Below are 144,179 nucleotides of genomic sequence, written 5' to 3'. Positions count from 1 at the left end.
CACAGAGTTCCTGTGCTGGCTGAGAAACTAATTTGACTTGTAGACTGTCTATTCACAGACAGAATTATGGTTTGGTTTGGTTTGGGAGGCTGGAAACAAGGATGTTGCAAGCAAAACTCCAATACAACTAATACTATAAAATGTACAGAAAATGTATTAATCCAAACATACCTCAAAATTCAGTACATATTGGGCTGTGCAGTTATTCTTTTACCATGTTTACATTCTCTTAGAATGTTTGCTGAAAATTGTAGTGCCATTAAAAAAATATTAGGCTCAGGTAGGCTGTGATGTCTGTCTTTTACACATGGGGGTGGAACTCAAGACGTGCAAGCCTGCACTAAAGATAATTTTATAGTTCTAAGGCACCAGGGTAGTGACTCGGACCAGAGTGTCCAGCCGCCAGGCCCAGACAGCTTATTTCCTGCACCACGTCAACTGTCCCTGGGAAAAACGCTGTTACTAGGGAAAGTGTGTGAGAGCAGTGGAGTGCACTGGCAGTGAAGCTGGGGCTTGCCCATGCAGTTCTTCATATTCTGCATTCCTGGACAATGTCCACAATTTTATAATGTTAAAACAGGACTAAGGTGTTGAACTTACTTCGAAAAAGCTTCACTTAAAACCACTGACCTATTTCCAAATAGACGTATTTAGGGACGTGGGTCTTCTAAACATCATAAATACAAGTACTTTGGTTGAACTCTGCTTTGAATTGGGTTGATAACCTTCATAGTAGTCTTCTGACCTAATTTGCTTATTGACTCTTGAGGAATTGTCAAATTCAGTCTGATGGTGAACTTTTACCCAGGGCACATGCTGACTTACAACAATTGACATAAAGGGTTATAATGGAAGCTTTGAGAAAGATAGAAGCAAGAAAATGTATTGTCTGTGCAAATCAAAATATAAAATGCCCTTCTTCACCCAGAAGAAAATCTGTCTTGTCTTGTTGTGAGATTAAGGTTAAGGGTTCATTCCAGGCGACAGAACGTCAAGGCTGAGTGTAAATCTCAATTACTATAAAAACGGAAATGTTTATGTGAGTTCAGCTAGAGCACTGTTACTTTCTCTAGTCATTTATTTTATGTTTTTACTCGGCTGGGTTCTTTAGGATACATTGCTTAACTTGAGTGACGCTGCACATAACCTGATGTGCCCTCAATGTATGTGCACTCAATGTATGAGGAAAGTTCCATTGTCAGCAGTTCAATGAAGTATGAGCTCTGAAAAGTGAATCAAATATAGTAAGTTCATATGCTGTGTTTCTGCTGGGAACAGATTGCACATTGTTCATCATAATATTTCTCTAGAGACTACTAAGGATGCAACCCCAGACACACACACACACAAAATGCAGGTATGTAAAGTATGTATGAAAACAACACTGAAGTTTAGAATAGCACCAAGTGCGTCAGGTTGTTGGGGGCACTGGGGCAAAGCTTGCACTAGGCTGTTCATGGTGTTCTTTATCCACCTCTGTAGGCTGCACTGTCACCAGTACAGATGGTTCAGAGGTTGGCCTGGGCAGCCCTTATAGCTCAAGTGACTTGGGACGCAATCCTACCCTGCGCTTGAACAGGCAAGCCAAGAGGCTTGCACTGTATCCAGCGCAGGATAGGGGCCCAAGGCGGCTCAGCCAGAGGCAAGAGGGAACTTTTCCCCTTACCTCTGGGTAATGCACCTTTGTCCCATGGGTCTCCTCAGACTTGCGCCACCTCCTGAGGTGGCACAAGTCTGAGGAGAGTGGAGCGGCTTCAAGTTGCTCCAAACTCCCCAGGAACAAGGGTTGGGATCTAGCATAAGTATGTGAAATGGGCTGAAAGTGAGGTTAGAGCAAGCAGCTGAGAGCATTTTGGTGATCTTCAGGGTTGTATGTCAAATGCGCTGAAAGTAAGCACTGAGCATATGTCACAAATATTTTGTTCCAGATGTTGTTTTATTTTTATTCCTTTTGCTTGATAGCAATAGTAGCAGGGGAGGAGAATTGTAAGAAGCTTCTGAGCTGGAATATTTTCTCTTGTCATTTACAGTTTGACTTCCTAGGTAAGGACAGTGATGTCACTTCCTGCTTGATGACATCACTTCTGGTTCTGGCATCACAGTGATGTCACTTCCTGTTTGATGATGTCGCTTCCGGCAATGACATCACTTCCAGGTTGATGACATCACTTCCGGTGGGTCCCAGACAGATTGTCATTCTCAGAAGTGAGTCCCGGGCTGAAAAGGATGAGAACCACTGTTATAATAAACAACAGACAACTAGCAAGGCTGCGACAGCACAGCTAGCAAAAAGCCAAAGTGTGAAGTATAACTGAGCAAGCCAATAAGATCATTCATACACAACCCCAAGTGGGGGGCTCTGTGACGTAACAGAGACTTGGCCATCTGAATGACTGTAAAACTACTGAGGAGATTAAATTGCCTTTTAACATCTGCTACCTGGTCTGGATCCTTATCCTAGCGATGAGAGTGTTCTAGGGAGGGCATGGCCACACTTCACAGATCCCCATTAGATAATTCACTCCCCCCTGACTCAAGGGCTCCAGGGCTCATGGATATCATCACACTATCCCAACTTGGTCTCTTTGGTCTCTTCCTTTGATCCCTTACTGAATTTCTTTTCTTATTTCAAAGCATCAATTTGGGACTAGATTGGAAGGAAGAAGGTGCAGACTCAGTCTTGCAAGCAAAGAGCTCATGCAAGGGAAAGGACCTATAAATGCCAAGAGTGCAGAAAGATCTTCAGTCAAAGTAGTGTACTTAAGATCCACGAGAGAACCCACATAGGGGAGAAACCCTATAAGTGCCAGGAGTGTGGAAAGGCCTTCAATCAGAATTGGAAACTAAAGCACCACCAGATAACCCACATGTGGGAGAAATCCTAAGAGTGCCAGAAGTGTAGAAGTGTGCCAGGAGTGTGGAAAGTCCTGGTGGTAGTTCCTTATACACGTTAGGAACATTAAAGTTGGTTTTGTGCTCAGTCAGGAAACCAAAATTTAGTTCCTTTTTTTCCATCAAATAATGATGTTTCAAAAATGCCTGCTATTTCTGCATGGTCGTTTGAAATGTAGATTAAGTGTCTTACTTGTTCTTGTTTCTCAAAAATAAAATTTGTCAAAATTGCCCTGTAATTATTTCCTAGGATCTACGGACTGGGCAGTCATTGTCCAAGCTGGGTTTCACCACCAGTCACTACAATACAGTAAACCAGGGGGTCCCCAACCCCCAGTACGTGGACTGGGACCGGTCTGTGGCCTGTTAGGAACTGGGCCGCATAGCAGGAGGTGGCCTGCCACTCACCTCCTGCTGTGTGGCCTGGTTCCTAACAGTGAAGCAGGCTTGGCAGCGGTGGTGTGAAGGCCAGTCCTGCAGCGGCCGCAGCAGAGCAGCTTGGCAAGCCCTGCCAGGAGCCCCCATTGGGAGGGCTCCCTACCCATGGGGCAGACAGTGGTCGCCTCTGAGGAGGTCCGCCTATGGGTGCCTCGGCGGATCGTGGTCAGCATGCTGGCAGTCTCTCAAGTTGCGGTTGAGGCGGTGCGCTTGGCACAGCCTACCTCACCTGGCCCAGGGGAGTGTGGCCGGTGGCTCGTCCCTCTGAGCCAGCAGGAGCAGGCTTGGTGGTGGTGGGGAGAACCATCCTGCAGCCTGCCCAGTGACTGGCACTTTCCTCTGTCCTCACCCCCATCCAGGTGCCCAGCAAGGTGGAGGTGGAAAGGATCGGTCATGGCCACCTTGGCAAATGCCTGGGACCATTTGGAGTTGTTGGGAGGCCCCCACCCTCCCGCAATACAATGTGAGGGGAGGGGCAGGGACACCCAGAGACCCTGCCTTCCCTGCAAGAGGGGTGGAGCTCTTGGTCCCAGGCACAGCAAGCCGGGGCCAGAAGGCTGGGACTGGCTGAGGGAGTGGGGGAGGAGATGGGTGCCAGGCTTCCCCTTTTAAGACCTGTGGGGAGGAAGCGGTGGGGGCCGAAACACCCCCTCCCCCCGATCCGTGGAAAAATTGTTTTCTTCGAAACCAGTCTCTGGTGCCAAAAAGGTTGGGGACCGCTGAAAACAATCAATTTATCAGATGTTGATTACACAGACTTTAGAAGTCAATTTCACAGACTTCAGGAATAGGCACTTTCTGCTCCACTGAAAATTGTATACATTTTGCAGATGTGCGTCTCCACTGATTTCTGTGCATTTGGATTTAATGGACTTTCACCATTAACAGATCCCCCTCCTATTACTCCATTAAACTGAGGGTTCATTGTACTACCGACTTTGTTTTCCATCCTTGTAGGCAAGCAATTATTAGGGAAATATTAGGATTTTTTAACTTTTTTACCATAACAACTGGTGGACCCAAGTGATGATGCGTATATGCTCATGTGCATCAGAAGATGCCTCCAGCTCAGTAGTGCTTGCTAAGCATGCCAATGCAGATAGAGGTGTGCAAATATGTGCACATCTACATCACAGTTATGAGAATAGAAATCACTCCTGTTGAATCAAAGAGATTGTGTGGAAGATAGCAGGGATATGCTGAAGGTACAGAGCCCGAGTTGCGAGTCGAGTCCTGAGTCAGCAAACCTGCAACTCAACCCGACTCACAAGTTGTAACATGCAGCCGTCACAACTCAATTTGAGAGAACAGGTCTTTCAAATTAAGTCACAAGTCATTCCAAGAAACAAGTTGAGTGGTGAATCAAGGGCTTCCCTGAACAAAACTTCACAGCCAAAGAAACTAAAAAAAGTAAGCCTTCCTCCTCCCTTCAACCTCCTCCAGCCTCCACCTCCTGGAACCTACCTTCCTATTACTCCTGCTCCTGTCAGTCAGAATGCCTGCTTCTGGATCGCCCACGAGGTCTTTGGCGCAGCACAGAAGCAGAAAAAAATATGGAAAACGCACACACTAAATAGAGTTGGGACGTGAGTCATTTCAAGTCCCAAGTTGGGGACTCAAATAAACTCAAGTCGCCAAAATCAGTGTTTGTGGCGACTCAAGTCAACAAAAGTTGAGTGCCCATCCCTGGAAGATAGTATAATCATCTTGGAATGGGATTTCTTCTTAACTAATGTTGGTGGAATTCAAAGGCATGCGTGTGATGCATTATTGTCAATCAAGCAGTGAGGCCTTGAGAATGTCTTGTGTTGTTGAAGTATTATTCTTCATGAGAGTAGCAGGAAATTATTTGAAATGCTAAGTTTTGCCTGTTTGTGCCACACAGTCTCCACCGGAGATACTGTGAAGGCCAACTAAATTAATACCTCAACTTTGCCAAAGGTTCTTTGCAGCACTTAGAAAATTCAGCACCAGTAACTTCAAGACAATCTTGTACAAATAACAAATTATGACTAAGCTGCCTGGTCATTATTCTTGTATTTTGCTCAAGAGATGTAAAACAAACCATAGCAACCAGTCACATTATGTAAACAGTTCTGATAAATCCCCATTTTTTCTGACTAAACACCACACAAGAATTCTGACAGCAGAACACATTCTGATGTGGTGTTGCTTGAAAGAGAATCCACAAAACAGTTTCTTTTGCATCACTGAAGAACATAAGTGTGATAAACAGCTTGAGCTTCACATCACTTTTCCTCCTCTGCTCTTGTTTAAAATCATGGTCCCTATTCAGAAGAAAATATACGGCAATGAATACTGAAAAGGGCACGGATGCTGTCTCCTCAGTTATTCTTTGAAGGTACTAGTGTGCACAGCTTTCCGATTCATTCTCAAGTTCACTCAGGCATCCAGTATTTCTCCCAGCCTGATAAAAAGTCACCTGGCTTCTAGGTTGAGATGATCAGACAAAACAAAATGATGTTCTTGATTTTCCTCCCAGATCGCTTCCAGTGTTTATTTTGTCCCAGATATCCCTACACAACCATTCAATCCAGTTCAATTTTCTACCTGCACTTTATTATTTATTTATTCCCCTTGTTTATACCACCCTTCCTCCAAAGAGCTCAGGATGGTGTACATGATTCCTTCCTTCCTTTTGTCTGCACAACAACTCCTTAAGGTAGGTTAGGCTGATGAATAGTGACTGGTCCAAGGTCACCTGAAAAGCTTCATGGCTGCGTGGGGATTTGAACCAAAGTTCCATTCATGAAGTGGATTAGTACTTACTCAAAGACCCCTTTACATGAGCTCAACTGTTTTTCTGTCCATGATCTTTGACCAATGGTGCAACACAGTGTAAAAGATTTGGATGTCACTCAAAATACGCTTTTAAGAAAAAAGTTTTTCTTTTGGGAGGAGTGCTTTTTCTCAAGGCTTTGATGGGCTGTACTTGCCCTGTTGGGTTTGGCAAGGCTTGTGTCCTGTGTCTGCCAGCTCTCCAATTCTCCAGGTCATATATCTGGTGGTGGTTCTTCCTGCTGTTTTCTCCTATTGCCACACTGGTTTGCTTTCTTCACACTCTCTGGCTGACTGGAATTTAAATGCCACCAAGTTCTGTGTTCCATTGTGTTCAGGCACCAGTGGTGCACCATCACTTCCAGATGGGCTCTAAAGGCATGTTGTCAAGCACATTACTTCAGAGAGCTGCTCAGGTTTAGCCAACTGACTGGCTCCCAATAGGAACAAAACAGAATTTCTACCTTACATTTGAGTGATTTAAGCAGTTTGAAGTTTGTCTCCTTGAGACTTCTTAAATTGAAAATCATAAGCCAAATAATTATTACATTATTTAACTCAAATACAACCTTTTCTGCTCTCCAATCAAGCACCACTTAGATCAGGGGTGTCAAATATAAGGTCCGGGGGCCAGATGCGGCCCGCGGAAGCTTTTTATCCGGCCATCAGGCTCTCAGCTGCTGAGAAGTGCTGAAGTGTTACTGCTAAAAGGGCAGCCCCCATGAAAATTGGGCTCTCCCTTATCTTGAAATATGATAAAGATTTGCGTGTTTTCTCTTCTGTCATTTGTCGTTAATGAATTCCTAAGTGAGAAAAAGTACTTATTTTTGGTTATGAGTTGTTTAATTACATCACTTCCTGCCTAACGACATCACTTTCGGCCCTCAGCAGGCATCATGAATGCCATTCGGTCCTCAGTATGAAATGAGTTTTGACACCCCTGACTTAGATAGTCCTGTGCAGCACAATCCTATCTTATGCTGGAACAGGCAGGCCAGGAGGCCTGTGCTGTATCCAGTAAAAGACAGAGCCCCAAAGTTGCTCCCCTTACCTCCGGGTAAGCCACTGCAGCCCCTATGGGTCTCCTTGGACTTGTGCCACCTTTGAAGGTGGCATAAGTCTGAGGAGAGCAGAGTGGCTTGCAGCCGCTCTGCGCTGCTCGAGAATGGGGGCTAGGATCTGGCATATCTGTTGGGTCACAGCCCCACCTCCTGCTCCCTGCCTGCCCACCCTCAAAACCTCCCTCCACCCCCCCCTCCAGCATCAGAATGCCTCCCTCCCACCTCCTTCCTGCCCACCCCAGAGCTTTGCGTTGGCCAAGCTCGGCCAACACAAGGCTCCCTGTCCAAGTCAGTGCAGAGGCTGAATTCAGCCTCTCCAGGTCGGCATGCGTCCCTGTGCTGGCCCAGCCAACTCCCGAGGAGACGCGAACGTGCTTTCCAGCATGCTTCCCAGCACATTTGCGACCCTCCTGGGCCAGCGCAAGGGAGTTATGCCAGCCCAAGAGTGCCTTAGAATGAGCCCTTAATATGTTTTTTTCCAGACTACTTGTACCACCCACCAGAATTGCTTTTCTGTCTTTGAACTCTCTTACTTTTTATGTTACTATGAACTGAAATTGAGAGGTAATATAAAACCCACCTTTTCCATGAAACTTTTCACAGTACACCTTATGGCTCAATCCTATCTAATGCTGTTGCCAGAGGAACATGCATTCCACTGGTGCAGGCTGATACAAAGCAGTAAAGTGCTTTGTGGCTGTGCAAGAAACCAGCACAGTGGTGGGATGGCTGGAGCCTTCCCACGCTTGTCAGTGGACATCGACAGGCCTGTCGGAGCAGGTAAGCCCAGCGCAGGGGATGGAATGGGGTGAGGGGAGGGTGGGAGGGGGTTGAATGGAAGGGACAGGGAATGGATGGATCAGGCCCAGGAGGAGGGTGAGTTCAGTAGTTGTGGTGCAAACCCGCATCCCAGTCGTGCATGGGGCACTGTGGACTTGTACTAGTGATTGAACTGGCACAGGTCCAAGTTGCCCCATACTGGTTGCTGGGGTTTACCCTGGGGCAAGGGTACAAATGTCCCCTTGTCCCAAAGAGACTGCCAGCAACTGAAAATTCCCCTCAAGATGCAGTCAAAACCATTCCAGCAGCTCTGCATCAACATACGGAAAGTTTGGGATTGGGCTGCCGGTCCCCATTTCCTGCTGCAACTGACTCCGAGTCCATGTAACTGAAACACTTGCATGTGCTTCCTTTGTTTACTTCTTCCTCCTCTGTGTCAGTATCTAGGCTGATTTTTCTAGGATACCTGCCTTTCACCTGCCTATGTTAAACACCATGTACACAGACAGTGCTATAGAAATAATTAAGGCTGCAATCCTAACCTCACTTCCCCGAGAGTAAGCCCCACTGAACAAAATAGGACTTACTTCTGAGTAGACCTGGTTAGGATTGTGCCCTTAGAATGATAATGATAATTAAGAATGATAATGGTTCTTATGCACAGTCCGCCGAATGTTGGCAGCTGGATTTGGCGTGTCAAAATCCTTTCCAAGGACCTAGGATATTCACAGATATTTCTTATTTTCTTAATATGTGTGCTGTTCTAAATAAGGATGCTTTCTGTAGTTGGTATGTAGTAGTGATTTCATATTATTAGTACAGTCGTGTGCTACTTAACGACAGGGATGTGGACCAGCCTCTGCAAGGCTCAGAATGCCACAATCGCGCAAGAGATGCAACTTCCAGTTTCCTGTAGTAAACCATAAATCACGCCTCTTGTGTGATCGGGGTATTCTGAGTCTCACAGAGGCAGCACATGGACTCGTGCGGCCTCTAGGGAGGCTCAGAAAAGCCTCCGGAAGTGAGGGGAGCAGAAAAGCTCAGAAAAGCCTCTGGAAGCGAGAGGATCAGAGTTCCCTTCACCTTTGGAGGCTTGGAAGTGTGCCCAGGTCCAACCACATGACCAACAACGGCCATTGCATATGCAACCCCTCACTGGCCAGAAGGTTGGTAAGGTGCATGTGCCTGTATTGTATTCACATGATGTATACAGTTCCAAACTTCCTGTCATAATTTGGAACATGTTTGCTCCACTTTCCCTCTTCTTTTGCTAAAACATAGTTCTTTGGCCCCATCTAGGAGCCCATTCACAGAATTCTCTTCAAGAAATATGCAGCACATGTCTCTACAAATGTCTGGCGAGGACACTATTCACTTCCACAGCCTTTCAAATTAATTTCTGAGACATTCATTACACTGTATATGTAGATCTAAGAGGGAATTGAAAGTACACATGGTTTGCTCCTGCCAGATAATGTGTTTGCTTTCACCTGGCACCAGCTTGTACTATTTTGCTGGTTGTACCCGTTGAACCAAAGAAGGCAGGAACCCAAAAGAAAGCATCTAAGGCACACATCTTACATAACTGGAGAATCACTGCTATGCAGAATGTACTGTTTGACTCTCAATGTCTGTCTGCTTGTTGTCTTGAGAACTCAATGCCCTTCATAGAACACAAGTAGCATGATCATCTTTACCTATTCCGTGTATTCACAATCCTGATCAGGCCTGACTCTAGAGCATATATGAAACACAAGGAGCAAAAAAGCTGTGTAGGGTCTTTCAAAGTTTACAAATGTCTGGCAAGGGTGCTATTCACTTCCACAGCCTCTCAAATTAAGTATTTATTAAAAAGCAATAATCTGAGGCAGAACAGTTCTCCTAGTAAAGATTAACCTTTGGATGCAAAAGAGGACCGATAGTAATTTGGTCAATATTCAGATGTTTTTAATACAGGTCAAGCGTTTTGGGACTGCACATAGTATACCAATCACCACTGGGATAACCACTGCTGGTTTGCGCCATAATCTTTGGATCTCAATTTTAAAATCCTGATATTTACTAACTTTTAATGCTCTTTTTCATCAATCCTGCTATCACCAGGTATTGCTATGCTGATAATGATCACTTTATTTTTTCTCTTACTGTGGTATATTATGCACAAAACTTTATCAGCCTGTATTTGAAAATCCCACAAGCTCTTTCTAATTTTCAGTCACTTTTTCTGGTTTATGCACAGGCCTACAAAACTGAGGGTCAGAAAAGTTTTTCCCAAACTTTATGGTGGTTTGATATGAATTTGGGGTGCTGATTCCAAAAACGGCATCCGTTTTGCCCTATTAAGTCTGCTTTTGGAGACATGGCATAGCCTCTTTAGTGAATGGTTCAAGTAGCTTCCTCATGAGGAAGCTTGCACCATGACTTCCTCATGAGGAAGCTGCTTGAACCATTCAAATATACCCAGGAATTGGTGTAACGTTTAAGGAAGCAAAATGTGTGTTGGCCTGTGTTATTAACTGTAATTTCTGCATAAATTCCAGTGGATCATTTGAGCCACTGTATTATGTCTAGATTTATAATCAGCAATGCATAAATGCTAGGGATTCCAGCTCGTTCCAGGACTGTGTTGTTTGGAACTTTGTCCTACCAGGTGATGCCGGGGATGTGTCGGAGTCCATGACTCGCTGCAGTACAGAAGTGTACTCAAGACACAAGCTCTGTAGACCTGGATCTTGGTATGTTCCGTCAGCTTCTTGTTGGACCAGACTCAAAGTAATGGACAACCTCCAGTTCATGCACAGAGATTGCAATGCAGGGAGGTGAGTCCACATATTGAACCATGACCTGTGTTTTCTTCAGGCTGATTGTCAGTCCAAAGTCTTGGCAGTCCTTGCTAAAACGATTCATGAGCTGCTGGAGATCTTTGGCAGAGTGGGTGGTGACAGCTACGTCATCGGCAAAGAGGTAGTCACGCAGACATTTCAGCTGAACTTTGGACTTTGCTCTCAGTCTGGAGAGGTTGAAGAACTTTCTGTCTGATCTAGTCTGGAGATAGATGCCTTCTGTTGCAGTTCCAAAGGCATGCTTCAGCAGGACAGCAAAGAAAATCCAAACAAGGTCGGCGCAAGAACACAGCCCCGCTTCACTCCGCTTCACTCACAAAGGGGTCTGATATGGAGCCATCAAGGGGACTACAGTGCCCTTCATGTCCTCGTGGAAAGACCTGATGATGCTGAGGAGCCTGGGTGGATATCCGATCTTGGGGAGAATCTTGAAGAGGTCGTCCCTGCTGACCAGGACGAAAGCCTTCGTGAGACTAGACACTGTTCCAGAACCACTTTTCAGAGCGCGATACCATAGTCTTCCGAGACTGAAGGATGCCAATGATAATCAGTCTGTGCAATCTTCTTGCAGGAACTAAGTATATGGTCAATTGTTTCTTCGGCTTCTTTGCACAATCTACATTTTGCATCATTTGATGATTTTTCAGTTCTGGCCTTTATTGCATTTGTTTGAATAGCCTGCTCTTGGGCTGCTAATGTTAACAATTCTGTTTCTTCTTTAAGGTTCCAGATGTTAACCATAGCCAGGTTTTTTCATTATCTATCTTTTCCATATATTGGCCATGCAGTGCTTTATTGTGCCAACTTTCAGTTCTTGTTTTTATAGGATTTTTCCTATACTCCTGTTTAGTTACTTAACTTTTAGTAAGTTCCTATTCATTACTTCAACAAGTGCTTGTTCCTGACTCTCCTTTACATAATCAGCCAATGCATGTTTCTCTTCCTCCATTGTTTGTTTTACTTGCAAAAGCCCTCTGCTGCCAAATTTATGAGGTGAATAATAATAATTATTGTTATGTAGATGATGATATTTTGAAATCTGAAAAAATTTCAGATCTGAAAAAAACTAAAGTTTTAAAGAGATGCTTCTACATCTTTTCCTCACCAGGGGGAAAAAAAACAGGTTAGAGGGTACTTTTCAGTAGAAAAATAGGAAAAGTATTCAGAAACCCTTCTGCCTCCATATGGTCTCCCCCTTCAAGTTGCAGCCTCAGGGCGCAATCCTAACCCCTTATGTCAGTGCTTTCCAGCACTGGCATAGCGGTGCCAGTGGGACATGTACTGCATCCTGCAGTTGGGTGTCATTCCTGGAGGCCTCCTCAAAGTAAGGGAATGTTTGTTCCCTTACCTCAGAGTTGCAGTGCCCTTATGTCAGTGCTGGAAAGCACTAAGAGGTTAGGATTGCGCTCTCAGTGTTGCATTTTCTAAAACACTATATATCAAGGATCATGGAACTGCACACAATGTGTTGTTCCAAATGCAGAAGACCAGATTAGCACAAGACACTTGTTTCAGCAGGCATCATCAGAAGAAGCAGTGCTGTCACTAGGGTTTGCATCACCTGGCCTTGGAGGCCAGCATGTCACCCCTACGATGGACCTCCTTCCATGCAGTGGGTGGGGCAACATCCTGGGAAGTGGGTGTGGTGATGTACCATTGCCTCACTCCAGCTGTTTTTTTTTGGCTATAACTTCTGATAGAATAGAGTTAATACAATGTGGTTTGTTTCATTGCATTCTGCATGGAATTACACATTGATTGATACATAACATGATGGTATTGTTCAAAAATACCAAGATTTTTAAAAATTTTGGTGAGTAGTGGCGTCACCACTCCTGGGCACGTCACCTGGTGTGGTCTGCACCCCTGTACTAATGCCACTGACAAGAAGGCTAGGTTTCTTCACAGCATACAGTTATTTAATTTCTTCTTATTGGATCATGTTGCTATCACACCTTTCTTCCATCGTACAGTTCAGGATGGCATATATGGAGTTCTCAGGGCACCTCCTAGCCAAGCACTGAGCAACCCTAGTCTGCTTAGCTACCACATGGTGCAATGTACCTGGAGGTACATGGTGCAGGGCAGGAGGTCTGGTCTAGAGGGTAGAGCCTCCGCTTGTCTGAAGATAACATCCGCAGGTCGCCAGTTCGAAGCCACCAGCACCGTGCGACCTTGAAGCAGCTGACAAGCTGAGCCGAGTTATTCCATCTGCTCTGAGCGTGGGAGGATGGAGGCCAGAATGTGAAACCAGATCAGAAAGAAACATCTGAATTGTTGTGGCTCTTGAAAGATAGAGCCTTCTTTCAATTGTAAAAATCCCTGCGGGGATTTAAATAGCCTGCCTATGTAAACCGCCTTGAATAAAGTCTGAGGAGAAACCTGAGGACCTAGAAAGGCGGTATATAAATACCTGTATTATTAATTATTATTATTATTATTATTATTATTATTATTACCTGCATCATAACTTTAGACCTTGCCCTGGAACTTGCTTATTTTCTTCTTCCATAAAGCTTAGGATGGCATATGTGGAATTTTTGTTTCCTGGGTTATCTTTAACAGTAACCCTGTAAGGTAGGTTAGACTGAAAGAGAACAACTGGTCCAAGATCACTCAGTGAGCCTTATGGCTTAGCAGAGATATGAACCTGGGTCTCCCTAGTCTAGTCCAGCACTCGTTAAAGACTGCATTCAATCTAAGGGCTAAACTGGAAGTGTCTTTGATTGTATCATTGGCTAAGGTATGCTTGTTTACTTCTTTGTAAATAGCATTTGGGGGAGTCCTGATCCAAATCAGGGCCACAGTAAGGGTTAGTGTACCAAACCTCCTTTGGATCTAATTGGGCCTTCCTGTGAAGCTGTGTATCCTGGGGGAAAAAGCTCCCATTGGCTTCAATAAAAGTCCCCCCCTGGGGGGGGGGCAAAATATGCATGAAGGATGAAGGGGTAAGGAATGATAAAGTATCCTCATGTTCCTAATCCAGATAGACCCTCTTTTCATTCCAGTTATGGAAGTTTTAATAAATTATTGCTTGTTTCTATATATATATATATATATATAGAGAGAGAGAGAGAGAGAGAGAGAGAGAGAGAGTATATTGTGAATTTTATACAATGATGCTGCATTTTGCCATACAATTAAATTTAAAAAAGACAACAAAACAAGAACAGCAGAGCCAATGAGGTGAATAAAGTCACATCTAGTTTGACCTTGAGTTAAAGAAGAACATCAATGTTCACTGCAAGATTAACACTCCAAATCTCAGCATGGTTATTTCAAAGTGTCTCCCTTTTATTTCAGATCATATTGCTGTCAGAACAGATAGTTCTTTTGTTTTCGTCGTTACTTTCCTATTGCATTCAGAACAAAAGACAATGTTGTTGTATTAATTTGCAGATAGTAATAACAGCTTCTTCTCAGTAGTACAGTAATTGCTCATCACAGGCTGTTCTGTGTGTCTGTATCTTCCACAGGTCACAGCACAGAATCTTCTGCACACTTAAATTGTAACTGCCAGCACAGCATCAAAACATCCACATTTGTAATGGCTCTGAAATCATAATCAGTGTTTGTATTCTGGTAGGAAATTCCACATTCTATTGTCGGAGATACTTGCAAAGGGATGTGCGGTATTTTGTGCAGGAAAGGATGGGTCTGCAATTTACAAGAAATATCAGCACATGGTATAGCACATGGTTCAAAAGGTACTTGGTTGCTTTTGTGTACATTTTACTGGGATCACTGAAACAGTGGAAAAGGGAGAGGCTTGCCAATGAGAATGTGTGTCATTCATCAGACTTTAGATTCTTGTGACTCTGGTTTTCATTGTTTAAAACAGCAAGTCTCCAGGTTTCATGTCCATTTCCAAAGCCTTGACAATGTGTGCATACACTCAAAAGCGTGCCATAAACTCACCAGGTGGCCTTAGGCAAACTAGACCCTCTCAGCCTCAGTTGCAATATGGGAATACCACTAATAACCCAATTCTATTCTGGGCAGGTCCAGAGTGCACAGTGGTGCTGGCGCATCCTCCACTGTGTGCTATGGGCTGGCTGGGGATGAGGCAGTGACAGAGAGGCAACATTTTTACTTGTCTACTCTGCTGCCACCTAGTCCCCATGCTCTTTGGCTGGTGTAAATCTGAGTGAGTCCAAGGAGCTGTGTTGAGCCCAGGCTGTGGGCATAGGCTGTTGGTGTCACCACTGCCACCAATATCAGCCCCAGCCCACACTTGACATGCCCTGGTCAATTCTAATGCCTGCCTCAATCCTCCCCCCATAATGTCCCATAAAGCCCCTCCTACTGTCTTAGCTTTTTCAGCAAGGGCTTCAGAGGTTATTGGCAGGTGTCTGGGGCCACCAGTGCTTTGTGCTGGCTGCACCAGCCTGAACACCATTGCAGAGGCTGCCATGCCAGCAGCCCAGGCCTTCTGCCTATATCCTGTCAGCTCCACTGGCAGAACATGCTTTATGCCTGCAGAGCCCAGGAGATCAGACTGGGCTGTTCATCTGCCCATAGAATTTGGAGAGTTCCTTGATGCTGAAGATTTGTTTTGTGGAGAGTACAACTTGGTCTTATTGAAATACACCTAAGAACATTCATGCAGTGTAGGGGCTAAGTGACTAAGCTACAAATAGGACTTCCCTGGTTTGAATCTCACCTCTTCAAGGAACCCACTAGGTTGGCCTCTCAAGTCCTGCTGCAATCTGGGGGTAATAATACTTCCTTAGTTTACAAGGCTGTATTATTTTTACAGCCCTTAGTTTAAGGGTGACATCAGGATAATAACCTTTACCACTCAGAAAGTGCTATACAAATGCCAAGTATTCATTGCAACAGATACCACCAAAAGCCATTGCAGGGAAGCCATATTCTAACTAAAGTTTAGCTATGGAGGCTTTTCTTGGCATATTCATGCTCATTTCCAGGGTCATTATTACGTAGAATGGATTCAAAATTCAGTACAGCCTAGTATTTAGGAAGACGTAAACATTACTGGGAATAGAGAAAAGAGCATGGTTGCACACAAATGCTTGCATGCCTTGATCTTTTCCAAACTCTGCAGAAGAGGAAGTGATGGAAAATGAAAGCAGTTATGAATGTAAGTTTTAACAAGAGGGATAAACTGGAGCCCAGAGTTGATTCAATTACAATGAAACAGGAAAGGAGGGAGAAGTAATTGCCGGAAAGTATAACGTACTTGCCTGTCCTACACAGTAGTGATTAACTTTGTCATGATTGAGCATGCTGGCTCATGTGCGAGCCATCAATTGAATTCATGCTGCTGTCATAATAGTTCCTTAGTGCTTTGTAGAAAGGCAGGAGTGGAGAGTGATTCATCCAGAAAATGTTCCATATTCTTAGGGGGATGCACAGATAACTACATTGAACTATATTAAAAACCAATAACATAGACGTATGCCCATGATCAAAGACAATAGATAAAGGAGAAAGAAAAAAGCAGAGTAAGTAAGTAAATAAGTAAGTAAGTAAGTGTGGGCCCAATCCTGTCCAACTTTCCAGCGCTGATGCAGCCATGCCAATGGGGCATGTGCTGCATCCAGCGGTGGGAGGACAGTCATGGAGGCCTCCTCAAGGCAAGGGAATGTTTGTTCCCTTGTGTTAGGGCTGCATCTGCATGGTGGAAGTGCTAGAAAGTTGGATAGGATTGGGCCCTGAGTAAGTAAGTAAGTAAGTAAGTAAGTAAGTAAATAAATAAATAAATAAATAAATAAATAAATAAAGTGACCGGGGACCCACTGTCAATCCTGCCCCCCTCCTGGGACCCTATCTGCCCATTCAGCCCCGCCACTGCCCACTCCTCACCCTGTAACGCTGCCCCCCAAAGCACTATTCACCATAACCAAATATTCTTATTAGAAAGAGCAGAAAAAGTTACCATGAAGCCTGGCACTAGGAAAAGCTATTTTAGCACAATTGCTAAGAACTTGAGCAGGACTGGGGACACAATCTCCTGGTACCTGAAGGGGAACACCAGATGCCTCCCCTTTACCTGGAGGTGCTTTAGTCCAGTGTCTTCAACCCCTTTTCATTACTGTAAGTTGCTGCAACTCCATAACTGAGGTTTCACAATCCTGTTGGGGTCCCAACTTCAAGATTGGAGAACACTGTGTTAGACATTTGGAAATGTGGGTGTCACAATTTTTCTGGACAGCCTAGTAAAACCTACTGAGCCTTTGATCAAGTTTTCATAGGGCGGAAGATCATAGATACAAAATGTTATATAAATGAAAAGGGGAATGGAAAACATAGCAAATTGTGATTCAGTTCACATGTACCTTTACATATACAAATGGCCTTGACACTGCAGGACGCTTTGTCTCCAATGAAGTTCATGATCCAAATATTTATTTGTATCCCAGGGATCGATTTTTGTAGGTGCATTTCACACCCCTTTCATGTGCAAATGCTTGTTCTCTTCCTTGAATTTTCAACATTTATTTATGACCTTTCTGCCAATGAATTCGTTTTGAATCCAAAATAACTGCCAAAACAGTGGAGAAGGAAAAGACCACTTTTGCTTTACTGTACAGTGTTCCATGACACACAGCTGGACATTAGTGTCAGGAGTATAATGTCATGCAATGTCCATTTGATTGTCTACATGAAATGCAGTCTCGTTGATCTCCTTCTAGGGACTAATCCACACCCTCCTCTTTCTGTAGCTGTCTGGATAGCTCTGTTCAAGTAAGTAGTCTAGTTTCTGAACTATCTATATAAATAAAGTGACTGATCCAACTAAGCTTCCAAGTCTAAGAGCCCAAGCCTATCCTTATCCAGTTGTAAGGCCACACCTGGAGTATTGCATCCAGTTCTGGTTGCCACATCTCAAAAAGGATATAGTGGAAATGGAAAACGAGAGCAACCAAAATTATTACTGGGCTGGGGCACCTTCCTTATGAGGAAAGTCTACAGCATTTGGGGCTTTTCAGTCTAGAAAAGAGGCACCTGAGGGGAGATATGATTGAGACATACAAAATTATGCAGGGGATGGACAGAGTGGATAGAGAGACGCTCTTTTCCCTCTCACATAACACCAGAACTAGGGGACACCCACGAAAGTTGAGTGTTGGGAGAGTTAGGACAGACAGAAGAAAATATTTCTTTACCCAGCATGTAATTAGTCTGTGGAACTCTTTGCCACAGGAAGTAGTGATGGGATCTTGCCTAGATATGCCTTTAAGAGGGGATTGGACAAATTTCTGGAAGAAAAGTTCATTACAGTTTACAAGTCATAATAGGTATGTGCAAGCTCTTGGTTTTAGAGGCAGGCTGCCTCTGATTGCCAGATGCAGGGGAGGGCACCAGGACGCAGGTTATGTCTGTTGGTTTCCTGAAGCATTTGGTGGGCCACTGTGAGATACAGGAAGCTGGACTAGATGGGCCTTTGGCCTGATCCAGCGGGGCTCTTATGTTGTTTCCCTCCCCCACCTGCTGATGCAGCTGCACCAAAAAGGCACATGCTGTATCCAGCAGAGGGGATGGAAGGATGGGATACAGATCAGCAGGCTTCAGAGGACAAAGGGGAATTGTTTAGTTTTTCAGGCATCCATGGATTATTTGTTTTTGCTGTAATGCACTAAGACAGCTACTCACCTGGATCCCTCATCCTGGGGCTTAGACCAGTGGTTCTCAAACTTTTCCAGCCCGCGGCTCCCCTGATCCTTCCCCATTACATCACCTCACTTCAGTTACCCCCAAAATGGGGATGAAGGTGTTATAATTATACACTAGAAACAAAAAAACAGCTGCCAGCACTCTGAGGCTGCAATCCTAACCACACTTACCTGAGAGTAAGCCCCATTGAACAAAATAGGACTTACTTCTGAGTAGACCTGGTTAGGATCGTGCCCTGAGTTTGTTAGCAGCACACCTAGAGGGTTTTGGAAAGGGGGGGGGAGAAGTGATGAATTTGCTGGGGGAGGGGGAGACTTTGTTTTGTGTGTATCTGCTAATTGCAAACTGAGACCCAGAGACTGTTTGGCTGCAATCCTAACCTCACTTTCCTGGGAGTAAGTCCCATTGAACACAATAGGACTTACTTCTGAGTAGACCTAGCTAGGACTGTGCCTTTTGTCTTACAATAGCAGCCAACATTTAGCAGCCAACTACAGTTAACCCCCTGCTAACTGGTAAGAGGCACTTTTTCAAGTGGGTGCTCCTCTTTGATTTAGCAGGGGGAGAGTAACTGGCCCACCTCACCCCAGCAGTGTCTTTTCTAGTGGCTGTCTGCTGGTGTTGCATCTTTTTAGATTGTGAGCCCTTTTGGGATAGGGAGCCATTAGTTATTTGATTTTTCTCTGTAAACCGCCTTGTGAACTTTTTGTTGAAAAGTGGTATATAAATAACAACAACATGGGAAGTACCCCCCCCCCCCAAGCAGGCAGGAGGAAAAAGGGGGAAGGCTGAAAAGGAATGGGTATTTTTATTTTTTTAATCAATTTTTGGAGACAAAGCCATCAAGAGTGACTTTTTTCTTTTTTGAAGGGGGAGGAAAAAGAGGTGAGGATCCTGGGTTAATCTGACACAGACCCCACACTTATGTAGGTCTACTCAGGAGTAAGTCCCATTTGAGTCAATGGGGCTTACTCCCAGGAAAGTGTGGAAAGGATTGCAGCCACACAGAGCAAGTTTACAACTCACCCCCAGAGTAGATGGGGGCTGCTCAAACACATACACCCCAACATGCAGATGCCACCCCTATTCCCCCAGGCAAGACGGAGGGATACAGGCTGGGGCATTTGGACAGCCCCCCCCCCCCCAAGAGCAGGCTGGGCTCCCTCCTTCCCAAGTGGAGGACTTACTCTTCCAGTTTAAAGCCTGTGAGGAGTGCGCCCTGTGCTGATGAGATGCAGCACCTCTGAGCTGCCCAGCCAGCCTTCTCTCCAACCTCCCCCCACCATGTTCCACATGCCCTCCCCACTTCACGCTGCCCCACCCACCTTGTTCTCAGCCGAGGAAAAGCAGCAAGTAGGGAGGTGGCAGGTGCAGCAGCACAGCTACTCTACTCTACTCGGTCCTGCAGCTATGGCCACCTCTCTCCTGGAGATACCTCACCACGCCCCTGGCAGCTAACCACACCTCCCTAGGGAACCGGGAGGAACAGATTGAATACCTCAGGCTTAGACCTTCTAAGCAAAGACTTGGTGTAGAGCTGATGTAGGGACCTAAGCTGCAATTCTGTATACTTCCTTGGGAGTAAGGGCCCAATCCTATCCAACTCTCCAGCACCAGTGCAGCTGCAATGCAGCCCTGAGACAAGGGAACAAATATTCCCTAACCTTGTGGAGGTCTCCATAACTACCTTCCTACCACAGGATGCAGCACACATCCCATTGGCATGGCTACACCAGGGCTGGAAAGTTGGATAGGATTGGGCCCTCAGTCCTTCTGAATTTTATGGAACTTACTTCTGAATAGATGTGCATAGGATTGTGTGGTGAGAGCATGAACTGGGTTGTTCCTTGTTCAGATATTGCCTTTGCCAGGAATTAACCCGGTGGACTAAGATAGGCCCCCCCATTCAGTGTCATCCTGCATAGAACATGAAGATAAAAATGCTTTGGAGTTGTTGCAAAGATTACTGATTGAGATGCTGTACAAAAAGCACTTTTAAATGTTCTATAAATACCAGGTCTTATTATTCTCTTCGTCAGAAAGACGAGCAAATTACCAGTACAGCAAAATTTAGAATTTCTTTTTAAAAATTACAATATAATCAGGGTGGTTGGAGAAATGAGAACAAAGGCAGCCAAAGTTTAGTAACTGGGGCCCCAAATTCTAACCCACTTTCCAGCATGGACATAGCTGTGCCAATGGGATGTGTGCTGCATCCTGCAGTTGGGTGGCACTCAAGGAGGCCTCCTCAAAGTAAGGGAATGTTTGTTCCTTACCTAGGAGCTGCATTGTCCTTATGTTGAGGCTGGAAAGTAGGGGCAACAAGAATCAATTCCCTTTACCCTGGGTAAAGCGGCAGCAGCCCAAATTGGGCTATGTGCCACCTAAAGAGGGCAAAGGCAGGCCTCCAGTGGGCTATGTGCCACCTAAATAGGGAAAGGGCAGGCCTTCAGTGGGCTAGGCTGGGCCTCCAGGGGGGTGCTGGATCCTGACATCCTAAGTGTTGGATCTGGATCCTGGCACCACCCTCCTCTCGGGTTCATGGGGTGCCCACGGGCCGGCCTGCCACCCTCCCTCCCCACACCCCGGAACACCCAGTTCTGCCCTTCCCCCACTCTCCCCAGACCCCTGCACTGGCCTTACTTGGCCAGCGTGGACTCACCATTTCCGGGGCTTGCTCTGACGCGGGGAGGCTGGCGCATGACCTTGCGCTGCCCTAAGTCGTTGCAGACATACCTTATGGTACATTTGTGACACTCCTTGGCTGGTGCAAGGGACTTGTGCTGGCTAATAGAGCACTTCGGATTGTGCCCTCATTAAAACAAATGACCCTAATTGCAGCCTAGATACATAGCAAACTGCTTTATACCAAGTTAGACCACTGGTCCATCTAGCTCAGTATTGACTATTGGTTGCTCTCCAGGGTTTCAGGCAGGGATTTTGCCTAGCCTGATCTGGAGGTGTTAGGATTTGAACCTGGGACCTTCAGTGTGTAGAAAATGTGCCTGACTATTGAGCTAAAGTCCAACCTTGTTGATTTGCTGTTGTTATTTGGGTGTTTCTTATAATGAACTTCACTGATACCACAGGAAATTCTCATGCTTTGTCCCCTTCACGTAGATCACCCAGCAGAATGATTAGCTGGGCAGGCTAGTGAGCTGAAAGGGCTGAAATGAAAGGGATAAATTAAGGGAGAATCTGAAAAGCTGGTAGACGTCTTAATGTGAAGTGTAGCACTTCAGTATTTCCTGTCTGACCAGGTACAGTAAGATCAGAAGCGAGCTTCCGCCCAAGCCGTTCCTTCCCATCCTAGTTTCGGAGGCTGAGGTGTTCTAGGTGAGTACCTGATATGCATCAAAGGTTTTGATGTTTAAGGAGGCTGCTCTTCTGGCATGTGGTTTTGTGTGCTCCTGTCATAACCTGCACTGGTTTATCAAGTGGAATGATTTTCTGTGATTTTGGAGACCAATTTGAGTGGGATGCAGGCAAATGGCAAGAATAACAGAATACATGCATTCCCCTGCCTCTGTATCTACAGGGTTCCATTTCAGCCCCCCACAGACATGAAAACTGCAGATATGGGGGAACTCTATATAAATAACAGCCCCAAATTTAGGGTTAGCGACCCCACTGGCTTAGATAATGACCTTTTTACACTGCTCTTTTCAATTAGTCTGTTATGTTCTCTCTGCCATTCCCTCAGGGCAAAGCAATTCTGTGGTGGCAGTTGGGAAAAGACAAGTCCATACCAGCTGGAGTCAGTGGGAGATAGAGGGCAGGAAGCTCTTATCGAACTGCCCTATCTTCTCTCTCATTCAGGGCAAGAGAGTTCTTAAGTGGCACAGTGATGATAGTTAGGAGAGGAAGGCTTAATAAAATTCCTGTCTTTTTTACTTGTCTGGAACTCAAAAATGGTGGGTGAGGAGGCTCCCAGTGAGTAAGGAGTGCTGGCACTGAGCCCATGCCAGTCAGGCAGCAGACCCAGCGCCAGCAGGAAAAGGACCCACCGCCACCAGGGGTAAGTGCAAGCACAAGGCAACAGTGTTGCCTAGGAGGAAATGACAGCAGGGGGAGGGCGGGAAGGGGATGAACAGGGGCAGGAGGGAGCAGGATCAGATCCTGAACTCCGTGTTGGGCCTTTTGGAGTCTCTGAAGTCTGTGCTGGCAAAATAGCCAGCGCAGACTTGAGAAGGCACATTGCGAGGCTTGGGGTTTCCCAAGGAGACTTCTGGCTGCTTCTTGGCACTCACTGGATACTGTGGTAGCTGCTTTGGCGCCACTGCTTCAGTGGGTGCTGGGAAACTCAGGATTGGACTGCTCAGCAGTTGTGTCAGGTGGCAAATTGGTGGGGAGCATGGAGATGCCCATACCTAACACTCACCACCTGCTTGCCCTGCTTCTGCTTGCCTCTGCTCCTCCTCCTGACGTACCTCCTTCTGTGCTCTGTAGATCTAGATGAAAGGAGAGTGGTGGGCTGCAGTGCTGATGTCCTGACATGCATGCCACTCTCCTGTCCCCCACACTTCCTTTTCCATTCTGTTCCTGTCTTCCTTCTCAAATCCACCAAGCGCTAGAAGAGGACAAGGAGAAGGGCGGCAGTGGCAGCTGTCATACAGCTGGGGAATGGTCAGTTAGGACATTTGGCTCAGAGATGCACAGTGCCGGGGTGGGTACAAGGCGCTGTGCAGGGTGAGGATTTGGTGTAACAATGGGCTGCACCAAGGGAGCCACGGCAATGTTTGCAAAGTTGTCTGAGGTTTTAGGAGCTGATGGCATTTGGCTCTCTGCTTGCTGAGTCACAAATTGCACAGGCCAGGCCCTGATTATGAAATTGCTCTGCTATGAACACTATTTAAACGTTCTGCCTAGCACAATCATTTATTCTAGTGTACTATAAATTTGGGGCAAAATGGGCTGGAAACTGTATCTGAACAATGCAGCCTGAACGAATAGAACAGCAGATGAATGACTGTTCTGTTCGGCAGGAGCTGCCAGTACCCAACGGCAGAGCAGATTTTACTCTGCATTTCCTTTGCAAAATAGTGTTCAGAGAACTACAACGGGTAGCACAATCCTAATTTGCACTGGAACAGGGAGGCTAGTAAGCCTGTCCAGTGTGAGTTTCAGGCTGCAAGAGGTTTGGCCTGGGGCAAGGGAAATCTCTTCCCCTTGTCCTGGGGAGAGCCGCTGCAGCCCCAATGGGTCTACTCAGATCTATGCCACCTTAAGAGGTGGTGCAGATCTGAGCAGAACTGAGCAGCCTGAAGTGGCTCCACGCTGCCCAGGAACAGGGTCAGGATCTGGCAGAACTGCCCAGCTGGCACCCGAGGAGGTGCAAACATGCTTTACAGCACATTGGCGACCCTCCCAGGTCAGTGCAAGGGATTTGTGCTGGTCGAGCACACAGTTTGGATTGCGATCTAATCAGAAAGGATACCCCCACCACAAACCAAAGATGTTATCCCGTCCAGTTAAAGGAAAGGAAGATTACCACTGAGTTAAACTCTGACCAATTACTGATATTGAATAGCAGGTTCAGAACAAGAATGTATAAAATATAGTCTATCAAACACAAAAAGGAAGATATTAAATGCTATTTGTTATAGCAAATCTAATCAAACAACAGATATTAGATGTTAAATGGCTAGAAGATCACTCTGAAGTTACTGGTAGCTCTGATTGGGACCTAAAGTCACATTTGAGCAGTAGTATCATTAAGATTGGTGTCACCCAGTGTTAGACAGGGGAAGATGGCAATGGAGGTCAGCAGAACAGAACCAGGAAGGGTTCAAAATGGGGCAGGGGAGGGTGGTGATGGCCAGATAAGTTTCTGGAGACCAAGACTACTGGGCTTCCTGGTGTGGAGCCCAGGTCTACCTGCTAGTTAGGCTTGGCCTCTCAGTTGGAGTTGGCCTTTTCATCAGTGGACAACAAGAAAGCTCTGGAGCCCAGCTCTATCAGGCTTCCCAATAGGGAGCCCAGGTCTATCAGTCTGGTAGACCTGGCCTCCCAGTTGGCCTGGCTAGGAAATTTCCAACTCCCCCTCTTTGGTGTCACCCCGTGATGGTATCTCCTGGTGCAGTCTGCACCCCTTCTAGTGATGCCACTACATTTGAGCCTCCTTCTTATTCCCGTCCTCAGTGATTTTTTTTTTTTTGCATCCTGCTCTGTCCTAGTCTAGTCTTGTTTGGAACATGAACTGGATATTGAACTCTGTGTGTGTGTGTGTGTGTGTGTGTGTGTGTGTGTGTGTGTGTGAAAAATACATTATTGTACAAGCTGCCATTTTGTGACTGGATCCATCATTTTGTGACATGTTCCATCCATCTCTCATAGTTGCCCTTTCACACTGATTACTTCCAAAGTTCTGGAAGAAAATAAAGGAGCTCCGTCCCAAAAGCTTAAAGGCTGTTCACTCCTGATGTACATAACTGACAGCCCAAACGGTCGCCGCTAAAGTGAAGGCGCTCATGTAAGGTGCCTAGGATCATGTGGAGCGGAGCTCCCCGGTTCCTCCTACCGCCCGCCCCCCAGCACGCCTCCGGCATGCCCCCTCCCCTTGTCACACCGGCCTCCCCGTCCCCTCCCCGTGTCACGTTAGGCTCCCCCCTCCCCGGAACACCCCCGTCCCTGCCCCCATTTGCCGTTGCACAGCCTTGCAGTCGCAGGCACAGCCAAGCCGCGGAACACGGGCACCCGCCGCACGCTGGCTCAGCACCAGCCAGAGCTGAGTCAGCTCTGCCGGGAGCCCAGCGGTAAGCCCCGCAAACATGCCTTATGGCACATTTGCGACTGTGGTCCGCGCCACGGAGGCGCAGCGCGGACCACAGGATTGGGCTCTAAGTACAGTCTATCCAATACTAAAAGGATATTAAGTACTATTTGAGATAGCAAATACTGTCAGATTCAGGGTGACCAGAAGTCATAACCTCAAAAGAGGACAAGGCACCCCAAAATGTAGGACATCAAGAAAAATGTAGGACATGGAAAAATAAAAGCTAAAAACATTCTTACATTGCCTTCATGTGGGTAAACACTATATTACTAATTAAATTAAAACTATATTATATATAATTGATTAATTACAAGAAGGCTATACAAGGGCTTGCTCACAGGGAAAAGGAGGACGTTTAAGTTCTTTTCCAGGACACAAGGCTAAAAAGAGGACATGTCCTGGAAAAGGAGGACATCTGGTCACTCTAGTCAGACAGCAGACATGAAACTTGAGGTCTGATGATAGTAAAAACCAAAACCAGTTGCCATATTAAGAATTGCAAATGCCAAAGTTGGATGTTTAATACTGGATACTCAAGTTTCAGGAAACATTCCACGCTGTACCTGCAGAGGAGAATTTATAGGGAAGATATTCATTCAAGACTTGCCCAGATGGCATCAGCTCTCTGACATAGTTCTTTCTGTAAAGATCTAAAGAAAGGCCTAGAACTGGAGAAAGGTCACTGACTCGAAACTGTACAGTGAAATAATGCCTTCATTTCTCCAGCACTAGGAGACAGGCCGTGGAACACTGCCACTTAGACAACAGGCCCTGTCATGGGCTATTAATATCTCACCGTCTTGCTCGGAATCAGAGTTGATGAAAATTCTGCTGTGTGCACACTAGTAAAAATAACTTGACACATATCAGCATTGTCTTTTTAAAGAAATCCAGGTCGCTTGCCAAAGTCATGCCCAAAGAAGAAACCCAGATTGCTGCCCCCAACATGCAAGAATCTCTGAAATGCTTGTTTAAAAGCAAACAACAACCACACTCTTGAGAACACATCACCTTGTAGTGCACTCTGAAGAGGGAACAAAATGAGAGCAAAGCTACATGTGTGGAAAATCGGTGCAGCCCAGGCTGCTCACTAGGGGGGTTAGGATCTAATATAAGTGCCAGCCCTATACCCCTCCCAGGCACAGTCTGCTCACCTGCCTGCCCAGCTCCTGGCCTTTCCCCGCCCCCAAATGTCCCCGTTCTGCCCTCCCCCCCCAGCCTTCCCCAACCCCCCACATGAGCCTCCTTGGGCTGGTGTGATCTCACTCCTGCCTGGCAGGGATGTGGCCCTCATGCCAGCCTCCCTAACTCCTAAGCGAAGTCCCCCTGACTCCAGACTTGTGGCGGCCCAATGACCATGAGGGATTGCACTCTCAGGGTGCAATCCTGACCCTCAAGTCCAGACACAAGTCCCTTGTGCCAGACCAGGAGTGTTGCAAAAGTGTCATAAAGCACTTTTGTGCCACTCTTCTGGGAGATAGGCTGGTGCACAGATGTGCACCGACCTCCCTGCACCACCGCAGGACCCGGGAAGAGAATGAGTTGTGTCGGCCAAGCTCGGCCAACGCAGGGATCTGAGGGGGCGTGGGGAGGGCAGGGAGGAGGTGGGAGGAAGGCATTTTGGGGTGGGACTGTGGACAGGTGAGCAGGGAGCAGGAGGCGGGGTCTTGACCCCGTTCCCAGGCAGCCCATGGCAGTCTCGGGTTGCCTGGATTTGCACCACCTCATCAGGGTCATCCAACCCATTGGGGCTGCTGCAGCGCGACATGGGGTAAGGGGAGACGTTTCCTCTTGCCCCTGGCTGGCCTGCAGTCAGTTCCAGACTTGCACTAGATACAGTGCAGGCCCACTGGCCGGCCTCCTTCCAGCGCAAGTTAGGATTGCACTCCCAGTCATCCACACCCTCAAGTCCATGTTGTAGTTGTTTTCCTAAGTGGTTTCCTTCTAACTCTCCCTTTCACAATGTTGAGCTGTTGGCCATAATTGCTGTGAAATGCATTCTGAGCCAAAATCTTTTCTGAGCTTAAATAATCTTCAAATTCAAGCGCTACATCAGACAGTGTGAAGCTGCCAAAGTGGACAGTCTTCGGAAGTGAACATAAAGTCTTCCTTTGTGCTATTTGAAAACACAGTCTGCTTCTTCAGGTAATTCTTATCATAGATAAATGTTAGTGAATGTTCTGTGTCTGTTTATACATTTCTGTTCGTGCAATAACTTGAAGATTTGGCTTTACATACCTGCTAGGGAAGATAAACAGTTCCTTTTATTTTGCCTTCCTGATATCAGACATTCATACATATTTTGTTCATTTTTCCATAATCTTTTTACACCATGAAATTCCAGTTAAGCACGTAAAAGTCTTTCTCTTTGAATTCTTGACGCCAGTACCTTTTAGGATAGTATATGCTGCTGAGTGTGTGCATTTGGAAAGACATCACAACAGTTTTTCCTGTTTTGTGTTTTGGACTTGGGCTCTGCTCTGAGGTCAAGACTGGCTTCTATGTTGGACCAGATTTCAGATTTAACACCTTTGTGAATGAGTGCTGACACTAAGTGGGACATGCTGTCTTAGGACATGCTATGCACTGGGCACCTGTTCCTTGGAAATGGTTTTGGCCCTGGGAACTTGGTTCCAAAGCCTAGCTCAGTGTCAAGCTACACAAGACAAGGGAGATCTGTAACTGGATCTCCTGATGTCTTTCCTGAAAGCAGCTGAGGGTGGAGCTCTGCTCAAATGGCAATGAGGCAGCCTCCCAAATGCTGACTGCAACAGTGGGGTGACATGCAGCAGTGGTATGTTTGCTATCCTATCCTATGTCTTCTAAGCACCACTGAGCTCAAAGCTACTTCTTGCCAATTCCCCATGAAATTCACTTTTATAAACTCTAGTTTGGAATATTAATTTGCCCGTCAAAACCCTTCATCATTATGTCCCTGATATATTATGTCAACTGCCGTCTTGTCTTCAATGCTGGGAGATGCAAGAAGTGAAAATTTTTCATTCTTGTAGTTTGAAAGTTCGGCTATCTGCACTGACTGTTGTTGGCTACCAACAACGCAATCCTCTGGGCCTTCTGTGTCAGAAGTTCTTATGATCTGCTGACCCAGAAAGGCCAGTGATGACAGAAACATCATGCCGCTGTCATGCACATTGGAGCCATTCGTGGAAACAGGCAACAGCTCCACCCCTGTGCTGTACTCAGCAGGCTGCCCTACCAGTGCCAGTACGTTGGCAGCAGGAGTGGGCCATGGGAGGGGAGGGGAGGATAAGGGCATTTGTGGGGAGAGGGAGGTTGGATCCAGTGACAGTCATGCACACCAGATCTTATCCCTAGAACCCCATCCTAGAACACTCCTGCAACACACACTTTGGGAACCCCTGCACTAGTTCCAGAGCTGGTGTGGGTACACCAACTGGCAACCAGAAGTCCTCTATGAAGGCCTTCTGGCTGCCCCCCCCCCCAGCATGCAGTGTTGCCTTCGTTGGCACAGCTATGCTGTACATAGCTGGTACATGCTATGGCATGGCAGAGGATAAGATTGGACTACAAATATATCAATTCACAAATGCTCCTTCTTCCAAATTTCTTCTCCATCAGAGTTCACACCTCCTGAACTTCAGTTTCTGTGATTGTAGAGTTTATTTCATTTTAATAGTAGCAGTTTCCCTGTCTGGTTCAACTGCTCAGTTGAACTCCTCAGTTGAGTTCAAAAAATTATTTGGTATAAAATTATACCAGAAATTATTTCTAAATTTTCTTCTCAAATTATTTCAGCTCTGTATCTGAGTTCAAGTGAAGTGCGACAATAGTATGGCTTAACTGCTGATAGGATATTAGCATAAGTGGGTGAGATGTTTGAACTCATTTCCTTGAAGCTAACAAGAAAAAGTTGTTTCCAGAAGAAGTAAAAGAAATAATTACCTTGATTTCATAACAGCTTGGTAACAAAGGAAGGCAGAAAGTAGCAAGAAACAACTTTTAGAAAATGTTAGACTAGTGCGTCCCAAAATTTTTAGCACCGGGACCCACTTTTTAAAACAACAAACTATTGCAGCCCACTAGAAAAAAAAGAGACCCAAAAAGAAATATTTATATTTATTATTATTAATAATAAATTTATTTATTAATAATAATCAGGGTCCTGTTCTCCCAAGGCTGCTAGAGACTTTACGTATAGTATGTTTGTGTAGGCGTTTGATAGACTCTCTCCAGAAATGGATTCAAGGACTGTTCCCTCAAACCTTTACAGTCATTCCTGGTTATTCAGAAGGCTAAACTGGACAGCAAGATGTTCAGTTAAGGACTTCCAGGTCAGAAAAAAGGCTGACTCTGGGTTCACGCATGATCTACAACACACAAATTACTAGAGAAAATTGGAAAATGTGGCATTTTAATTTGGAGGTATGAAGATTACCTCATACCACAGGTTCACATTCCAGCTAAACATTTTCTTCTGCAAATTGGACAAAAACTTGCAAAGTTTTTTTTTAATGTTTCAAAAACTTTTCATGACTCACCAAAAATCAGCTTGCGACCCACTTGTGGGTCCCGACCCACAGTTTGGGAAACACTGGCTTAGACCATGAGTGTGTTCATAGCACCATAATAGTCAAGAGCTCTTTCATAACACTAAAGGCTTCATCTCAGCTAGGTAAGAATCAGATCTATACCAGGTAGCATTTACTGCCCAGATACCCAGTGTGGGGTTAGATTCCAATCAATTGGTAGCATTATGGATTATTGTTACAGATATTTAAGGAATAGCTGCCCGCATCACCAGCACTCAAGTGAATGGAATATTACCACATGGTTAATATTTACATTAAAAATTATCATCAGATCATCTCCACTTGATGCTCAAGACCACCTTATTGATAAAAATAATGTTGTCTTTGATTTTCTTCAACTGTACCACTTGAAGCTGTTGATAAGGAATTGCATGCTTTACCTCATTCCCCCCCCCCCCCCAGGATAGTTCCTTTTCTTGCCAAAGCTCTGAACTTACTGGCTCTCATCACTTTTCCCTTGTAAGACACTATCACTGGCAATCTGATAATTAACATAACCAATGGAAAATTAGTTGCCCTTAACCATTTTCTTCCTATGAGCAAAAGAAATGCTGGAAGTACAGATTACCCCCCAAACATTTGAGTTTACCATTGGAATAACTCTGTACCCCAGTTAAGTTTCCATCGTTAGACCTGCTAATTTTCATTCTTCGCTCCAGTTAGTTTTCCCGTTCCAGCCACACTTGTTCTTTATGCTATAAAAGTATTCTAAATGACTCCTGACTGCTCTTATTTTAAAGACAAACAATGCGAACAGATGGCCCAAAGCACCCTGTGTAAACAGGGACAATAGTTCTGATTTTTAGATCTTGCTAATCATTGACTGATGGACCATGTCAGTGGTTGGCCAGGTTGGGTTCTGCTCAAGTGCCCACACCCCTCTGAGGTCCCACATGGCCAACCCCCAAACACACTTCATGGTGGTAGTGGAAAGATGTGCTCCCTGGATTGTGTTGCTCTGTTTAGGCCATGGACAATTTACCTGACAGTGGGGGAAGCAGAAAGGTCTGGTGCAAAACTGGTTGGGGCTTGTCTTGCTTCCACCCATCCCCCCAGCCAATTGGGATGTTCCAGTTAGACTGTCTGGATGCAGTGGGTCCAAGAGGAATGAGCATATTTGGGACAGGAACAAGTGCCCACTTGCCCACACATTCACTTGCTCAGCTGACTAAGAACATGGCAGGTAAGCTGGTGATGGGGGAGAGGAATGTTTGGTGGAGAAGGAAATCCTGGCTACGAGGAGGTAACTGAGTATGCATGCATACAAGGGGCCCTGCCTCATTGCTTGCCCATGGGCCCTACACAACCTTGCACCATCCCTTCTCAGAGAGCTTACTGAATTCTGCACAAAAATATCTGCAATTAAGGTTCACTGAAATCAGTAGAACTTACTTCTTAGGCATGCATAGGCCGGAGCCTAAATGTGTATATGTGGAGCGTAAACACACACTTCAAGGCACACTACTACACATATGTTTGTGTTTCTCTTTACAGAACATGTGCTGGTGTGCACGGTGCACTGTGACAAACACTGTCATCTACTTTCAAATAAAATTAATTCCTCTTGCAATTCATGTAAGCACCACAAAAGCTATCTGAGGTAACCAGTTAGTCCTCTAAACAGAAAACATTTTTTTCTGTGTGAGAGTGAGGATTAAACATATCCATATGGGAAAAAGTTTCTTTCACATTAAAATAAATGTTTTGGAGAAGACAAAAGCAAGCATGCTAGTTTCTGTACAGAAAGTTCTGTGTTTCCATAGAGAGGTATATAAATATACAAAAACTTACCACTTACAATCTTGGAAAAACATTTCCATTGTATTCTTATGATCATTTAAACCACCCTTTATTCTATGCATCCACTATTCTGGGAGACCCAAGTGTTTGGGGCAGATTATTTGCTTATTGGTTCTGTGCAGAATTGAGAATTTCCAGGGCATTTTGACAGAGTGAATTTGACAATCCAACAAACTGTTGCACTGTTCACATGACAGTACATATTGTTGTTTACTGGCCTGTTTCAATGAGATCTAATCATGCATAGTCATCTCTTGAGACCATTAACTCCATATGAATGACTCCCATGTCCAAAGTCATCGTAATCGGAACTGCATTCTGCAGAGAGAGAGAGTCATTTTAAATGAATAAATGGCAGAGACAGGGCTGGAGAAGTGAACGAGGCTTCTGAACCGCACTGTAAGCCTTAGTTGCGCACAGAACAAAAAGGTGGTGATTTCCCCCCATATTTCTTTGGTCTGCTCGTCTCTGCAAATCAATTATCGGTCTCAAACAACTGATGTCGCCTGCTGTCGCCTGCTTTGTGTCTACGCCCAGCATATATGGTTTCATAGCAGCAAAACATCTCAATTAAGGCATTATCCAAACAGACTGGGCCTAGCCACGCATTCCAAGCCATGCACTGTGTGTGCTTAACATCTGCTAGAATCCATTTAAGCTGTTATTGTCCATATGGTGCAGGCATGAAAGAATGATACGTCAGTGATGGAAGCCCCCATAATCACTGCCTTTCCTTGCAAACTGCCTCGAATCTCCCAAGACGAGTTATTATTCAGAATTATGTTACCGGACACAAATCTCTTCAGTGGACACGAGCTTAATTAATTTTCAAGTGTATTAATTATGCAGTTTTACATTTCACAGTCATTTCAGCGTAGGCAGGCATTCAGTTGCACAAGAAGGTGCAGAGAATAGAGCTGGAGAGGCAAACAAATGCAGCCAGTGGGAGAGTCAGAATCACAGTTCAAATTGCAGTCATCTAGATAGCCTGCAGCCAACCAGCTCAATAGTACAAGACTGTTAGATCAGCAGCTCTCTCTCTCTCTCTCTCTCTCTCTCTCTCTCTCTCTCGCAGCCATAATGATGGGATCCAAACTGTTGAGAAACATATAGATATTGGCAGTGGCAGATCTCTCATTTATTCTATGGGGCAAATTCCCCAGGCGCAGAGCCTCATGCTCCTTTAGGACCCTGTGGAAGCCTCTCTGAGGCTCCCGACAGAGTCGAAAACTGTGCTTCCAGTTTTCTGGAAGCACAGTTTTAAAAAGCATTGGGGAACCTTCAGGAGGCTTCCTCACTGCATCCTAGAGCTACGCAAGGCACCGCTCACTCCAGGTAAGAGGTGAGGGTGAATTTGCGCACGGGGGGGGGTGGCCTCTCACAGGGGGCACCATCGTGGACCTCTGCCCTGGGGCATGGGGCTGGGGAGGTCAGCCCCTGGATGTTGGATCCAGAAGTTGACTTGTTGCTGATTTATGCATTCTGCAGAATCCAGTGCAGTCAGGGTGGGCAGGGTAGCCAGTGCCTCACCTGACCCAGCAAGTAAAAATGAAAAAGGTTCCAACAAATTTGAAAAAAAACCTTTTGCTTTCCCAAGCTGCTTCTCTCTTCTGCAGCACACAGTCCATTTAAAGCAGTACCCGCACAAACAAAGGAACAAAGAGAGGTGCTGCCAATCAGCTCAATTGCTATGGTGAATTGCAAAGGGCAAAATGGCAAAATAGGAAGGGATGCCTGTGCAACCAGGGAGAGCTACCTGCCCAGTAAGAAAAAAAAGAGAGAGTTTGTGTCATCAGACTATAGGGAGGCAGCAGGAAGACTTGCCTCCAGCAGGTTAAGCTGGAATCATGGGTGTTTTCTAATTTAAAAAAAAGCGGGGTGGCTGGCTAGTCAATCAAAAAATAGTAGGTCACCTGCATTAGCAAGTTCTGGGGTGGCAGCTGGAAGAGTTGCTTCTCTTCTGTTTAAAAAGAGAGCAAATCCAATGAAAAAAGCAGACAACCTGCACAATAGACTAGCTCTTCAAAGCACCAGGAGTGACCATTTTCTAGTTGCTTCCAGTGGCCTGTGCTAAGCTCTCCCCAGCTCTGAGTGGGAGAAGGAGGTGAGTTTAAAAAAAAAATTATTGAGGGGTGGGAGAAGGAGTGTATTCCAGAGACTGAACTGTATTTCTAGAGGGGGGAAGACTGTTTGTTCCAGAGATGAACTTAAGGGGATGGGAGGGGGGAGAGTGAATGTGTGTTGCCTCCCTAGCCTTGATCTCACTGCATGTCACTGGCAGAATCCCATTACTGCAATTTTCCCTGGGCTGCCTCATTCACATTGCAGGTTGGGGCATCACATGCTTGAAGGCTCCCTGCCCCTTCCCTTCCACAAAAACTCTCCCATACAAAATGAATATGTCAGCGAGAAGAGTTCTAGGCCAGTGGTTCTCAAACTTTTTAGTTCGGGACCCACCTTTTAGAATGATAATCTATCCGAAACCCACAAGAAGTGAGGTCATGGCCAGAATTGACATCATCAAGCAAATTAAAATAAATAACTGTAGATGATTAAAGTAAAACAAATGAATAAATAAGGGGAGATGAGATGGGGAAGCCAGCCCTGTTCCGCCAAGTGAATGATCTCTGTTGCCTGCCTGAAATAATCTCAAACCCCCTGCCCTCCAGAAAAAACCAGTAAGATTTTTAGTCCTTCGCAATGCGCAGTTCAATTTAAGTTCTTATATTTGAACCAGTTCAGTGTGATTTGGTATGGAATCAGTTTTAAATCCAGCATATTTTTGTTTGTTTGTTTGGGCTAGATTGATACTCAAAGCTTCCCTCTAAACAGCATTAAAACCCCAAAATGATGAGGAGAGGAAATTAGGCTCCACCGGGGTGTGTGTATATGTGTTTGTGTGAGAGGACTACCAGGACCCAACTGGCTTTAGAAGTCTAAAAAAGAAGAAAAAATTTACCTTACTAGCTGAAGGGGTAAGGTAAAAAGAGGGGCCTTCGGAGCATTTGCTGACATCCACTTTCTTCAGATCAGAACCATTCTGGTAGCCTTGCATTCACCTGTTCCTGACCTTGAACACCAACCAAGGCACAGTTGCTTACTCGTGAGTAAATGCAAATGTGAAGTTTAGTGTTGATTTCCATAGGGCTCAATACATTCATCAGCTTAGAGGGAGGGACTTCCTTCTCAGGTGTTTTGGGGGGGCTTCATTTATAGGATCAGGACCATTCTGGTGTTGTTGGATTTCTCTTGGCTTGTTCTTTGCAATGAACCAAGGCATGTTTGCCTACTTGCAAGTAAACATGCGATATAGCTCAGTTTCACTTTCCATAGGGCTCCATGCATTTGCCTTCTCAGCTTATCAGCTAAAGTTTCACTACCCACCAAGTGGGTCACAACTCATTGTTTGAGAAACCCAGTTCTTGGCTATTTTTCTTTATCATATGTAGATTATCCACATGCAAGTTTTGTGTGTATCAAACATACAGGTTGCCTGCAATCTAATGTAGTACAGCAGTGGTTCCCCAACTTTCCTGGATCACAACACACCTGCTGCCTCCTCAGTCAGGTACCACCATCTTGGATCTCATGAAACCTTGTGAAACCCAAGATTGTGTTGTGAGATCCAAATGTTGTGAGATACGGGCACCACCATCTTGGATCTTGCACAATCTTGTGAGATTCAAGACAGTGGTGCTCATGGAACAAGTAGGAAGAGTCACCAGGGACATCCTGCAGGACAGCCCCTGAGAATTCCTGCAGTATAGGAAAAAATGTAGCATTCTTTAGTACAGGGTTGTCAAACCCAATTCATACAGAGGGCCAAAGTTAGAATTCAGGGCTCCTGCTGAGGGCTGGAAGTGATAATAACATCACTTATGGCAGAAAGTGCCATAATTAAGCAGCTAATGGCCAGAAACCAGACTTTGTTCTCATATAGAAACTCATTAACTACAAATGACAGAAGAGAAAATATGCAAGTCTTGATAATATTTCAAGATTTGGGAAAGCCCAATTTTCATGTGGGCTGCCATTTTAGCTGTAACACCTCAGCAGCTGAGAGCCTGAGGGCCAGATAAAAAACTTCCGGGGGCCGCATCCGGCCCCTGGGCCTTATGTTTGATACCCTTGCTTTAGTAGATTATGTTGTACTGTGAGTATGGCTACTTGAAAGGGGTGGGGCATGTGCCCCTTTTAGGACCTTACTCATCTTGAACAATTGAAAAGCCTTCTTGCTTGACAATGACAAATGCATATAAACAGATCCGTGTCAGTTTTTTGTTGTTGTTACATTGATATACAGTTCTTTCTTTCAGCAAATGCAGTCAAGGCAGCTTACAATTTAAAAGAATGACATTCTATCTACTAGACATGATAGAAAAGGGAAAAGGAATGGAGAAGCGTTGCATTCATAGGCGTAGTCGTTTCTGTAAACAACAGAGTTGAAGCACTGTTTGCTGGGAGATGTACTATGACAGCGCAGAAAACAGGAAGTCCTGCGCCTAGAAGGAATTACAAGGTGTTGCAGCGGTTGCTAGGCATGTTCTATTTGTAAAGAAGAAACACTGTTTGGATTTCACTCATGGCTGTGCTGCTTGATGCGAGGAAAACAAACAATTGGGTACCAGTTCTTACATAAGCGGTGGAATAGACAGTTCTGGAGAAAGGGGAGGAACCAGATGGCAGCTGGTCTCATCTGTGTCAATGGAATCTGCTTTGTCAATGGAATCTGCCACTTACTGCAGGCAAGTGGCAAGGCTAATGATGAAGGCAATTCTGGGAGAAAAGGAGCCAAATCGCTGTTGTTCCCAACCAGTCCAATGAATGGGGTGTTGCAATTCTGTGTTTGATTAGGATCATGGCTAACCCAACCCAACCCCTCTAGTGTTAAAATATATTTACTAAGCATCTATTGGTGCAGGCCAGGCTGTCCAAAGCCTGGGATGTTAGGCAGGCTTTTTTCCCACAGCAATGTGGTCTTCAAGCCACCATGTAGGTATTAATGATGGTCATTCAAGGATATGGAAGAATGGAATGGAGTGACCTTGGTGACAGCCCTTGGATGGGGCTAAAACCGACCCTTGACCCTGTTTATGACAACATATGGAGCAGGAGAAAAAGTTGCCCTCCCCTCTAAGAGTGTTCCAAAATATCAGCCATTTGCTTTGTTCTGCAGAACTAAATGAGAGTCATTGAGAACATGTTCTTGTTTGTATCACCCCAGTCTGAATTACATTTTTTGGTAGAACTAGAGCAGCAATTTTCAAAGTGTGCTCCTGGGAGTTTTGGGGCTCCCTGAAACTCCTTTAGGGGATCTGTGAGCACACCATAAGTGGCTGCCATCTGCCCCTGCCTAGTTTGACTGTCCTTCCCTCCTGCCTCTTAAATTCATGGTTCTCCCTCCTCATTATCTTCCTGTTACAGCTCTTCATTGGTATTTGGTGTTGGGCTTGGCACTGTTCTGGTGCTCTGGAGTTCCCTGAGATTCCACGCATGCACCAGTGGAACTCCTTGAGACTCCTTTTAAGAATACAAAGAGCTTCAGAGACTGAAACATTTGAGAACCACTAAATAGAGAATAACTGTATTCTCATGTATGTGCATTCACTTCTTCACACATTATGATCAACATAACACTTTGAATGCCCATTAGAGAGATAAAGCGGATATAAATTTGTATATAAAATAAAATCAATAAACATCAATACAACAGTGTATCTGATTTTTATTCTACATGTTTAGGGTCTGGTCATCGTCAAATGCAATCACACAAAAGATACTTACAACGTAACATCTTGGTAGCTCGTGTAATGCTAGACCAGTGATTCTCAAGCTTTTAGCACTTTTAGCACTGGGACCCACTTTTTAGAAAGAGAATCTGCCAGGACCCACCAGAAGTAATGTCATGACCAGAAGTGACATCATCAAGCAGGAGGATTTTTTACACTCCTAGACTGGAATCCTACCCACACTTACCGAGGAGTAAGCCCCATTGACTATCATTGTTCAAAGTATATACATAGTAGATTGTTAAAAGTACAGATCTGCAATATTTCCCCAAATGCAGTCACTTCCCATGGCAGCATCAAGTTTAATATATTAAAAATAAAATATTGAAATGAATGGGGATCCACCTGAAATTGACTTGTGACCCACCTAGTGGATCCTGACCCACAGTTTGAGAAACACTGTGTTAGACTATACATTTCTAGGAACCCAGGAACCTAGAAAAAAATGTAATAATAATAATAAATAATAAACTTTATTTTTATTCTCCCCAAAGGGACCCAAGGAACTAAGTAATAATTGTTGATTTGCGCAGCTAGAATCCAAAACACCAGAATCCTTCCCGTTTGTTGTTCTTGAGACACTTTGTTCTGTGAAATGACTTGGGCCAGGTTCTGCCCAGGACATGATGTCCTGCAAAACATGACACTCAAATTGTCTCATGAAGTCAGTCATATTATTGCTGGAACATGGTGTTGTTTCCCCCCCCCCCAAGACACCTTCCTACCTTCAACAACAACAACAACAACAACAATGAAAGAACTTAAAGTGGCCTGGAAGGGAACCTAATTTTAAATAGCAATTAATATAATAATAGGTGTCTAAATAATACTGTGTTCTCTGGGCTGAGTTAAGTTATATTTATTTAATTATTAGATTTGTATTCCACCTTTCTCCCTGAAGGGCACCCAAGGCGGCTAACAAGCAAGTTAAAATGCAAGGCAACAGATAAACATTAAAATACAAAACACTTAAAAACAATTAAAGCAAGATAAAATACATAGCAGCAGACTGAAAGCACGCAGTAAAAGACATAATTTATAAATGTATAAAAACAGCCCTTATAGTGCCTCAAAGGCTTTCCTGAATAAAAAAGTCTTCAGGCCCCACCGGAATGTTAATAAAGAGGAAGCTGCTCTCAATTCAAAGGGGAGGGAATTCCATAGTGCAGTTGCCACCACCGAAAAGGCCCTGTTTCTGGCCGCCATTCCCTTCACCACTCTCAATGACGGCACAACCAACAGGGCCCCTTCTGATGACCTTACAGAACGGACCGGATTATACGGAAGAAGGCAGTCTCTCAAATATGCTGGTCCCAAGCTGTTCAGGGCTTTAAAGGTCATAACTAGCACCTTGAATTCAGCCCGGAAACGAATGGGCAGTCAGTGCAACCGCCGGAGTAGCGGCGTGACAGAGTCAAACCGCCAACCCCCAGCAACTACCCGAGCTGCCGCATTCTGCACTAGTTGTAGCTTCTGGACCATCTTCAGGGGCAGCCCCACATAGAGCGTGTTACAATAATCTAATCTTGATGTCACTATGGCATGGGCCACCATGGCCAGATCCGCCCGAGACAAGTACGGCTGCAGCTGGTGCACCAGCCAAAGCTGGGCAAAAGCACCCCTGCCCACAGTCGACACCTGGACATCCAGGAGGAGCTGCAAGACCAGGAGAATCCCCAAACTGCAAACCTGTTCTTTCAGGGGGAGTGCAACCCCATTCAGAGCAGGGCAATAGTCTAGCACCTGCATCGTGGATTTATGCACCAGGAGGACCTCTGTTTGTCTGGATTTAATCTCAGCTTGTTCACCCTCATCCAGATCCCAACTGCCTCCAGGCAATGCTCCAGGACAGAGACAGCCACCCTGGACTCAGGTGGAAAGGAGAGATAGAGCTGAGTGTCATCAGCATACTGATGGCACCCAACTCCAAATCCCCGGATGACCTCCCCCAGCAGTTTCATGTAGATGTTAAACAACATGGGGTACAAAATAGAACCCCGTGGCAACCCACACCTCAAGAGCTAGGGTGCTGAACAGGAGTCCCCCAATACCACCATCTGGGACCTGTCGGCCAAGAAGGACCGGAACCACTGCAAAACAGTGCCCCTGATCCCCACCTCGGCCAACCGTCCCAGAAGGACACCATGGTCAATGGTGTTGAAAGCCACTGAGAGGTCCAAAAAGACTAGCAAGGATGCATTCCCTCCATCTAGCCCTCGGTGTAGGTCATCCACCAAGGCGACCAAGGCCGTCTCCATCCCGAAGCCAGGCCTGAAGCCAGATGGAAAGGGATCCAGATAATCCGCTTCATCCAGGATCCTCTGGAGCTGAGATGCCACCACCCGCTCGATCACTTTGCCTAGAAATGGGTGGTTCGAGACTGGCCGATAATTATCCAACATAGAGGGGTCCAGAGAGGGCTTTTTCAGGAGGAGGTGAACCACTGCTTGCTTTAATGCCAGAGGCATCACCCCCACCCTCAAAGATGAATTTACTACCCTCTCTGTCCACTTGGCCAGTCCCTCCTGGGCAGATCTAACCAGCCATGCTAGGCATGGATCCAGCGGGCAGGCGGATGGCCTCACACTCCAAAGGATCCTGTCCACATCCTCAGGTTCTACAAGCTGAAAAGAATCCCACAAACTAGGATTGACAGGTGCCATGGGGACATCACTAGACATTGTCAACATGGAGTCCAAGTCGTGGCGAATCCAAGCGATTTTATCCGCAAAGTGCCTGGCAAAGGTGTTACAGCGGACCTCCGTGTGGTCCTCCTGATCCACTGATGGGGTCTGATGGAGGAGACCCTGCACCACACGGAACAGTTCCGCTGGCCGGCTATGTGTGGATGCGATAGTGGCAGAGAAGAAGCGCTTTGCTGCCACTATCGCCACAGAGTAGGCCCTGTAGTGGGCCTTAGCCTGTGTCCAGTCGGATCTGTCACAAGTCTTCCTCCACTGTCGCTCAAGACGCCTACCCTGCTGCTTCATCATTCGAAGGAAACCAAGGAGCCTCTTTGACTCTGCTGGCTGGGAGGCACCAAATTATATTGATTTGTTTACCACCATTCATCATGTTTTTGTGGAGGGGCAAATATATAGCTGAGAATGGTTTGTACGTAGCATTTCCAGGCAGTGTGTCTTCTGAGAAAACAGGGCTAAGGTATTTCTGTACCTGCCAAAGTGACTCCATTTGCAAAGTCAAGGAACACAATTAATCAATCACTGCTCTCCATTTAGCTCCATTTAGTGTTAGTTCTCTCTATTACTCTCCATTTAGTGTTAGTTCAAGGCTGCTAAATAGCAACAGTGATAAGTGTCACATAGGACTCAGGGCGCAATCCTAACCCCTTATATCAGTGCTTTTCAGCACTGACATAAGGGCAATGCAACTCTGAGGAAAGGGAACAAACATTCCCTTACTTTGAGGAGGCCTCTGTGACTGACACCCAACTGCAGCATGCAGTACTCGTCCCATTGGCACCGCTATGCCAGTGCTTTCCAGCACTGGCATAAGGGGTTAGGATTGTGGCCTCAGTTCTGTCCTCCCATGCTATTAAACATCTAAGGGCGTAATCCTAACCAATTTTCCAGCACTGAGGTAAGGACAATGCAGCTCCAAGGTAGGGGAACAAACATTCCCTTACTTTGAGGAGGCCTCTGTGACTGACACCCAACTGCAGGATGCAGCACATGTTCCATTGGCACCGCTATGCCAGTGTCGGAAAGTGGGTTAGGATTTGGGCCTAAATGAAATAGCTGGGAAAGATTATCAGAGGGTTTGGGGTTGAGTGCCACTAGTATGAGGATGACACCCATGTCTGCATCTCTATCCCACCTGATTCTAAGGAGGCTGTGGAAGTGCTGAATTGGGGCCTGGGATCAGCAATGGGACAGATGAGAGATACCAAGCCTGAAACAGAGATGCTATTATCCAGCAGATCTGTGATCCAGATTACAGATTGTTAGCCTGTTCTGGAAGTACACTCCCCTTGTAGGATCTCTAGACATGAAAGACAAAGAGTTAGCTTACCAGAAAATCTGCTTTCAATAGGATTTCCTCTCAATAAAACTGCATGAATTTTGCTAGATTCTCTGTTATTCCCTGAGTGCTTAATTGATGAAACAGTGAGAAATAATTCATTACAGCTAATTTAGGACTTGTCTGCGTCAGCTGCAACAAAGATTTCTCAGACTCCCACTGAGAACAATGCCACTTCAGAGGGGAGAAGAGAAACCTCATTTCTCTCGGATGGAACAGTGTGTGGGACAGGCAAAACTTGTCCTACCATTTCGTGGGTGGTGTCTGTGCCTCCCATACTGAGACCACAACTGTTGCATGTGACATGCAACAGGTTAACGGAGTTGGGAGTCACAGTGTGGGTCATGGAAATCTGAGCTGAGGTAGGTTCAAGACCAGTGGTGTCCAAAGTTTTTGGCAGGAGGGCCACATCATCTCTCTGATACAGTGTCAGGGGCCCGGGAGAAAAAAAGAATTAATTTACATTTCAAATTTGAATACATTTACATAAGTTTACATAAATGAATATATTAAAGATGAACTTATATGAATGAATGAAGGTCTTGCAATAGCTCAAGGCCTATAAAAGGCCTTGCACAAAGCAAGGCTGGCCTTTCCTTTGCTGCTGCTACTGCATCACAGACATGAAACAGCAAGCAGTGGAGGAAGCCCTCATCCCACAGCTCACATGAGAGGTCAAACAGTCGCCCTCACGCCGAGATCAGTTGTGTCAGGCCAGAGCGGGCTCCAACAAATCTCCAGAGGGCCAGAGGCTCATTGGAGACTGGGGTATCCCTGAGGGCCGCATTGAGGGGCCTTGAGGGCCACATGTGGCCCCAGGGCCGGGGTTTGGGCACTCCTGTTCAAGACTATCAAAATCATGCACATCTTTCCAACAATGAACCTCCAGTATCTTGAGTGACAAATAAGGGCAAAAACGATTATTTAAATAGCACTGGCAATATTGAATGTGTTGGGCACCCCAATCCTGTCCGCTGCAACGCTGCCAGATTCAGTGGCACCAAGAGAGCTACTGCTGCATCCAGTGGCTCTGTGGAGGCCTCCGGAGGTCTCCTCAAGGGAAGGGGACATTCATTCCCTTCCTCAAAGTAAGGGTGCAGGCCCCACAATGAGGCTATTTGTGCCAGCTATTTTGCTGGCACAGACTGGAGGCACTCCGTGTTAGGGTTTTCAGCCCAACACGGAGGATAGGATCTGGAGGAGCAGACCTCTGCCAGTGGCTCCCATCCCGCCCTCTCCTGCCCTCCCCCCACCCCAGAAAGCCTCCCCCCCCCCAAAAAAAAACCGCACCACTGCCTAGAGGTGTTACTTAACCCGGCTGCCGTGCGTTGTCCTCCTGCCACTACTGAGGCCCACTGCAGGCACTCCCTCTCCAAGGGTACTGTAAATGTACTTTATGTGCTATGTGTTAAATGGAATCCAGCGCCAATGCTATGGGCTGATAGGATTGGGCCCCCAGTGAGTTTAGTAGTCCAGATAAAGCCTTTGAAAGATTTGAAGTGTCATAATTTTTACATGTGACTTCATAGGTCAGGTATCAGTAGGGTCCTCCATAAAGAATAATTCCTTATCAGTGATTGCAACCATAAAACCCATAACCCAGTTGTGGCCTTCAACATGTATGAATGAACTGATATGAACCCCACTAAATACACCCCTACAATCAATCTACCCATTCAAGTGGAAAGTGGATGATGTAGGACAGGCTGTGTTATGTACAGCCTTGACAGAATAATCAGCTCCGTCCGTATGAAGTCACCTGGTTGACTTTTAAGGCTATCACTTAAGGACCTGTTCTGTGTGCTGTTTCTCACTCCCACCCCACCCCCGTCAGAGGGCTGGAGGAGGACAGAATGATCTGGGCCAATTCTGTGCTGATGAAACAATGGAATGCCCTGCCAAAGGAACTTCACCTGGCCCTATTGTTGACTGGCAGGTTTCTCTGCTAGTGGGCATTTGTAAAGCATCAGTTACTGCAGCTGTTTTTATTCTGCCTTGAATATATATATTTATCTGTGTTTTGTTTTGTTTTAATATTGTTGTGAGCTGCTTTGGATGCCTTTAGGAGAAAAGTGGCATAATCAATCTAATAGATTTCAAATAAGGAAATCAAATTCTCTATGGAACCATGGGTTAGAATGTTACTATGATTATAGTTATTATCATGATCATCATCATCAACTCAATTGATTAAGAACAACAAGCACACATCAAACTGTTGGGTCACTTCTGAGAGGGAAGTGGGCCTATATTCAAATTCCTTAAATTCCTGCATGGAGAAAGAGCTGAGCAGATAGTAACATGTGTTAAACTGTAGCAACAGAGGCAGCCTTTAGCGGCTACACCTCAGGAGAGATCCAATTGATTGCTCAGTGGAATTAATCCTATTGTGTGGTGACAGCTGGTGCTCTGAGCAATACACAGAGACCGCTTCACTGGCTTACAACAATAAGCTCCAGAGAGGTTTGCACATCAGACTACACTCAGGGGAAGGAAGTGAAGAGATGCCTGAAAAAAACTAGGCCTGCTCCTTCTGTGTTCAAAGTTTAGTACATGGCAGGTAGGCAAGCAGAGAGAGAAAGAGAGGTTATCTGATTCAAATTCTTTGCTAGCCATGAATTCACTTAGGTGGACTTTAGACAAATCACTCTTAACCTCAGTTCTTTGCTTATAAAATGGAATTACTTTGATCTTTTTTGGATTGCTGAGCAGGGAAGCGAGATAAAGACTAATACTGAACCACTTGAGCATGTTACAAAGTGGTATGTAAAACAATTGTGATCCTGGCCCCTGTGCTACCTGGAGCCAGGACTGCAAAATGCAGTCCAGAGGCCTAAAAATGTCACTTCCAGCCCCCAGAAGGCCTAAAAATGTCATAAGAACATAAGAACAGCCCCACTGGATCAGGCCATAGGCCCATCTAGTCCAGCTTCCTGTATCTCACAGCGGCCCACCAAATGCCCCAGGGAGCACACCAGATAACAAGAGACCTCATCCTGGTGCTCTCCCCTACATCTGGCATTCTGACTTAACCCATTCCTAAAATCAGGAGGTTGCGCATACACATCATGGCTTGTACCCCATAATGGATTTTTCCTCCAGAAACTCGTCCAATCCCCTTTTAAAGGCGTCTAGGCTAGACGCCAGCACCACATCCTGTGGCAAGGAGTTCCACAGACCGACCACGCGCTGAGTAAAGAAATATTTTCTTTTGTCTGTCCTAACCCGCCCAACACTCAATTTTAGTGGATGTCCCCTGGTTCTGGTATTATGTGAGAGTGTAAAGAGCATCTCCCTATCCACTCTGTCCATCCCCTGCATAATTTTGTATGTCTCAATCATGTCCCCCCTCAAGCGTCTCTTTTCTAGGCTGAAGAGGCCCAAACGCCGTAGCCTTTCCTCATAAGGAAGGTGCCCCAGCCCCGTAATCATCTTAGTTGCTCTCTTTTGCACCTTTTCCATTTCCACTATGTCTTTTTTGAGATGCGGCGACCAGAACTGGACACAGTACGCCAGGTGTGGCCTTACCATCGATTTGTACAACGGCATTATAATACTAACCGTTTTGTTCTCAATACCCTTCCTAATGATCCCAAGCATAGAATTGGCCTTCTTCACTGCCACCGCACATTGGGTCGACACTTTCATCGACCTGTCCACCACCACCCCAAGATCTCTCTCCTGATCTGTCACAGACAGCTCAGAACCCATCAGCCTATATCTAAAGTTTTGATTTTTTGCCCCAATGTGCATGACTTTACACTTACTGACATTGAAGCGCATCTGCCATTTAGCTGTCCATTCTGCCAGTCTGGAGAGATCCTTCTGGAGCTCCTCACAATCACTTCTGGTCTTTACCACTCAGAAAATTTTGGTGTCGTCTGCAAACTTAGCCACTTCACTGCTCAACCCTGTCTCCAGGTCATTTATGAAGAGGTTGAAAAGCACCGGTCCCAGGACAGATCCTTGGGGCACACCGCTTTTCACCTCTCTCCATTGTGAAAATTGCCCATTGACACCCACTCTCTGCTTCCTGGCCTCCAACCAGTTCTCAATCCACGAGAGGACCTGTCCTCTAATTCCCTGACTGTGGAGTTTTTTCAGTAGCCTTTGGTGAGGGACTGTGTCAAACGCCTTCTGAAAGTCCAGATATATAATGTCCACGGGTTCTCCCGCATCCACATGCCTGTTGACCTTTTCAAAGAATTCTATAAGGTTTGTGAGGCAAGACTTACCCTTACAGAAGCCATGCTGACTCTCCCTCAGCAAGGCCTGTTCGTCTATGTGTTTTGAGATCCTATCTTTGATGAGGCATTCCACCATCTTACCCGGTATGGATGTTAGGCTGACCGGCCTATAGTTTCCCGGGTCCCCCCTCTTTCCCTTTTTAAAAATAGGCGTGACATTTGCTATCCTCCAATCTTCTGGCACCATGGCCGTTTTGAGGGACAAGTTGCATACCTTAGTCAAGAGATCTGCAACTTCATTCTTCAATTCCTTAATAACCCTTGGGTGTATGCCATCAGGGCCCGGTGACTTATTGATCTTTAATTTATCAATGAGGTCTGAAACATCTTCTCTTTTAACCTCTATCTGACTTAACTCCTCGGTTAGGAGGGGCCGTTCGGGCAGCGGTATCTGCCCGAGGTCTTCTGCCGTGAAGACAGATGCAAAGAACTCATTTAATTTCTCTGCCATCTCTAAGTCTCCTTTTATCTCCCCTTTCCCTCCCTCACCATCCAGAGGGTCAACCGCTTCTCTGGCGGGTTTCCTGCTTCTAACATATTTGAAGAAGCTTTTATTATTCCCCTTAATGTTGCTGGCCATGCGTTCCTCATAGTCTCGCTTGGCCTCCCCTATCACCTTCTTACATTTCTTTTGCCACAGTTTATGTTCCTTTTTATTCTCTTCATTAGGGCAAGACTTCCATTTACGGAAGGAAGCTTCCTTGCCCTTCATAGCCTCTCTAACTTGGCTGGTTAGCCATGCGGGCACCCTCCTGGATTTAGTGGAACCCTTCTTTCTTTGCGGTATACACCTCTGCTGGGCCTCTATTACTGTTGTTTTAAGCAGCCTCCATGCACTCTGGAGAGACTGGACTCTTTTTACTCTCCCTTTCAACCTCCTTCTAACCAGCCTCCTCATTTGAGGGAAGTCCGCCCGTCGGAAGTCAAGGGTTTTTGTTAGAGATTTGCCTGGTATTCTTCCCCCAGTGTGCACGTCAAAACGGATCGCAGCATGATCACTGTTCCCCAATGGCTCAGTAACGTTTACATCTCTAACCAGGTCCTGCGTACCGCACAAAATTAAATCCAGAGTCACCTGTCCTCTGGTGGGCTCCGTGACTAGCTGATCTAAGCCACAGTCATTTAGCATGTCAAGAAATCCGGTTTCCTTATCGTGACCAGAACACAAATTGACCCAGTCAATATGAGGATAATTGAAGTCCCCCATGATTACAACCCTGTCCTTCCTTGTCACCTCCCTGATCTGTTTCCTCATTTCAAGGTCCCTATCAGATTTCTGGTCTGGAGGACGATAGCACGCCCCCAGTATTACATCTCTGCACAAGCCTGGTAATTTAACCCACAGAGATTCTACGGTGGAGTCGGACCCACCTTCAATCTCTACTTTGCTGGATTCTAAGGCCAGCAAAGTAGAGATTGAAGGTGAATTCTAAGTAGAGAATTCTAAGATTCTTTGATGTCCTTCTAAGGCCTTGTAAATGGGCCTGAAAAACAAACAAAGCAGGCGGTGGGGGGGGGAGGTTATGTACTGCCTCCCTGCCAGGTGGCGCTCCAGGGTATTTGCTCCCCTGACCCTCCCCAGTATGCCAGTGGTATAAAATAATGGCAGATATAGTGAAAAGAGTCACTGACAGTCTGATTGTAAGTAAATTCCCAGCATGGGCTATACTGCATCCTGAAGGGAAATTTCTGCATTTGTCCCCTTGCCCCTGGTTAGCCCCAGCAGCTGCTATGGGTCAACTCAGACCTGTGCCAGCTATGTCGCTGGTGCAAGTCCAAGTGGATCTGTGCAGGCAGGTCAAGCCCAGGAAGGGGGGAATAGGATATCGGTTGCGCTGGAACCACTGATCCCACCCCCATCCCAGGCCCAATCCATCCCTCCACTCCCATCGTTTCCCACTCCCACTCCCCACTCATCCACCCCCTATGTTACCAGTGTTGAGGTTGATGTTGTGTGGCTACAGCTGCTCGCCATTTGTGGCAGTGGCCCAGCAGCGCAGAATGGCAGGTCGCATTTTGCAACTGCCATAAAGTATGCAGTGCTGCAGGAATGCAAATTCCAGAGGCTCAGTGGGCTAAAGGATTGGAACATGTCAGTTGCTAGGTGGATTAAGGGAGAAGCCTAGCATCTTGAAAGAGGAAGAGAACATGGACATGCAAAATAGAGAAGGGGAGAATGAAAGAGTGAGAATAGGGTGTAGTATCCATGCATTCAAACCCCATTTCTCCTCCGCTTCCTTTGGACTCTTTATTAACTGGAATAAGAAGGCTATTCAGGCAGGTCAAATGGCTAGAAGAGAAAGCTGCAGCTTACTGGGTGGATGGTAGGAAGGGGTGGAGAGTTCAGGGAAGAGGGGGGAAGCCATTGAGAAGACCAGTTAGGCTGTGAGATTGTGACTGGGACAGGGATTCGCTACAGCGGGACAGTGGCTCAGCAGCATAGCTAGAGGGCATCCAACGATACTATGTAAGAGCCCCTCCCTCTTGCCACCGGAGCCAGTCCGGGCAGCGAAAACAAAGAGGGGACAACTGGCTCTGGCGGTGAGGGGGAGGGGCTCACACGGCATGGCATGGTATGGTGGGGAACAGTGAAAAATTTAGCAATTTTTTTTTTTTTGGTGCAAAAGAGAGCAACTAACAGCCCAATCCTATGCATGTCTACTCAGAAGTAAGTCCCATTACAGTGAATGGGGCTTACTCCCAGGAAAGTGTGGATAGGATTGGGCTGTAAGATGATTACTGGGTTGGGGCACCTTCCTTATGAGGAAAGGCTGCAGCATTTGAGCCTCCTCAGCCTAGAAAAGAGGTGCCTGAGGGGGGACATAATTGAAACATACAAAATTATGCATGGGAAGGATAGAGTGGTTAGAGAGATGCGCTTTGCACGCTCACATAATACCAGAACCAGGGGACATCCACAAAATTGAGTGTTCGGCGGGTTAGGACAGACAAAAGAAAATATTTCTTTGCTCAGCTTGTGGTTGGTCTGTGGAACTCATTGCCACAGGATGTGGTGATGGCATCTGGCCTGGATGCCTTTAAAAGGGGTTGGACAAATTTGTGGAGGAAAAATCCATTATGGGTTACAAGCCATGATGCGTATGTGCGACCTCCTGATTTTAAAAATGGGCCATGTCAGAATGCCAGATGCAAGGGAGGGCACCATGATGCAGGTCTCTTGTTATCTGGTGCGCTCCCTGGGGCATTTGGTGGGCTGTTGTGAGATACAGGAAGCTGGACTAGATGGGCTCTTATGATTTGCACCCCTCTGCTGAAGCTGCTGCAGTGGCTATAGACAGAGAGTGGATCCGCTTTGGCTGCACGCAAGTCACAGAGGATAGTACAGTAGGGTCAATAACTGAGGTTCCTGCTCTATTTTTGCTATAATGGTTTCGTTGGAGAGCACAGTGAGGCAGAAGCTGCAGAGTTCCCCTAATGGTGAATTCCCTGTTAAGAACAAGAGTCTAAAGGAAGCAGAGAAGAAATGGGGGATGAAAAGAAGGGGAGCAGAAAGAGAAGCAAAGAAGCTTGTCTCCTGTCTTGGGTGGCTAGGGTGACCCAGAGATTTCTAGGTCATCAAATGTGATGGGGGCACTTAGTGCAGCACCAGTGGATCATGTTAGGTGGAAGGAGCAGGCACACTTTTGGGGTCTGTGACTGGACCTTTTTTAGAATTTTTGGCCACTGACCAAAAACAAAAACAAACAAAAGTTTGATGTGGAATGAGCTCATCCCTGATCATCCTCTTGTCTGTTGGTTGTTACTGATAGGTTTCAATTGCTTGGTGAAGGTGGCCAGTTCCTGTTCTGCCACAACTTGGGAAAGGTGTGACTGAGTGCTTTGTGATCCTTCATGAGACTTGTGCCTCAGATAGCATCGTGCTTTGATGAGTTTATCAGGGAAGCTACTGAGTGGGACCCAGGGCCTGGAGCACTCTCTTTGGTAACCCCAGTTGGTCTGGTTTATCTTACAGTTAGGAAGCTTCCAGGACTGTGCCATTGTTTTGCAGAACTGGTTGGGCAGGTACAGCCACTTGTGCAATTTTTCCTGAAGGCTTTTCTAAACCAGGGAGATTATTCCAAAGAACCAAAGTTTCAGCTGGAGTAAGTTTCATTAAGATGAATAGGGCTTACTTCTGGGTAGGCATGCATAAGGTTGCACAATTAGAGGTGCAAATTTATATTGAGATGCTTACCAGTCAGGAAGAAAGATCTACCATAATCTCAGATATGGCTGACAAAGAGTTTTTACCATGGGCTGATCACAACCAGTCTAATTTCTTAGAGACGGTAAAAGAGTCAGGATTTAAAAGATATATTTATGGAGCCATATTGGTCTTGTGCAGTGATGGCACCTGAAAAAATGTGGGAGGGATGAACCAAACCACCCTTTGGGGTAGCTCTGTCGCCTATTTTAGATTTCTGAAAGAGAAATAATGGTATATTTTACCTGCACAAAGGCACCACAATGGATGGATTGTGCTTGTGAGAAAGCGCCAACATGGCCTTCCATATCTTCGATGACTTACCTTAGAGACCTTTTGTGTGTGTCCAAGCACGCACTTTGTATATATTGATTAGTGATTAAAAATAAAGTGCTCTTCAGTATGTGAAAAGTACCTTTCACTTCAAGTAACAATGTAAGTAACCTAACAATAAGGTGGATGGTTGGGGGGGGAGTTGCCCCCTTCATGCCCCCTTCATGCCACATCTAAGAATGTTAGATCTGTTAGGCTAAACTATGTGTATTCCCTTTGTTCTCTGGTGTTGCTTTATGCATGTGATTTCTACCTAGTGTCCTCTGTGCAAGCAAGGCTTTCTTCTCATATAGCAAGGCCATTCATACAGAAATCATATAGTATGGGTAAAGCAATTATGTGCTTTGCTGAGATCTGTTCGCACCCCAGTTGGTGATCAATGCCATTTTAATTACAATTTTACATTTTAATTACAATGTAAAATTTAATTACAATAAACTGATAAAGCAAAAACCTTGGAGGCCATCAAGCTAAATGCAGTCTCCTCAGCCTACAAGAACCTTGGTAATCCTACTGTTTATTCTCCACTGCTTGGGAACTACATAACTATGCAAGCTGTCAAGCACCTGTCAGGCCACATTACATGGCTAGTGGCCTGCATGTACTTTGGACTATCACACACTGTACAACCCTGATGCACATGCACATCCATCCACATTGCTGGAGCTATGCTGCTAACCAATGTGTTTTTAAATTCTCCTTCACATGCATGGTCAGCCTGACACCAACAGGCTGTAATTTCTCTCCCATTTGAGACCTGCTCTCTGGCCCCCTCTGCTGCTTTTTTCAGGCAAAAGCTGTGACTTGTATCTTACAGCAGCAATTTGGTAAATGGGATCTTGTAATTAATATTAAAATTGCATACTGTAGCCACAGCTCTAAATGTGACAGAGGTGAAAACCATTGCATTGCATTGCATAAATAGGAATGTGGGTTTCTTTAACAACCTACCGCAACTGACCTCGAAATAACACAGTTTCTATGGTTGATACTGCAAGTGGCAATCCATCATTTGCATGGATTTCCCTTTAGCATGTAACCAACAGAACCCAAGAACTACTTATAGCTTGCGGAATAATGTGAAACCCAGTTGACCACATTTCCCCGAACCTTTGTCTGACATGCTGGTTATTTGAGAACATCTTTTGGTCTTGGCTTATGTGGTTTACCATGGAGCCAGAGTTTCAGGCCTCAGGATTTGATGGCAACATCAAAGGAGCTGATCGGGTGTCATGTGACTGAGAACATGGGATAGCCTGGCATGTGCAGCATTGTTTGCAATGGATGCGTGGCAGACATAGCTGGATGTTTGGCATTCTTGTCTGGGTCGAATGAGGAATAAAGCACTGAACCCCTGGCACACCTTTCAGAAAAATATGTAGGTTTTCAGATCTGGGAAAACTTAATATTCCAGCCAAAGTAGCCTGGGTCTGTGCCAACATTCACCAGAGGGTAGTGTGGTTTCAGACAGCATAGCAGCCTTTGAGAAAGGTCAACTCAGTTGATCTTCATTTCATTATGCTTCAGGTGTAAACAGAGGAACTTGTGTCTTGCATCAGGAGTCTGTGCACCCCCCCCCACCCATGCAAACTCCTTTTCAGACTTTGCACTGGGTGCACAATAAGTGCCTTGCACTTCTTTAGAACATCTGGCTGCTTGTACAGGATGTGCTGTTCCTCTTGCATCATCAAAATCAACAGATACTAGGTCTACTACTGTTGAGCAACGCTTTCTTCATAAATGCTTCACAGGTACTTTTAAAGGTCTGGGACCCTTTTGCCATGATTAAACAGACCCCATCTGTAATTGTACCTGTAAGGGCCAGACTATGTAGAAGTGCAAGGCCACCACTGACCCACTTCACCTCCTCATGTCTCTTAGTGATGTTTAGTTGAGCAGATCAATGATGTGCTCAGCGTTTTCCACTCCATTTTGTTGGGGAAGGGGGCTGGAAAATGGTGAGCTTCATGATGTCATATGATGCCAGCTGCAACTAAATGTCACCCACAGGGGTGCAGTGGCCAAAGCTACATATGCGATGGCCTTCTCTCATCAAACTTATGGCCTAATTCTATCTAGAGCAGTAATGGGGTGGGCAGATTGGGTCCAGGAGGGAGTGCTGGCACATGCCATATCCTATTTTCCTTCCTGTGTCTGATCCACTGATATGGATCAATATGGACTTGGGCCAGCAGTATCACTGGCACAGGTCCAAGCTGACCCATTGTGACTGCTGGTGCAAGAGGACACATGTTCCCTTACCCCAAGGAAACCTCCGGTCTAAATTCCCCCATGGGATGCAGCATAGCCCATGTCATCCATGCAGGTGAATTTAGTTAGGTTTGGGCTGCCTGAATTGTCCACACTGACTGGGACCATCCCTATAGATTTAAAGACAGGGGCCTTTCCTCGTCTTGCCTGGAAGAGCTGCTTTTCCAATCCTTGCATTGAGATGCCAAGGATTGGAATCAGACCCTCCTACATGCACAGCACATGCTCTCTCACTGATCTACAATGCCTGCCATATAAAACAATATGCAGTTTGGCCCTTAAAATATTCTACTTTTTATAGGGTCAGTCCCTCTATGGCAATGCCAAGTTTCATAAGCACATCACTGAATGACTACAGTCAAACTACAAGTCCATAAATGCCCCCCCCCCCAAAAAAAAAAAAAAAAAAACCCTCTGGTGAGGATTGCAGGCAAGTGTGAATCAGTGACTGGCATTTGTCCACACATATTCTGAAATAGATTTGCTTCTGTTTTGTTCCTTCTACATGCTTTTTTCCTCCATTTGTCCCCATGCATATTCAAACCAAGTTTTACACCAACTGTAACTATAACATCTTATGCACATTACACAGGCTCCTTCCAGATGGCAGTATGAAAATGTGAACATGGGACTCTCCTGCCACCCAGTGGCCAAACATCTGTATAACAAAACTGTCAAGATGGAAGGAATAAGAAACAAGAGTTTCACAGGTTACCTTTTGTGACCACAATGAGATGATTTTCTGCATTGCAAAGGTTGGTATTTTGTTTAGTATATGCACAATGATGTGTCTTTCTGCTTCTCTGTATAGTGTCTGCAGACAGAAACATTCCTCTCCTATCTTGAAACCCTGGAGAGCAGCTGCCAGTCAATGTAGATGAAACTGAGCTAGATTACCTATGGTCTGATATAATGTGGGGAAACTTTGTATTTCGATGTTTATGATTTTGTGGCTGCAGACAAGTACAGAGTGGACTCCCTTTCAGTACAGGCAAGGGAATCTCCATCCTTTGGGCACAAATTTTTGGTGCTGCCAGGCTCGTGCATGGCAGAGCAGTCCTCAGTGGGGCATTTCCCCTGCGGCTGTCCAGTGGCACTTGAAGAGAAACAGCAGTCAGAACACCAAGAGGTCTGGAGTGAGGGCTTGGAACACTGCTGCCTTTTCGCATCTCTCCGTTGCAGCCACTGCTGGGGAAAAAAAATGACTGAGCTGGGAAGCAACTGGGACTCCATCTCGGCCTGGGAGATTCCCATAAGATTGCCTACCTGTGAGAAGTTTCCCCAACTCTGCTGACTCATTCAGCCTCCCAACCACCTACAAGACTGCCACCTTTAAAAAAAGACAGCATCAACTGTCTCTAAGCTCTGGCCATTTAAGGAGCATTTAAGGCATGATCTTTTTCATCCATTTGCCTCAATTTTCCTGAGCCCGACCTCTGATCATGCACAGTTCCTGATTGACCGACAGGTCTACACACATTGTGTATGCGTGTGTGTGGAAGCCCACTCTCATCTTCCCCTGAATACACAGAGGACAGGGGAAGGCTGATGGGGGCAAAAAGGTTGGAAACATTATAACGAGATGTGATCCCATTCTCCCTTCATACATTCAGTCAATGCCTGGAGATGAGAACAGGGATCTGGAGCCATCAGAAAGAATGATGGAGTTTCTAATAACTCTGTGATTCCTCTGTGAATATCAAGCACATGATATTCAGCTGAAACTGGCACAACTGGACTGAATCTGTAGACATTAAGATTAAAGCCTATGCAGCTGTCCACAGTGTCAGCATATAAACAGAAAGCCATCTTGGGTCAGTGGCATCCCTGGTGTTATAGCCAAGGGGCCATGTGGCACCTGGCAGCAAGGCATCACACGGCATCCCAAAGCACTCAGAAAGATTTCTGAGCCTCCAGAGGGCCCTTTCAGCAGTACTTCCAGTTTTCTGGACACCATGCAAGGCTCTGGAGCACCCAGGTAAGTGAGGGGGGTGCCAGCTTTAGGCAATGGGCACCAGCTTGGGGGGGCACACTCTGCGGTTATGTCCCTGGACATGATGTCACCCAGAGTTGCCATTGCCTTGGATGTCCCAATGGCCACCTTGGACATCCCACTTTTATGGAAGAAAAGGCAGTAAGTATTTAAAATAAGTAAATAAGGGCACAATCCCGACCCATATTTGGGCCAGTGCAAGTCCTTGCGCCGGCCCAGGAGGCTCACAAACGTGCCGTAAGGCATGTTTGCGCCTCCTCAGGAGGAAGCCAAGCTGATGCTCAAAGAAGCACCGGCTTGCGGAGGCCAACGCAAGCCTCTGTGCCGGCTTCCTCCTTGCTTGTTGCATTGGCCCAGCTGGGCCGACACAACAAAGAAAGGTAGGCAAGGGGGAAGCAGGGAGGAGGCAGGAGGGAGGCGTTCCTGGGTGGGGGAGGGTGGGTGGTGGGCAGCCCTGGGGACGGGCAGGCAAGGAGTGGGAGGTGGGGCTGGGATCCCGCAGTTATGCCGGATCCCAACCCCCGTTCCCAGGGAGAACAGAGCGGCTTCAGGAGGTGGCACAATTCCGTGGAGACCCATAGGGGCCAGCAGCCCTTACACAATGATGAACACATCTAATTACACATTTTAGAGAACATACCCCATCATTAAGTGACACATACCTGCGTGTCCAAATACACTGCATGTCTCCTTGGCCAGGATTTCAATCCTACCCACTCACATACAAAATTCCACCTTTGACATCTGCATAAGAGAGAGGTTCAATTAGTTCCATTCTGACTATTGATCACCACTTGATGTCAATCTGGGAGCAAAACCTAGCTCATGACAGAAAGATGAAAGCTGCCTGCATCCTAGGACCAATCCCTGACAGCATCTCTTGGCAGACCTCCAGCTGAACTGTAGCTTCATTAAAATATTGCTTCCCATCATTACTCATCCCGCTGTTGACTAAACTGCTTTTGTATTAAGCTGAACATGCTGTACAAGGGCATATTCGGCACTGTGCAAATTCACTGTGCCTGAGGTGGTTTCTAGCAAGCAGCTCCTAATCTTTTCATGGATTCCTGAAATGATCAACTCCACGCGAGGGCTTCCGATGGATGACTTGATTGTCAATTCGGAAGCATCTGATGCAGCTCTTCCCCTTCTCATCACACTCTCTGAAGTGCTGCTAGACATCGACGGGAGAGTGACTCAGATTCCCAGCACAACCACATATTCCCAGCAGCAATTACATTTTTGAAACACTCCCAGGTCCAGCTGAATGGAGAGAACATGTTGGGAACAGGAAGAAGAAATTTTGCTCTGCTCAACCTAGTAATTGAAAAGGCTTTGTTTTTTCCACATCTCTTCCAGCAATGCCACTCATTGCAGATTGGTTTTGAGTTACCTCTTTAACAATAGTTTGCCTGTAATTCTTTGAAAAGCACAGAGAGATTATTTTTCATTTCTCTTTCTACTTACTTCTTTTTCTGCATTAAAAGCAAGTTGACCTAGGGAGGGGCATTGGGGGGGGGGCTCTTTTATCTGTATGACCTTGGAAAATCTGAAATATTCAGAAATACAGGAATTCTGATAGAGGAGGCATTCATGTACCTAGCCTATCTGAAGATGGGTCAATACATCTAATACTTAGGGCGCAATCCTAACTTGCGCTGGAACAGGCAAGCCAGGAGGCTTGCACTGTATCCAGTGCAGGATTGTGGCCAGCAGCGGCTTAGCCAGAGGCAAGTGGGAACTTTTCCCCTTACCCCTGGGTAAGGGCTGCTGGCACCTATGGGTCTCCTCGGACTTGCGCCACCTACTGAGGTGACGCAAGTCCGAGAAGAGCAGAGCGGCTTGAAGCTGCTCTGTTCTCCCTAGGAACAGGGGTTGGGATTTGGCATAACTGCCGGATCCCAGCCCTGCCTCCTGCTTTCCACCTGCCCGCCCACCTGCCCCTGGGGTCGCCCATTGCCCTCCCTCCCCCGCCCAGGAATCCTCCTTCCCTTCTCCCTCCCCCCCATACCTACCTTTTTTGCTTGCATCGGCGTTCTCAGAAAGCCAGCCTGGCTTCCCCTTGAGGAGGCGCAAACATGCTTTACGGCATGTTTGCGACCCTCCCAGGCTGGCCCAAGGGACTTGGGTCAGCCTAAGTCAGAGTTAGGTTTGCACCCTAAGGCTGCAATTTTATGCACACATTCCTGGGAGCAAGCCTCACTGAATAAAATGGGACTTTTAAGAAGACATGCATGCAATTGTTCTGTAAGAATCTATCTATCTATCTGTCTATTGCCAATTCTTGGTAACTATGTGCTCAGTTCCTGCAGATTCACTTATCTGTGAGAACACAATTGTTACTGTCACACCATCTGCCGCCTGTTCTCTGCTATTGGTGGCCATTCTGAAGCAGCATCACGGCCATCCTGCAGCTATACACAGCCAACTTGCAGCTATTTGCAGTGGCCATTTTGAATCTGTGGCAGCCATTCTGAAGCTATCCATGGCCATTCTGAAGCTTTCTGTGGCCATTTTGAAGCAATCACAGCCATCCTGAAGCTATCCATTGCTGGCATTCTGCAACAGGTTAGCTACCCCTCCTCCTAACCCCATTAATCCCATAGGAGTAATGATTTCATATCTCCTGATTTGGTATCCCCTGGGTTTTCCATGAACCTAACCCCAGCAGATAACAATAATTCTCTTCCTCCCTCCACCCCACTTTTTGACCAGGGAGATTCCTGAAGTGGTTTCCTATTTTAAAAATAATAATTATTACATTATATAAGGCTGAAATATTTCACTCATCCAACAGCAGACAGGCTCAGGGGTTGACAAATGAGAAAGATGCCATTTGACTGATGCTGTCATATTTCTTTGCAGAACAGCGTTTGGCAAACTGCGGCAAACTGCCCTCCATAGGCCCCTTTTCACCTGGATGGGCCCCAAGACAGTTGCTGTACTATTATCACCACACAAATACAATGGGCACAGAGATGAGCAGAGACCTTTCAGAATGAGCAGAGACCTTTCTGAAGGTCTTGGACCTTAGCAACTGCCCAGTGTTAGCCTTGTGTGGTTAATGTCAGGATGCCAGTCCATAAAAGCAGACTTTCCATTGCTCAGCAGAGCTTTCTGTTGCTTGTTGATTTCTTTTGTCATGGCGTTTACTGCCCATGTAGCAGCCAACAGACCAACATATTCTGTTCCCTTTAATCTTGCCTGACAGTGATGGAAGAAGCAGCCATTTGTATCCACCCTAATGGGTTTGACATCTTAGGATGCAAGAATCCTTTCTACCATATTGCTTTCAGTTGCATTCCCAACCTCACAAATTGCATCATTATTCCTGTGGTGTTAAACGATCAGATTATTTAGATTATTAGATAATCTAATAGATTATTTTAAAGATCCAGCTTTTAGTCAATGACACACTTGTAGGTGAATACTAGGAGGACAACTGCCCTCATACAGCTGAGTCATCCTGCTGAGCTAATAATGCAAAGCACTGAGGATGACAACATACACAGCTCTGGAAGACCAATTCCTTTCTTTTCTGGTTAGCTCAAGAAAGAGCTGCTCACTGCAATGTGCTTGGAAATGGAAATGACACTGTCTTTGTGTGTGTTTACAGTGCCTTACAACAGATGTCTAGACATGAACTGTGTGAATCAGACATTGTTGTTGCTGTACTGATCCTGCAAAGCAAGAGATGCCAAAGGTGTACTTGTTTAGTCTTTATTCTGGTCACTTCTGGGAGGTACAGGTTGGCCCTCCTCATGTGGGTCAGGACCCATGTAGTGTCAAATCTGCAGGTCCCAGACCTGCAAATAAGGACAACCGACTGCACACAATAAATTTGCTAATGTTCACCAATAACTCCTTTCCCATAAGAACATAAGAACAGCCCCACTGGATCAGGCCATAGGCCCATCTAGTCCAGCTTCCTGTATCTCACAGCGGCCCACCAAATGCCCCAGGGAGCACACCAGATAACAAGAGACCTCATCCTGGTGCCCTCCCCTACATCTGGCATTCTGACTTAACCCATTCCTAAAATCAGGAGGTTGCGCATACACATCATGGCTTGTACCCCATAATGGATTTTTCCTCCAGAAACTTGTCCAATCCCCTTTTAAAGGCGTCTAGGCTAGACGCCAGCACCACATCCTGTGGCAAGGAGTTCCACAGACCGACCACGCGCTGAGTAAAGAAATATTTTCTTTTGTCTGTCCTAACCCGCCCAACACTCAATTTTAGTGGATATCCCCTGGTTCTGGTATTATGTGAGAGTGTAAAGAGCATCTCCCTATCCACTCTGTCCATCCCCTGCATAATTTTGTATGTCTCAATCATGTCCCCCCTCAAGCATCTCTTTTCTAGGCTGAAGAGGCCCAAACACCGTAGCCTTTCCTCATAAGGAAGGTGCCCCAGCCCCGTAATCATCTTAGTCGCTCTCTTTTGCACCTTTTCCATTTCCACTATGTCTTTTTTGAGATGCGGCGACCAGAACTGGACACAATACTCCAGGTGTGGCCTTACCATCGATTTGTACAACGGCATTATAATACTAGCCATTTTGTTCTCAATACCCTTCCTAATGATCCCAAGCATAGAATTGGCCTTCTTCACTGCCGCCGCACATTGGGTCGACACTTTCATCGACCTGTCCACCACCACCCCAAGATCTCTCTCCTGATCTGTCACAGACAGCTCAGAACCCATCAGCCTATATCTAAAGTTTTGATTTTTTGCCCCAATGTGCATGACTACACTTACTGACATTGAAGCGCATCTGCCATTTTGCTGCCCATTCTGCCAGTCTGGAGAGATCCTTCTGGAGCTCCTCACAATCACTTCTGGTCTTTACCACTCGGAAAAGTTTGGTGTCGTCTGCAAACTTAGCCACTTCACTGCTCAACCCTGTCTCCAGATCATTTATGAAGAGGTTGAAAAGTACCGGTCCCAGGACAGATCCTTGGGGCACACCGCTTTTCACCTCTCTCCATTGTGAAAATTGCCCATTGACACCCACTCTCTGCTTCCTGGCCTCCAACCAGTTCTCAATCCACGAGAGGACCTGTCCTCTAATTCCCTGACTGTGGAGTTTTTTCAGTAGCCTTTGGTGAGGGACCGTGTCAAACGCCTTCTGGAAGTCCAGATATATAATGTCCACGGGTTCTCCCGCATCCACATGCCTGTTGACCTTTTCAAAGAATTCTATAAGGTTTGTGAGGCAAGACTTACCCTTACAGAAGCCATGCTGACTCTCCCTCAGCAAGGCCTGTTCGTCTATGTGTTTTGAGATCCTATCTTTGATGAGGCATTCCACCATCTTACCCGGTATGGATGTTAGGCTGACCGGCCTATAGTTTCCCGGGTCCCCCCTCTTTCCCTTTTTAAAAATAGGCGTGACATTTGCTATCCTGCAATCTTCTGGCACCGTGGCAGTTTTGAGGGACAAGTTGCATACCTTAGTCAAGAGATCTGCAACTTCATTCTTCTTGGGTGGATGCCATCAGGGCCCGGTGACTTATTGATCTTTAGCTTATCAATGAGGTCTGAAACATCTTCTCTTTTAACCTCTATCTGACTTAACTCCTCGGTTAGGAGGGGCCGTTCGGGCAGCGGTATCTGCCCGAGGTCTTCTGCCATGAAGACAGATGCAAAGAACTCATTTAATTTCTCTGCCATCTCTAAGTCTCCTTTTATCTCCCCTTTCCCTCCCTCACCATCCAGAGGGCCAACTGCTTCTCTGGCGGGTTTCCTGCTTCTAACATATTTGAAGAAGCTTTTATTATTCCCCTTAATGTTGCTGGCCATGCGTTCCTCATAGTCTCGCTTGGCCTCCCATATCACCTTCTTACATTTCTTTTGCCACAGTTTATGTTCCTTTTTATTCTCCTCATTAGGGCAAGACTTCCATTTACGGAAGGAAGCTTCCTTGCCCTTCACAGCCTCTCTAACTTGGCTGGTTAGCCATGCGGGCACCCTCCTGGATTTAGTGGAACCCTTCTTTCTTTGCGGTATACACCTCTGCTGGGCCTCTATTACTGTTGTATAGTATTACCAGTCGCTGCTGAGGGTAGTGATCAGGTTTCACTCTGAGTGAACACATGGCTAGTCATGTCATGTTGTGAACTGCATTGATGAGGAACTCTTGAAATAGCAGAGAAGGCAAATTGACCTCATGCTTTCTTGTTGTCGTCGATCGTCGCCATCATGATGCACCCCAATTGTTCACTGCTTTCCCTTCCCCCTCTTTGTGTGTAATGTCATGGAATCCAGCATTTTACAAAAGCAATTTGTATATCGTTTCCTTCAAGTAGGAACTTCGTTTCTAAAAGCAGTTAACAAATTTTGAACAAAACCTCAAGCAAATGAAATGCTCATTTATTAACATATTTGTACTGATTAAATACTGTTGAGACAGATGTGCCTTGAGAGCCTTCTTTAGCAAGGCCCACCTAGACTCAAGGCCAGCTGAAGCAGTTTTAGGGGAAAGCTGCTGCTTTTGTTCCTCCCGCTCTCTAGATTCAAAAAGTAAGAGGGGAAGAGGAAGTGTAGAGGAGAAGAAAGAAGAGTACTGAGCTAGAGCATCCCTGAGACCTCATACCAGTAGGGCCTGGACCAGCACTCTTTTGTTTGTCTTCTACCTCTTATGTGACTCCAACAACACAATCCTGAATAAGTTTACTCAAAAGTAAATGCAGTTGTATTCAGTGGGGATTATGTCTGGTGAACTACGCACAGGATCCCTGTTTCGTTTAAAGGAACCACAAGGAAGGAGTGACTTGAGGTGAAGGGGCAAGCTGAGTCTGCTGCACCCTCCACCACCCCTGCTCAATTTACATCATGAATGGGCTGGCCCTGTATGTATTGGTGGATATCTGTTCCTCCCCCTTACGCTCTGCATTGGCCTCCGTTCTGCTCCCACTGCCAGGAATGGCTCTGAAGGGGATGAGGTGGGGCAGCTTGCATGCCGCAGTGAGGCTCCCTGCAAAACGTAGTGCTTTGTACTCCTTCCAGTAAGGAGCTGGGTGTTGCCACAGAAACCTCTGGTGCATCTTTTCATTGTGCATTAGGATGGGAGAGCTGCCTCAGATGGGAGCGACTGCTCGTGTCTAGGAAGTGCTGCTGCCCAAGCTATTTGCTTCAGGAAGTGGTGCTGCTTTGGCAAAAAAAGAGCATAAGAGAGACTTGAGTGCCACTTCTGAGCTAGCCTCCCAGAATGAAATAAAATGATGACTGGGATGGATGTCTGTGGGGAGATTCCAGTTATCTACCCCTGCGCCAGATATTTAACAGCAATGAACCATTCAGTATAACCCTGGATTTGAGATTACAAAAACCACTTTTGGTTACAGAATCTCTTTAAAAGATGTGATGAGGGATGCATCTGGATGTCCATTTCAAACAGTGAGACCATGCAGAATGAGTGTGCGTGCTCCATGATAGGCACGCACTGGCACATACAGCCAATTAATCATGCAAAGAGCTTCTTACAAGCAGGGCATGTTCAGTCTTGGGTTTGTAAGTCACAGAAACAGCAGAGTGCTATTTTTTAAGAAGCAACACACTCAGAACTCTGCGTATGTCTATTAGGGAAAGTGATGAGCTAAGTAAACAACCTGTTTGGGGATGCCATGGTCTTTGCACAAATCAAACTAAAGAGGAGGAAATGAGACATCTGGGAAATCTAATGTTCTGCTATAGATGTTTCACAGGCTGACCCCAGAGGCCTTTATGAGTCCAGTTTTGTCTTTTGTTAACGATTTCCCTTTCAGATAATGGAAGTCCATTAGGAATCAGCACAGACTGCTGCCTGCAATACAAAGCATAAGGTTGAACTTGCAGATTTAGTGTACTGGATAAATATGTACCATATACCTTCCTTTTCTAGAGCAGATAGGTACATAGGAAAAGTTACAGGACAGAACCCCATGCACCTGATATTTCCTGAACTCCTTGGTGAAACGACTGGGATAATCAGTGCAATAAAAAGTCATGATGGACATAACCGAAACAGATTACTTTTCTTTTTCTAACCTCGCACACTCTTTTTGCAAACTTTTTGAACAGACAAAAGACCATTTCTTTTTGCAAACAGTCATGCTTTTTTGAACTGAATGATGCCTGCTACTTGATATATCCCAAATCTGATCACGGCACCATTTCACTCTTGATGACAATTCCTAAGCAAAAAAGTGTGTTGGAACAAGTCCTTTATTCCTGGTGATAACTACTGAATCCATGGATCTTCTAATGCCTAGAAATAGAGATGGATGAACCTGACTCCAGATAATAACTTCTGAATAATCATGGCAGATATAATCTACATTCAATTGCACTCAGTGGTTCAATGAGACAGTACGTTTGCACTCAGTGTATATACGAGAACATTGAATAATGCTAGGCATTTACACAGTGCTTCAGAGTGTTCAAGAGACTTCACATACATTATCTTGTTGAAATCTTCTCAACAACCCTGTCAGGTATGTCATTATCATTATTCCCATACTGCAGATGGGCAGCTGAGATTGAGAAAGAATGGACAAAGACTTCCCGAGTTGTAGTTTAGAGTGCAATCCAGAGCACTTTTTGGGCCAGCACAAGTCCCTTGTGTCAATTCAGGACTGTCACAATCATGCCGTAAGGCACGTCTGCACAACTTGGGAGTTCAGGGCTGGTGTGAGGTTGTACGCTGGCCCACAAAGTCTCCGGTACCCACACCAAATAAGTTTGCTCCAGCTGAGGGCGGCCAGCGTGGGGAGTTGGGAAGGGTGGGGGGAAGGCAAAAGAGGGGGCATTTTGGGGTGAGATGACAAAGGGCAGGGGTGGGCCAGTGGGCAGACTGGGCCTAGGAGGGAGGTGGAACCAGTCTCTGGAACTTAGGCCAGTTCCAAATGCTCCTCCCGAGCAACTTGGCCTTATACTGGGATTCCCAGAAATTTCGCTGGGGCAGATCCAAGTAGTCCCACTGAGGCAGCGACCACGCGACATGGGGTAGAAGGAAAAAATCCCCTGACTCCAAGTTGCATGGGATCCACCTCAAACTCTGGGCTGAATACAGCGCAGGCCAGCTGGCCTGCCTGTTCCAGTGCAGGATAGGATTAGGCTGCCTGTCTCTTTCTTTTTGTGACGATAAATACAACAGCTCAAAGGATTTTGTTGTTGTTCTCAGCTCCTTGAGTGGAGGGCAATTATTATTATTTTTTTTTACATGAGACAAATGTCAGCCTGCAGTGAGAATAAGGGTAACATTATGTTCCCCTGGTATCATGGTTGTTATACAAACAGCATATCATCTTCTGTTGGAGCACCAATTAAATTACAAGAGTAACCTATCTTCTGCTTTATGGCCTAATCAGCACCTGAAGACTGCCTGGGAAAATTTAACCTACTTTCCAGCCCTGATAATGGCATATTATTCTCTGGCTTGGTACATCGTGCTATCATGAGAGCATTCAACAGCAACAACTCTAAGAAATGAGGACACCATTTCCATATTCCAATGTGGTGTTTTATGTGTTCCATAAGATTTATGTTGCCTACTGCCACAGTTATCACAACCCAGTGGCTTTCTTATATTAATACAGCATAACCAAGACACTGATCTATTGCCTGTTTGTCCTTAGAAAACCAATGAAGTTCATTTCCCCAGATTGCACATTATCACAAAAAGGGTTGGGGAACAATACTGCACTTGATTTCACTAGACACAAAGGAAGTTGACTCTACACTTGGGGAAAAAAAAATATTTGGTTTGCCATCTCTCTGACTGCCAAGTCAGAGCTCTTCTCGTTTGAAGAGAAGGTACAGATAGAATCCTTGTGATAGTACAAATATAACTTCACCACTAGTTTTCCATAAAGTTAACAGGGAGAGCTTTACCATTGCTTTTCTCATAGTTGTTGCACTGGTTCCGCCCCATCTATTTGAGGCACAAATGGGGAATGTTCTGAATGTGTGAAATTGAATGTGTGAATAGTTGACAAAAGCAGAGCTGAACTGTTGCAAGGTGAAAAAACCAAGATATTATAAGGGATCTTAGATGTTACAAGAGATCTCAGATGTTGCACTGTAATCCCAGGTACCAAAGCAAACTCAGAAGACAAAGGTGATCATATCCAGGCCTTTATTGTAAATCCAAAGTGAGAGAAATCACACTAACGTTACGCGAAGCTTTGAGAGAGTGTGTGTACAAGTCAGAAGTGGAAGTAGGGAAGCGAAGCGAAGCCCAGAGTACCTTCTGCAGCGCACTTTTATATCAAACTGGGGTTCCCTCCTTGAGACACATAGATTTCTCTTTGGAGACAATTCATTAGTGGGTTCGAAACATCTGTTGTTCTATAATAGGCCATCTCATACATCCAACATACAAATTTTGTGCAGGCAGTCGATGGGTACTGCACTTGCAATCTCGCTCACAAACCTGACCTCATCCATAACCATTGGATGATGTACTGTGGCCTTCGTAAGGCAACATACTTGCCATTGATGTCACGGTGTGCGCGCGCGAAATGGTTTTCTCTGGGAATCTGACCTATGAACCTGGAAGTAGCCTTGATGTGAACCGGAAATGATTTTGGTGTGTTCTCTTTTAAACCCTAGAATGCAGTTAGACCACTACAAAATATTACTACTTGCTAGTCACTCTTGTATATGCACCAAAACTGCTTCTGGAATGAAGAACAAAAACAATAAAAACCAAGCTGACCAGTGTTCTTTTATGATATATAACTTATACTATAAATACTAGCCCCCTATGCATATAAGGCTTTCCAGCATATATATTAAAAAAACCTGTTGCTCCTTCAAACTAAAAAATTCAAACTGCTAGAACGTTCCTTATCTGTAGCACACAAAGGCCTGTTCATTCAAATGCATCAACATTGTTCTGCAGTGAATCTGAGCTCTCGCAATCGGCCTGACTTTTTAAACTGCAACCATTTTTTTTTTTACTCAAGTTGAACATTCAGGGAGAGAGATCAAAACCCATGCTGTTTATATTTCAGGTAAGCATCTTATACCATCCTTTTACCCTGCATCAGAACCATCAATGCAGTGAACCTAAGGTGGACTGGGTAGGGTGGCATATATTAGGGAATGACAAATGTGGAGATATTCTGATATCCCCACACCCACTTACCTATATCCATTTTCCTGGCAGTAAGTCGCACTGAACATAATGGAACTTACTTCTGAGTAGACGTGCATAGGATTGTGATGTGAGTCCTGAATTCCCTCCCCAGGGAAGCTCACCTACCACTACCTGTGATTTCATTTTAGTGCCATGCAGACATGTGTATTTGCCCAGGTGTTCCATCATCTGAGCTCATTTTGTTTTATTTTGCTCTTCCAAACTTTCACTGTGTTATAACCTAGTGCTGCTATTTTATTCTGCTTTGTTTTAGTTTCGCCCAAATCCTAACCAACTTTCCAGCACTGGCTTAGTTGCCCCAATGGGACGTGAACTGCATCCTGCAGTTGGGTGGTACTCATGGAAGCCTCCTCAAAATAAGGGAATGTTTGTTCCCTTACCTCAGAGCTGCATTGTCCTTATGTCGCTGCTGAAAAGTGGGTTAGGATTGCGCCCTTTGTGTTTTATGTTTTTTAAATTGTTTTTAATTGCTCTTTGCTGAGCTTGTCATTTTTTTTGAAGGCCAATAAATGTACTGATAAATCAATAAAATAGAAATGATAAAAAGAGGAAATGGACCCTCTTGAGACTCAAGTAAAATTTAACAACAACAACAACAGCGATGTAATACTGGGGGCGTGCTATCGTCCTCCAGACCAGAAATCGGATGGGGACCTTGAAATGAGGAAACAGATCAGGGAGGTGACAAGGAGGGACAGGGTTGTAATCATGGGGGACTTCAATTATCCTCATATTGACTGGGTCAATTTGTGTTCTGGTCACGATAAGGAAACCGGATTTCTTGACGTGCTAAATGACTGTGGCTTAGATCAGCTAGTCACGGAGCCCACCAGAGGACAGGTGACTCTGGATTTAATTTTGTGCGGTACGCAGGACCTGGTTAGAGATGTAAACGTTACTGAGCCATTGGGGAACAGTGATCATGCTGCGATCCGTTTTGACGTGCACGTTGGGGGAGGAATACCAGGCAAATCTCTAACAAAAACCCTTGACTTCCAACGGGCGGACTTCCCTCAAATGAGGAGGCTGGTTAGAAGGAGGCTGAAAGGGAGGGTAAAAAGAGTCCAGTCTCTCCAGAGTGCATGGAGGCTGCTTAAAACAACAGTAATAGAGGCCCAGCAGAGGTGTATACCGCAAAGAAAGAAGGGTTCCACTAAATCCAGGAGAGTGCCCGCATGGCTAACCAGCCAAGTTAGAGAGGCTGTGAAGGGCAAGGAAGCTTCCTTCCGTAAATGGAAGTCTTGCCCTAATGATGAGAATAAAAAGGAACATAAACTGTGGCAAAAGAAATGTAAGAAGGTGATATGGGAGGCCAAGCGAGACTATGAGGAACGCATGGCCAGCAACATTAAGGGGAATAATAAAAGCTTCTTCAAATATGTTAGAAGCAGGAAACCCGCCAGAGAAGCGGTTGGCCCTCTGGATGGTGAGGGAGGGAAAGGGGAGATAAAAGGAGACTTAGAGATGGCAGAGAAATTAAATGACTTCTTTGCATCTGTCTTCACGGCAGAAGACCTCGGGCAGATACCGCTGCCCGAACGGCCCCTCCTAACCGAGGAGTTAAGTCAGATAGAGGTTAAAAGAGAAGATGTTTCAGACCTCATTGATAAATTAAAGATCAATAAGTCACCGGGCCCTGATGGCATCCACCCAAGGGTTATTAAGGAATTGAAGAATGAAGTTGCAGATCTCTTGACTAAGGTATGCAACTTGTCCCTCAAAACGGCCACGGTACCAGAAGATTGGAGGATAGCAAATGTCACGCCTATTTTTAAAAAGGGAAAGAGGAGGGACCCGGGAAACTATAGGCCGGTCAGCCTAACATCCATACCGGGTAAGATGGTGGAATGCCTCATCAAAGATAGGATCTCAAAACACATAGACGAACAGGCCTTGCTGAGGGAGAATCAGCATGGCTTCTGTAAGGGTAAGTCTTGCCTCACGAACCATATAGAATTCTTTGAAAAGGTCAACAGGCATGTGGATGCGGGAGAACCCGTGGACATTATATATCTGGACTTTGAGAAGGCGTTTGACATGGTCCCTCACCAAAGGCTACTGAAAAAACTCCACAGTCAGGGAATTAGAGGACAGGTCCTCTCGTGGATTGAGAACTGGTTGGAGGCCAGGAAGCAGAGAGTGGGTGTCAATGGGCAATTTTCACAATGGAGAGAAGTGAAAAGCGGTGTGCCCCAAGGATCTATCCTGGGACCGGTGCTTTTCAACCTCTTCATAAATGACCTGGAGACAGGGTTGAGCAGTGAAGTGGCTAAGTTTGCAGACGACACCAAACTTTTCCGAGTGGTAAAGACCAGAAGTGATTGTGAGGAGCTCCAGAAGGATCTCTCCAGACTGGCAGAATGGACAGCAAAATGGCAGATGCGCTTCAGTGTCAGTAAGTGTAAAGTCATGCACATTGGGGCAAAAAATCAAAACTTTAGATATAGGCTGATGGGTTCTGAGCTGTCTGTGACAGATCAGGAGAGAGATCTTGGGGTGGTGGTGGACAGGTCGATGAAAGTGTCGACCCAATGTGCGGCGGCAGTGAAGAAGGCCAATTCTATGCTTGGGATCATTAGGAAGGGTATTGAGAACAAAACGGCTAGTATTATAATGCCGTTGTACAAATCGATGGTAAGGCCACATCTGGAGTATTGTGTCCAGTTCTGGTCGCCGCATCTCAAAAAAGACATAGTGGAAATGGAAAAGGTGCAAAAGAGAGTGACTAAGATGATTACGGGGCTGGGGCACCTTCCTTATGAGGAAAGGCTACGGCGTTTGGGCCTCTTCAGCCTAGAAAAGAGACGCCTGAGGGGGGACATGATTGAGACATACAAAATTATGCAGGGGATGGACAGAGTGGATAGGGAGATGCTCATTACACTCTCACATAATACCAGAACCAGGGGACATCCACTAAAATTGAGTGTTGGGAGAGTTAGGACAGACAAAAGAAAATATTTCTTTACTCAGCGCGTGGTCGGTCTGTGGAACTCCTTGCCACAGGATGTGGTGCTGGCGTCTAGCCTAGACACCTTTAAAAGGGGATTGGACGAGTTTCTGGAGGAAAAATCCATTATGGGGTACAAGCCATGATGTGTATGCGCAACCTCCTGATTTTAGGAATGGGTTAAGTCAGAATGCCAGATGTAGGGGAGGGCACCAGGATGAGGTCTCTTGTTATCTGGTGTGCTCCCTGGGGCATTTGGTGGGCCGCTGTGAGATACAGGAAGCTGGACTAGATGGGCCTATGGCCTGATCCAGTGGGGCTGTTCTTATGTTCTTATGTTCTAACAACAGGTATTTATATACCGCCTTTCTTGGTCTTTATTCAAGGCGGTTTACATAGGCAGGCTTTATTAAATCCCTATTAAATAGGGATTTTTACAATTTCAAAGAAGGTTCTTTCTTTCAAGAACCACTACATTCAAGGTGTTTCATTCCGATCTGGCTTCACATTCTGGCCTCCATCCTCCCACGCTCAGAGCAGATGGAATAGCTCGGCTTCAGCTTGTCAGCTGCTTCAAGGTCGCACGGTGCCGGTGGCCTTGAACTGGCGACCTTGTGGATGTTATCTTCAGGCAGACGGAGGCTCTACCCTCTACACCAGACCTCCTGCCCAAAATTTACAAGGTATACAAGGCTATAGAAGAGCTAGTTTTACCCACCAGTGGGGGGGGGGGGTAGCAGAACCCTGCTCATCAATACCCATTCTTTGGTAATTTTCAAACTTTTTCATCTCATGGCACACTGACAAGGTGCTAAAAATATCAAGGCACACTATCAGATTTTTTTTTTTTTTTAAAAATTGATAAGGCACACCATGCTGCTGATGAGGGGTCTCACATCCCTAATGGCCCTACTATTAAATGACCTTCACCACAATCTCAGCAATGATACCTACTAAAGAACTGGCAAATCATAATTTCTCCCATGTTTATTATTTTGGCAGCCCTTTGACTAGGCCAAACTAAAAGACCCCTTGGTCTTTTGCCAAGAATGCTGGAAACGTACTGACCTTTGCTCAAGGCTGGCACAATACCTCCTGACACCTGAGGCATGCCAAATGTTGTCCCCTTTACCCACTGATGTGCAACCTCTGCTCCTCCCACTCTCCAATGTTCTAGTTAAGCACTCTCCACCCCCTCCCACATTTCCTCTTCCTCTCTGTCTCCCTTTTCCAATCCAGGGAGTGGAAGGAGAAGGAGCAGCTGTAGAAGCAAGTGAACAGAGACAGTGAACAGAGACAGGCATCCTCCACCAATCTATTACCTAAGATGACCACTTCAGTTGGCTTCATGAGTGAGCCAGCATCATCTTATTACTTGAATTTCAACCCTGCACATGCCTGATCTTGTCTGATCTCAGAAGCTAAGCAGGGTCAGGCCTGGTTAGTACTTGGATGAGAGACCACCTGGGAATACCGGGTGCTGTAGGCTTACACCATAGTCTTTCGAGACTGAAGGTTGCCAACCAACCAACAAGTTTCCAACCCCTTTTTCCAGAAAGAAACCTGGAGTGTCAGTCAGTTACACGAGTTATAACGTTGGGCATAGGAAGCTCATGTTGCAAACTTGTGCAGTTAGATGGGGTACTCCTACTGATTAAGCAAGGCTTTCTTCTGATGAGTCTAGGATCAGACTGCTAAATTCAAATCCTTAGCTATGAAGCTCACTGGATGTCTTTAGAGAGTCACTGTCAGCTTACTCTATCTCTTGGGCTGTTCTGAGGCTTCAGAAAGGGGTTATAGTTCAGTGGCAGAGCCCATGCCTAACACTCAGAAGGTTTGATGCTCAATCTTCAGTTAGGGCTAGGCAATACCTGTCTGGAATCCTGGACTGCCAGTCAGTTTATACAGTGACCTGACATTTTTAGAAAGCTTCCTGTGTTCTTAAAGCTCTGTGCTGACTGAGCTTCTTTGAAAGAGCATGGGATAAATGCAACAAATGTGTGGGTGGGTGTTCTAGAAGTCAGTTGGCTGAACTGAGAGCCTCTTTAAGGCATCAACAGCTGCTTTGTTCTGCCCAGTTGACTATTTATAATGAGATGCTGTGACTCCTACTGCAGATCTGTCTGTATCCTGCTACTTTAAACTATATTCATACCATCAAAGATGTTTTGATTTGAATATGTGGCTTGAAAACATATACAATCTGATGATCCATCTTGATTCAAGAAAAGTTTCTGGATTTATCTCCTGTATCTTTCTAACATTGGAGGGCACAAACTTTTTAAACATGCTTTAGTTAGGGGAGTTGTGCAATATAGCTTCCTTCTGAGACACTAGTGATTATGGGAACAAGTTTCCTTGGAGTTACCTAGGCTACTGGATCTGAGGTATGGAAATGGCATTGTGAGCTCAAGCAACTACTCAGCTGAGAGCTTCATAAATGAAACTGGCAAATGGAACAAATGCAGAACAAATGGAAAATATCAGAGGTACAAACAATGAAGATTATTTGCTGTGAAAAGAGATGGACAGCCCAGTCCTAACCCACGCTGGAACAGGCAGGCCACCTGGCCTGCCCCGTATCCAGGCTGGGGTTGAGGCTGACTGTGGCACAACCCAGAGTAAGGGGAATCTATTCTTCATATTCTTTATACTCAATCTATTCAGTAATGCAGCAGCGGCCCAAATGGGGCTATTCAAATCTGCACCACCTAAAGATCTGAGCAACACAGCACAAAGCCAGGTCTCCAGGGAGGGGGGGTTAGGATCTGGTCGAAGTGCCGGATGCTGGCACCACCCCCTTTCTGGGCCCAGCCAATCCATGAGCCCGCCTGCCGCCCACCCTCCCCTGCCCCATAACGCCCCAGTTCTACCCTCCTGCTGCTCTCCCCAAACCCACATGCTGGCCTGAGTCAGCTGTTGCAAACTGACCTGATCTGGAGCTTGCTCTGGTGCAGGGAGGCCGGTACACATCCTTGTACTGGCCTCCTTACTCCTAAGTTGTTGTAGTCATGACATATGGCACATTTGCAGCACTCCTTTGCTGGCTCGAGGGACTTGCACCGACTGCTTGGAACTGTGCTCTAAGATTACAGACCTTAATCCTGGAGCTATGTCCTCAGTTTCCTGGCTGAGAAATGGCAGTATTGAGAACATTTGCATCATGCAAAATAATGTGTGAAGGGCATTTAAAAGAGGGTGATGCAAAGACATGGCAAACAGATCACTGTCTAAAATTCACTGCAATGCATTAGAACAAGGGTGTCCAAAGTTTTTGGCTGGAGGGCCACATCATCTCTCTGACACTGTGTTGGGGGCCAGGAAAAAAAAGAATTAATTTACATTTAAAATTTGAATAAATTTACATAAATGAATTTATTAGAGATGGAACTTATATGACTGAATGAAGGTCTTGTAATAGCTCAAGGCCTATAAAAGGCCTGGCACAAAGCAAGGCTGGCCTTTCCTTTGCTGCCTCTGCTGCATCCCAGACATAAAACAGCAAGCAGTGGAGGAAGCCCTCATCCCACAGCTCACGCGAGAGGTCAAACAGCTGCCCTCATGCTGAGAGCAGTTGCCAGTGTGGGCTTCAACAAATCTCCAGAAGGCCAGAGGCTCATTGGAGACAGGGGGTTCCCTGAGGGCTGCATTGAGAAGCCTCAAGGGCCACATATGGCCCCAGGGCCGGGGTTTGGGAACCCCTGCATTAGAATATAAACTCACCAGAGAGTTCTGGTCAGTGAGTTTTCCCGAGCAAAAACAGCTATTCTACCCAAGTGTCATAGCCAAAAATGACAAGCAGACTGGCTTCTTCCTTCTGAGCAAAGTTCATTGAATGGTTTTTGTGAGTGACAATGACACTCTCTTACACACTCTCTGCATCTCCTGACCACATATTGTCAATCCACTCCCTCTCAGTAGTTCCTCAGCTATGGAGATAATACTTAAGATACTACATGTATACTACATGACACTACACACTCAGAAAAGTGCTGTGTACATGTCTGTCATCATTACATCAGATGAGAGACAGAGGTTCCTGGCCACAGTGGCTCACAGAATAGAGAAGAAAAAAAAAAGACAATAGAGCAGTGGCCTTCAAAATTTTTCATGCCATGACCCCAATTAATAACTCAAGGACCCACTGCAAATTGTGCTCCCCTCCCAAGACTGGATCTGCCCCATCATGGCCCATTCCTGCCCCCACATGCCCATTTCACCCCAGTGAAAATTAGAAGGAACCCATCTCCTCCCCCCAGCAGCTCACCACCCACTTGCTATGCTGCCTCCCCCCAGTCAGTGGCATAGCTAAGCATCTATTTGCTATCCGGAGTCAAAGAAGATTTTGTAGCCCCCCCCCCCCCAATGATAAAATCAAATTTAATTAAGGAAATAAATAAAAAGTTATTGGTTCCATACTGTATCATAATAACATCTCATTGGCACTCAGAACAGTCTCATACATCAGTTTGGAGTTAAGCAAATCCTCTTTTTGTTCCACAAGACAGGTATTTTCATTTTCTGGTTAATTGGCCATAACATTTGATAGAATACAGATATTCCAGTGCAGTTTGTTTCATTGCATTCTGCATTAAATTACCTTTCCAATGATATATAACATGATGGTATTATTCATACAAACCAAGATTTTCATAATTTTGGTCACTAGTGTCAAGCTCTGCTTGTTGCCCCCCAGTGCAACAATACCCAGTGTTGATACCCAGTGCAACTGCTACCTCCTGCACCCCATTAGCTATGCCACTGGTAGAGATAGTTGACCTTCTAGTTCCTCAAACCCTACTACTGATCAAAATGTTCTCCAGGGGTTTTACAATGCCACATTCTCAATATTTTGTCCTTGCTTAAGTACACAATTTGGAAACCTTTTGGTCATGAATTAATGGAATGCTGATATCTACTTCTCCTGTAATTGCTTTTGGGATTCTGCATTGCTGGCAAAATTTGTCTGTATTTGAGGCCACCTGAATGCACTTGGAACATTTGGCAGAAGAAAAAGAGACAAAAGAAAAGAAAATGAGGGCAAGACACACCTGGCTGCAAAGTATGCCTTATCATTTCATTGTTGCCAGCTAGAAATAATGAGCTCAAGATCCAGTTTCATTATGTTTTGAATTCAGTATATCTCTTTGGGCATATGGCCCTAATCCAGTCTCTATATTTAACCTCAAATACTGAGTCCAAAGTTAATGCTATGGGTGCAACCGGGAGCAACAGTTGCACCTATTTCCTGAAGTAGAGTTACAATATATTTCTCTTTGTAAAATTGGCATACTCGGACTGTTTCCAGCTATCCAGATTCATTCCTGCTTTTTCTGCAAAGACACTCAGACAAGATACACTCATTCCAGCCTCCTCTCACCCTGCACCTGGTGACTCGAGCTAGGTATATAACATTCCAACCGGTTTGAGATAAAGGAAAGCCTAATAACCTCTCTGAGTGACTCCCTAATCTCTTCTCAAGATCAAAGGCTCTTGAGATTTGAGAAGTTTTTCATAAGAAGGCAACATGACTAATAGTAAAATAGTTAATCAATAAGCCCACATGGCTCTCATACAATAAAAAAGAAAAAGCCTCATGATAGCCAGAAAGCAGCTGCATGAAGAGTTCATTCATGTTTGCACCAGGAGAACAAGTACAGCAGATCCCTGACCTACTTACTCCCAGATTACTGACCTACTTACATGCATTCCTGCTGCATTAGTGTGTGTGTGTGTGTGTGTGTGTGTGTGTGTGTGTGTGTGTAATGGAAGATCAGAAGATCATCAGGTGAACGATGTGGTGTTGACAGTGATCCCATGTTTTGACAGCTGTTTGACAGCTCTGGGAAGGGCAGGGCTGGCTCCACAGCTGTAACCAATCAAGGCCAATGGAGGCCTGGATGGACACCTGAGCTTCATTTGACCTTGATGGGACTTTGAATGGACATGGACTGAAGGGATGGCTCACCTGAGCCTAATTTGGACTTAACAAGGGGCTACAAGGATAAAAGGCAGCTTCAGAAGGAGCAAGGCCAATGCTACCTGACCAAGGACTACCTCACTCAGAGCTATGGGGAAAGGGGACTATCAGGACTCTGCTGGAGGACACAGGAAAGAGGACTGCCAGGACCCTGCTGAAGGAGGCACTCTGCTGGAGAGGACACAGAGGAGGGACTCTGCTGCAGAAGACTGGACTGTGCTTTGGAGACTGGATTGGACTTCAGCTGGAGGCTTCAGACCTTTACCTACTGAGAAGTGTAGTTTTGGGGTGGGAAAGCCTCTGTGCAAGAGGACTTGCAGGGAGTGTCTGTGTCTGTAGCAATAAATTCTTGTTAATTGCCCAACTGATAAGGACTTCTGTTAATTTCTTTGCACACCACAGCTGTTCTTGGAAAAGGAGGGTGTTAATTAGTCAAAAAGTGGGCATTAGAAGGGAGTTGGAATAATTGGGATAGGACAAATTGGTGTAGTCAGCAGGAGTTAGGTAGGTAGCAATGTGTCTGAAAACATTGACAGTCAGGGTGGTTTGGCAGTTTGCTCAGAGGTGGCGATCTGCAGGCAGAGGCTTGACAGGCACCTGTTGGGGAATGACTTTCTGCTACAGGTAGGGGATTGGACTAGGGTGGACCCTGTAGGTCCATTCTAGTTATATAGTTCTATGTCTTTCAGCCACTGGCACATTTTGCTCTTAGTCGGTCTGTAGATTTAAAGGGATTTTGTAGTCCCTCTCCTAAGGGGATTTTGTAAAGTTCAAGATATTTGTTTCAATTGACTACACTCCCTCAATCCAAAGCACATTACAAAGTGTTCACACACAGTAAAACAATGACTGGGAGTTCCTTCTTCCTTTGAGAAGTGTGCAAAGCTTGCACTAACTAAAGACATATGCCATAGTGGCAATCCTGGCTCGGGTACCACTCAGGGCCATGACTGCAGGCCACTGGCCAAGCTCCCACCTCCCCCACCAGTGGGCCGCCACCCCCCCTGCCTCCCTTCCGGAGGCCCAGAGAGGTGATGCACACCCTCCCTGACCCTCCAAGGGCTTTGTAAACCAGAAGTTATGTTCTTACGGCCTTAGAAGGCATTCTGAGGGCCCAAGAAGCCTCCCCAGAAGGCCTTCTAAGGGCTTCAAAACATCAGTGAAACCAGAAGTGAAGTTTTTGGCCCTCTGAGGCCTTTACAAGGCCTTTGAAAGGGCAGGGAGCCAGCAAGGTGTTTTTCGGGTCTTCAGAATGCTTCTGGGCTTGCCCCCTGAGTGGCATGTGGGGGTGCTGTGAGCGGAGGGTAGATGGCAGCACAGTGCTGCCCCACCACCTGGCACCTGGGGCATTTGTCTGCCTTGCCCCCCCTCAGGTGTGCCACTGATATACCAGCAAGAAGATAAAAGCCACTCAAACAACCTCATTTTATGTTGCAAATTCATATGTTCCATCCAGGAGAAAACAAAATCTGCAAAAGAAATCCTGACACTGTTCTGTATGGCAGTTTTTATTTAGCCTCTGTGTGCATCTAGGTCAGTCAGATGTCTACTGTGCTTGTGAGAGATAATAAGTCTCTTAATCCCACTGCTGAACCACTAAACTATGGTACTCACAACACAGTGGTTTAAGATCTAGTTAGGCTCCTCTGAAAAATGAGATTGCGGACATTAGCACACCCTATGTGCTTTTGGCAATCCTTTGCCTCTCTTTGAAAATAGGCCTGCCTTGTGTAGTGTCAGAGCACTTGTTCAGAGCAGGATAATGGCTTTCAAAATATATATGATAGTAGTGTGGACAGCAGTTACAGAGCTCCTGTCTCCATAATAGTTGTCTAGAAAAGGGGATTTCTGGGGGTGTAGCTTTCCTACTAGAATTCCCATTCCCCTCTTCTACATAATAGTACAGGGGCTCAATCCTCTTTGTATCAGGTCACCCTATAGGAAAAGGATCTCTAGGCTTATATTGTTTTGCTTGTCTCTTCAGTATTCCTGGGAAGATGCTCAGAGCAAGGAAGAAGCTCTCTGATGGGTAATTAATTGAGGTGTTAGGTTATGCAGGTTAGGTTATTCAGGGTCATAAGAAAAGCCCCACTGGATCAGGCTATAGGCCCGTCTAGTCCAGCTTCCTGTATCTCACAGCGGCCCACCAAATGCCCCAGGGAGCACACCAGATAACAAGAGACCTCATTCTGGTGCCCTCCCTTGCATCTGGCATTCTGACATAGCTCATTTCTAAAATCAGGAGGTTGCACATTCACAACATGGCTTGTACCCCGTAACGGATTTTTCCTCCAGAAACTTGTCCAATCCCCTTTTAAAGGCGTCCAGGCCAGACGCCAGGTCTGCCCAAGACTTCTGAGCATACCAAATTTCCCATCCCATACTTGGCTGAATATCATTTGTCTTCACTGTTTCCCTTCCTGTTCCTCTCCACACACAGTGCCTATAACAGCTCTCACTCGCTGTTACCCCTCTCCCACTGCAGTTGCCTGTGGGGGGGGGGCAAACACATGCTCCTGCCTTTTCCTCTGTGGGGGACAGCAGGCACCCCCATCTCTGCTTCAGAGGTGGTGACAGGCAGGCCAAGAAGGTGGCAGTAGAGGAGTGACATGAGCTGCCCCAGATGAGCTGGGGGTTGTGGTAGCTTGCTCAGTGAAAACATCAACCCAGAGTATGGCAGTAGTGAAGAAAGCAAATGCCATAGTACAGGCCATTAGTAAAGGAATTGACAATATGACTGCTAATAATATGCTCCTCCAATAAAAATCTATGGTGCAATGACATTTGAAATACTGTGCATAGTTCTGGTCATAAGAACATAAGAACAGCCCCACTGGACCAGGCCATAGGCCCATCTAGTCCAGCTTCCTGTATCTCACAGAGGCCCACCAAATGCCCCAGGGAGCACATCAGATAATAAGAGACCCCATCCTGGTGCCCTCCCTTGCATCTGGCATTCTGGCATAGCCCATTTCTAAAATTAGGAGGTTGCACATACACATCATGGCTTGTACCCCGTAATGGATTTTTCCTCCAGAAACTTGTCCAATCCCCTTTTAAAGGCGTCCAGGCCAGATGCCGTCACCACATCCTGTGGCAAGGAGTTCCACAGACCTACCACACACTGAGTAAAGAAATATTTTCTTTTGTCTGTTCTAACTCTCCCAACACTCAATTTTAGTGGATGTCCCCTGGTTCTGGTGTTATGTGAGAGTGTAAAGAGCATCTCTCTATCCACTCTGTCCATCCCCTGCATAATTTTGTATGTCTCAATCATGTCCCCCCTCAGGCGTCTCTTTTCTAGGCTGAAGAGGCCCAAACGCCGTAGCCTTTCCTCATAAGGAAGGTGCCCCAGCCCCGTAATCATCTTAGTTGCTCTCTTTTGCACCTTTTCCATTTCCACTATGTCTTTTTTGAGATGCGGCGACCAGAACTGGACACAATACTCCAGGTGTGACCTTACCATCGATTTGTACAACGGCATTATAATACTAGCCGTTTTGTTCTCAATACCCTTCCTAATGATCCCAAGCATAGAATTGGCCTTCTTCAATGCTGCCGCACATTGGGTCGACACTTTCATCGACCTGTCCACCACCACCCCAAGATCTCTCTCCTGATCTGTCACAGACAGCTCAGAACCCATCAGCCTATATCTAAAGTTTTGATTTTTTGCCCCAATGTGCATGACTTTACATTTACTGACATTGATGCGCATCTGCCATTTTGCTGCCCATTCTGCCAGTCTGGAGAGATCCTTCTGGAGCTCCTCACAATCACTTCTGGTCTTTACCACTCGGAAAAGTTTGGTGTCGTCTGCAAACTTTGCAACCCCACTGCTCAACCCTGTCTCCAGATCATTTATGAAGAGGTTGAAAAGCACCGGTCCCAGGACAGATCCTTGGGGCACACCGCTTTTCACTTCTCTCCATTGTGAAAATTGCCCATTGACACCCACTCTCTGTTTCCTGGCCTTCAACCAGTTCTCAATCAATGAGAGGACCTGTCCTCTAATTCCGACTGTGGAGTTTTTTCAGTAGGCTTTGGTGAGGGACCGTGCCGAATGCCTTCTGAAAGTCCAGATATATAATGTCCACGGGTTCTCCCACATCCACATGCCTGTTGACCTTTTCAAAGAATTCTATAAGTTTCTTGAGGCAAGACTTACCCTTACAGAAGCCATGCTGATTCTCCCTCAGCAAGGCCTGTTCATCTATGTGTTTTGAGATCCTATCTTTGATGAGGCATTCCACCATCTTACCCGGTATAGATGTTAGGCTGACCGGCCTATAGTTTCCCGGGTCCCCCCTCTTTCCCTTTTTAAAGATAGGTGTGACATTTGCTATTCTCCAATCTTCTGGCACGTGGCCATTTTGAGGGACAAGTTGCATATCTTAGTCAAGAGATCTGCAACTTCATTCTTCAATTCCTTAATAACTATAGAGTGGATGCCATTAGGGCCGGTGACTTATTGATCTTTAGCTTATCAATGAGGTCTGAAACATCTTCTCTTTTAACCTCTATCTGACTTAACTCCTCGGTTAGGAGGGGCCGTTTGGGCAGCAGTATCTGCCCGAGGTCTTCTGCCGTGAAGACAGATGCAAAGAACATTTAATTTCTCTGCCATCTCTAAATCTCCTTTTATCTCCCCTTTCCCTCCCTCACCATCCAGAGGGCCAACCGCTTCTCTGGCGGGTTTCCTGCTTCTAACATAATTGAAGAAGCTTTTATTATTCCCCTTAATGTTGCTGGCCATGCGTTCCTCATAGTCTCGCTTGGCCTCCCATATCACCTTTCACCTTTCATATTACATTTCTTTTGCCACAGTTTATGTTCGTTTTTATTTTCCTCGTTAGGGCAAGACTTCCATTTACAGAAGGAAGCTTCCTTGCCCTTCACAGCCTCTCTAACTTGGCTGGTTAGCCATGTGGGCACCCTCCTGGATTTAGTGGAACCCTTCTTTCTTTGTGGTATACACCTCTGCTAGGCTTCTATTACTGTTGTTTTAAGCAGCCTCCATGCACTCTGGAGAGATTGGACTCTTTTTACCCTCCCTTTCAACCTCCTTCTAACCAGCCTCCTCATTTGAGGGAAGTCCGCCCGTTGGAAGTCAAGGGTTTTTGTTAGAGATTTGCCTGGTATTCTTCCCCCAACGTGCACGTCAAAATGGATCGCAGCATGATCACTGTTCCCCAATGGCTCAGTAACATTTACATCTGTAACCAGGTCCTGCGTACCACACAATATTAAATCCAGAGTCACCTGTCCTCCGGTGGGCTCCGTGACTAGCTGCTCTAAGCCACAGTCATTTAGCACGTCAAGAAATCCAGTCTCCTTATCGTGACCAGAACACAAATTGACCCAGTCTATATGGTCGCCAGGCCTCAAGAACAGTGGTTCCCAAACTTTTTAGCACCGGAACCCACTTTCTAAAATGACACTCACCAAGGTTTATGAAATTTAAAGAAGAGATCTAGAAAGAAATATTTTTATTTACAAGTAGTAATAACCAGAAAATGATGCTCAAACATTTTATCTCTGTATTTACACAAGCTTTCAAACTGTAGGAGCTGAGTTCCTTGTAAACTGCTAGAGCTGAACTCTTTGCGAGGCAATTAGCAGTGATATGAATAGCTTCAGGGCTTGCTGCAATTTGATCTTTCTATCACCACTATTTTTATTGGAGGCTCTGCTTGGGACTTTGAGACCCACTCTGCTTGGGTTCTGACCCACAGTTTGGGAACCACTGCTCAAGATCTATATTGCAGAGCTGGAAACAATGCAAATTAAGGACATCAAAATGATCAGAGAGCTGTAATATCTTCCTTTTGTGGAAATGCTACAACATTAAGCTTTTCAGTTTGGAAAATCAGCAATTTAGAGCCCAATCTTATCCAATTTTCCAGTGCCGGTGCTGCTGTACCTTTGGGGTATGCACAGCTTCCTGTGTTGGGGAGGCAGTCTTGGAGGCCTCCTCAAGGTTGGGGCTTCATTGTGGCTGCCCCAGTGATTTAAGTTGGATAGGATTGGGCCCTAAGTAGGGATATGATTGAGGCCCCAATTCTATTGGGGCCTTGCTAGTGATCTAGTAGCATTAGGCCCTTTATGATAGTGCAAATCTATGCCTGGCATGAGCAGCCAGGTTGCTACCACAAATGCCAAGAGACATGGCAGAGAATCCAGGAGACTCTGCACCACAGGTGCCAGTAAGTTGGCGGCAAGGGCAGGCCATGTTCAGGAAAGGGGGGGTAATATGGCATGTTGGGGAAACTAGGGGGGTGTTGTGGAAGGAGGAGTTGGATCTGGATGCAGTTGCACATGCCAGATATTCCCCCCCCCCCATTTTTCTGCCTGCCCTGCACCATGGCTGTCCACAGACTTGCACCAACAAGATGGCAGGAGTAAGTCCAAGGACACCCCTAGGCGATCCAGCAGCCTACTGGAGAGTAAGTTAAAAAATATTTCTACTTCACTCCTGCAGGCTGTCTGAACAAACCCTGTCCTCCCACCATAGCATTCAGTGCAGCCACTGTTGGTATGGCTGCATGCTATAATGTGGCAAGGGATAGGATTGAGCAGTGAGACTTATAGAATTATGCATGGTGTGGAGAAAGTGGTTAGAGAGAAACTTTTCTTCCTTTCCTACAGTACTAGAAACAGATAATTTATTGAAACTGATTGACAGGAGATTTAGGGTGGACAAAATGATGTACTTGTTCACACAACTTGTGGAATTGTCACAGGATTTAGTGATGGTCATTAGCTTGGATGGCTTTACAGGCCAATCCTATCTAAATCTCTCCCATAGATGTAGCTGTACCCCTGGAATATGCACTGCATCCTGTAGGGCAAGGAGAGTCCTCCAGGACTCCTCCACGTAAGGGAATAATTGTACTCTTGCCCAGAGGCAAGCCTCGGCTGCCCTGATGGGTCTATTTGGACCTGAACCAGATATTTTGCTGTCATAGTCCTGAGTGGACTCGAGCAACGGGATGAGACTGGGAAGGGGGATACAAGGACATCTGCAAGAGGGATCTGAAGGCCTTAGGAATGGACCTCAACAGGTGGGAAACCTTGGCCTCTGAGCAGCCCGCTTGGAGGCAGGCTGTGCAGCATGGCCTTTCCCAGTTTGAAGAGACACTTGGCCAACAGTCTGAGGCTAAGAGGCAAAGAAGGAAGGCCCATAGCCAGGGAGACAGACCAGGGACAGACTGTACTTGCTCCCAGTGTGGAAGGGATTGTCACTCCCGGATTGGCCTTTTCAGCCACACTAGACGCTGTGCCAGAACCACCTTTCAGAGCTCGATACCATAGTCTTCCGAGACTGAAGGTTGCCAACATAATGCTGCTGCCAATACCACCCCCTTAGTGATTACCACCACCCAGATTTACTGATGTCTCTGGCACATGGCTGCTGGCTGCTTCTGGCAGTGACTGGCTGTGCAGAATGGCAGGTTGCTTTTTGTGACTGCCATAAAGCACATTGTGGGTTCATAGGATTTGGCCAATAAAGGGGGATTTGATAAAAATAAAATAAAAAAAAAAAGATAGAAGACAGGTCTATCAGTGGCTATGATTCATGATGGCTATGTGCTGCTTCCAAGCTCACTGGCAATATGCTTCCAAACTCCAACTGCAAGGGATTGATGGTATGTGCTGGGGAATAACAACACTGAGTAATAGTCATTAGTTGAGTATCTAGTTCTTTAAAAATGAAACTGTATGTGGTCCCTTTAATGGTCTTTCTAAAGGGTGTGTCCCTTTGCTGATTCCTCCTTGTCTATATATAGCTTCTTGTCTGCTGAGCTCAGTAGTACAGGAGAATGTATTTTAATCTCTGTTTTTAAACCATTGTTTTATCATACTTACATGCATCCAGCTGTTTAGGGCTCCTGGTCTTCTAGTTTTAAGAATCTTGATGTGAGAAAAATGTTTGTATAAATCTGCATCAGATTGTGAGTAAACTGCCTTTGGTCTTAAATTTTTGGGTCTGAGTTTTGGTGCCTTGGTTTGCAAGCAGCCTGGGTAGAAGAGAAATAATTTTTCTTTGCCTGAAACCAACAGGTTATGGGCCCAGTGCTTTATATAAGAGCAAAGTGAGTTTTTTTCCTCTTACTCTTTGAATTAGTTTTTCCTACCCATTTTTTTTTTGCTTGTATTTTTGAGTAATTATGGCACAAGGATGCATAATTCATCAAGTGGTGGAAAAACTGAATCCTCATGCTATCCAGAAGTGGAAGTCAAGAATTAGAATGGGCTTACATGGAGCTTTAATTGCCTTAGATCAGGGGTGCCCAAACCCCGGCCCGGGGGCCACTTGCGGCCCTCAAGGCCTCTCAATGCGGCCCTCAGGGAGCCCCCATGCTCCAATGAGCCTCTGGCCCTCCGGAGATTTGTTGAAGCCCACACTGGCCCAATGCAACTTCTCTCAGTGTGAGGGTGACTGTTTGACCTCTCATGTGAGCTGTGGGATGAGAGCTCCCTTCACTGCTTGCTCTTTCACATCTGTGATGCAGCAGTGGCAGCTAAGGAAAGGTCAGCCTTGCTTTTTGCAAGGCCTCTTATAAGCCTTGAGCTATTGCAAGACCTTGATTCATCCATATAAGTTCATATTTAATATATTCATTTATGCAAACTTATGTAAATTTATTCAAATTTGAAATGTAAATTAATTCTTTATTTCCCCGGCCCCCGACACAGCGTCAGAGAGATGATGTGGCCCTCCTGCCAAAAACTTTGGACACCCCTGCCTTAGATGATGAATGCCCAAGTTGTGGAGGTGAAGCAGTTGTTGAATGGAAGAATGCAGACATAAGGGCAAGATCAATTATAATGAGATCTCTTACTGATGAACAGCTGACATACATTGAGGAGGCAAAAGCAGCAAAAGAAATGATGAAAAACCTCACTGATGTTTTTGCTAAACTAGGTGGAAAACATCAAGGTTATTTGTTGAAGGCTTTGGGACGTATGAATTTAACGTCTAAGCAAGATTGTGAAAAGCATATTCATGAGTTCACACAAATTTTGAGAGATTTGGAATTGACTGGTTTTAAATTGGATGAGGATCAGTGTGTTTGGATTTTTTGGGGATCACTGGATGAAGTCCTGTTTGGTGCCTTCTCAAGCATAGCATTGGGACGTGAAACCAATCAATTCAACAATTAGCTGAATTATGGACATATTGTACCTCTTACAAGTATAAAGAGAAGAGTGGCCCTAATTATAAACTACAGGGGAAATTCCAGGATAAAGACTTATTTATTTGTTTTTCTTGTGGGGGTAAGGGTCATTTTGCAAGGCAATGCCCCAGTTCAAATTTTTGTCCTCCTAGAATAAAAGGAAGGAATAACTTTTATTCTCTCCTGATAGTTTTCACCCCCAGTGGAATGTAAATAGTAGAACCTTAAGTGAAGAGAGTAATTCTTCTCGGTGTAATGTGATCAATAAAGATTTTAATGTAGAGGGGAATATGCAGTTGAGAGAAATATCAGTGAAGGATGAACAAAAAATTGTAGGAAAATTTTTAAGTTTAACCCAGCCTAACCCAATAAATCAAGTCTGGATAGTGGATAGTGGGGCTACAAGCCATAGTACAACAGATAAAGAGTTTTTCTATAGTTTGAATACGAGCACAGGAAAGGTCGTTACAGCAAGTGGACAAACTTTAGATGTTACAGGTGGATAAGGAAGATTAAGATGTATAGCTGATGATAAAATTGTCAATACAGTAGCACATAATGTGCTGTATATACCAGGCTTGCAAGGAAATACTTTGAGTGTATCTCAATTGGATAAGAAAGAACATGATATTAATTTTTGTAATGGCAGATGCACTATAACTAAAGATAAGCTTATTGCGCAAGCCTTTTTGCAGGATGTTGTGTATGTTTTAGATTTGGCCTGTGAGAAAGTAATGTATATAAAGGAAGGTTGTAATCAAGAATGCCTCCACCTAGGGCATAGAGGATTTGCACATCGAGATGTAAATGCTATTCAGGATCTTCAAAGAGGAGCCTGGTAACACTGTATAAAGATAAAGCCTTACGATAATCATAATGAGAGATGTATAGATTGTGAAAAGGGGAAAAGTAGTCGACTATCCTTCCCACAAAGGCATGAGCAGCGTACTATAAGACCACTAGAGCTAATACATAGTGATTTGTGTGGACCATTTCAGGTTCCATCTATAGGCAAAAACAGGTACTTATTAACCTTAATAGATGATTATTCTAGATACTGTATGATTTACTTACTTAAAGAGAAGTGAGACACAAGAGGCAATTAAGAAATATGTGGCAGTTGTGACTAATAGATTTGGAAGGAAACCTGCCTTTGGTCTTAAATTTTTGGGTCTGAGTTTTGGTGCCTTGGTTTGCAAGCAGCCTGGGTAGAAGAGAAATGATTTTTCTTTGCCTGAAACAAACAGTATGAGACAAGCGTGTCCCTCTCTCTCTCCTGCTTGCAGGCTCCCAGGGGCAACTGATAGGTTACTATGGGAAACGGCATACTGGACTAGATGAGCCATTGGCCTGATCCAGCAGGGCCGTTCTTATATGTAAAATTTAGTCAGTTGGCTAAAGAGGTGACATGAATCTTTCTCCTGCAGTTTCTCCCATCTCACCACTAGATCATGCTGTGACACAATGTATGGTTCCCACCTCTGTAAAGCTAATGTCTTGCATCTGTTATCTAATCCTGTGTAACAAGACCTGCCTACAGAAACTGGTACATTTCCCCTCTGTCTGATAAGGCTGCTCTTATCTGCCAAACTGAACAGGAATGTAATCTTTCTGAGAAATGATTAAATCTTGTAGGGACATTGGGGTCCATTCCACAATCATCACCATATCTGGACTTCTGATTTTCATTTTATATGGGAAGACTCTGTTTTGGAGGTGGGGGGGGGGGGTAAATTTAAAAAGTGGCTTAAACTTGAAGATGTGAAGAACAGTCGTACTCTAGAACAGGTACAGGTAGAAGTTTTTTTGAAGTTTTTGTTTTGCTAAATTCAAAACTGAATTTGGTGATAAAATGCAGCCAGTTCTCATATCCAGCACTCTTTAGTCTTTGCAAAGGAAAAATATCTGACTGGATTCTGTGGTCTGTCAATGCTTAGAAAGGTTTTGTCCATTTTAGGATAGAAGAAATAAAGCAAACAAACAAAAATGAAAATTACTAGTTCCCTCCACTGGCACTCCATTGGACAAGCGGGCTGATGCTGTACAGAACCCATACCAATATGCAATGTGCTGTTAAGTGAGACTATAGTATATGCCAGTTTTTAAACAGTATATATTCTGTGTCTTCCAATAATGCTGTTCATTACTCTACCAGTCTAACAAGCTAGAACCCATAAAGGCAATGCTGACTTCAGGGACTAAAGGGACCTTGCGTAAAGCCCAATTTTGACAGGCCCTGGCTCTTACATACATAGATGTGTGCGTATACACGCATACACACACACACACACAGAGCAAGTTCGAAGGACTGGGATGTGTCCTACATGATTGCTCATCTCCCCTTCCCCAACCAGGTTTAGGAAACAAGAGATGACCATTTTCAGAGGTGGATGGATGCCTCTTCTTCAGTGCTCTAGCAGAGAATGGCACCTCAGTGCTCCAGCTGCTGTGAAAATGTGCGTGGCACTTTTCTGCTTTCTTGGTCAGCAAGCAAAATGAAACTTGGTTATTATTTGTAAGTCATATTGAAGGGATTCATGAAAAAAAACACAGGTCATGGTTCAGGATGTGGACTCACCTCCCTGCATTGCAATCTCTGCACTTGAGCTGGAGATTGTCCATGACTTTGTGTACCTTGGCTCAACGATCTCCGACACTCTTTCTCTCGATACCGAGCTAAACAAACGCATCAGTAAAGCAGCTACCTCATTTTCCAGACTCACAAAGAGAGTCTGGTCCAACAAGAAGCTGACGGAACATACCAAGATTCAGGTCAACAGAGCTTGCGTCCTGAGTACACTTCTGTACTGCAGCAAGTCATGGACTCTTCGCTCACAACAGGAGAAGAAGCTGAATGCTTTCCACATGTGCTGCCTCCGACGCATCCTCGGTATCACCTGGCAGGACAAAGTTCCAAACAACACAGTCCTGGAACGAGCTGGAATCCCTAGCACGTATGCACTGCTGAAACAGAGATGCCTGCATTGGCTTGGTCATGTTTTGAGAATGGGCGATGGTTGGATCCCAAAGGATCTCCTCTATGGTAGCAACTTGTGCAGGGAAAGCACCCTACGGGTGGACCACAGCTGTACTACAAGGATATCTGCAAGAAGGATCTGAAAGCCTTAGGAATGAACCTCAACAGATGGGAAACCTTGGCCTCTGAGCGTTATGCTTGGAGGCAGGCTGTGCAGCATGACCTTTCCCAGAAGAGACACTTTGCCAACAGACTGAGACAAAGAACCAAAGAAGGAAGGCCAATAGCCAGGGAGACAGACCAGGGACACGCTATACTTGCTCCCAGTGTGGAAGGGATTGTCACTCCCAAATCGGTCTTTTCAGCCACACTAGATGCTGTGCCAGAACCACCATTCAGAGCATGATATTGTAGTCTTTCGAGACTGAAGGTTGCCAATAGCATGCCTACTATTGGCAAAAAGACAATGGATGACTTGCCAGGGCAACACGATCTGGGCATCTGGATGAATCCTGCAGATCATCTCAGCCTTGGATGTTGTACAAATGATGAAACTCTCTGCAGGGCATCTAGCAGGAATCATGCATGTTTCACACATTACTGGGTTTGCACAAATATCTTCAAATATGGTTTACAAGTGAATTTGGAACCCAAGCCTGGACCTTCACATCTTAGTAAAGTGTCCTCATTCCCTGCCATCCTACAGTCTTGGAGCTTCTATAACACTATGGATTGTACTACATAGGCAGCCTCCCTAATCCATCTTTTGCTGAAGCTTTTTCAAGTATCTAGTTAGAATTCTTTTAGGCAAATAAGTTGTAATATCTATTTTTTTTCCATATTCACCAACTGTCCATATAATGTAATGATATGCATATCTAGTCAGTAGGAAGTAGGAGTACAATGGGATTACTCACATGAGTGTGGGTACAGAATTGGATTGTTATAGCCCAATCCTATCATGGGCCTCATGATACATTGTTATGTCCAGTTACAGTAGCATGTAAGATGACAGTGGGAGTGAATAATGGGTGATTTGAGGGAAGATGAGGGTGGGTCAGGAGAGGAACTAGGGATTGTTCAGGGATGAGAGTGGGTGGATCTTAGCAGCAGCAGCAGCATGTTGCTCTTTTACAGTTCGGACTTTCCCCAACTCTCCTTAGACTAATGTCATCAAAAGAGATGGTGTGGCTCCAAGGAGACCCACTGACAACCAGGCAACCTACAGAGAGGTAAGTAAAAATACTTTTGCTTACCTCTCCAGAACTAACTGATCACCTCCCCCCTCCCCACAATAGCATGCAGCACGCACTCTATCAGCAGTATTCCATGCTATTGTGTGGCAGGAGATAGGGCTGTCTGTTTCTTATAGCAGCTGTATTTAGTCCTTATAACAATAAAACACAAACTATTTCAGATGAAAATATGCAGAGTTTAACTTTCCCTGCCTGTCCATGTTGCTGAAGCAATGAGAACTACTCAGAAGCTTCGAGGAACGCTATTCTGCAATTTCTCAGAGGGTGAGTGGAAAAGATTTCAGGCTCAATGCCAAATTTATAGCCCCAGCCATTGATGCACATTCTCAACTCTAGCTACTAAACATATAGCTCCACATATCCTGTTAAACAAAGTTCATCATCTACCCTACCACAGTTATTGTAATTCACTCTAAACAGCAATCTTATTTATCAGAACGGATGGGATGTAAATATGGTGGCATTTCCCCAAGACGTTCAATAAACATTCCACACTTGTACATGTGACTGCATTTGAGCACATTCATCCCTCCCACCACTCTTGATTCTCTTGTTTCCTGCCTTCTTTTCAGCAGTTCATCTTCTTATCTGAATTAAGATATCTCTTTGGGACAGAAGCGTTCTTTTTGGCTTATGTTGCTCTGTAAAGGAACACTTACACTGATAATCATATGTAACTACTAACTGTTTAATTCACTCTTTATAATGTCACCGCAGCACCATATCATCTGCATGTAAGAGAGGCCACAAGATGGTAGGAAAGCACCTGCTTTGCATGCAGAAATTTGCAGGTTCAGTGCCAGCATTTCCAGGCAGAGAGGCAACTCACAGCCCTGCTTCCTGGGACAATGACGCCACTTGACGTCCACCGGTGCCTCCTCTGGGAAGAACCTTGAAGTGACTGCCTTGCGCCACTTGGGCAGTGACTTCTGGGCTCTCTCTGGAGGAGGGAGTGCTCACTGTGGTGGCTTTGCACCCTCCCCTCTGTTCTTTCTCTTGTGGAGGCTCATTTTTGAAGGAGCGTGAAGCCGCCAGCACCTCCTCCATAACTAGAGTGGAGCCTGAGGGGCAGTCATGTGCCCCCTTAATGTAGCACCTGGGGCAGATACCCCTCAGGCTCCACCTTAGTTACACCTCTGTCTCCAGGTAGAGCAGAAAAAAAATTCCTATCTGAAACCTTGCTATGAGTCAGTGTTGACAATACAGACCTAGATTATTCAATGGTCTAATTTGGAATACAGTAGCTTCTTGCTACAACAGCATTTCCCAAACTTACTGGGCTGGTTGCCTGCTCCTGCTGTTTGCCAAACCTGGAAGTAAGTGCTGATGATGCAACAATGCATGTCATGATGATGTCATTGGCATTTACTTCTGGGTCTGCACCTGGAAAATTACCCTTAAAATTGCCATAAAACCACTCGGGGAGAGTGGATGCACACAAACAAGGCATGCATGGCTCTGCTCTGCGGCTGTGCTTGCAGTGCAAAGCAGCTCGGCTGGCCCACAGCCTGTGACACCCTGGTAGATTGATTGTGACACCCTGGAGCATTGCAACATTCAGTTACAATGGAAAACCGCACTCTATATCATTGATTATGTAATCCAATATTGTCTGTTACCCAAAGATTCAGGCAGAGGTCATTCTTAACACCTGTGACCCAACCCTTTTGCTAGAGAAGTGAGGAACTGAACCTGGGACCACCTGCATGTGAAACATGTGTCCTATCACTGAGCTATGTTCCCCATCTCATAATATGCCTTAAAGAGTCCTTATGAGCCCATCCCTTGTAGCTCATACTTAGCGTAATACTTTCCCTTACCTTCAAAATCCCCTCCCATCTCTCTGCTCTCACATCTGAGCAAATGTGAATGGGAAGAGCTGGCATTTTAACTTGAAACAAGGAAGTGTGACTTGATTGTACCAAATTGCTTTCCAATTACACTCTATTCAATGAAGTTACCATGTTGTAAACCAAGAAACTGATAAAAAAATAAGATATACAGGCTAAGTCTCAGTATCCACAAGGGTTCTGTTCCCAGAACACATATGAATGCCAAAGATTGTGTTAAAGGAAATCCATTTAAAAAACAATGCCCCTTTGCTCAGCAATTTTAAAAAACAGCCTTGCTAACCTTTGTAATGCAGGACAGAGGCAACAGGCAGATAATCATTTTCTCCAGGTGCTTAGAAAGGCTTCACTCCAAGGCAATGACCCCTCCCTTCAACCAGAGCACAGCGCAGGAAAGAATGCAAAGAGGAGGTGATAATCACTTGCATTCTTTCACATGTCAGTGGGGGAAGGGAGAGGTCACTTGGAGTGAAGCTCAGTTAAGCACCTGGAGAGAGAGAGATTGATTGATTGTGTGCCGGCTGCCCTCTCCTGCATTAAAGAGGTTATTGTTAAATTGTTTTTCCTTTAATTTAAAGGGCCCTTCTCATTGCTTTGAGATAAAACCATGGGTGAAAAATCCGTGGAAAATTAGGTTATCCCTGTATGTCAAATTAAAGACTTCACTGCTCTTCGACAATTGCTCTGAACTTTATTTGCTAACTCAGTGTTTCTCAAACTGTGGGTCGGGACCAACTAGGTGGGTCACGAGCCAATTTCAGGTGGGTCCGCATTCATTTCAACATTTTATTTTTAATCTGTTAGACTTGATGCTACCATGGTATGTGACTGCATTTGGGGAAATGTTACAGACCTATACTTTTAACAAGCTACTATAAATATTCTTTTAACAATGATAGTAACTGGGACTTACTCCTGAGTAAGTGTGGGTAGGATTACAGCCTAGGATTGTTAAAACTTTTCCTGCTTGATGATGTCACTTCCAGTCATGACATAACTTCCAGTGGGTCCTGACAGATTCTCATTCTAAAAAGTGGGTCCCAGTGTTAAATGTGTGAGAACCACTAACTTACTGCACAACTTGTGGGATCAGAAGATACATTTAACTGTTGAACACAGAGTGCCAAAAGAGAAACTATCAAAATAAAAACAGCAAAAGTATGCAACTTTTTTCTTTAACATGTGGTTTGATTTGCAAATAGGAATCTGTCAATATGCATTAACAAATTCTACAAATATTTGCTTCACAAGGAACACTTCTCTCAAATCCACCACTGACATTCAATTGACTCAGTAGGATCTGAAGGACTGGGATGTGTTTAAAAACTCTGTTGGGCTTTAAGAAGTGGCCTGAATGAGGCTCCTGGAGGACAATATCTATTTGCCTTGCAGAATTCACCATGAAGGAAAGCCATTACCTCCCAATTTATATTTAGAGGGATCAGCACAGTCATGGACTTTGCTGTCATGGGTGATTCTAAAACTCATTACTCAATGAGGTTCCACATGGTTGGTCTTGGGGTCTGCAGTTGAGTGATGCCGATATTGCCCTTGTCTGACATTTTAAGTATGGCACGTTACCGTGAATTTAGCAAGAATGGCCATTTGTTTGAACAAATGAGGTAATATTTCTTTGCCGTCCTTTATGCCTACTGACTGGGATATCAGTTAGCCAATTGTACAAATCTATGGTAAGGCCACACCTGGAGTATTGTGTCCAGTTCTGGTCACCGCATCTCAAAAAAGACATAGTGGAAATGGAAAAGGTGCAAAAGAGAGCGACTAAGATGATTACGGGGCTGGGGCACCTTCCTTATGAGGAAAGGCTACGGCGTTTGGGCCTCTTCAGCCTGAGGGGGGACATGATTGAGACATACAAAATTATGCAGGGGATGGACAGAGTGGATAGGGAGATGCTCTTTACACTCTCACATAATACCAGAACCAGGGGACATCCACTAAAATTGAGTGTTGGGCGGGTTAGGACAGACAAAAGAAAATATTTCTTTACTCAGCGTGTGGTCGGTCTGTGGAACTCCTTGCCACAGGATGTGGTGCTGGCGTCTAGCCTAGACGCCTTTAAAAGGGGATTGGACAAGTTTCTGGAGGAAAAATCCATTATGGGGTACAAGCCATGATGTGTATGCGCAACCTCCTGATTTTAGAAATGGGTTATGTCAGAATGCCAGATGCAAGGGAGGGCACCAGGATGAGGTCTCTTGTTATCTGGTGTGCTCTCTGGGGCATTTGGTGGGCCGCTGTCAGATACAGGAAGCTGGACTAGATGGGCCTATGGCCTGATCCAGTGAGGCTGTTCTTATGTTCTTATGTTCTTATGTTCTTAATTAATCTGAATTCACTGCAGATTTCACTCCTGCTTCCGAAATGGATGCATTTCAACCTGGAAAAAAAATTGAATATATTTCAATAACGTATTGAAAATATTTCAACACAATGTTCATTGGCCAATGCTCTGAAAGGGGAGCCAAATTGGCAGCATGAACGTTGTAATTCATCCCAGCAATTCCATCAGCGCAATGCTTCCCAGTGTTGTCACTACAGCATTTTATCATCTGGGAGAGGAATTGGCCTGGTCCAAACTTAATTTTGCCAGCATATAGTATGGAGGGCAAGAACATTAGTCTTCAGGGGAGCATCATGGAAAATGTGTTCAAAGATCTGTTTGTGATCAATTCAGAGCAAACTGTAATTGTATTTGGTTCATTTCAGGACCAGGCTGTCTGTAAGACTGGCTGAAGTGACAGCCTCAGGCAGCACATTGGTGAAGGGGCAGCGACCTCTGCTCACCTGTACCACTTCCCATCTCCCTCCCCCTTGGATTTGAAAAGGAAGTTGAAGAGAAAATGTGTATGGAGAAACCAGTGGTGGGTGAGAGCATCAGACACCTCCACGTTGATCTCGCTGTCCAGAATGGCTCTGAGGGTGAGGGGAAGTGGCAGCTTCCATGGCACCCTGAAGTACCCTGCAAAACCTTGTGCTGGGCCTTCCCTCTGGGCCTCCCCACCTCTTGCTTCTCCTTGGACTTGTGCCAGCTCCTCGGTGCAGGTCCAAGGAGACCCATTCCAAAGCTGGAGGCTTATGGAGTGGCAAGGGTATCTGCCCCCCCCCCACACTGGATACAGCGCACACTGTTTTGTCATGGCTGTATGGGGGGGGGGAGAAGGATATATTTGAGCTTTCAATGTGCTACAGCAGTGTTGCTCAGACCGTTGGTTCAGGACCACCTAAGTGGGTCATGAACCAATTTCAGATGTGCCCCATTCATTTCAATATTTTATTTGTAATATATTAGACTTAACACTACCATGCTATGTGACTGCATCTGGGGAAATGTTGCAGATCTGTACCTTTAACAAGCTGCTGTGTATATGCTTTTACCAATGATAGTAAATGAGATTTACTCCTAGGTAAGTGCGGGTAGGATTGCAGCCTAGGCTTGTTAAAAATTTTCCTGCTTGATGATGTCCCTTCCGGTCATGACATCACTTCTGGTGGGTCCTGACACGTTCTCATTCTAAAAAGTGGGTCCTGGTGTTAAAAGTTTGAAAACCACTGTGCTACAGTTCAGAAGAAGTAGTAGCATGTATTTTAGTTTTTGCTTTTCATGCATTTTACTTGTTTTTGTATGTTGCATTGAGCGCTCCAGGCATGGGGGGAAAGGCAGGGTAAAAATTCTTAAAATAAATGAAATCCTGCTGCATATGGAGTGGTTCTTACTGAGACATAGAAAGCCTTTTTCCCACCATATATTGTTTGCCTTTTTAGTTGCAGTTTGACATCTCAAGGCAGATCAATCAGTTTGCCTAATGAGGTCCTGTGGGCAATTGCGCTGTTCAAGCTCTTGGGTGATGCACGATGCGTTTATCAGAAACAGGTTTTCCACTTCATGTGTCTGTTGAAGAGGCGTATTACCTTCAAAAGCCTGTTCCCTAATAAACTTCTCAGCATCTGAGTGTTTTAACGGTTCATATAAACCCATGGGAGGAGGCGTGGATGTTTAGTATTGCAGACTTCACCAATTAATTGTGATGTTTGGTCTTTCACATTACACAGTCTATAAATGTCTATTAACTTTTCATGTGAAGCTGAAAAAAAAAATCAGTGCTTGTAGTGAAGGGAAATTGTAAATTGGGAGAGACAGATCATAAACATACTTCTACAAGCTTATTATATAGGTAATCAATGCACCTTCACAGCCAACAAAATAATCTAGCACTATTTAATTTGCTGCCCTGACAGCCAATCTGTCATACGATGTTTTACTTCATAGGCCCTTTGATGGCATGTTGTAGACTAGGGGTTTGATTTTATTCGCGAAGGAGTGAAATTATTACTGCATGGAACATTATGGTACAGTAATGAAATATGAAATTGACTTTGACAAGAACAGTCACATGCACCTCCCTTTGTGTCAGTGGGGCGCACACACCCCCTATTCCCATCACTGCTCAGAGGGAGGGGCAGGCAAGGAAGGAAGAAGACATCAGTGTCTGATGCTCCTTCTCCTGGCTTCTGTTAATGTTCATTCACTTGTTCACTGGGCCAGCGTACACGAGTGGTTGAATGGAGGTGGTGACAGTACTGGTGAGGCGGGTGGTGGGAGAGCATCAGGATCTGGGAGGCCTTTATAGGGTGCAGGCTTTTGCAGGTGTCTGTCAACTTTTGACTCAATCCCTGGAGAAGCCCTTCAACTTTCTGTCTTGATTCAGAGCTCTCCTTAACTCTATGATCCCCTCCATTTGCACAGTAGTCCAAGGAGATAATTAGAACATCTATACTTAATTTTCATTCATTTCCTCCATAGCAAAAGCTTTTCTATGAAATATTAAAACAGACGCATCATGCTAGAACTCTGGAGCTAAGCTTGTAACTTGTAGAATTTTGTTACAGGTATCTATGGTCAATTTAAAAGGATACTTTGCCCCCACTAGCTTCGGATTTGATTCTTGTTCTGCATTTATTGATTCTCCAAATTTCAAGTATATCCAGGCAGTACAAGTACATGAGGTGACAGATGAAATGACCGAAAAGTTACAGTTATGAATGAAGCTCTAGAGAGAGAGGGCGTCAAATCTCCTTCATTATACTGACAGTTACTTTGTGATTAGTAATTAGTTAATTATAATCCCAACAATTAAAAGTCAAACAGCAGGTATCACAGTCCCCTTACTTAGGCTGTGAGATCAGTAAGAGAGTCTGAAATAAGTGTGTAGAAGACAGGACACCATCTGACAAGTCACCAAGTGCAGGGAAGGGGAAGCAGAATGGAAGCAGGAGGAGCGAAAAAGGATGGTGAGAGGATGGAGACAGCTGGAAATGTCTTTGGAGTCCAGGTCTACCTACCCATGTGGCATTGGCAGCTAGATACAGTAATACTGAAAACCAAACACACTCCTAAATCTCTCTAAAATCTTTTAAATATAGAAAATCATGCAGAAAATTAGCATCATATTTAGGCTCACACTAGAACAGAAAGTGTCCTGTGTACCAAAACTTGCTCTGCAGCAGCTGCAGCCCCTCAGCTGTGTCCCTGAACTTCTTTACATTCCCTCATGGTAAGCAGAACCACAAGCCAAAGAATGTAAGATTCCTGTAAATTTCTGGGCCCCCTCTTTTGGCTCCTAGGCCCCCTTTTTGACCCTGGACCTGGGTACAAATTTCCCCCTTTACCCCCCTCTCCTAGGCCCTGTCCCAACCCTTAGACTGAGTCAGCTTGGGGGGCATGGGGGCTACTGGACAGAGGAGTGAGTTAGAATGACCCAGTCCACAAGCAGTATACAGCTTTGAGGTTCGCTGGACTCAAGGCATTGGCCATTTGTGCCACACTGCTATTTTGTGGCCCTTTGAAAATGGGCCACATTTGGGCCATTTGAAAATGGGCCCTTTGAAAATGTGCACACCTGTGGCGTGCACATTTCTTAATCATCTTTTCTGCTTTCCCTGCTTTAAGTTATAAAGACAGAAACTGACTGACTGCGGTGGCTTCTGTGTCTGCAAACGCACACACACAAACCAGCAGTGGAACAAAACTGATTAATGTGCTTGACAGCTAATCAAATGCCTGAACAATATTTCCCTGAGCCTGGAAGGGACTGTGTAATTGTCACGCAGGAGATGTCATAGCTTTCCACTTGCCTCAGGCAGTGCACAGGCATTGTTTGTCTCTTTTTCAGATGAAGTGCAGTCTTCACCTTTTGTCTCGGCGGCAAGATAACATCCCATTTAATTCAGCGTGTTAACAAACCAATTCAGTGATAAATACAAGCCACGTTGAACATTGAAAAGACAGCTCCGGTTCTTGGTGCTGTGCAGTTTAGTATTCATGGAGAGGAAGCACAATGAGAGAATTGTTTCCAGACCTTCATTTGAAATCTTTAGCCATTGCTTTGGAGGGAGTTTTGCTGCTATGGTGATCAATTTTTAATTACACTTTCTGACAGTGTAATAATATGGCGATTCGTTTTCCTGACAGGAAACCTGGAAGATCATTACGCAGCATGAATTATTCAAGCGAGTGAAGTTATTGTTGATGAGAATCGTAATATAACTAGCATTTTTCTCACCCAAAGGGATCTTGTTGAGACCCTTACCTAGAGGATTCCAGGACTACATGAGTCTTCCATCACAGTCTCTGCGCAGGTTTGAAAACATCACTAGAAAACATTTCAGACTGAGTAGATTTGAACAGCCTGAGTAGTGTGAGCAGAATAATATTTCACAGCTGCACATTTTTTCAGTTGTATAACCATTCCATTAACAGAATACTTCATATTACCTCTTGTCATTCTCTCCCCCTCCCCCCTGTATAATGCTTTCTGGATACTTCCTTACTGGTAGACACAATGAGACCCAATTCACACAATGAGAATAAGCAGTGGTCCATCATATACATACTGCTGTTCACTACATAGCAAAGCAGTTGTCTCTTTTTGTCATTAGGCAGCAGGGATGGGCACTCGAGTCATGATGACTCAACTTGAGTTGTGAAAATGCTGGTTTTTCGTGACTCATGTTAACCTGAGTCATGGGCGTCACTGACTCAGACCCGATTGGCGACTCGGGGCCAGTGAATCGGAAATGAGTCATGACTCAAATTGACTTGAGTAACGACTCACTTTGTGTGTGCTTGCAACTCTGTTCTGTGTTGTGCTTGCTTACTTTTTCGTCGTATCCATGTCACGCTCAAGACCTCATGGCCAATCCAGAAACCAGTATCCAGAAGGACCGCAGCAGCATACATGGTGGGAGGAGGGAAGGCTTGTTCCAGGAGGTGGGGGCTGGGTAGGTAGAGGGCAGGAGGGAGACTTGTTTGTTTTTGACCGCACAAGGCTGGGGGAGAAGAAGGTGGGTGCAACCAGGACATGGGGGAGTGGTCTCTCTAGGCAATCTAGGAATGGATAATTGGACAAATGGATGGCCTGATTTTTTTTTTCTGGATGAGGGAAGGGAAGGGGAGCCAAATGGATGGGGTAGTGGGTTCTTGCAATAGGAACAAATGACTACACTCACTCAAATAACATCATGGCTTTTGTTTACATAAATGTATTGAAAATGGTGGTTGAAGTGAAGGACTTCAACACATTGCTGACCACATATGGGATGGGAAAATCAGGGGATTATTAAATGAAAACTCTCTCTCTCTCTCTCTCTCTCTCTCTCTCTCTCTCTCTCTCTCTCACACACACACACACACACACACACACACACACACCCTCTCTTTTTTCTGTGGAGTCACACCAGATTCATAACTCAAGTCCACATGACTTTATAAGTGGCTCAGGGTAAATTGCAATGGCCACGTGCTATGACTCACAAATTGAGACTAGTCAGGAGGTCAGTGACTTGACTTGCAACTTGGGCTCAGTGACTGGAGCACATCCCTGTTATGCAGCCAGATACATGTTCAGGCCAGAGAGAGGTGAATGGAAAAACTGAATGCACTCCATGCTGAAAATTTATCTCAAGATGTAGCGGAACAATCAAATGACCACCTCACTGCATGCCCAACTCTAATGTTCACTGAATTTAATGCACAGCCATGGCAATTTGTTAGTCACCTCTGTCTTCCTTTTCCTGTTTATGTGGCTATTGAAAAGGTAGTATTGTTTACATAAATGATGAAACTATCATTAACTATCATTAACCAGGGCAGGAGGTCTGGTCTAGAGGGTAGAGCCTCGGTCTGCCTGAAGATAACATCCACAAGGTCGCCAGTTCGAGGCCACCGGCACCGTGTGACCTTGAAGCAGCTGACAAGCTGAAGCCGAGCAATTCCATCTGCTCTGAGCGTGGGAGGATGGAGGCCAGAATGTGAAGCCAGATCGGAATGAAACACCTTGAATGTAGTGGTTCTTGAAAGAAAGAACCTTCTTTCAAATTGTAAAAATCCCTATTTAATAAGGGATTTAAATAAAGCCTGCCTATGTAAACCGCCTTGAATAAAGTCTTGAATAAAGACCAAGAAAGGCGGTATATAAATATCTGTTGTTGTTATTATTATTATTATTATTATTATTATTATTATTATTATTATTATTTAACTTGGCAGCATTGTCTCTTGTACCTTCCGTTTGCTTTCCCTGTTCAACTTTCCCAGTCAACTTTTCTCACTGGCAAAAAAATGTGTGTTTCAAAATGGCAGTCATTTCATCCTTTGATTTTCATGTTGCTACTGAATAAAATACAGTGTGAAATATACTTTCTGGGGTAGACCTGTTTGGGGGGGAGGAGATTTGTGCAGAATATTTTTCCCAAGCGAATAGATCCTAACATTTCTTGCCAGTTCGCAATCGAGATGACAAGTACAGCCTACACACCAGCATTTTTTCTTTATTTCAGGCATCCTTTGACAACAGAAAACTTTCAGTAGCATAGCAGCCAACTTCAGACATGATCCACAGGTGCAATCCAAACCTACTCATGTTTACTCAGAAGTGACTCCCATTAGTTTCAGCTGGGTTTATTCCCAAGTAAAATTAAGTATTTGTATGATTGCAACCTTTGTCGATTCCCATTAATTTATAAGTCCCTGTTGTTTTCTTGTCCATATTAAGGTATGACAGGAATTCGGATATTTGGGCAACATGCAGCACAATCCTATCTTGCACTGGAACAGGCAGGCCAAGAGGCCTGCACTGTATCCAGTGCAAGATTGGGGCCAGAAGTGGCTCAGCCAGAGGCAAGGGGAAACTCTTTCCTTTACCCCCGGATAAGCCACCATAGCTCCAAAGGGTTTCCTCAGACTTGTGCCACCTCAGGAGGAGAATGGAGCTGCTTCAAGCCACTCTGCACTGCTCGGGGAATGGAGTTGGGATCTGACATAACAGCTAAGTCCCAGCCCTGCCTCCCGCTCCACCTGTCCCGAGGACTGCACTCCACCCACCTTCCCCCACATGGGAACGCCTCCCTTCTGCCTCTTCCCTGCCTCCTCCCCCCCTCCCCAGACCCCTGCATCGACCGAACTCAGCCAACGCAACCCTCCCTCCCCAAGTCCGTGCAGAGCCTGGACGCACCCTCTGTGGGCCAGTGCACATTCCTGTGCCACAAGGGACTTGCACCGTCCTAGGGCACAGTTAGGATTGTGCCCTTAACTCCTACACTGTTAGAATGTGCATTTACATTTGGTCACATTAGTGACATAGCTGGAGGGTGTGCAAAGCACTAAGTTTTGCAAGGAGCCTCAGTGCAGTGTACAAGTGGCCCACTCCCCTTCAGAGCCATTCCAGGTGGTGGGAGCAAAATGGAGGTATTCACCTATAAGAATGCCGTTTTGCTCCACTGCCTGGAATGACTCCAAAGGGGAGGAGGAGGGGCCTCTTGCATGCTGTGTTTAGGCTCCTGCAAAACTTAGTGATTTGCACCCCTTCTAGCTATGCCACTGGGTCTCATCTTCACTACTTAGCTGGGGATGGAGAACAGGGTTTTTTTCAATGATTCAGCTTCAACTTAAAGTCTGCTGTATGCATTTTTTTTCTCCAAATCGATCCCATTGGGACATGATTAGAATGATGCACACTGTATATGTTCAACAATATCTGAGAAGTCAGTAGTGTTATTGTGCTGGCTGAGTTTTTAAATCATGTCCTTTTGAAAGGGCATTCCCTTCACCAAAATTATCTTTCTTCACACTTCCAGGGAGTGAGGGATTCTAACAATTGCTGTGCCCCATATGCTAACCCATATGGTACTAGCAACTTTGGAAAGAACAACAACAATAATCTTATTTCTGTAAAAGAAGCAGATCTAACAGGTCTTCTAACAGTACCTAGAACACAATTTGCACAAATGATGTAAGTCGATTGCATGCATCTTATTGTTATTTCCAAAACATTCTTACAGGCTTTTTTGATCATGTTTGCTCAAAAGTAAGGAGGGGAATCCTTCCCTAGCATGTATGCACTGCTGAAACAGAGACGCCTGCGTTGGCTCGGTCATGTCGTGAGAATGGATGATGGCCGGATCCCAAAGGATCTCCTCTATGGAGAACTCGTGCATGGAAAGCGCCCTACAGGTAGACCACAGCTGCGATACAAGGACATCTGCAAGAGGGATCTGAAGGCCTTAGGGATGGACCTCAACAAGTGGGAAACTCTGGCCTCTGAGCAGCCCGCTTGGAGGCAGGCTGTGCAGCATGGCCTTTCCCAGTTTGAAGAGACACTTTGCCAGCAGTCTGAGGCAAAGAGGCAAAGAAGGAAGGCCCATAGCCAGGGAGACAGACCAGGGACAGACTGCACCTGCTCCCGGTGTGGAAGGGTTGTCACTCCCGGATTGGCCTTTTCAGCCACACTAGACGCTGTTCCAGAACCACCTTTCAGAGCGCGATACCATAGTCTTTCAAGACTGAAGGTTGCCAATACCAAGGAGGGGATAAGCCAAGCAATTCCTGATGGCAGGAATAGTTTGGCTTATTTTATGTGGCAATTAATGTGATCTCAGTAAGTTTGCTGGGACAGGTGTCTCCAGTAATCTGAGATTTCTGAGGTAGGATCGGGTGATTTTCAAGTCTGCCAACCCTTGAAAAATGGGGGAAGGGGTGAATCTGATACCAGGGTAGAGTTAAGGGCTAGAGGGGTAGATGGCAGGCCTGAGAGTAATCTCTGCTGTTCATCCATCTCAGAAAAAACCCATATGGTAGAAAAATTAGGTCGTTTTTGGTAGATTGGGGTAACCCTACATCCCAGTGTACTGATATTTTTCATCCTGGATAGGAGGAAGGAGAGAACCACTGCTGTTAGCCTAGCTGGGTAAGTTGTTTAAGGGAAAAGGGAAGGGAGTCTGGAGAAGTGGGGAGTTAAGTGGGAGGTAAGGGAGTAAACCTGAAATTCTTCTCCAGCTCAAAATTTAAACCTGCGAAGAATTTGGGGGCCTCATAATGCTCGTCTTCTTTTTGAGGTGAGCATTAGGAGCCTGAAAGCTTCTGTCTGGGCCTGAGTTTATCGAGGTTTGCTGGCATCTCTTTTATGAGAACAATAGAAATGATGACTAAAAGGAGCAAGACTTGAGCACAGCCACCCAGATGTCTATGAAATTTGGAGATGCAATAGTAGGAATTATGGCACATTGCATTAAAGAGATATGAGTTGACAGCAATTAAAAATCAATTATCCCTGAACAGCTGTGCTCAGCTGAAATGGATGAGATCTTTCTAAGCAATTCCCATTTTATTCATAATACTACATTGCCACTGTCCCTATTTTCTCTTGATTCGAGGGAGAAGGACTGTAGCATGTGCCCTAACATGGCAAGCTACAACCTTTCTTCTGCTGAGTAGATCTACTAGTGGTAAAGTTCACCATCTCTGAATTCTGTTACACCGGGCAGGCCGTAACCCAACCTGACAAGTATGCTTGGTTCTGCTAGCAAGGAACGGGGTCTAGCCGACTTTCATTCAGCAGGATGCAGCATCCTCATGGGGTCTAGGAGGATAAGAAAGGATACATGGAGCACAGGCTAAAGATCTTCAGTGATGGCAGAAAAACTGGGGAATATGTTTGGGCAACTTGAGAACATGGAAAAAGCAGTCCCAGCAGTTCATGGAGTGAGTATCTGGAATGAGCAGGCATTGTTTTCAGTGATAAGCACCAATCCATGTACACTCTGATGCTGGTGTAGCTGAGTCAACCTGTCCCCCTCACTGGTGCCTTGTGGTAGATACCATTAGGCCTGTGGTTTTCAAACTCTCAGGGAGTTTGAAAGCTGCGGTAAGTGCTTGCAGGGGAGGGGAGGGAGGCAGCCGGGTGGGGCAGGGGGAAGGCAGCAGGCAGCGACGCAATCCCCAGGATCGCATCACTCAGGGGGGCTGCAGGGACTGGGATGTACCAGTCCCTGCAGCAGCTTCCCGGGGGTGCGGGGAGCCCTACACAAGCATCTGCAGGGCTCCCAAGCATGCAGAAAGTGAAAGTAGAGCAATCATGGTTTTCTGGTTGGTTGGCAACCTTCAGTCTCAAAAGACTATGGTATAAGCCCACAGCAACTGGTATTCCCAGGCGGTCTCCCATCCAAGTACTAACCAGGCCTCACCCTGCTTAGCTTCCGAGATCAGACGAGATTGGGCATGTGCAGGGTAACAGTTGCTGGTGGGATTCCGGTTTTGCTGAAGTGTAGCATGATTGCTCCATTTTCACTTTCTGCAGCGACGGGGATTGGGTCACTGCCTTCCCCCCTGCTCCCGCCCCTTAAGGAAGCAGAGGCCAGGGTCTTCAGGCTGGGGCATTGCGAAGCCTCAGTTTGAATACCACTGCATTAGGGGTAATTAGGGTGTGTAGCGAGAGCCCCAGGATATTTGGCATTGTTGGTTGAGACAAAGCTGCCTGACCAACAGACCCTGACTGGTGGGTTTAGCTCTCACCTGGTCATTGGTTCCAGTTAATCCACCCGACTAGGCAAGAAGAAAATTTGAGTTCTGCTAAGTTTTAGCAAGTTGAGCTTATGATGCAAAGCTTCCCAGAAACAAGAAAAATGGAGGTGATCAGCTGGAGTTGGGGCAAGTTGGCTTTTCATCAGATCAGGGGAAATGTTGATACATGACAGGACAGGCTTCATTTGCCAGGTTTTCTATCTCTCCAGTGCTGGGAGAAGCCTCTCATCTGTCCTAGGAGAAACCAAACTTACATAAAGAATGTTTAGTCAGAACATTTTGTGTGTGTGTGCTTTCCCTATGATCTCAGGATCTTTAACTGTTTGCAAGAGTGGTAGACCTTGAATGCCATCCCATGTAGTGATGGCAGCCACCACCTTTGCAATGGCATGAGGGGGTAGGGGGAGCCCCTAACTGTGCTCCTTGCACAATTTCCTCAAACCTGCAGTGCGGCACTTCCAGTTTTATTTAAAGGAACATTGCAAATGAAGGAGTTCATTCATTCTTTTGGTCTCTGTAAATAAAACCACAAGTCCTGTGTGTCCACCTTTGAGGAAACCATGGCAAGGAGGTGAGCAGGCAAGAAGCAGCTTGCATCTACAATGAGGAAAATTGGCAGATTCAGGGCAGAGGGCAACCTGAATATGCTTCCCACTCCCAATCTGCCACTGATGGAAGCCACATCAGATCATCTCATGATTGGACCACCCCAGCTGTCTCTGTCTTCATTCCCCCCTTAAATAAACCTTCCCCTCTCCCTTAAATAAATCTTTCCCTCTTTTCTGGGCACACTTATTTCAACCAGAGGAAGAGCAAATGCCTCTTGCCGCCTTAAAACTTCTCAAACCAGTGCTACCCAAAAGCAAGACAGCAAAGTGAAAGGGTGCATCAGTTTTGGGGTGCTTCTCTTCCAGTTATCCTTCCTGCAATTAACCCAGCATTGAAGGTTGCTACATAATGGGTCATCCTAGGCTGGGAGAAAGGCACTGAAATACAGCCTTAACCCCACATTCCATATGGCAGCAAAGGACTACCCTCTTGTATGTTGGTTTGTGCATTCAAAAGAGATCCAAGGACAAGTGGGGAGGTCACATCCACAGGCTGTGTGCCTTGCTTCTTCCCAATGCTACTGCCCAGATTCTCTTCAGACAACCATAGAAGTAGAAGTGGGTGAGCTGCTGAGAGCTCATCCCAGCAGTGCTCCAAAATTATCCAAGTTCTTCCCACACATCCTTCGCCCCTCCAAAGAACTCTGTGCCAATCCAGGACATCATGGAGATATTCTCCACTTCTTCCTTGCCAATTCTCCACCTTCCTGGGTTTTTTTTTTCTTCCAGCAGTGGTGATGTCAGAAGAGTGTATGTGTGGGGAGTTTTTACTTCTCCCTCCCTCATGACCATGTGCACATGAATAAAACACTGCAAATAAGACCAGATTTGTGGGGGCTCTGGGAAAAGTGCTGTCCAGTGGGCATTCTTCTACATTGGTGGCCCCCAACATGGTTTGGGTTTAAGCTGCTGGCAGAAGGCAGCTGTGATGCTGGCCAGAGGTGACAGTGGTCCTCTCAGTACTTGTGTGGCTGGTGGATGCTCCTAGGATACTGAAATACTATCATTTCCCTAAGATTGCATATTCCCTAAGATTCCCTAAGATTTGTAATCAAGGGAAACTTGATTGCAAAAAAACGAATATCGTTGTGAATGTGTGTGTATTATTACACCAGAATTCTTTTTGTGCACAGTGTTTTAGTGATGCACCCAAATACACATGGACATTAGTAAAACATTGCACAAAAAGGGAATAGATCCCAAACGGATGCAGTTTGGCATCTTCTCTTACCTGTATGAGATGAATAGGAGAAGTGGGGTATAATTCCCTCCCTTGAGTGGTAAGTGAGTGTGGCTGGTAGGAAGAAGGATGGAAAGAATGAGCACCTGTGGGGAAGTCACCTGTACAGTATTTGAATCTTTCATTGTTAGGTGAAAAAATGACACAGACCTAGTATGCCTATAGGGAAGTGTGCTTGTTTGCAGTACAATTTTATATTTAGCTGTGTCCCTATATGGGAGGTCAAAAATCATATCAGATAATATGCATGAATGAATTCTAAAAATATACCATGGGAATCAGTGACCTTTCAGAGAACCTTCTTTTGAATCACAGAAGTATGTAGCAGTAGAAAGAACTGTATCTGTGTTGAAACATTTGCTGGGGAACTACTGCTAATATCCTTTAGTTTCTTGAATTTGGATTGTCTCAGAAAAAAAATTAGCTATTTCTATTTTTCTCTTCTTTTTTTTTTAAAAGTAGCTCAGCTTATTTTCTGAATGAATCTGATGTGATTCCAACAGAACTCCCACATCTCCACACCTTACTTTTGAATACAGATGACACATGCAGAACAGTGTCTTCCTGCATCCCACACTGTGGTTCCCAAGAAGTTGTGTGAAAATGTGCGCACACACAATAATATCAAATGCCAAAGTACCAATAGAAAAAAAAAAAAGACAGAGCATTTTTTGGTGATGGCAAGTTACAACTTGTGATTGAATAATGAGACAAATGACCGTAGATTTGCATATCCCTCCATTCCCACAGAAGGAGGGGACTGTTGGTGCAAGTGACGGCACAATATGTGCTCTGATGTGACTTATAGCATTACAAGTTTCATGCAATAGGCTTCAATCTGGGTCTACTAAGACTTAGCCTAAGATGTGCTTGGACTTTCTGGACTCACTCCAAATCTTTTCCAAAGCACATGATTCCCCCCCCCCAAAAGCCTGAATTCCAGAATCCACCCCAAAAGCAAATTGTTTTTGAAATCTGACATCATCCTATGCATCAAGAATCGATTTCCATTACCCTGTGGGACCAAGATTATGTTGGTATGCAAATGCTCTTGTGCATGGTTCCTGGACATATGAATTAGGAGACTCGCTGTATGCAGTGCTGGGATACATGCATAGGATCCAACAACATTTGGATCCAACAACAATCATAAGAACATAAGAACAGCCCCACTGGATCAGGCCATAGGCCCATCTAGTCCAGCTTCCTGTATCTCACAGTGGCCCACCAAATGCCCCAGGGAGCACACCAGATAACAAGAGACCTCATCCTGGTGCCCTCCCTTGCATCTGACAACATTTCGCATGAAAATGTCTTACACTGAGTCAGACCAATTGGTTCATCTAAGTGACTATTGTCCATGTTGACTGACAGTCAACTTTCAGATGGGTGATCTTTCTCACCTCTTCCTGGAGATGCCAGGGATTGAAACTGGTAAAGCAGGCACTCTACCAACAAGCTACAGCCCCTTCCCTGAAACCAGCTGGACAAAAATGAGGACATATTATGACAGCACTGGCCCTGGAGCTCTCCCACTCATCCTCAGTTGAACTGAGTAGAGTCTACATGGAGAACTATTTCACAGAATCTTGAAGGACTTCATCCCACATCTTTTAGGGTACTGCTTTGCGCACTTATAGTTTAATGCTCCAGGGCCCAGTCATCAGCAAGGGAAACTCATACGTGACATGGAGTTAGCTAGAAAGTTTTTAGCCTTTTTTTCTTATAATTAAGAACACAGAAAAAGATCTGTTTTGGTAGGGCGGAGAGTGTGGACATTTTTCCAATAATGAGGCCTAGATGGCACTATATGTTCACTGGTGAATCAAAGGAAACCTAACACAGTCACATTTAACATCTTTCAACAAATGTAAACACTTTCATTTATTTCATTTTCTGGTACGATGGTAACTGAGTAAGGTCTATGGTGATCTCAGGAAAAAAAATGCAGCAAAGAGTTTGATTGGAAACACCATTATGAATACTATGAGTGAACCAACATACAGCATCTATTAATGGATTAAGAGCCCAAGCCTATCCTTTCCTCTCCTCCGCCCCCATTGGTACTGGAATGCCAAAAAGCAACAGTCCATTACTTTTCCTCTTCCTCATATGCCTGGTAGCTTTCTCTGGCAGTTAGCACAGTGGATTGTTACAGGGACTTTGTGGCTAATAAAGATGGGTTAAGTGAGCTGGTGGGGCAGTGGGCGAAGCATTGATCTGTTTGGGAGGTGACCAAAATGGCACTTAATGAAACCAAGTCCAGCCCCAAACAGATCCTTCTCAAAGGAATTGTTCAAAGTTTCAGTTGGATTGTGGGAATGCGTGTGCTTCTTGGGGCTAACCTAGTGCTGGAGCCAGGTTGGTGGGGGCCTTAGGGCAAAGCCCTGCATGTTCCCCCAATAACACCCTGCACCCAGTCCCTGATGTCACACAGTGCCATAGCTAATGATTGTGTAGCCCCATGTTCAGCTCAAAATGATGCCCTGGAAGTGATGTCACAACCAGAAATGATGTCATTTGAGGGAAAAATCACCTCCACCTCCAGCAACTCACCACCCACTTGCTCTGCTGCCTCCCCCCAGCCAGTGGCATAGCTAAGGCATCTGTCTGCTACCTGGGGTCAAAGATTTTGTAGCTTCCCCTCCATTACTAAATCACATTAAATTAATTAGGTAAATAAATAAAAAGTGTGCCCCTTATTGGTTTGACAGACTGTGCTGGGGTGAAGAGGGATGGTTTTTCTTCCCCTACTAAATATAAGAAGAGCACCATTCGGAAAAAGTGCCTCTTTACCCAGTTAGCAGCGGTAACTGTATTAAGATACCTGGAAATGAAAGCTAACTCATATTAACACCTTATTGGTTCCATGCTGCATCATAATAACATCTCATTGGCTCTCAGAACAATCAGTCTCATAGGTCAGGTTTGAGTTAAGAAAATCCACTTTTTGTTCCATAAGGCAGTTGTGTTTTCATTTTCTGGTTAATTGGCCATACCATTTGATAGAATACAGATATTCCAGTGTGGTTTGTTTCATTGCATTCTGCATTAAATTACCTTTCTAATGATATATAACATGATGGTATTACTTGTATATACCAAGGTTTATTTATTTATATATTTATACAGGTATTTATATACCGCCTTTCTTTGGTCATCAGATTTCTCTTCAGACTTTAATCCAAGGCGGTTTACATAGGCAGGCTGTTCTAAACCCCCGTAGGGATTTTTACAATTGAATAGTTCTAGTCTTTCATAGAACTCCTTGTTCCAGATGGATTCCTTCCCAGTCTGGCCTCTCTCTGGCCCTTTGCCTCCCACGCTCCACTTGACAGCAACTCCTCTCTGCCACCGAGGGTCAGCTCATCAGTATATCAGCATGTTGTCAGTTCTCGGGTACTTCCAGTTGTTTTGAACTGGCAGCCTCAGATCTTCAGGCATACAAGGCGGCAGCTCTACCAACTGAGCCAGACCTCCTACCCAAATTTTCACAATTTGGGACACCAGTGTCAAGCTCAGCTTGTTGCCCCCCTAAAGCTTGTTGCCTGGTGCAGTTGCTACCCCCTGCACCCCCTTAGTTGTGTTACTTATGCCACATTAGATGCTCTCACTGGTACAATAACAAACTGTGACCCTGAAGCAATCATTGTGGTTGTGGATTTTTGACCATTTTTGTCAGCATCACGTTGACAAGTACCACCATTTTCACCATGGGTAAGTCACTTGTACAGGAGCAGGCAACTTGGGGCTTCACTCTGCATTCTCCCACCACAAGCCATGCCTCTTTTGTAGTGTCAGGCAGCTGCACAAGCCACATTGTGCCCACTGATGCACCACTGTCCCTACTTCCAGCAGGAGCAAGACAGTAGTGCATGGTCATCATAGCAGTGAGGTCAAGTACCACCTGTCATGCAGTGTAGTTCCACTAGTTTAGACTGAGCGCAAGGACTCCCTGTCACTATCATCCAACATCCAGCAACATCATCCAATGTCCTGCCATTTCTTTTGGGGTAGGGTCAGCTGATTGTGTTTAACCAAACTTTTATTAAAATAAATATTAAAGTGAGTGAGGCAGCAGTCCTAACCACACTTTCCTGAGAGTAAGCCCCACTGAACAAAATAGAACTTACTTCTGAGTAGTCATGGTTAGGATTGTGCCCTGAGTGAGTGAGTGAGTGAGTGAGTGAGTGAGTGAGTGAGTGAGTGAGTGAGTGAGTGAGTGAGTTCAACAAAACTAGAAATATCAACTTGTGTGAGTGGGTATGGGTGTGTGGGTGTGGAGGATGTATGTACAGTACTACCTGTTGAAATACAAAAACAAGAAAACTAGACAATAAACCACATAAAAATAGTAATACAAAATGCAGTAATTGAAACTACAGGCACAACAATAAATCCAGTATAAAAATAGCAGCCAAATACAATCAGAACAGTCAAAAAGCAAGCTGCTCACTTCTCTTCAGCATACCAAAAAACCTTTTTTTTCAAAATGTCAACTTTGAGCTGGTCAGATTCTCCATGAGGCTGAGACACATCCCCTGAAATCAGGTCATTTACCACCAGGTTTTGGGAGACAGTGGGAGGTCAGTTGGACACCCACATTCCTTTCCCTCTTTTTTAGCAAACAAAAGTGGGATGTCTACAAATGGCAATGATCCTTTTCCATTCTGCTTCCAACTTGCCTTCTTGGCCAGGACTGCAAACAGCTGCATCAAAGTAACATGCGGGAAGACTTAGAACCATCTTGGTACATTTATCAAGTGTTTGTATTATATATAAATCACGGTTGTAGCACTGGGCTCCATTCTTATATAATGATGTGTTTGTTTCTCCCCTCTGAATAAGAGTTCAAAGATGGTGACTATAGCAGATAAAATCTGTAATGGGGCAAGAGAATTTTTTTTTTAAAAAAGAAAATCTGCTCTTGGGGAAGGCTAAGGGCCCAATCCTATCCAATTTTCCAGCAGCGGTACAGCCACAATGCAGCCCCAAGGTAAGAGAACAAATGTTCCCATACCTTGAGGAGGCCTCTGTAACTGCTGCCCCACTACAAGATGCAGTGCATGCCCCATTGGCACAGCAGCACCAGCACTGGAAAATTGGATAGGGTTGGATCCTTAGGCTGCAATCCTATGCACACTTTCCTGGGAGTAAGCCAGTGTGTCACACTGAACACAGTGGGACTTATTTCTCAGTAAAGATGTATAAGATTGCACTGTTAATGTATTAATTTTTCATTTGGCCAACCTCTCCCACTCTCTCCTTTGTTCATTGGCTTTTAATTGGTGCAGCTTGTTTGAATAGGCAGGTGAAGGTGAGGTGTGGTAGAAGCACCCTGGCAGAGTACCTTGTGCCAGGCAAGATGGAACACTTTTGGGGGAAGGAGCCAATTTGCTCTGGCAAATCTGTTTTCTATCTGAACCCATTTTCTTTAAATAGACTGTGTGTAAAAATAGTTTGGCCTCTTAATGGGTACAGTGGTGATCTGGCCATGACTTAACTTGGTTGGAAGAACAGAGTCACCATGACAGAAGTATTCAGGCTTCATTTTTGTCCCCCTAGTTTTTTCAGCATATGCAGCCAAACATTTTAAAAGCCTCACGAACAGACGAACAGCAGGAGCTCCCTTTCATGCCAGGAACAGCTTTTGCTTAATAAAAGATGCATGCCAGAGTGCAGAGAAGGCCTGGGAACTAATCAAAGAAGAGTCGTCAAAGATGGTGGATCAAAAGGCCTGGCAGCTCTTTGCAGGGGCGGAATGGGACCACGCCAATATCTTCTTGCAGCAGCTCAGATGTATCGATGGAGAAAAATACAATCCAACTCTCACTGCCAACTAAATGAAACCTCAAGCAGTTGTACCTCAAGCAAGATAATTTTTTCTTTTAATCAGGAATTGCAAGCATCCAGGCACTGGCCTTGAGTCAGCTGCTTAAAAGATTACAAACACAAGCAACCATAAAAACCTGATAAAAATGAATCTTCAAGGAAGTCTCGAACAAGAGCAAGTAGAAGGGGGGGCCTGAAGGGCCTGCTTCATGGAAAATGTCTCAGGAGCATTTATTTCTTCTTTACAAGCAGAAGGTCTTGCACCAATGACCTGATGCACAGGGTAAAGAAGCAGTTCATTTTTCACGTCCATTAAATCGCCTTAATGAAGAAAAGTTTAACAAGGTCAACTGAGGAAAGTCAACTCTTGGGAAGCTATAAAAGGAATGTAAATTGCTTGCTGTAGACAAGAGCGTACCCTGCACGTCACGGAGTAGGGTAGACCCCGTTACAAAGTACAGTATAATGTTTTTCCTGCCTACCTGATGTGACTATTCATATATTCCAGGGAGCAGAAATGAGAAGACTGACCAAAGCTGTGGTAGGAGATGGGTAGGTGGGGGGGGCTGTTATTTGTGAAAGGCAGACCCAAAGTTTTGGTGGAAACAAGAAACCAACTGCACAGATTTTGGAGGGCTGCAGCTAATATCATTTACTGGGCCAGTTTTAAAATATTGAATGTACCTTGCCCTGAGTCCATCAATTGCTCAATCAATAGTCTATATACTGACTGTCGCAGTGGCTCTTCTTTAGGGCTTCTGGCAGGGAAATACCAAAGATTACATCTGGGCAATAAAGCATGCAAAGTAATTGCTCAACCCAGGGGTGACATCAGGGTTCAGTCAGGTCAGGTACTGACCTCATTGCAGGGGGAGGGGGGATGACAGGCTGATTCCTGAACTGTCAGTACTGGAACTAGTGGTAGCTCCCAATGAGACGTCAGAGGATGGCATGGGGTGGGGCCAATGTTGGTCTCTGCCCTAGGTCGTCCAGCAGCATGGCACTATACTACTGAGTTATGTCTCCTCTGCACTATATTCTATAATCATCTTAGTGAATAATATATTTTTAAAATATACTATTATAGAAAAACCAGGGAAAACATCAAAGAAATTTGGGCATACAAGCAACCCAGTTGCTGGTAGATGGATTTCCACTAATTTCCACTACTAGATGGATTTCCATCCACTACCATCTACTTTCCATCTCAGGAAGAACCATCCTAACAGCCCAGTTCTATCCCTTGCCACATTATAGCATGCAGTAGCACCAACAGAGCGTGCACTGGCCATTATGATGGGCGGGGGGGGGGGTCAATCAGACAGCCTGCAAGTGGTGAGTACAGGTTGAGTCTCATTATTTGCATTCCATTCCCAGAACTCACATGGATGGCAAAAATTGCATTAAAGCAAATCCATTAAAAAAATACAATGCCCCTTTGCTAGACGATTTAAAAACAGCCTTGCTGACCTTTGTAATGTAAGACAGAGTCATTAGGCAGACAATTCATCAATCAGTCTCCCTCCAGGCACTTAGAAAGGCTTCACTCTGAGCGACCCCTCCTTCACCCAGTAGCGGGAAAGAATGCAAAGTGATTACACAGGCCAACACACATTTTGCTTCCTTAAACGTTACACCAATTCCTGGGTATATTTAGGATACCGATTCCAAGAATGGCATCCGTTTTACCCTATCACATCTAGTTTTGTAGACATGGCATAGCCTCTTTAGTGAATGGTTCAAGCAGCTTCCTCATGAGGAAGCCTACACCATGTCTTCCTCATGAGGAAGCTGCTTGAACCATTCACTATTGAGGCTATACTAGAGGCTATACTATCTCCAAAACAAGACGTGATAGGGCAAAACGGATGCCATTTTTGCAACTGGCACCCCAAATTCATATCAAACCACCATAAAGTTTGGGAAAAACTTTTCTGACCCTCAATTTTGTAGGCCTGAGTTATCTTTCTTTCATGTGCTCAAGGGAAAGGGAAGGGGTCACTTGCCTTGGAGTGAAACAGTTCTAAGTGCCTGGAAAGAGAATGATTGATAGATTGTCAGCCGGCCGCCCTCTCTTGCATTAATGAGGTTATTGTTAAAACGGCTTTTTCCCTTTAATTTAAATGGCCCTTCTCATTGTATTGATATAGAACCACGGGTGAAAAATCCATGGATAATTCCCTGTAAAAATATTTTCTACTTACCTTCCAGTTGTTTGCCCACTCATGTAAGGGTCTTCTTGGTCCTACACTAGCCATTTTGCTGGTACAGGTCCAAGGAGAGGCAAGGGTCATGTTAGATTGGAAAAGGCAAATGTTACTGCCACCAGATCCACCCCCTCCTGCTCTCAAGATGCCCGCTGTCAATATGCCCTGGTTTCTTCCCCACTCTGACTCATAATTCCCCCTGCAAACAGACTACCTCCCCCGCTCTAGCATAACTGATCTGGTCCTGTCTGGGGCCCACAGCAACAGGGACCCACTGCTGCAGCCACCAGGTGGCAGCAGCCTCAAATGGCCTGGCAGCAATGTGGTCTTTGTGTGGCCGCAGGGCCTTTTACACCAGTGGGACACTAGTTTTGCTGTTGTAAATGGATCAGAGGATTGAGCTGTAAGTCGTACCCACTAGTCTTCTGTAACGTTTTCATTTTGCCTGTGAGTTTCAGGGGAGCCCCCAATGCCAGTAAATCAGTGCGGGGGGCAGGCAGTGGGCGGAGATGGGGGAGGAACTGGGGGCAGGGAGGAGGCTGGAGAGAGTGGATCTGGCAGCAGTGGCACACACCAGATTGTATCTCTCTTTTTAAAACTTCCCTGCCCCTTTTCGCTCCTCCCACATAAGCCGCCAAAATAGATGGGATAGGAATGGGTTGCTTGGCTGCAATTCTATAATACATATAAACACCTTAGCAGTGTTTGATCCTTGCCGTGGCTGACTGCCTAATTTGCCAGAGCACTTCCGTGAAAGTACAATGACACCCCAGGATGCTCATCCTGCTCTTGTAAAAGGCCCTGTGATGGCACACAGCGTGCACTCCCACCAGCCAATCCAAAGCAGTGGCAGCCTTCAGAGCTGCCCTGCCTTGGCCCTCAGACCACAGCACAGACTGGGTAAGTTGGTGGAGGGCATTTTGTGGGTGGAGAGGGGGAGAGCAGGAGGAGCCACTGGTGGATTGGGGGAAGGAGGGTGGATTTTGGCAGCATCAGTATGCTTTGAAATTCTATCTCCTTCCCTTTGCCCAGTCTCTGCCCTTTTTACTCCTTGGACTTACAACAGCAATATTAGTCCAAGGAGATGCTTAGGCAGCCTGTGGGCTTATGATGAGGAAAGTAAACAAGTTTTTTACTTACTTCCAGTTTGCCTTCAGGTCACCCCCTCCCAATATATGAAGTACCACCCTGTGCCTTCATGGTGCGGCTGCATGCTGCACCTTGGCAGGAGATAGGATTGGGCAATTCAAATCAGACCATTAGTCTGTCAAGTTCAGTATTGTCTCCACTGAGTGGCAACAGCTTTCTAGAATTCCAGCCCTAAATGAAGATGCCAGGGACCAAACCTGGGACCTCGCGCATGGGGCCGACCACTAAGTCAAAGCCCCTCCCCCACAACATGAAAATGTTTACCTTAAGTGACTACAGGCCCCAACTTTCCTATACATAGTGTATTTCTTGTATGAGAGAGAGAGAGAGAGAGAGAGAGAGAGAGAGAGAGAGAGAGAATATTGTGAGAATGTACTACATGAGCAAACATTTGATGGACTATTCTCCCCTCCCTTTACTTTTTTATATTGTGCCAGCATTCCATAAACTTTCATCTAAGCAGAAAAAAGAACACATGGCGACAATCAGAGCTAAATATGCAAGCATGCTAATTAGCTAGAAAGATGGGGGGAATCATGCTTCTTATTTAAAACATGAATCACATTGGGAACCAGGAGAGATATTTCCTTCTAATGTTATTCTGATGGGCTTTACATCATAAATCCCACAAGGAAGAAAGCAACTGTCTTGCAAACAAGGCATTGGACAACTGATGTTTTCAGGCTGTTTTGCGATGGTTCTTTGATATTCTATTATTCATCTGGGGTTTGTGTTTCAAGCAGATTTCAGCAGATTTACAGTTGTTCTCAAGATGAATGACGTTTCTGGGAGACTGAACTACTGGTACCTAACCTACTCATCATCTTACACTAGTTTAACATCAAAGTGGAAAAAGGCCTTGGTTTCTGAAAAATGAGCAATATCCTGCTGCTACTTTTCTTTAGGCTTAAAAACAGTGTGCAAAAGAGGCTTTATCAGAACTCAAAAGCTAGTTAGTGGAGGAGGCATTTTGGTCTGCTTACTACTTTGAACTTTCTCCAATATTTTCATCTTTTACAAGACTCTGCCTCTTAGCACACTACATTGCGCTTTTCATAAACTGTGGTGGATTATTAGAACATAAGAAAATAAGAAGAGCCCCACTGGATCAGGCCAAAGACCCATCTAATTCAGCTTCCTGTATCTCACAGTGGCCCACCAGATGCCTCAGGGAGCACACAAGACAACAAGAGACCAGTATCCTGTTGCCACTCCCTTGCATCTGGCATTCTGAGGTAGCCTACTTCTAAAACCTGGAGGTTGCACTTATTCATCATGGTTCGTAACCCTTGGTGGACTTTCCCTCCAGAAATCTGTTCATTCCCCATTTAAAGGTCTCTAGGCCAGATGCCATCACCACATCCTGTGGCAAGGAGTTCCACGGATTAATTACATGCTGGTTAAAGAAATATTTTCTTTTGTCTTCTAACTCTCTTGACACTCAATTTTAGTGGATCTTTTAGTGGATTTAGTGGATCCCCAGGTTCTGGTGTTGAATGAGAGGAAAAAGAACATCCCTCTATCCATCCCATGCATAATTCTGTGTATTTCAATCATGTCCCACCTCAGAGGCCTTTTTTTCTAGTCTAGAGCCCCAAAGCTACCCTTTCCTCATTAAGGAAGTGCTCTGGCTGACTAATCACTTTGGTTGCCCTCTTCTGCACCTTTTCCAGTTCCAGTATAGCCTTTTTGAAATGTGGTGACCAGAACTGAACACAATACTCCCAATGTGGCCTTACTACCGATTTGTACAATGGCATTAGAATACTGGCCATTTTATTCTCAATACCCTTTTTAACGATCCTGAGCATGAAATTGGCCTTCTTTATCGTCACCACACTCAGTGTCGACACATTCATCAAGTGTCCACAAGCACCCCAAGATCTCTCTCCTGATCCATCATGGACAGCCCAGAACACTAGCCCAGTGGTTCCCAAACTGGTGGGTTTGGGAAATGAAGGCACAGCATTCCTCCTTAAGGGTAGTGGCCCTGCATCAATGGCAGCAACCGTGCTGTAGAGACTGCAGCACTACCACTTTCAAGGGGCTTTTTATTTACTGGGGGGGCAGCGCTGGCCTTCTGCAGGGTCCTGGAGGCTCCCAGCCCCCTCTGAACTCCTTGGCAGCTTGTTTACAAAACCCTTATCTCTGATCTAAAGCTACTTCCAGTTTTCAGGCAAAACATTACTTTTCACTCCTCTCCACTGAGAAAATTGCCCATTGACACCCACTCTCTGTTTCCTGGTCCTCAACCAGTTCCTAATCCATAAGAGGACCTGCCCTATTATTCCCTGATCTGGACCTCATGGGTCAACTGACTCCTTCCCTTTATACTAAGAAGATTGGATTAAACAGCAGTGACATGGAACATCTATTGCTTAATTTGTTACTATTTCTGTGGAAGCCAGTCTTTTCCAAGATGGTCCTAAGCTGGACTCAAGTTGTGCGGCTGCTAGACTTGAGGCAATTGAAATCATTTTAGCATGTTGGTGAAGAGCAAGGTCCACCTGCCAGGTTGTAATGCTTTCACTGAACCTTTGTGAAAGAAAGTAACAGATGTAATGCAGAGATAAATGAAATGAAATCCAGGAAGTACATTAAGATCCTCTCTATATAATACTCCCCTGCCTGAACTGCTTCATTGTGCACATTATGCGTATCAGAAAAACAATGAACAGAACTGTGAATATGTACAAATGTGTAAAAACAAGCATATCTTTGCTTATCCACAATTGGGTTTTTCACCACTTCTAACAATTCCTTATGGGGAACTTGCTACTGGTGGTTCCTTGAAATAAAAGCACAATCTTTACCTTCTCTTCAACCGGTGCAAGTCCCTTATGCCAACCCAAGAGTGTTGCGATTGTTCTACAAAGTACTTTTGAAACTTAAGTGTCAGCTGAGCCAGCACAACAACGTGTGCTAGCTCAGGGAGGCTGAATCCAGGCCCTGCAGTGCCAGGAAAAGGTAAGGTTGTGCTGGCTGAGGGCAGCCAGTGTGGGAGGTTGGAGAGGGCGGCGGGAGGGCAGAATGGGGGCATTTGGGGCAGGGGGAGGGTGGATCAGTGAGCAGACCAGGCGCAGGAGTGGGTGGGACCAGCCTGGGTGACTTAGGCCAGATCCTAACCCCCCTCCTGGGCAGCCTGGCATTACACAAGCCTGCTCAGATCCAATCCATTGATTTTGCTGGCACAGATCCAAGTAGCCCCAGATGGGTGGCTGGCATGTGACATGGGGTAAAAGTATAAATATTCCCTTACTCTGAGTTGAGTGGCTGCCACCTCCTACCCTGTGTTGGATACAGTGCAGGCCAGTTGGCCTGCCTGTTCCAGCACAGGATAGGATCAGGCTGTACATTGATTTTGGTGACTCAGATATATTCCTATTATTGTCTCAAGTGGCAGGAGTTACATTCTCGGAGAGTGGGACTGAGGTCTGTTTCTCACTCTGATATTTGTTTCACTGCTGGTTTCTGCAAACAGTGAATATTTCCTTTGGTGTATCTCACAGCCCCCCCCCCCCCCAATTGCTTTCACTCTGTGTAGATAGAGTTGTCATCACTGGCTCCAGCAAAAACTCTTTCCCAAAAGCCTGACCTTTTCACCAATTGATCCCATGACTCACCACAACAAAGAGGCAGCCGTTTGTTTTGCTCTTTGCTGGAAACACAATACAGCAGGCTTCAAGCAGGTGCCTTAGCAAGAGAAAGGGGCAGCCCAGCAGCCAGGGCTCCAGGGGAAAATGTTCACTGCTCAAGATGTTCTTGGTAGACTCCATAAGAGTCCAGTGGTGGTCCTGATGCTTTTCCCACCAGATGGGCAATCCCATCTGCCACCCTCCTGACCCAGAAGTAATTGCACTGATGTCATTGCATCATCGTTTAAAAAAAACGGGGGAGGAATGAGACAGCCCAGATGGAACTTTTCACGTCACTGCTAGCAGCACAAAAGGCTCCACTGGAGCTTTTCTGTGTCACTAGAAGTGGCACCCAGGAAGCGAGCATCACTTCTAGTGGCCATTTCCAGGAGGTGGGCAGCACAGAAAAGCTCCAACGGAGCTCTTCAAAAGGCTCCATTGGAGCTAAAAGTGGTGTGCACCTCCTCCAATTGGAGGGGGTGAGCGCAACTTCTGGCTGGCTACCCGGCCATTCTCTCCTTTCTTTAAAGGGGAGGAGCTCCATAGGTGACATGGATCTGAGGAGATCCATAGGCAGCCTGACGGCCTATTTGGAGATTTTAAAAAAAGTTATTTACTTACTTCCAGTATCCCTTCTAGTCACCACCATCACCACGACCCAAGCATTCAGTGCAGCCTGTACTACAGTGCACAACAGTGAGTGTTCTATTATTCTTTCAGAAAACTGGGAAACCCTAAAATGCTTGCAAGATAGGGGTTCCTTGACAGCTCCTGAACTTTTCTGGTATTTAAATAAGGTTGGCACCAGTTTTAGCTTTGGAGGTTTCCATTCCAACTCCCTGCAAGTGTTTCCAGGCTGTTTTTAACTGAAATGGAGGAAAAACATTGACTTCTGAAAAAGGCATTTGTCTTTCTAATCAGGTTTCCTTCGTGAAAGAGATGAGATGCAATTTAGAGATGTTAAGAAATCAGAACTCCAATTGTCTGAATTCCGAAGCAGCCTTCTCTCATTTCAGTGCCTTCAATATAATTGCAAGGAGAGAATGTTCAGAGCCTCTTGACAAACTCTGAACATAATGAAATGCAGAAATTATAATTGTTGCTAGCTGGGCGATCATTAAATCAGTTTATATTTAGACAGGGGCCATCTTAAAAAATGCAGGGCAGAACTCCTGGATCATTTACATGCCTGAGAGGAGCTTACTGCTCACACAGCTGAACTTGCATCCTTTGAGAAGCAAAGATAGACAATCAAAGCAATTTTACAAAGACCAAAATGAGGGAACAGGAGAAGACTGTCTGTCTGGGTGCACAGGTGGGCTTATCTTCCACCTCCAGGAGACACAGGCATGATTGACATTTGGAGACTGAAAAAGCCTAAATGAACACGCCAGTCAATATGTCAATCAAACTAAGTAGAATAAAAGCAATTAAAGGAAAGCAGAATGTGAATGTTTCTGGTTGATTTAAAATAAGTCATGATTTATCTACATTCCTAGGGGACTCCATAATCATAAGACTGAGCTTTTCCATAGCACTTTGTGAGTGTTTAAATAGTTCCCATACATTCTCTCAAAAATCATAAGAACATAAGAAGAGCCCTGCTGGATCAGGCCCAAGGCCCATCCAGTCCTGCTTCCTGTATCTCACAGCGGCCCACCAGATGCCTCAGGGAGCACACACAAGACCACAAGATACTTGCCTCTTGCTGCCACCTCCCTGCATCTAGCATTCTATTTACCCTCATCATTATGCTGAGGGGAATCATTATGCTGGGGCCTATTACCTCTACTGTCCGGCCTTCAAAGAAGCATCTTTGGTCTGGCAATCATCTTCAGCTACTCACAGACTCAGCCACTGTAGTTTCAGAGTGTTGCGCTCATCTCTGGCCATGTCGTACTTTTCATACAGAACACTTAGTGCCATGGGAGCTGCTTTGTCATGTATTGACCCCATTGCATCCCATTGTAAGAGGCTAATCACATGGGTACAACTTTTTACTACCTTGTTTCCCCGAAAATAAGACACTGTCTTATATATATATATATATATATATATATATATATATATATATATATATATATATATATATATATATTTTTGCTGCAAAAAAACAAACACTAGGTCTTATTTTCCGGGTAGGTCTTTTTTTTTTTTTTTTTTGCCTGCCTGCTTGCCTATTCAGAAGTCAGTCTCTTTATAGTTAATGTGACTTACTCCCTGGAAGGTGTGGATAGCCTCAGAGCCCAGTAGTCAGGGTTGCCTCGATTGCTGCTTCCCTGCTCAGCTCCTCCTCTCCCAAGGCAACAAAGCAGGCGCTTTCTAGGTGGCGGCGCGGGAGATGCCTGCCCGTCTACTCAGAAGTCAGTCCCTTTATAGTTAATGGGACTTACTCCCTGGAAGGTGTGGATAGGGTGTTCCCTAATCGCCCAGGAGCATGCCTGCCTGCCTGCCTACTCAGAAGTCAGTCCCTTTATAGTTAATGGGACTTACTCCCTGGAACGTATGGAGAGCCTCCGAGCCGGGTTGGCAGGGTTGCCTCGCTTGCTGCTTCCCGCCTCAGCTCCTCCGCAGCGTCCTTTGCCCAAGGCAGCACAGCAGGAGCTTTCTAGGTGGCACATGGGAGTGCAGCGTTCCCAGTCACGTTGTCCACCCACCCCGCCCAAGGACCCCTCCTGCCCCCCCCCCCCGTCATGGCCCTGATCACAACTAGGTCTTATTTTCAGGGTAGGTCTTATATTTCAGCAATTCTCAAAAAACACACTAGGTCTTATTTTCGGGGAAACACGATATGAAATCCAGGCAATGACTTTTGCCTTGTTCAGACATTTTCCACATATTCAGTGACAGTAGAGGAAGAAGCAGAGCTGCACCTACAGCCCACATCCTTGATATCCAGGAGATCTTCTGGTCCCACCCTCAATAGCCACAGTCCCTTGTGACCATGTCTCTCTGTAAAAAGCATTTTCTATCTGTGCACAGCTGAACATGCATAGGGAATTTCACAAGGACTGATTTCAGATGGCATGGAAGATACAGTCCCATTCTTCCCCACCACACTTTCACTGAATGTGGGGTGGTCAGCATCTGAACAGGGCTTTTGTGGTAAGGTCCCACATGATTGGCCCACCCATGTGATTAGAAACATTACAGTAGCACTATGGGTTGAAATTATGACAAAAGTGTTATAGGGGTCATATTCTAGCCTTAATAGACTCCCTGCCCAATTGAAATCCATAATTGTCATCACTCCATAATTGTCTCTCCCTTTCTTTTTATACAGCTGTATCTTCAGGGACAGAAAGGGTGAGAAGCTTCCCTTGATTCATTCCTGAGCAGTGATTCTCACAGTGTGCTACTAGGAGGCCTGGGGCTCCCTTTCAGGGGCTTCATGAGCACACCAGAAGTGGCCTGTCCTCTGCCTGATTTGCTTGTCCACCCCCCTCCCTCCCCTGTTCATGGCTCTCCTTCCTCATTCCCCTCCTGTTCTGGCTGTTTGTCAGTACTTGGTATTGGGCTCGGTGTTGTGCCACTCTGCACATGCACCGGCAGTCTGGGGCTCTCCCAAGACTCTGCACATGCACTGGCATGGCTCTCCAAGACCCCTTTTTAGGAATGTAAAGAGTTCTGGAAATCGAAAAGTTTGAGAGCTTTCCTATTCCTGTGCATTGCTTCCTTCCTTAGATGTTGCTAAGGCAGGGGAAAAGGCAAAGAAGGCGGATGAAGCCGTTAAGAGCCTGTGCTCTTGATTCAAATCTCACCTCTGCCATGAATGTTGCTAGATCAGTGGTTCCCAAACTTTTTAGCACTAGGGCCCCACTTTTTAAAACAACACTTTATCTGTACCCACCTAACTTTACAGGACTTAAAAAAAAAGTTTCACTTTCCTCTGAACTTTCACTGGCCTCTGAACAACTTATGTCTCCATTTGTTTCTGGCTTGTTCTGGTCTGGTCTGTATGTCTTCACTGTGCAAGAGGTGTGTGGCAAACAGTTTATAGTTCTCATGTGGTTCTGCATGCCTGTATAATAATAATAATAATAATAATAATAATAATAATAATAATAATAATAATAATAATAATAATACAGGTATTTATATACCGCCTTTCATGGTCTTCAGATTTCTGCTCAGACTTTATTTCAAGGCGGTTTACACAGGCAGGCTATACTAAATCCCTATAGGGATAGGGATTTTTACAATTGAGAAAGGTTCTGTCTTTCAAGAACTACAACATTTCAGATGGATCCTTTTATGATCTGGTATCACATTCTGGCCTCCAGTTTCCTCCCACACAGGCTGACAGCGGCCAAAGAGCAGATGGAAAAACTTGGCTCGGCTTGTCAGCTGCTTCAAGGTCTCACCATTCACGGTGCCGGTGGCCTCGAACTGGCGACCTTCAGCTGTTATCTTCAGGCAAATGGAGGCTCTACCCTCTAGACCAGACCTCCTATTATAGCTCTCATCTATATTATAAATAAGCTTAGTAAAATTCATTCATTCGTATAAATTTCATCTCTAATGTATTCATTTATGTAAATTTATTCAAATTTGAAGTGTAAATTAATTATTTTGTTCCCCCGCCACCAACAGAGTGTCAGAGAGAGGATGTGGCCCTCCTGCCAAAATGTTTGCCCTCCCCTCTGGAGCATTGGTTGAGCTCCATATTCATCAGTCATCCTGGTGGCCTTGCATTCTCCTTTGCCTAGCCTTCCATAAGAGCCAAAGGCCAGTTGCCTACTCATGAGTAAACATGCACATGTGGTTCGTTTTCAATACATTTTCCCCATCAGCTACCATCTTCTCAATTTCATGACTCACCAAAAACCAGGTGGGGACCCACTGGTGAGTCCCAACTCACAGTCTGAAAACCACTGTGCTAGCTGGTCTTAGGCAGTCATTTCCTACCAGCTGTAATATAGAGATTATAACACATACTTATCTTTGGGATTATTGGAAAGGCCGCATTAAAACAGAATATATGAAGGGCTTTACACACCCAAAAGTGCTCTACAAAGTCCAGCTGTTGCTGCTATTATCAGGACTGGCAGGGAGTTCAACTGCTGCATTTGCTTAAAATTTAGCGGTCCTTCCTCAGTGCAGACATGGGTGGCATTTTCCTCCTGTTTACTTGTTTTCAAGCAATTAATTAGTGAACTTGTTTGAAGCTAACTCAGAACTGAGACAGCTACATATCTTGTTTAATTCACTGTGTTGCTGTAATTAACTTTTATCAGGATTGCAGGCTCTGAAGAGCCACGTGGGTGGCGTTTGTCTGGAAAGTCTAAAAATACGATTTGGAGCAATTACTTTGGGCTTTGAATTGTTTCCCCATTATATTAAGTATTTGGGATTTTTTTCCTTTCTGTTTCAGCCCTGTCCCTCTTCCTTCTTTCCTCTGCTTCAATATCATCCCCACACAGAGGGGAAAGAGCATTTGTCAAAATGCCTCTTTGGCCTCTGACACATAGTTTAGCATACTGTCCAAACAGGGTTTTCATCATTGTTCAAGCCTGGAATTCTTAGCTTAGACCAGGGGTGTCCAAAATTTTTGGCAGGAGGGTCACATCATCTCTCTGACACTGCTGGGGGCCGGGAAAAAGAAGAATTAAATTACATTTCAAATTTGAATAAATTTACATAAATGAATATATTTGAGATGGAACTTATATGAATGAATGAAGGTCTTGCAATAGCTCAATGCCTATAAAAGGCCTTGCACAAAGCAAGGCCAGCCTTTCCTTTGCTGTCACTGATGCATCCAGATGTGAAACAGCAAGCAGTGGAGGCAGCCCTCGTCCCACAGCTCACACAAGAGGTCGAACAGTTGGCTGAACAGTTGCATTAGGCCAGTGCGGGCTCCAGCAAGTCTCCAGAGGGCCAGAGGCTCATTGGAGACTGGGGGCTCCCTGAGGGCCAGATTGGGAGTCCTTGAGGGCCACAAGTGGCCCCAGGGCCGGGGTTTGGGCATCCTGAAGTGCACCACTGGCAACTATGTTGCTAAGTGTCATTTCATGAAATGTCATTTCATTGCAAGTGATAGTACCATCAACACAAAAACATACAGTAGGAAGACAAACAAAAGAGTGTCAGATCTCAAAACACAATTAACGTGACTAGTCTCCTTCTCTTAACCTTCTGTGCTAATTTCACACATGGGGGGGGGGAATGTCAGAGCACCTTGAACTGAGTAAGAGGCGTCATATATAAAGGACCATATCCTGCTGAATAAATCTTCCATCTCAAGTATGCCTGCAAGAAAATATTTGCCTGTATTGATCAGTTAACAAAATACATGACTTGTTAATCAAATGACTACATTGAGTTTTTCTCTTAATATTTTTCCCCCTTAAACTGCTATGTATATATAAGACAAATGCTGATCATGGAGAGGGGGGGTGTATCAGGAGCTAGGGGTAGGGCTTGCCAGTGCACTAACATTGAACCTACCCCATGCATGCAGGATTCCCATTCCATGCATAAAGTGCAGAAATTATTGACAGGAGAATTAGATGCACTTGACCATAGGACTAGAAAACAAATGACCTCCCTTCATCCTCACAGTGACATCAAGTGACTGTAGCTACCAAGGAACATTGGTGGCCGAGAACTATTTAAAGTAAAACAAATTATGGAAGAAGAAAGGAGGATCAAGAACAGTAAAGAAAAAACATTGGCAGAAGTTTATAAAGAGGATGTAATAGAAATTAACAGAGCCAGGCCTAGCGCCTGCGCGCCAGATCAGGCTCAGTCGTCCCGCCCCCTAAGGCCAGCCAGCCAATCAGCTGGCAGCAAAGCCCTGCTGCTGGCTGATAGGGGGGTCAAGCCTGGCAATAATTGCTAGCGTGCCATACAGGCACGCTAGCTGCCTATATGGAGCAAACAGTGAAAAATTGATTAGATGCATGGAATAATAAACCACTGCATGGCCAATACATCAAGAAAACAGAAAAGGTAGACAAGGGCTCCAAATGGAAGTGGTTGCAGCATGGAACACTGAAGAAGGAAACAGGGACTGATATACGCTGCACAAGACCAGGCATTACAAACATGAAGGCAAAAGTGGAAAAGGTCTCAAATGATGCCAGATGTAGGCTCTGTAAAGAAAAAGGTGAAAATGATTGATCACACAGAGTGATTGCAAAAATTGCCACAATAAAGGCGCTGCTATATCCTGTGCTCCCTTAGAACATGTGCCAGAAATGTGGAGTGACATCAGTAAAGAAACAATGGGAGCACAAGCCTGAAAAGGTGGTAGAAAATGAGCGGGTCCACATCTTGTGTCACTTCCAAATCCAGGCAGATAAAAAATGGGAACACAGCAGATATAGCTGTGGTTGAGAAGAAAAAAAATCATGCGTATTGACAGGGCTATTCCAGGAGATGATCAAATTGAAGAGAAACATGGGAAAAGACTGGAGAAGACCACAAAATACAAAGACCTGTAAACGGAAATGCAGTGCCTTTGGGGAAAGAAAACAACCACCACCTCTATTGTCATTGGAGCACTAGGTGCAATTCCCAAAACACTTTAAGAAATATTATTATTATTATTATTAACAGAAATATCTGACCAACGTAGGCGTTGACAAGATAAGAAATGAACAAATGCAATGAGCCGCACCACTAGGGATGTCGAACATGATACAGCAATATCTCACCAATTCTTAAACCCTTGAACTGGTGAGCATTCAAAAATTCCAGTCCAAACATCTGGTGGGCTGTGACACCACTGCATTATAACCACCATCACCTTATTTCCAACAGGAATGCAGGACTAGTCTTAATATATAACCTGAGTATGCGACACCAAGGAGGAGCTGTAAATCAATGGGTGAGCACAAACTTTGCACACAGACTTCCAGGTTTAATCCTTAGGATTTTCAAGTAGGTTTGGGGGGAAAAATTGCCTAGAACACTGGAGAAATGCTTCTAGTCAACGCTGACATTATGGAACTAGATGGACCAAGAATCTAACCCATTATAAGGTTATAAGGTTGTGTTCTATGTTTCGGGGCTGTACATATCTGCAGGAAATGGGCAATATTTGCTCCACCTTCCCCTTTTCTGGGATGGTTGAAAGAAGGCCAACCTTTATATATAACATGTAAAAATCTGTCCTTGTACATGTCTGCATGTTTATTCTCCCATAAGGGGCGAATTCAGTCCTGTGTCGGAGTGGGAGTATGGTGGGCCTAGACAGCCAGAGAATATGTCTTTTCTCACAGTATTTAACATGCACTATTTGGATCATAGTGCTTCTCCTATACACAATTTGGTGTAAAAATAAGCCTTTTGCAAAAAAGATGATGGAGTGACAAAGAGCACAGTGATGAGAAAAGTGAAGACAGAAGTAGAGGCAAACATTCAACATGAAGAAAACATATTTTTTTTCTCTGCCTTAAATGAAAAGTGAGAATGAGTCATTAGTAAATGATTTAAAGAACATTTCTCTGGCTCATGTTTCCGTGGTTTTTGTGGTTCTGCAAAAGTGTAGAAACAGTACAGAGTGATAAAGCCTTTAAAAAATACATCTGGGGGAGGCTGTTTTCATGTATGAGTCTATAGGGATAGGCAATGGAAGCTGCCACTATTGCTGTGACAATGGAAGACCATTTTTGTGTGGGTTAGAAATGATTCAGAAATGGATCATTCTCTCCCATGGGTCTGCACTTATTGAAAAGCATTCCCACCTCAACATCTTCCACCATGTGGAAAACTAACACATCAGAAGGATTCTGTAATTTTGTATAGGATGAGAAATTTGGGGCACAAACACGTGGGCAGTGGATTGGACTGCCAGCTGGAGTGCTTTGCAAGCAGAACAGGTTTCTACTGCTGGACAATGGCCACAGACAGCATGTGAAGCACCTCTTCAGTGGCCATTTTGGGAGAGCTTCCACGTGAAATGGCAGTGCACCCCATCCACTGCCAGACCCCACTGTGACCACCAGAGCAGGTAAGACAGCGGTGGGGGCAGGAGGCAAAACTGGTCAAGGAGAGGCTGTGGGAGGGGTGAATCTGGCAGCAGTGGTGCATGCTGGATCCTACTCCCTCCATCGGCAGCCACCCTGCACACTTTCTCTCCTCAGATGTGCTAGCTGCAAGGCTGGTGTTGGTCCAAAGATACCCATTGCAAAGTGGGGGTGGGGTGCTTATGGAGGGTTAAAGGGATTTAAATTTCCCTTTCCCCCTGAAGTCTCCCAATCTACCTCCCCTGATATAACACACTCCTTTTCAGTGCAGCTGCACCACCGAGGGGGAGGCCAGAATTGGGCTCTCTGTTTTTGTCAGGAGATTGGATCTTTCTGGGCAATTTGCTTTGTGCTGACTGACTGGCAAAGGCTGTCCACTTTTTCAGGCAGGGGGCCTTCCCAGTCCTACCTGATGATTTCACAAACTGAAACTGGAATTCTCTATAAGCAAGCATTTGCACTACCATGGTGTGACAATCTCTTCCTGCTCCTTCCCATACAGTTCCTGACCCAGACCCATACACCAGCAACTTTGAAATACTGCAACTATTCCCTATGTTAATGGTATACTACTGTTGAATCAGAACACATCACCTGGGAGCAGAAATGAAGTCAGTTTTTTTTGTAAGTGAGAACATGAGCTGTTGCTGAAACTTGGAGGTGTAATTCGTATTTTAGGATGTAATGTTAAGTGAGGAGGTGGTGCAGTTCCTGTGAAGAAAGGGTTATTTTTGTCATGCCACTATTTGGGTGTTTGAGGAAAGATGAATAATTCTCATCTGTTGAAGATGCCAATTTTAGTCCCTGATCTTTCTGAGATTTGGCTTCTTTGGGTTACTTTACCAACTGACTAATAGAAATTTCCGAAATACATAATTTTCTCGCTTGGAATACATATTATTATTATTAACAGTATTTATATACCGCTTTTCAACTAAAAGTTCACAAAGCGGTTTACAGAGAAAAATCAAATAACTAAATGGCTATATAACTATATATAGATAATAATAATAATAATAATAATAATAATAATAATAATAATAATAATAATAATAATAATAATAATAATAATAATACAGGTATTTATATACCGCCTTTCATGGTCATCAGATTTCTCCTCAGACTTTATTTCAAGGCGGTTTACACAGGCAGGCTATACTAAATCCCTATAGGGATTTTTACAGTTGAAGAAGGTTCTATCTTTCAAGAACTACAACATTTCAGATGGATCCTTTTATGATCTGGTATCATATTCTGGCCTCCAGTTTCCTCCCACGCAAGCTGACAATCCTTCATATCTCACTTGAAGGGCGGCGAAAGAGCAGATGGAAAAAACTCGGCTCAGCAGCTGCTTTACGGTCTCACCATTCACGGTGCTGGTGGCCCCGAACTGGCGACCTTCAGCTGTTATCTTCAGGCAAACGGAGGCTCTACTCTCTAGACCAGACCTCCTGCCTCCAGAGAGCTAAGGAGATTTTTGTGAGGCTGGAAAGGAATGAAGGGTCAGGTGTGGGTTGGGGAAAGAATATGGGCTTAGTTTGGGCCCCTAGTGCTCCTAATATTGTTACTATTGTCCCCTGCTAATTGGGTAAGAGGCACTTTTTTCAAGTGGGTGTTCCTCTTTTATTTAGCAGTGGGAGAGTAACTGGCCCACCTCACCCCAGCAGTGTCCGTTCTAGTGGCTGTCTGCTGGTATTCATTTGCATCTTTTTAGATTGTGAGCCCTTTTGGGACAGGGAGCCATTTAGTTATTTGATTTTTCTCTGTAAACCGCTTTGTGAACTTTTAGTTGAAAAGCAGTATATAAATACTGTTAATAATACTGGGACATGACAGGATCTCAAAAGGGCTCACAAAGGGCTTGGAAAGGAAGGACTAGTTTCTGACTCATTAGGAAAATAGACTTGTGCCTCAATCCCAACCCCCAACATTGGCACCATGCAATGACACCATGGAGGTGTTCACTGGATCCAGTGGTCCACGGAGGCATTCACTGCATATAGGGGTGGGGGGCAATCAGGAGGGCAATGCATATAGGGGTGGGGGGCAATCACACAATATAGCCAGTGTGTGCTATATTCTATATTTCTTCACAGACCTGATCCACTGACACGGATCAATGTTTATTTGCTCCAGAGAGTTGATCCACTGCAGTTCCTGGTACTTACCCAGGGCAAGGGGACAATGGGGCACCAAGGAAACCTCCAGCAGCCATAATCCCCTTGCAGGATGCAGCATAGTTGGCACTGGTGCTGTTGCATCAGCATGGGGGGATGTAGTTAGGATTGGGATGCCCAGCACTTCTGTTAGCAGAGCTGAGGGATTCAAGTCCAACACATAGCAAAACCAGCCAAAAGACCATAAGAACTTTATGACCCAATCCTAACCAGCCAATGTGCCAGTGAAATACATGGTCCCCTGGTATGTGCTGTCGCAAAAGCTCCATAATGCACTCTGCAATAGTGCAACTAACCAGCACATCAGCAGGAAGACCGGAGCCTTCCTCATGTGCTGGTGGAGAGGAGGATGCCTGCTGGACCAGCTCAGTCCAGTGCAGGGGTGGGGAGAGGGTGGGTAGGGGTAGAATGGGGTGGAGGAGGGTGGCAATGGGGGTGGGTGGATCAGCCCCAGGAGGCTGCAGGACAACAGTGGTGGGAGAGGGGCATTCCTTCATCTCCTGCTTTGAGTTTCCCAGGGGTATCTGTTTGGCCACTATTTGGGAACAAGATGTTGAAACATAAGGGGCCTTTAACATGGTCCAGAAAGGCTCTTCATAGTCTTTAAGATGAACTATACCTAGACACTATCTTCATGTAGCTCACTTCATATTGACTAGAGTGTCAAGGTGCTTTACGGAATTGCCAAGTGGGAAACAGATTGTCTTACCCTTATTGCCTTGTTGGCATCATGATCAGAAACAATGAAACTACAGGATTAAAAATGTTCTTCCTATAGAATTGTATTCTTGCAACAGAGCAGTAAATGTCAGACATGAGCAATGGCAACATGAATTGGATCAAACATTCCATTTCCCTTCAACTGTAAATTACTTTATCTTCCAGATCACTTTTCTCATCATAAATATTACTTGCGACAATGTAATCTGCAGTCCACACCTAGACAGTGAAATATCAATTAAATTTAATATTAAAGCAAATCCCTCTGGTCTGCCATATTAAATGGCAGATTTTTTTATCTATATCAGCTCATTCTATTTTTAGGTTTGTCTTGTACGGAGGAGAGAACTATTTTAACATATAGCACAAAGAAAATTCACAGATGCATATATGTATTTTTTTTTTACTTCCTGAACAACCACAGAGATATACCTACCCAGATGTTGCAAGTTTAAAAAATTGCTTTCATTTATCTAAAAAACTTCTAGACTACCTTTCAGCAAAAAGGTTTCCAAGGTAGTTTACAATAAAAATAAAACTATGCAAGTATAAAATTACCTTGTTAAAGATGTGAATAAAACAATAATTTATTTTACCTATAGAAAGTAGGTATCTATAGAAAGTAGGTACCTACCTATATTTTACCTATAGAAAGTACATAAACAGCAACAGGAAAAAAAAATCCAAATCTTTCCCAAAGATTGTCAGAACAAAAAATTATTTACCTGCCTTCAGACATAGACCAGAAAATTAACACATAATAATTATAATTATTCCAGAGATATAATTCCATAACTACAATGCCATGCAAAAGAGACTTCTTGTAGTTAACCATCTTACCTCCCTAGAGGGACAGAATGAGGACACGTATATGATTCATCAAGTTTTTGTGTGCGTGAAGTATACCTATACATATGTGAAATCACACACAAAAGATTCTTGATACAACTGCATACACAATCACATCAAATCTCTTTCTTCATCAATGTACACATTACACACACTTATCAGAGAAACACTGCTCAGAAGAAATCATACACAAGTTCACAGAAAGTTGGCTCTTTGTAGTGTTTTATCAATGGACTGGGCAGGGATGGGGAGGGTTAAAAAATATAAAGGAACCAAAACCTTCAGTGAACTGCATGAGCAGTGGTTTGTAGAGAATAAAACAAAATATTCTAGTTCAGTGGTTCTCGTACTTTTTAGAGATCCTTAAGGCTGCTGCCTGATTACACAGGCCTACAAAATTGAGGGCCAGAAAGGTTTTTCCCAAACTTTATGGTGTTTTGATATGAATTTGGGGTGCCGATTCCAAAAATGGCATATGTTTTGCCCTATGTCGTCTAGTTTTGGAGATATAGTATAGCCTCATTAGCCTCATTATAGCCATGGTGTAGGCTTCCTCATGAGGAAGCTGCTTGAACCATTCACTAAAAAGGCTATGCTGCCCTATCAGTTTCACAAACCACCAAAAAAAATGGGTCACGACCCACTGGTAGTTTGTAAGTCCCGGATTGTTTGAGAACTGCTGTTCTAGTGAATTGGTTTGGAAACAAGACCAAATAATTCAAAATCACAAAATCCAGGGAAGTTCAAGGAAGGAGAATTTTGAAGTACCCCTGGCAATCAGCCAGGACCTCGTACTTTGCTGAAAAATTACAGAGAGCTTCCCCTCTGTTTTGAGAGCAGTAGTGTCCCTAGGTCCAGAATGGCACCAAACTGGGGATAAGGGGGCTGACTCAGCAGAGGAGACAGACTGGGGGAGAGAAATGCCATCAACACAGATCCTGGGCATCTCTGCTCCAGCAGAACCCCTTGTATAACGGGAACCCCACTCAAACCTCACACACTCTCTCTGGCCAGAAGATATGGCCCTGCCTCTTCCCTCTGACTTGAAGGACTATTTAGAAGACCCTGCCATTGAGCCAGAGCTATCCTAATGTTGTTGGACAAATATCTGCAGAACAAGGCAACAGCCCCCTAACTTACAGAAGGTTTCCCTGGGGAAGGGGCAAAGCCCACCATCTTTAACAAGTCCCAGCAACTATATACACTTTCAGGGTGCAATCCTAACCCCTTATGTCAGTGCTTTCCAGCACTGACATAAGGGCAATGCAGCTCTGAGGTAAGGGAACAAACATTCCCTTACTTTGAGGAGGCCTCCATGAGTGACACCCAACTGCAGGATGAAGCACATGCCACAATGGCAATGCTATGCTATTGCTGGAAAGCACTGACATAAGGGGTTAGGATTGCACCCTCAGGGAGCTTCAGAATGGTGCTGGGACAACATTGGATCAGAGTTCTTCATCCAGTATAGTCTTCCTTTGGTCCCCTAGGAGCTATCTGAGGTACTGACCTCCTACTTGAATCCATGCCTGCTTGAACTTCTACCATTCCTTGGAGCTAGCTGAAGTCTAGATGCCTTACCTGGGCTCATGCTGTTCTCTCAGACCCTCACTCTGACTGTGCCAGAGACTGTACCTGAATCACAATATGAAGGGAGCATGTATGTGTATGTGCAATCCACAGTTAGTACCACTTTTGGGGAGAAAGTGCTATTTCCCTGCTATTTCTCTGCAAGACAAGCCTTGCCATAGGCAAAGACCCCCCCCCTTCTTCCATTTAGTCCACCTGTATATCTGCATGACAGAATGTCACCTTGCTAACATAGGAAGTGGTGAGACAAGAATATGAAAACAAAAGCACTAAAACAACCTTTTGAGCCGATATATCCAGAAGCAAGCTCATATATGATGACACGATAACAAAAGGTGCTGCAAAGTACAACTTCTTCCGAAAAATGGAATGAACCTATTCTGTGGGCTAAATATTCACAAGAGAAAAACTTCTGAATTTTATCAGTCCCAAAAAGCAAGGCAGACAGTCAGCCTGTCAGCCTGTCCAGAAACTGGGTCATAAGGTGCATGATTTAAATGTGCACACAAGCAACGCATAACTGAAACTGTGCAGATGGCTGCAGAAACAGATATTTTAAATCCTGCAGAATACTAAAAGTGGATAGATGTGCTTCAAAAACGATTGCCCTTCCCTGTAGATCTCTTGATGTGATTTGATTCTGTTGTCTAAAACTCTCAGTATATCTGGAGCATAAAAATTGCATATTTGATCTTAAGCAGAGTTCAAGAACACCCAAGACTTGCAAATAGCATTGAACTGCCAGAATTCAATAGACCACATTCATTCTTAACTGTATTTTTGTTCCATGGAAATGAATCAATTCTTCATGCAATTTTCATGGGGGGCGGGGAGGGGAAGCAACACATATTTCAAGAAAAGACCTGCATACAGCTGCTGCTGCTGCAGAACAGGATATTGCTTTCTCTAATCCTGTTCCATATTTGAAGCTTAGCCATCAGTGCCTGCCTCTGTGTATTCAAGCAGAAAGCAATTAAAACTATAGTAAATCTGAATGGATGGGAAATAGGTTGACCTTGGAAATCTCTGCTTAATCTTTTTTCTTTTTTTTTTCTCCCCAGCTTCTGTCAACCAATAATAGTTGTCATTATGCAACAAGCCGCACAAATCATCAGCTGGGATTTCAGTCAACAACTGCAGATATGTCATTTGCACAAAATGAATTACTTCTTCCACAGTGTCGAGGCTCCTGTATTATTTTTATGTGGGTTACACAGATTTGTGACTCCCTGACACATCATATGGGGCACCCTCCGTTCTTTCAGTGTTTGTAGCAAATTTATATTCTCCCATCTTTTTCAACAGATAATGGGCTTAATTAATAATTATTTAAAATATGTATGCACTGCTATTCCATAAAAGAAGTTCACCGCATGGTTTGCATAGTGACATAAATTTTAAAATGATTCGCTGTACCAGAGGACTTGCAATCTTAAAAAAAAAAAAAAAAGATGCAAAAGAAATGGCAGCAAGCACAAGACAATATGCTGTGCTGGGGTGAATGGGACAAGTGCTCTCCCCCTGCTAAATATAAGAGAAATTCCAGTGAAGGGGAATGCCTCCTAGCCCTGTTAGCAGGGATCTTGAGTGTGTGCTTTAAAAAAAAAAAGACTTGTAAGAGAAGATGACTTTTAAAAAGAACTAGGTGTGCTTGTCAGTGTTATATGTAATAGACAATGGGTATTTGTCTGATTTAAGAAGTCCCTGTTTCTTGCACTTCAGCACAATGCACAGAAACGGAGCAGATAAGCTCTTCCTTCCAGAGAGATGCAGGAGAGTTCCATATGCACAGCAGAAATGTACAGGGCAAAGATGTGCCGCATTCCCTTGTAGGCCTGGCCTTAGGGCAATTTCACTGAATTGATCCCCATACCTGGAGGGGCCCCATACTGGGACAGTGAGTGGAGCACCTGCAACCACAGCTGGAACCTCTCCCTGTAGCACAGAATCTTCCATGCTCTCGCAAAGAAAGCATGACAGAGTATTACCGCAGAACAGCCCTCCCTCCTGCCTGCCCCTGGGTCTGATTGGCTTGAAATCACCCTCCCCCCCACCACTGAAGTAGTTTGCAGTTATGCCACTGCCGGGTGCCTTGATGGTGCACCTCATCCTGGTGAGTAGGTGGGAGCCCCACCGAGCTGGGACCCCTCCAGAAATGTTTGCATTGGGCCCCACAGCTTCTAAGGTCAGCCCTGTTTCCTTGCATATTGCCAAGAAACTCAACGTCCAGAAGTTCAAATGACTGCTGTGTCCACTTTCCACTGCTTCTCAAAATGCATGAAACTAATTCATTTCCCCTGAAACCACACTGGACAGACCACCTTCTGTCGACCATTAAGACCTCCAGTTTCAGATTAGACAGCAGTAGGGAAAGCAATCTAATGTTTCTTACTAGGTTCAAAATCTTTCATTGCCAAGCCTAGAAGTGCCTTAACCAAGGTGACCTCACACAAAGACACCATGGGCAAATTCCATCATATTTTCCTAAATAAAATGTGAGCACTCACCAAGCTTGGTGTCACCTAGCATTAGTACTGTAAATACAACAAATGAAGTTAGCCGGCTCTCGAAGCTGGTGTCATAGCGTCCAAGTTAATGTCACTTACCATCAGTGCTTTCATATAATGAGATGTGGCACTTGAGAATCTGAAGATGCTCCATGGTTTAGAAATAACGAAATCAAGCCATAGGTTCTTGTTGAGTAGACTAAAATTAAAAGTACAGGTACACACCGGTATCCGCGGGGGTTCTGTTCCGGAACCTCCCATGGTTAACTGAAACCGCAGATACCAGGGAATGCCCCACTTCTCCGAAGTCCTCCAGAGGATCCTCTGAGCCCAGCAGAGGCCACGCACATCCATTCACAGCCTCAGACTGAGTCATAGAGTAAAAAAAAGTCACATCCGATGTTTCATAAAACTGGAAGTGACTTTTATTTTTACTCAAAGCTTCAGTCTGAAAACAGCAGAGGCCGCAGACAGATGTGCGCAGCCTCTGCTGGACTCGGAAGACTCTTAGGAGGTGATGGGAGCAGAGCTCCCATTGCCTGTAGAGGGGTGCACAGGGGGCCAGTGGACCCAATCCCCAGAAAAGTGAATCTGTGGATACAGAACCCATGGATATGCTCCCCCCGTATTTCTCCACATAAATGCTGAAGTACAAATTTCAACCCTAATACTTAACAGTTTTCTTTGTAAGCAGAGAAGCTCTGTTCAGGTATTCAATTTCCCATCAAGAGTGAATGTGTGACAGGATTTACAGAACATGCATGCTAACCCTGCCTTCTCCAATGGTGCACGCTCTAACCCTGCATCCATCCTCCCAGAGTTCAGCATTGTGAACCCTGCAATGTGAAATCTGGAACATTTCAATTTTGTAGAAATAGGCTGCCCTGAAGGGCAGGGCTAGCACATTCATCAGCCAGAGACAGTAGAGATAGCACACGTTAATGTTCAGCCTCTCATGTGCTTATTCTCCGTGGGAAAATGAATGAGTGAATAGGTCTCTAAGCAGGGTCGCTGCTAGCCCATATGGCACCTGTGTGAAATTAGAAAAAGGTGCCCCTTCCTCCTTGCTGGAAGTGACATTCCACCAGCATTTCTCCTCCTTCCAATGGGAACAGTGCCTCCTTAGATATATTGCTTTTGCACAATGCACAGCCGTACACAGTGGCCCTGCTCCGAAGACAATTACATGCGCAACATGCTGGCATGTACATCATCTCCACAGTGGAGCATGGAACTGAGCCTAGACTCATGGACAAACCCTATAAAACATTTAGGATGAACAAATGGGCTTGTGCAAGAGTGTACAATCACACAATCTCTCTGTCTTCCTTTGTTGCAATTTGTGATGGAGTGAACAAATGCATGCATATGTCAATACAAACAGCAATTTATTTACAGCAGAGTGGGATGGGTGAGTGTGAGTGAGACTGAGATGAGACTGACTCCTTCTTTCCTTGGCTTCTGCGCAATTCTGCACCATCTCCTCAAGCTTTCCCTTTGTTCTTTGCTGCTCCTGGCTAACCACAGCAACAAGTACACCTTTACATAAGCTGCTGCTGCACAATCTAACACCTTAGGTAAATGGGTCAACAACTGTTTATGGAAGTGAACAGTTTAGTTATGAAAGAGCTCATACATGGCCTAAGTCCAAAAGGAATTGTGTGGGCAAGAGATATGCTGACAGCTGTGTGTGAAAAAAGAAACAGAAGGACTTGAAGGGGAGGGGGTCAAGATACAGGGTTGCTAAAGGAATGGAGACAGTTCACAGGAATGAAGAATGAAGAACGGGAGGGGGGAAGAGGCAGAAGATTGAGGAAAGAAGTTAAGAAGAGACATTGATCTGAGCAGACGTAGTGCCAAGGACAATGGGGGTGGTGGAAAATTGAACAGAGGGCTTTAAAATAGGGATGATGAATGAAACCCACTCACCTCTCTGAGGGTTAGAAGCAAGAACCTTGAAGTCTGTGCATGCCTGCCCCGTGTGGTGAGCTACCAGAACTGCAGTCTGTAGCATATTGCTGGGATCTATCAGATTACCAGGTTCTGAGCAAGCTCTGTTGTACCAGCTCAGGCTGGCTGTTGGGCCCTCCCAAGCAGGAGGCTTCCTGTTTGGACTAGGAGCTTTCTTGAATAAAAATCGCCCCCTGAATCTGTTTGTTTGACATCTGGATCCATTCTGACCACCATTCATGGCTCTGTGACCATGGCATCCATGACCACCATGAAACTATCTTGATTCAGGTTTTCCCAAGGGTTTTTGGAGAAGTCTCAGAAAACATAGGGTGCTTTTCCAAGAGTACTCAAACATTAAAAAGATATATCGGGGGGCGGGGGGTTGCCCTCTGCTATTACCTGCTGTCTCAGCTGCTAGTTTTCCTCCTCCTTTCTTTCTAATGTCTAATGTTAAAATGTCTGACTGAAGGTCTGCAGTAAAAGCATCTGAACATATTTGGATCTTTCATTCCTGACATTTGTAGGTTTTTATTTCTCTCTGTAAATGAGTAAGGATGAACTTTTCAAACAAATCAGCTACTTCCCAAACTCAGTAATTCCACTGCTGCTAGTATGCTGAAAAGATCTTCTTAGAAGTAGGTTAGAAGCAATCCTTGGCTTAACTTGGGGAATAGCAATTGTTTTATTCCACCTGATCAAGAAGTCAGGAGAATTAAGGGAGAAAAAACCCCACTATACTAAACACAATACAGAGTTCTCATTAGCAATGCAGTAACAATTTAGAAATAGCCTTCGGTCTTCGTTGCTGCTGCTGTTTTCACTTTTCCTGTCCTATCACCAGGTAGATTGGGAAAGTTTGAAAAATGGAAGGGGGGGGGAGGGAAACTATGAATGAGAGGTTTGATGTCAAGCAATTATGATCCCAGGTAAAACTCTGGAAGGGGTTGGCTTCACTATGACTTGGAAAGTCTGAGATGGGGAAAATAGTTCTTATTCAGAAGTATCATCATCATCATCATCATCATCATCATCATCATCATGTCACCATCTCTAGAAGAAAGTGCAGTATAGGTATATGCTGTAGGCAGAAAAGGGGGAAAAAGACAGTTCTGCTGGGCAGGTGAAGAGAGCTCTGATGCCCAAACAAGACAAGAGTAAGGAAAGATGAAAGAAGTATGACAGAGAGGATAATGGGTTGAAATGCAAGAATGCTTACATTTATTAAAATTTGGGTTTCCAATTATCACCTACCGTAGTTCACATGCAGGGAAAATGATTTTGTGATGTACAAAATTAGCACATGGGGTTAGGATGGCAATGATGTGATTATGCCGCTCCAGATCTCTGCAGAGCAAGACATGTCAACCAACACACCATCTGACTGCTCTCTAAGGGCTCAGTCTTATCTAACTTTCCAGAGCTGATGCAGCCATGCCAATGGGCATGCACAGTATGCTGCAGTGGGGAGGGCAATCACAGAGACCTCCTCAAGATAAGTGATGTGGCTGCATCTGCACTGGAAAGTTGGATGGGATTGGGCTCTACATTCCCAAAGACCTACTCCCATGTAGCGCTGGGGTAGGGTTCTTCTGAATACTGGTCTCAGCTCCAAAATAGTCGTGCCGATCTCTATCCAGCCTTATTTTTATTGTGATGCATCTGTGGATCCATGTCAGTTAAGAGTAATGCAGGAATCGGCCCTTGAAGTACAGCACTTTAAGCCTTACTGCTTTCCTTAGAATTCATTTTTCTTGCTTGTTAGGTGGGTTGCTAGAAAATCTTCCACAAATAACAGTTCAACAATAACAAAAAACCCAAATATCACATTTATGCAGACAACTCTTTAGCAAAGTAACATGTAAGACTCCAATTTCAGTAACAAATGTGTTCTGTCTGTCTTCCCTTTCTTAATCATTTTTGTTAAGCATTTTCATTAGCAGACTTCAAGCTAGCTGAATATTTAAAGCCAAAATGTTCCAATCCCTCATTTTGCTGTTCTCTGTACTTTACTAAAATAGCTTTCTCAGTCTCTTGAAGCCCTGCAAAGCCTCAGTGTGTTACTGTACTCGGCTAAATAAACAATAAGAAAGGTTATCGCCCACAGTATACAAAGGGCCATGCAACTTTTGGTTCAACTGTAATTTTCTGCACTTCTGAATCTGATGGGGCTCTCCAAGAAATCTAAAGAGCCTGGTAAATTAATAGCATATTACTTTGCAATGGCTCTTTTGAAATGATGACAAGCTCTCACCAGATTTACAGTCTCATTTTTAATACACCCACTTTAAGCAGCTCATGCTCTAAAAATCACCTCGACTGTACAAACTGACCTAAGATGAACCAGAATCAGTGGAGTAAGCCTGCACTATTGGTACCTCACGAAGCCGAATCCCGCCCACTAGACTGGTACGGAGGCTTACTGAGGCTCAGAAAACTTCCCATTTTTGCTAGAAAGGCTGGTGAAGCTCACCAGACTTGTACTGGGAATTGAGCTTTCCTAGAGGAGAAGCAGTTATAAGAAGCCCCTGAATTCCTCTCTAGCTCCGCTTAAAATCCAAACTGGACATTCCTAGACAAAGTCTTGAGGAGTCCCACCAACACATGCGCAGAGTCTCAGGTAGCCTCACAGCACTGGTGCATGTGTAGAGTGGCATAGAACCAAGCTGATAGTGGCCACATATGGTGTGCCCACATAGCCCCTGAAGGGGTCTCAGGGAGCCCAAGGGCTCCTAGGAGCACAGCTTGAGACAAATGCAGCACAGCAGCAGCAGTATCCCTGGTCCACAATGGCTGTGACAAGGAGGACAATCATTTTCTCCTTCCCTTTTTCAGTGTGCTCTTAGCACATTAAAGGACAAAAGGCCTAGTGGTTCTTGGGGAATGCTGTTTGAAACTAAATTCTATAAGGACTACTAGGGCATTTTCCCCCCCCCCTTCCCTTGATGCTCCAGCTGTGTGCTGGAAAGGGTTGGGAGGGAGATATCAGATCCTCCTTCTTTCCCAATAGCTGGAGCACCATTGCCACTGCTCAAGACCAGTAAAAGAAAGGAAGGGAGTGCATCTGGAGGTTGTCTGAGTGCAGAGATGTGGGGAGTTTGGGAGGGGGCTGGTTTCAGGGGACAAATTCTGATTGACTTGGAAAATTTAACAGATTGTTAAATTTATCGTGCTAGGGAGACCATAGGATATTTTGCTGTTGAGGAACTCAGCATGTTGAGGAACTCCTATTTTTGGCACCACATTGGGAAGACAACCCAACAGCTGGATCAGTGACCAGAAGTTACCATGTGCTTATGACAGAAAGGTTTGCTAACAGTTTGATCAAGGAGAATTGCCGTTTTCAGTCTTCAGAAAATGAAATGGGGGAAAGAAAGGCAATATGATCGCATTTCTGAACAAAACATATTGCTATGGCAACCCCCTGTTTTCTCCAGGGGCTTTTTCTTTGGAAAAATGTTATAAGTGCACACCACTCAATTCCAGGGTCTCTATGCCTACTTTGTCAAGGATAGAGATGAATATAAATAAGGATTCACAAAGAAAGGCAGCTTCACAAATAAGCTTTGCACAAAGACGTGGGTGGTTTTAAAATTGCTACCTGATTTCTGAAACAAATGCAAGCAGAGATTCTTTTTAAGGGTGGGAAAGACATAAATGCCACTATTTGACTCCTTCCCTCCAGAACTCTATCCACCCTGCCAGTGGTGTAGCTAAGAGTTCTAGCACTTGGGGGCAAAAAACATTTTATCACCCTCTGGGGGCCACATGCCCAGTGCACCCTTGGGAGCATCTGGGAGGTGCTCTGAGGTGTGGAGAGGCCTCCCTTGCCCTCATAAGCCCTACCAGAGGCCTTAGAAAAGCAATTCCAGTTTTTGCTAAAATTGGAAGTGCCTGCCTAAGGCCTCCAGCAGTGCTTTCTGTGGCCTCCAGCAGGCTTTTGGAGACTCAGAGAGACCACACACGGCCTCCCTGGGCCTCAGAAGGCCTCTGAAAGGCAAACCTTGATATCCCCTGCAAGGTGTGGTACCCAGGGCAATGGACCCTCCGGTCCCCCTTAGCTATGCCACTGCACCCTGCATGGGATGAAGGGAGAAAGAGACCCTGCCATTAGTTGGTTTTGGCAGATATTAATCACAAAGACCTGGAGAAAAAGTCTTTTGTATTTTCCTCCCAGTGAGGAACTGCGCAAGCTCCATTTGCTTATCTTTCTTCTCCCGTCATTATCACATCATCACATCAGAAGGCAGCAGAAACACAGAAGAAAAGGTCACATGAAACCATGGCCTTGAGCAGGAAGAAGTATAGAAAGGATGGGCAAACAAATGAGAGAATTGAAGCTAAAGTGTACAGTATTATATTGTGCTGCAGGAGCTTTCAACAAATCCAAGAACTCTTTGTTAATCTTTAGCTGCTGCTATTGGGAAAAAATAAATGTTTGAACAGAAGAGGCATTACTTGTGATGCATATACAGCATTTCAGCCACCAACAAAAGCCTGGGAGAGGGTACTTGCATTGAACTACAGCTTGTGTCTTAGGTAAACACTCTGTGCAGCTGGTCCCTTATTTGTGCTGTGCGGAATTAAATTTCAGTAAATCTCTCAAAAACAGCATTAGGTCTGAGGGGCTTTAGAATTGCACTAATAGCAAAACGATTATGTTCTGAATTGCTGGGCTCCACATCTCTTTCCTCCCTCTCTCCCCTTAACACACTAAATATATTTATTGTGAAACACTGTTAACATGATTTAATGACATAAAAAAAATCAAAAACCATTTAGGTGCTTCTAAATTCACTCATGCAGCAAAAACAAAACAACACACACACACACACACAAATTGTAAGTTGTGGTGCCATATAAGGAGCAAACGTTGCACAGCCTCACATGTTATGCTTGCTTATGACTTACAGCCCATTCCTAAGCCTCCCAGCACCCACAGCTCCATCGGCACCAAAAGGGTGACCGCCAGATCCTGTGGGCACTTGGATACCGCCGGAGGTCTCCTTGGGGGAGTGGAGTATTTGCTCCCTTAACCTGGGTAGGCAGCAGTCAGTGGCAATGGATCAGGCAACGAACAGGCCTTGCTGAGGGAGAACCAGCATGGCTTCTGTAAGGGTACGTCTTGCCTCATGAACCTTTTAGAATTCTTTGAAAAGGTCAACAGGCATGTGGATGTGGGAGAACCCGTGGACATTATATATCTGGACTTTCAGAAGGCGTTTGACACGGTCCCTCACCAAAGGCTACTGAAAAAACTCCACAGACAGGGAATTAGAGGACAGGTCCTCTCCTGGACTGAGAACTGGTTGAAGACCAGTAAACAGAGAGTGGGTGTCAATGGGCAATTTTCACAATGGAGAGAGGTGAAAAGCGGTGTGCCCCAAGGATCTGTCCTGGGACTGATGCTCTTCAACCTGTTCATAAATGACCTGGAGACAGGGTTGAGCAGTGAGGTGGCCAAGTTTGTAGACGACACCAAACTTTTCCGAGTGGTGAAGACCAGAAGTGATTGTGAGGAGCTCCAGAAGGATCTCTCCAGACTGGCAGAATGGGCAGCAAAATGGCAGATGCGCTTCAATGTCAGTAAGTGTAAAGTCATGCACATTGGGGCAAAAAATCAAAACTTTAGATATAGACTGATGGGTTCTGAGCTGTCTGTGACAGATCAGGAGAGAGATCTTGGGGTGGTGGTGGACAGGTCGATGAAAGTGTCAACCCAATGTGTGGCGGCAGTGAAGAAGGCCAATTCTATGCTTGGGATCATTAGGAAGGGTATTGAGAACAAAACGACTAGTATTATAATGCCGTTGTACAAATCTATGGTAAGGCCACACCTGGAGTATTGTGTCCAGTTCTGGTCGCCGCATCTCAAAAAAGACATAGTGGAAATGGAAAAGGTGCAAAAGAGAGCAACTAAGATAATTACGGGGCTGGGGCACCTTCCTTATGAGAAAAGGCTATGGCGTTTGGGCCTCTTCAGCCTAGAAAAGAGACGCCTGAGGGGGGACATGATTGAGACATACAAAATTATGCAGGGGATGGACAGAGTGGATAGGGAGATGCTCTTTAAACTCTCATAGACCCGAGGAGATGTGTGTCAGGTCACCCGGCTTGGGAGGGGGGTTAGGATGCAGCAGCAAAGGCTGCCACCATCTCTGCTCCCCTCCAAGGCCTGATCTTCTCCTCCCTCTGCCCTCCCTCCACCCTGTTCCACCCATTCCCCACCTCCCTCCACCTTCCCCACTCCAAAAATACTCACTGCCAGCCAGTGCTGGAGGAGTACTGGTCAGCCATCCACGTTGCACTGAGGCCCAACATCTACTGGTGCTGGCCCACTAGCCCCTTCTCTCTGGGTGCCATGAACTTGCCTTATGGCACATTTGCAACACCCAGTGCCAGAGCTGGCGCTCAGCTCTGGCACTAGGGTGGGTTAGGATTGGGCCCTTAACCTCCATGCATTCAACTCTCCCTTGGTCCAAATCCTATTTCAAAACCGACTGAAATGATCATCTCAGGCAGCAAACTGCTGTGGGGGAAGGGGGCGGGAGGAGGGTTTGCCCATCTCTATCCACCTATTTGCCTCCACTGCTTCTTCTTCTTCCACTCCCTAGATTAGAAAATGAAGATAGAGAGGAAATATGGAGGAAAGGAGAGTGCTGAGAGAGAGAGAGAGAGAGAGGAGAAGAAACAGATGCACCATTAGGTAAAGAGGCAGCATTTGGAAGTGACATTCCACCAGTAGGAGGTTTGGGGCTGGCTCTGTCCTCTGGTTTGGGGACAAGAAAATGGCATAGTGTACTAGTGAGTGGCTGTGTACGCTGTGGTGAGAAGGTTGATAGATAGAGAATATGGAGAGGAACAGAATCTTGGTGGAGACAGGAGAAGTATCTTTTGTTAAGATACTTATTATGAGAGGGTTATGAGCAGGGTTCTATTATGAGCAGGGTTCTCTCTAATCCAGTGTTTCTCAAACTGTGGGTCAGGACCCACAAGGTGCGTCACAAGCCAATATCAGGTGGGTTCCCATTCATTTCAATTTTTTATTTTTAATATGTTATACTTGATGCTACCATGGTATGTGACTGCATCTGGGGAAATGTTTCAGATTTGTACTTGTAACAGGCACTTATAGATATGCTTTTAACAATGATAGTCAATGAGACTTACTCCTGGGTAAGTGTAGGTAGGCAGACTAGGATTGTTAAAAATTTTCCTGCTTGATGACATCACTTCCAGTCATGACATCACTTCTGGTGGGTCTCAACAGATTCACATTCTAAAAAGTGGGTCCTGGTACTAAAAATATGAGAACCACTGTTCTAAGCTGTTCGGTGATTACACATGACATTGCTGAATGTGCAGAGATGGCATTGCAGTGCAGCAGGGTAGATTCTTTACAGGAAACATAGAGTATAAGGAGAGGTCTTGCATGTATGAGTAAACATAGAGAGAACTGGGTCCTACAAGTGGGCTTGTTTAAAGTGAATGTTTGAACTGAATTCTTAGGTCTCTGACACCAAGGGTGGGTTCAGACAATATATTTTTAGACAAATCTCTCATTCAGATACAATCCAGATACCCATTTCCTAGTGTGCGCTAGATATGCATGTGAGGAGGTGATTAGGAAAAGAGGGAAGTAGCATTAGGAGGTGGAGTAGGAGGTGCATATTTCCATTTTTTTTTTCTTCATTCCCAGCACTCTACTCTGAACCTACTTTGCCAATGCTCCTGGAGTCCCAAGAGTGACAGAAGGTGGCAGGGAGTGGATCCAGAAAGAGAGTATAAGATTCTAGGTTCTTTGAGTGGGAGGAGGAACATGTTCTGGTTGACTCTCAGAACATGAAAGTTGTGGCCAGTAACAGAACTTGGTTGGCACCTGGGTCTTCTTCAGCAGATAGCCTGTCTGTAGTCTGGGTATGGTTGCATTCTGATACTTTCTGCAAATGAAGGCTACCTACTTCCCAGTGCTAGTCCTATACAAAGCTTTATCTTGATTCAATAGGATCATAGGTAAAAGGGAAAGTTTATCCAAGTATTGACT

At 45.1% G+C, this 144,179-nt stretch overlaps 2 long non-coding RNA genes and 1 pseudogene across 2 annotated transcripts; 2 read left to right on the top strand and 1 right to left on the bottom strand.

Annotated features, from left to right (window-relative positions):
* The first annotated feature begins 32,857 nt into the window (after positions 1–32,857).
* Positions 32,858–87,948, top strand: LOC136641498 (uncharacterized). Its single transcript, XR_010793880.1, has 3 exons — positions 32,858–32,935; positions 53,078–53,240; positions 87,877–87,948. It is a non-coding gene; the product is annotated as an uncharacterized lncRNA (long non-coding RNA).
* A 186-nt stretch (positions 87,949–88,134) lies between these two features.
* LOC136641499 (uncharacterized) lies at positions 88,135–126,960 on the top strand. The gene is made up of 3 exons (XR_010793881.1): positions 88,135–88,233; positions 126,122–126,326; positions 126,845–126,960. It is a non-coding gene; the product is annotated as an uncharacterized lncRNA (long non-coding RNA).
* On the bottom strand, positions 102,301–102,421 carry LOC136642830 (5S ribosomal RNA; annotated as a pseudogene).
* Positions 126,961–144,179: the final 17,219 nt, after the last annotated feature.

This window comes from Tiliqua scincoides, chromosome 2 (assembly GCF_035046505.1).
Source record: "Tiliqua scincoides isolate rTilSci1 chromosome 2, rTilSci1.hap2, whole genome shotgun sequence".
Taxonomy (NCBI): domain Eukaryota; kingdom Metazoa; phylum Chordata; class Lepidosauria; order Squamata; family Scincidae; genus Tiliqua; species Tiliqua scincoides.
Note: the sequence above shows the minus strand (reverse complement) of the source record. Positions and strands in the feature narration are given on the sequence as shown.